General features: G+C 38.8%; 5 protein-coding genes across 14 annotated transcripts; 3 read left to right on the top strand and 2 right to left on the bottom strand.

Moving 5' to 3' along the window:
* Nucleotides 1-34,854: 34,854 nt before the first annotated feature.
* On the bottom strand, nt 34,855-63,178 carry ERMARD (ER membrane associated RNA degradation). Of its 4 annotated transcripts, none has more exons than XM_069010212.1 (18): nt 53,117-53,170; nt 52,020-52,188; nt 50,744-50,883; nt 50,145-50,246; nt 48,897-48,986; nt 47,684-47,781; nt 47,027-47,163; nt 45,623-45,737; nt 44,983-45,085; nt 44,507-44,536; nt 43,931-43,999; nt 43,019-43,189; nt 42,035-42,118; nt 41,153-41,232; nt 40,081-40,209; nt 38,409-38,618; nt 37,404-37,517; nt 34,855-36,855 (listed from the first exon to the last, which is right to left on the bottom strand). In XM_069010212.1, exons 2-18 carry the CDS (start codon nt 52,186-52,188, stop codon nt 36,696-36,698), a joined length of 2,001 nt encoding a protein of 666 aa, XP_068866313.1. In that variant the 5' UTR covers nt 53,117-53,170; the 3' UTR covers nt 34,855-36,695. The 4 variants fall into 4 exon arrangements, with proteins under 4 accessions (XP_068866313.1, XP_068866314.1, XP_068866312.1 ...); XM_069010211.1 differs by lacking the exon at nt 53,117-53,170 and adding an exon at nt 60,752-63,178 and having other exon boundaries at nt 34,856-36,855; XM_069010210.1 differs by having other exon boundaries at nt 34,856-36,855; nt 53,052-53,140.
* On the top strand, nt 53,452-59,599 carry DYNLT2 (dynein light chain Tctex-type 2). Of its 4 annotated transcripts, none has more exons than XM_069010220.1 (5): nt 53,452-53,531; nt 56,070-56,210; nt 57,037-57,195; nt 57,546-57,749; nt 58,561-58,645. In XM_069010220.1, the coding sequence occupies exons 1-4, from the start codon at nt 53,484-53,486 to the stop codon at nt 57,702-57,704; spliced, it is 507 nt and encodes a 168-aa protein (XP_068866321.1). In that variant the 5' UTR covers nt 53,452-53,483; the 3' UTR covers nt 57,705-57,749; nt 58,561-58,645. The 4 variants fall into 4 exon arrangements, with proteins under 4 accessions (XP_068866321.1, XP_068866322.1, XP_068866319.1 ...); XM_069010218.1 differs by lacking the exon at nt 53,452-53,531 and adding an exon at nt 54,418-54,679; XM_069010221.1 differs by lacking the exon at nt 57,546-57,749 and having other exon boundaries at nt 58,561-59,599.
* PHF10 (PHD finger protein 10) lies at nt 60,493-78,869 on the top strand. 3 transcript variants are annotated; one of them, XM_069010216.1, is made up of 12 exons: nt 60,493-60,623; nt 63,199-63,305; nt 63,869-63,999; nt 64,809-64,886; nt 66,339-66,472; nt 66,584-66,733; nt 67,863-67,972; nt 69,418-69,571; nt 72,014-72,169; nt 76,833-76,941; nt 77,218-77,406; nt 78,643-78,869. In XM_069010216.1, exons 1-12 carry the CDS (start codon nt 60,555-60,557, stop codon nt 78,726-78,728), a joined length of 1,473 nt encoding a protein of 490 aa, XP_068866317.1. In that variant the 5' UTR covers nt 60,493-60,554; the 3' UTR covers nt 78,729-78,869. The 3 variants fall into 3 exon arrangements, with proteins under 3 accessions (XP_068866317.1, XP_068866315.1, XP_068866318.1); XM_069010214.1 differs by having other exon boundaries at nt 64,803-64,886; XM_069010217.1 differs by lacking the exons at nt 76,833-76,941; nt 77,218-77,406; nt 78,643-78,869 and having other exon boundaries at nt 64,803-64,886; nt 72,014-75,495.
* Nucleotides 78,870-78,971: 102 nt separating this feature from the next.
* C3H6orf120 (chromosome 3 C6orf120 homolog) lies at nt 78,972-82,684 on the bottom strand. Of its 2 annotated transcripts, none has more exons than XM_069010222.1 (2): nt 82,342-82,684; nt 78,972-80,645 (listed from the first exon to the last, which is right to left on the bottom strand). In XM_069010222.1, exon 2 carries the CDS (start codon nt 80,599-80,601, stop codon nt 80,044-80,046), a length of 558 nt encoding a protein of 185 aa, XP_068866323.1. In that variant the 5' UTR covers nt 80,602-80,645; nt 82,342-82,684; the 3' UTR covers nt 78,972-80,043. The 2 variants fall into 2 exon arrangements, with proteins under 2 accessions (XP_068866323.1, XP_068866324.1); XM_069010223.1 differs by lacking the exon at nt 82,342-82,684 and adding an exon at nt 81,826-82,036 and having other exon boundaries at nt 78,972-80,646.
* Nucleotides 82,685-87,033: 4,349 nt separating this feature from the next.
* WDR27 (WD repeat domain 27) lies at nt 87,034-140,062 on the top strand. The gene is made up of 23 exons (XM_069008383.1): nt 87,034-87,216; nt 88,069-88,210; nt 90,430-90,554; nt 91,918-91,969; nt 92,460-92,530; nt 93,431-93,545; nt 94,869-95,001; nt 97,996-98,099; nt 98,535-98,602; nt 99,527-99,660; nt 101,049-101,125; nt 102,663-102,741; nt 103,267-103,338; nt 104,490-104,593; nt 105,715-105,804; nt 108,670-108,791; nt 109,368-109,501; nt 113,424-113,521; nt 113,821-113,942; nt 117,883-117,980; nt 127,108-127,210; nt 139,666-139,764; nt 139,928-140,062. The coding sequence occupies exons 1-23, from the start codon at nt 87,034-87,036 to the stop codon at nt 140,060-140,062; spliced, it is 2,460 nt and encodes an 819-aa protein (XP_068864484.1).
* Nucleotides 140,063-143,636: the final 3,574 nt, after the last annotated feature.

Genomic DNA, 143,636 nt, shown 5'->3' with positions numbered 1-143,636 from the left:
CTCACACATAATTATCACTCCCAGTACAGATATAAGAGTGTTCCCCCCTCCTTCTCTCCCCACGCACAGAGCCCTTCACACACAACAAAGAGGGAGGCAGAAGCCTGCATTTTATGTCCCTTTTGACCTACAACATGGATCTGTTCCAATCTAGCAGGTAATTAAGTGATGAGGCATCCTTTTAATCCACATTTTATGTTCACAATCAGGTCTTTGGGGTATTGATATAATTAAATCATGTGATCCCCTATAATGAAATCCTTAATTAGGGAAAATATAATTAAACTGGGTTTCTTAAAAACTGAATGTCACAGTGCCTAAGTGTGTTTTTCCTTTAAACATGCGGAGCATTTTCTTTTAAACATGCACAGCAATCAGGCTAAATCTCCTGCTGATGTTTTACTTAATTTTCTGTTTAAAACACCACTATCTATATTTAATAAGTTTAAATAGCACAAAAGGATTTGAAACAAATTTTAAAATGTATCTTTTGAAATTAGCACAATGCAAGATTACGAGATTCCAGACATTTTACTTTGTATAACAAAGCTGAGACCCATGTTTGGCAAATCTCATGCTCATAATGTTTAAGATTTCAATCATGAAATACAGAAAATTAGACATATTTTTGGCTTCTTTCTTTGCTTTTTAGCATTAAACCATTTCTTTATAAAAGTTGCCATGCAAAGAGGTGCGGAAGACCCTGAGGAGGTATTCCTGCCCTGGTCCCTAACCTCTCACTGGAACACTACTCAGCAAGATTTTGGTGGGGGTAGAGGAGGGGCAGACAGAGGAGGGGACATGGCCCACCTTTGGGCCCTCTGTGCCTGTCCCTTTATGCTGATCCTTGTCAGAGTTTTAGTTTTCTGGGGGCAGAGATGGCTTTTTCGTCCTCTGTTGGTTCAGCCCATGGCACAGGGCCACCCTGCTCTGTGCTCAGACTTCATGGTTTCTCAGGTGGTGGAATCAGTGACATCCAGAAAAGACAAGCGGCAACAGTCCCCATAACAGCAGGCCAGGATTTTTGGGGGATGCTCACCTGATACACAGAGGATGTGTATTTAGCAGGTGGGCACTGCAGAGACCTGAGGATGAGGTTTCCAGGGTAGTTTTGTGAGTATAGAGAGATCCGTTCATGCTACCTGGCACATTAATCTACTGTGCTTTCCTGAGAGAACAGCAGGAGCAGATCCCTTTTTATTATTTCCCCATTTATAGATGGCAGATTGGTTACAAAAATGCTTTGAGTGTCAAAGACCCTAAGCTGACAAGAATCAGCATCTCCTAGCTGCTCAGGGCTGCAGGCTTGGCTCAGGGTCACAGATGCCAGGATGGGGCTTGGGTACCACCTCAGCAATGGGCAAACAAAAAGCTGCTCTCTGCATCCTGCCCTGGATGCCATCAGACCTTTGCTGCCACCCCTGCTTGTTGGGGGCTCTGGGCTGGTAGTGATGCTGCGGCTCACTTTGAGTTGAGCAATATGTCTTGTGCTGGTTTAGGCAGGAATGAAAAGGGAATGGAGGAATGGAGAAGGCAGCATGTCTGAAACTGCTGGAAAACAGTCTTTGAAATAAGTAATAAAATTTCATGTATGCTTGTGCAGAAAGAAAAATAAGTTTTCTCTCTTTCTATTGCAGTAAGATCAGAAGTAGCACATGTGGTAATAAATGACATAAAAAAAAAAATCTAATCTGTTTTAGCTTGATAGCCAATGAAATGCTCTCTCTTTTAAAATGATTTGATTATAGCTACAAATGCTTTGCCACTTGAAAGCAGTGTTTGCTTAGCTGCCAGAGTTCAAGTCAAACTGTGAGAGGATAAACACCACATCTTAGACTTGCCACTGACATTTCTCTATGAACTGAGCTAGAAGCTTGTAATTACTGATAGGTTTTCAGGGTCCACATTAATGCTGACCCCCGAAGACAAGCATATAAAATGTTTGCATTATTCCTGGAAATAAATAACTCCTTGAGAGAGGACAAGCTGCTGACCAGTCTCCTGAAGGAAGTGGTGAATCCAAAACTGGTGCTTGGTTGAACCCAAACCTGGTGATTGATGTTGACACTCCAAGAAACATTATTTATTTTAGGATTCATTTTTTCAGGAAAACATTAGCTGTTCTGAAAAATCACAAACTTTGTAAGACATTTGATTTTACCTGTAGTTAGTTTCTCACTGAAAATGGCAGTGAGATTGGTATTTCTATGTCTCCCTTCTCCCTCAGATGGGATATTTGGTTTTCCACTGGCCTTCTCCAAAACCTCTGTACTCCACACCACTTGTTGTGTCTTTGGCCACTGTTAGTGCTTCTTAATGAGCATTTGCTAACAGGTAATGTTGAAGCACACTCCTAACACCTAATAACCTTTCCAAGGCACCTGTAATGAGTCAGGTTTCCCAGCTTCTGTCTGAGCCTCAGCTTCTCCTGGGAAAAGCAAATATATAAAAGAGCCAATCTAAGGTGTGCTCACATTTGTGTTTCCATTCTGTAGTGTACTTCTGAATTTTGTCATGGTCCTTGCTTACTGTGCTTCAATTCCAGAGATCCCAAACCGGATTTTTTTCTTTGCAAAACTAAGCCAAAACATGTGCTGCAAGAGCCCAATCTAATTTGCTCTGGGCACAAGCAGACATTCAGTCCTGGGGATTGGATGAGGACCAGAGTCAAGAGAAACTGTAGAATGCACCCAGAGAGCCAACCCTATCATGGGCTGCATCAAAAGAGATGTGACCAGCAGGTTGGGAGAGGTGATTCTCCCCCTCTACTCCATTCTTGTGAGTGTGGACACAGTATTTACCTCGAGTACTGTGTTCAGCTCTGGGTTCTCCAGTATAGGAAGGATGTGGAACTGCTGAAGCAAGTGTGGAGGAGGTCCGCAAAGATGATCAGAGGGCTGGAGCACATCTCTTATGAAGACAGGCTGAGAGAGTTGGGATTTTCCAACCTAAAGAAGTGAAGTCTCCTGGAAGACCTTACAGCAGCCTTCCAGTATTTGAAGGGAGTCTGCAAGAAAGAAGGAGAGGGAGTGTTTTTCAGGGGCATGAAGTGATGGGAAAAGAGGGAGTGGCTTTAATCTGAAAGAACACGTTTAGATTAGATATCAGGAAGAAATTCTTTACTGTGAGGGTGGTGAGGCACTGGAACAGGTTGCCCAGAGAAGTTGTGATTGGCCCATCCCTGAAAGCGTTGAAAACCAGGCTGGATGAACAACCTGGTCTCCTGGAAGGTGTCCCTGTCCATGGCAGGGGATTTGGAACTAAGGGGTTTTCAGGGTCCCTTCCAACCCAAGCCAGTGTATAACTCCATGCCTCTGTGTACAGGGTAGTGGTTGGTCCTCAGCACCAGCCAGCTGTGTCGGATGGTGCACTTGACGAGGTGCTTCTAGGGTTCCTGACCAGGCTGAAGCTGCAGCCAGAGCTTTCTCCCAGCCCTGAAACACTGGGCCATTGTTGCATCAGGACTGACTGGGTGGGACAGGGCTGGCACTGCAACTTCTGCAGTAATAACAGAGATGGCACAAGGGTGTCCAGGGCTGGGGAGGGAGCCACACTGAAGGAATCTTGGCAATATGTTCCTAGAAAGCTTGAGTGAGGAGGCTGGAGTGCAAGCCCAATATCATGGCATAATCTCCTGCCTGGCAATTGCTGTACTTGCAGCAAAACCACTGGCAGCTGCGGTTTAATCTCTGGACCACAGGAAAACATTTCTGTTGTGGTTATCTGCCTTTTACCACATTGTGTCCTGTCTGTGGTGCAGAATGAGAGAGAAATGTGGCTCCTTTGCGTGTGTCAATGCAGCTACCAGTGTGGAAACAGAGTGGTGATGTCCTTAGCACCAGTTCAGAATGGAGGCACACAGCACACAACAACACAATGAGGAGAAAGCCGAGCATTACAGGGCCAATACAGCTGAGCACCCACTGCACACACAGTGCACACACAGCCTGTAGGCTCCTGGACAGGATCTGGGGTCAGGGGGAAGCAGGGGGGCTAACACCCTACTCCAGTGCTACAGGGCAGCTGAGGCTTTCTACATCTTACGGCTCCTGCCGTACTGAGTGTCAGCAAGAGCTGGAAACCACTGCCACAGGCCAGGCAGCCCACACAGCCCTCCCCACGTGGCAGCCCTGATTTCCCAGTAACACCAGAGCTGCTGGTGTGTTGTAAACCAGGATACAAAATGCAGAGATTAAGAGGGGGTGAGAGCCAGCTTGTTTTGGCTCGCATGAGCCACGTGTCAGCTTCACCCAGGATAGTCTTGTCATGTTTGTTGGAAACAGGAAGGAAAATGATTCAAATGCACAGACTGGGTAAGCAGTAGCATTGCTGAAAACACCTGGTAATTACAGCACACCTCAAACTGAGCAAGCAGCACCATGTCACCTTTGAGAATTTTTTTCATAAAGTGAAAAACACAGCCTTGGCTGGACAACACTTTTGTCCTATGACAGCCATTGGAAATATTTATTTCAAAGGCTCCTGAGGCCTCAGCTGCGTCAGTGAGCCTGGATATGGGCTCTGATACTAAAAGGCAGGCCAAAATTACAAAGTTGAGGCACCACGAAAGGCTTCAAGGAGAGATTGACCGAAATAGGTTTGCCTTCCCAGGGAGGAGGGAGAGTAAAAAGGGCTATAAGGAGAACATCCCTGTATATAAAGGGATGTTGTTTTAATGAGTAAGATTAGCCATTCCTCATCACCTCTGTCACTGTGACAAGATTAACCACATTATGAGGCAACAAAGGAGATAAAAGCAACGCAGAGAGAAAAACACAATAACTAAAAAGGTATAATAGACTTGTTTGGTACATCATTGGATACATTGTTGGAGCAGGATAGTTTGTGAGACTGAAATCCCCCTCACTAATATTTAAACACAGGGTCAGGCAAACCCACAGCCTCAGGGGACCAGAAGTGGACCCCTGCCAGGGGTTCTGGAGGTCCTTCCAGCCAACATTTCAACAGTACTGATGAAAAATAGCAATGAACCAACAACATTTTCAGGTTTTTTGTTGTCATGGAAAATGGTGTTGAGACAGTCACCTTTGATAGATTGTGTATACCATCATGTATTAAATTAAACTACTTTCATGCATACACTGTTATTTGTCTATCTTACTGTAATTGTTTGTGTTTAGCAAGAGGCAATTTGAAGGCTGTTTATCTTCAGCTCTGATTTGCAGCCTAAAAAGAAGCAAAAAGGAAGGCTTCCCATGGCTTTATATCAGCTTAGACAATCGAGTATAAAAGATTGTAAGTTAAGTAAATGATTCAGCATGTTTCTCTGCTCCATAAATAGCATTTTTAGCTGATATGACCAAAGACAATTTGTTCCAATGCTTCTCTTTTCATTCTGCTTTCCTTGAAAAACAAGTTTGCCTCAGCATTAGAGACATGTATTTTCACACAGAGACATTGTTGACCATGGTTTTACTAAGGTGCTCCACCTGAAGGTGAACATAGTGGTTGTTATTTGGTCTGGTTTTTGGTTTTGGGTTTTTTTTTACAAATAACTTCTCTTAACAATTTGTTTTTATTGTTGACTCTTTTATGTTTTCTCTCATTTTTGAGGAGGATTTTAAACTTCTTTAATTTTGAGATGTTTTATATGATTCTTTCAAAGTAAGAAAATCAACTTTATAGTCCTCACTGTTGTGCACAGGCTGTGCTGATTTCAGGTTAATGAAACACCATGTCAGAGCTAGGCTCAGATCACGTGCAAGTTTCACAACAGCATCCTCTTCCATACAGAGATGGAAATGGAGCCTCTTTTTGTTTGCACATTTGAAGATGGTACAGAAATGAGAAACCCTTTTTTTCTCCAGTCTGCATTGTCTGCCTTTAGAACCACGGGATGAAAAGTGCATGAAACACCCAAGAAGCTTAAATGAGCGTGACTCCTAACGTTAGCTTTTATGATACAGAATTGCTGCTGATGTGCCTGGTTTTCCCAGAGAGTATATATCTCCCCAAACTTTAACAGCAGGCCCCAAACTGATGTTTCCATAGAATCAACACTTTAGACTTTTGAGTGCAGTTTCTACACTTAACAAATTTTGTCCAAAACATTAACTGCTAAAGTGCTTTCAGTGCCAAGTGTCCTGCTCTACCCTCCAGCTTCTTCAGCAACCAGAGAATAATGGAAACTTTGCAAAGTGTCAACTATTTGTTTGATAACTGTCATATGCTTCAGGAAGATGTATTGTCAATAGCTGTCATCTCAGGAGAAATGTTTAACAAGAATGCGTGTTTGTTTAGCAAAGCTAACGAAGACTTGGAAATTGAGCCTTCTCATAACACACATCACACATGGAGTCCCACAGGACCTCACACACCAGACTTGCTTCTCTGTATGTACATCTCAAGCACAGCACTCTCAAGTTTTATGAAGATTTTTCTCAGGGCTTAATTTGATGCAACGAGCGGCTATTTTTTTAACTATCCAGAAATTGCTTGCTTTACAATTTGCCCCACTGCTACAATGTTTGTGGCTTGAAATCATAATATCCACACTGTTTCTTTTCTTCAAACATTTTTTTCCAGCTCTGCACTCTGTGTGATGCTCTTTAGTGGCTTCTTCACATGTTCCATTCCCACAAAACAACTTTGCATTTAATTAAATGTACATCTTTTTTGCATCTAAACATCAGGCTTTTATTGACAAGTTTGTTTTGGCAGAGAGGGAGCATGGTGGAGGAAAGCTAATTACAAATTGCTTCTTAAGCTAGAAAAAACAGCCACCACAGTACACCAGTGAGACTTCTAGCAGGAAGAATGGATGGGAAAGGGATTGCTCCAATGGATAACACAAAAAAAGCTTTATACTGGATAGTGTTTATACAGGTCTCTCTCCTGGAGGACCCAGAGAAATAGACTGCATTACAGAACACTCAATTCATTTTACCTTGCACATAGCTCTCACCTCTAACCAGTGGGGAAACACAAAGAACTAAAGAGCTAAACAGAGGCTCACCTTCACTGGCTATGGAGAAAGGAGAACACATTATTTGAAAGTTTCAGGAAATATGTCCCTTTCTGTTCTCTCTTCTCCCATATTCAAAGCACGCCCTCTTTTCCATTGTTTTTCCTTTATCTTACGCACTTTTCCATTCCAGGGGCGAAACACCAGTTAATTTGGTGGGCTCAGAGCTGTCCCAGCCAAGACAGCTCATGCTGCAAACCCCGAAAACATCTTCCAAGACCCAAACAAACACCCTGCGTTTAAGACTTTTTTTTTTTTTTTTTTTTTTTTTTTTTTAGATCCCTGTAAATAACTCACTTCTGTTCCTTGGCAAGCTTGCAAACTCTGGTCCCATAGCCTCTGCCCTCTCTAAATGCGGTATAGTCCTCAAGCACACAGACTTCTTTCCTTATTACTTGAGCCAACAACCTTGTTCTGCTGATTGCATGAAGATAACATCACAGATAAAAACAGGCACATCTTTCTTTCAGCTGCAGCACCGTCCTCCCCAGCACAGAACCCTTTTTCCCTCCCCAGGACAGGGGAGCCCTCTCTTTATGTCCACCTATCCAATTATGGCCTCACTGGGAAACACACCTGCAGTGGCTTTACTTCCACCCACCTCGCTGTAAGCAGTACCTCTCTGTGTATGTTACAGGGATAGCATCACCTGCTTCAAAGCCACTGACGCTTTCTCTTGCTGGCTTTTAGCTGTTAATTGAGAATTAACTTAGCCTGAGACTCACACTGTAAAAAATACATTGTAACTTGAATTCACACCCGAGCCACACTGGAAATTTATGCTGGCACTATGGGCTGTTTTGTGAACTGTGTGTCTAGAACACAAGCCATTCTATAGCCATTTTGCTGGAAAAGAAGGAGTGATTCCATGTGGAGGACAAAGACACAGGCCTGTCTAGGTAGAGTAATGCGAAATTTCTTTTCCTTTGAAATATTTTCTAAGAGAAAGCACTATTTTAAATTCACAGGCAATTGGAAAGGACAACAGTCCTGTGTGATTAATCTCACAGCAAAAGATAATTAAGATATTCTCTCTGTACTGCTGAACATATAAGTAGAGATGTCTCTGATCTTTACTTTATGTTTTTTTTTTCCTGGTATAGCCTCTGAGAGGCAACAGCCAAGGGAAATCGTAGCAGTCAAACCTGTGCCAGATCACATCACAGCTGACATCGTACCTCCAGCAGCGGCCTCCTGCTAGATGCTCCGGGCAAAGACAACAACAGAAGGTGCCAAGCCAAACCTTGCTCCCTGTGGGCAGTCCCTCATCCTTTAGCTGCAAAAATACCAGGATCACAAAGAAATCAAGGGCACCACTATATAAAACTGTATGAGGACTCAGCTGATTGAAATTCTTAACAAAACTCTTGGAGTCTTTCAAAAAGCAGACTTAGGCTAAGCTCCCAGTGAACTAAAGTGGGCTTCTCCTGCCTCTCAAGGAATTAATAGAGCTTACATCACTCCTCCTAAGCTACCTACAGGAAAAATTTCTTTTAAACCTTCTATAAATTGATCTTTGCCCTAAGGCAAGTTCACCTTATTGCAAAGATGAACACAGGGTCTTCTGCTCTTCTTTTATTAGGATCTATTTCCAAAAGGTTAACCATCTATTTTTGTGTTTTGCCCACAATGTAGAGAATTTTGCAGGTTGACCATCAGTGTATTAATGAGCTTCTTCCTATTTTGGGCCTAAGTTTTCTGTTCATTTATTTAACACGATATTATAATTGCCGAAGAAATACCTCTAAAAGGAGTGAATTAGCCTTCCCTCCATATTTCTTACATATCCAATAATTATTTTATGATAAATCAAAATGAAATAAGTGCAAGATTTTCAGGAGTTTGTCTTCTCTCAAAATTGTTTTTTGATAAAACATATTCATAGATTATAAAGCCACCACCACTGTGATCATCCTGCCTGATCTTCCCTGTAACACAGCACCTAAAAGTCCTCTGAATCAAATAAAGGATTTTTTTTTTTTTTTGGAGGTGGGAGAATAGATGAGAAAACTCTGTGCTTTGAAAGTCTTGGGTGATAGGAAATCCATCACAACCTTCAGTAAGTAATTTCAGTGGTTCATTGTCCTAGGTTGCAAATCTATCCTTTAGCTTGCATCTGCCTAATTTCTTTTTCTTGCTCTAGGTTTTGTTGTCCTCTGGCAGACTGAGGGCTGATGCACTGCCAGATTTCCTTTCCCAGGGAAGGTGCTCGGGCAGGGCAGGAGCCTTGCTGCTACACTGGAGATAGATGTTTCCTTGTTTTTCACTCAAGACTGTAGCTCTGTCCAGCTCCCTGCCCTGAAGCCTGCTCTCCCTGGCAACCTTTGCTGTCTGACAATCTTTATATATAACATGGCTTTCATTTTTCTTCCAGATCACTGATAAAAGTGTTAATGAACTTGGTTCAAGAAGACATCAGTTGAGAGCCACTAGAATGATATTTTCTGCTTTCTCTTAACTTTGGAGATGTATCAGCTGGTTCCTGTCCAATCCATCTAGCATATTTTATATCTTTCTAGCCTCTTCATTAACAAATCTTGCAAGAGACCAAGGCTTCTATACCCAGTCCAAGTGTCTTAGTCACCCAAATATGTAAATTCACTTAAAAGAAAAGAGAAATCACATTGCTTGGATAAAATCTATTTCTTTACTTCCTATTTTGCTGGCAGAAACCATAAAACCGCCTTCTAATTCCCCATTAAGTAAATATCACATTAGCTATTGATTCAATATTATTTGTTTGTTGTCACAAGAAAGGAACTTGAAAAAATTTGAAGGTTTAATGTAGGTAGGAGGCTGTGTGGAAGAACATCTGTTCTCATTAAAAGCATCAGTTTATTGCATAGCATTAATTGCCAGTACCAGGACGATACAGAAGTGCTTCAGAGTGAAACCACCCAAGGCTCCAGCATTTTAACATCAGCATGGGCCTTCTAAACAGCTGTGATCAAAATAAAAGTGCTCTTTGCCTGTGTGAATAACATTTCCCAGCAATGCACCTAATGTGGAAAGCAAGGGTGGCTTCTCTAGGAAATTGAAGGAAAAATAGGCCTTATCCAAAAAAACACCCATCACAGCCCTTTTTCCCCCCAGTTTTTCTTTTTTCTTTGTTTTCTGTTAAGGGGAGGGGGAAGCTGCGAGAAGGCTCAGGCAGAGACAAAAGACAAGATTTGTCTTCAAATAGCAGCACTTAAATGCTAAGCCCCGGCCCCGGCAGGTGTTTCAAGCCCTGATGAGCAGGTGCAGCAAACTGGCTATTGGGTCTTGCAATGCCCTCCAGCCAGATTAGACCATTCATTCATGGAAAGAAAAGGAATGTGCAAAGCCACTGGGGATCTGGCCAAACGCTGGGTGACTCTCAAGACCGCCAAGCTCCAAAAGTGCCCAAGGCCAAAATAATGGGAGCCTCCACTTTCAGTGCCTGCCTTGCATCTGTTGCTCTGTCTCCCTGAGCGAGCCCGGCAGAGCGGCTGCCACCACCCTGAGCCTGCACCACGCGTGGTCTCATCCTGCACACCGTCCCTTGCCAGCACTGCCATCTCCTCCTGTCCCGCGGAGGGAAACCTGGGCACGAGGACAATGAAGGAGGCATTGCAGGGATGTCCTCTTTCCCCCTTTGGGGATGAGGGATGGAAGCTGAGAGACCCAGAGGGTATCCATCCCACATCCCCTTCCCCATGGGGGTGGGGGGGGGTGTGGGCAGGAAGAGAAGCTGCACTGCTGGCACAGGTGGCAAGGGTGTGTGCAGGGCTGTGCACACAGCACAGGCTCAGCCTCTGCAGCTTGTGCATCTGGGTTCACCTGAAGGTTTAAAGGCTGAGAATTTGCTCTTGATTTGCTCCAAGCCTACAGTTTGAACTGAAAAAGCATCATGCCAATGAGTGAGGCCCTCAAGGCACACCCGATACATGGGCAGTCCAGGCAGGGCGACATGGGGAGAGGAGCTCCTCAGCAGCAGCCTCTCACCAGGCGCTGGGTCCTGCAGCCCGTGTGGTTGTGCCTGTGTGGGACGGCAGCCGTGGGGGAGACACGTGTTTCTCCTAAAACGCTACAAAATGCAAAACAGCTGAGTGCCGCCTGTGTGGGGCGGCCATGCTGCCAGCAGCTGGCTGTACCCCACACAATTCCATGGCTGGCAGTGAAGGGGCAGTGTGCCACATGCATTGCTGTGGGACACGGTGCCCCTGCACAGTCTGGGGGAGCTGCTGGGCGAGCATCACTCCACGTGGGGCAAGCTGCTCTTGGCTATCTCTGTGGGTCACACCTTTCACCTCTTTACCTCCTCCTCAGCCACACACAGCCTCCTGTTTCCTCACTCCTGTTTACCCACACCCTACAAAAATGAGACCACAGCAGGTCTGCTTGAGGCAGACCCCACAATCCTGCATTTGCGGATGGGATATGTGGTAGCCCAAAAGCCAGCAAAGAAATCATAGGTATTGGCAAAGAGCAGGCTTCTTCCACCTCCTGCTTATTAGCTCCACAACTACCATTAAAACAGACACTTCATTAGCGGCTTGTAATGAGCACCAATAAAGCATGTGCTGGTAAATAATAAATATATGTGGTTATTTGAGATGGCAATTACAAGTGTAGCTGATGTTGTTGGATGACTCAGTTCTGGAATATTATGGTTGGGCAGGATTGCACCAGCTAGTCACAGCTTGGTAGCAAGGAGCTGGCAGATTGACCAGGCCTTCCTCCCCCATGGAGGGTGCTGCCTTCCATTCTCACAGGCAACTCGGTGGGTGTGATAAACAGCACATTCTCTGATGCATATTTGTGCAGAAAATATCTCACTGCCTGTAACTGTGCCAACATATATACCTGTAGAAATCATTTCTGCAAAGAGTCAAGCTATATGGCCAGGATCTGGGAAAGCTCTTAGAAGCATGATGAATTGTAAGCATCAGCTGCTTCATTGGAATAGGTATAGAAGTAGGTAGAGTGTAGGTGTTTGTGGAATAGTCTGAGAGTCCAGAAACACTTTGCAAAGCACGGATTAAGGTCCTGAACCCTTATATAGGTATGTAAAAATGGTGCTGCTTGTTCAGAGAAAGGACCCTAGGGTACTTGAGGAACCAAGGAACTAAAAAACCAAACACATAACCACAGGGTACTTCAGCAGGTATGAGTGTGGCAACTGGTGATAGGGAGGAGGCAGGCAGCAGGATGGCTGCTCCCTGTGCTTGGGAGCCAGCCTGCTGATGTTGTCTACTCTCTGTTCATTTCTTGCCCTTAAGGTGTCACGACTGGAGGTTTTTAAAAATTCAGCCTGAACTCCCACAGTGGAAAGTGCAAAGGGTTATTCTGACTGTGACTACATGGGAACAGAAACCCAAAAGACAAGTTTGTTATTCTAGTAAGGGCACTTTCATGAGCCCTTTGCAAAGCAGTCACCAGCTGGGTCTCTCCTGAGGTCACGTTTCAGGTCTGTTGGCTTCACTGGGGACCAGAGCATCCTGTCAAGCCTGCACAGCTGGAGAGGTGCAAAGCTCACCCAGGGCAGGGCAGGCTCAGAAGTGGCTTTGGACACATGCTTTTCCCCAGGTTTTGGGTAACAGCATGGGAAGACTATTGCAGACTCGCCTCTGGAGCCGTCAGGACAGGCATCAGGACAGGCGCTGCCATGAAGGAGTATCTTACTCAAACCCCGCTGCCTCCAAGCGTCCATGTGCTGCAAATGTTGCCCGTGCATGAGGATCTGATGGATGTGGAAGAGACGCCCCTACACAGCCTTCAATTTACCAAGATTGTGCCTCCACCTGATTAAATTACACCTGTTCTGTCACCCATGAGGTTACTGGTTTAGAAAGAAGGGATGAATTTGTCCCAGATCCAAAATACTATTAAAAATGCTATTTCAGTAATCTGCCCAACAAGTAAGTGCTAAAGGGCCCATAAAAGAGTCTAAACAACTGCAGTTTTGTGAGGCTGGCTCATAAAAGGAAAGTCTTCAAAAAATTAATCATGGGCAAAGTAACCTGATTTACGCCCTCACAAGCAGGGGCAGGAGACAAAGAATACTGGTTATTCTTGCAACTGCCCCCCAGACTGACCCCCAAAGTCAGATGACACCCTGTAAGAGTGGGAGGGCACAGAGCAGGGACATTTCAGGTTGGTATACATGGCACAGCAGTGATTTTACTCTGCAATCATAATAAGCGTTAGGGGAGAGAGGAAAGGGAAGATCAACAAGCTTTCAGAGTGCAAACATACATCCCAGTCTGGCAGCAATGCATCACAGCCATCCTCTCTCAGGCTCTTTGGGTGGGCATGTTTACAGCACAGAGCACAGAGCACTAGCAGGGGCATGAGGAAAGCATCGCAGCTGCAGCAAAGAAAAGTTTGGTTAGACCTCCTGAGTTCATCAGAGCATTCCTGATTTTGGGAGGCAGATGACACCTATCTACAGCAGGCGACTGCTCGCACACACAGGGTGTGGCAGCATGTGGCCCTCCCTGTGTCCTGTGTATACCAGCATCACCAAGCACGCAGCCCTGATCTGCTGGCTCTTCTTCTGCCTTGATACATGGTTTAATGCATGTCTCGAAAAGACTTTTCAAACAAGATGCCTTTTGTACTCCCAGCTTCTGATGCAGTAATGAATGAAGGGTGCAAAGTGGCATGCTTCCCCTTGATTTTTCAGGTTCTGTAGATATTTCATTGTTTACATTTTGGAGGCATCTTTAGCATGTTTCTCACCCCTTTCATCTACACAGTCTTTCACCTCTAACGAACTCCTGTAGCATCAAGTCACCCTGCCCCTGGTAGGACCCTCGGGCAGATGAACACTCTCTTGTATATCTACAACCTGGTGGCAGGCTGCAGGTTCAGGCACACAATGCTATATGTCATTTTGCACAACCAAAATGTAGCTGCTGAGAGAGACCATGCATTCTTACGGGGCTGGCTTGAATACTTCCAGGCTGCTTCCTTGCAAGCATTTATTTTACCTCCAAAGCACTATGTCTAGAAAGCAAGACCAAAGAAACCTGGGGCTTGAAAAATCCTGAGACACTATCATTTTCATTGCCACTGCTGCAAATGCCTCCTTTGATACGTTCCAGACGGATGCATTATTTGTGCTGTAATTTGGCATGGATTTTGCTCCCCTCTTTGTGTGCCAGGTGCCTTGCTGTTCATGAACCCAACCACACTGCTACTAAGGAGCCAGGAAAGCAAACAAGCAGTGGTGACATGCCAGTGGTACAAAACGCCCTCATCTCCGAAGGCCAGCAGTGAGGGCAGGGGCGTTAAGCATGAGCTAATACCCGAATGGCAGCCAAGAGGTTGAATGTGCCTTCTCATTTCCTCTGCTTCAGGAGGTTAAAGGTGGGCCTTTCATGTTCCTTAACTGTAGCTTTGGTTTTGATGACTCAAACTAATCACACATGGTTGGACACTTATATTTATAGTAGATTGTGCCTCCTGGTAGCTCTCCCACCACCGTGGAGCTCTCTACCCTTTTAAGGAGGAGCTGGGAGTTATCAGCTAGTTGAAATTAATTTTGAGTTTTATACTCAAAATTCATTCACCATTTTTTCTCTATGTCTTGCTTGCCACAAGCCCATGATTGCTTGTTTCCTTATCTGGCGTGCCCCCCTCAATCGCATGCTTGTTTGGCAGCAAGCTCTGCAGACACAGGACTTGTCCAAGTCCTCCTCCCAGCTCTCCCAGTAACCTTTGCAGGAAGAAGTTTCCCATTAAATGTGAGGTGTTAACTGTTCTCCTGCCTGCATATTCCAAGATGTTTCCTGCTCATATTTCAGGAGCGGTCTGCAATGTTGCAACCCCCACTGGGGCCGTTCTGTCAGTCCAAGCATTTAATTAGCTAATTACAACCTGCTGACATGAATACACAGAATATGGTGTTCGAAGAGCAATTTTTTTTTCAATTCATTTATTATTAACCCCCAGTAAACATCTGATATGCTCTTCCCCGAGGGGACAGAGTGGTAATTGGTCCCTTGAACACTGAGTTCCCTTTCTAATCTGCCTGAGCTGGAGCCGAGTGTCACCATCTGTCAGTGTTTGCATATACAGCCCACTGCGCGTTTCACGTGGTGAAAGGGGAGAAAGAGAAAAAGGAAGCAGGAAAATCTCAGGGAAGGATTTTGAATGTAGTCAGGTCCCAGCTCCTCTGCCTGTCAGTCACCGCTCGCACATCTGCACCCGTCCCGGCAGGCGGTGCGGAGGGCCCAGATGAAATGCCCTGCCCAGGGTGCTGCGCTAATTGGGCTGGCTGTCGTTAGCCCTGCTTTCTTCCCTGCTTCATCAGGCATCTGTATCATGTCTGAGGTAGTGGTGGAAATTACTCTCCCCTCCAGCATTCTGACCAAAGTGCCACAAAGCAGTGATAGGTGGGCGATGTTTTTGGCGGGGACAACGATGCCTTACAAATACGAAATGGTATGGGCACCTGATCCTGGGTGAAGCACCATACCTGCAGACTCTCTGGTAAGCACAAATGTACCAAATGAGTCTTGGCTGATCCTCTCAGTGCTACTGGAAGGAAAGAAACTGATGATTGAGTTAAAACAGCTCCTACAGGTCCCCTTGGTGCTGTTCCATTTGGAGCTGTGGCAGTGTGAGTGAGGATGGAGACAATCCCTGCTCCAAAGAGCCAGGAAGTGCAGGGGCAGCAGCAGGGGAGTGCGAAGTGGGAGCAAGGACCAGGGGGTTGCAGCAGGGCAGGGTGGCTGCTGCAGTGTGCCCGATGTGCATAGCTCAGCTTTCCCCTCCAGCTCAGATGCCTTATTCCCACCACACAAATCTTCCTCCCCAGCAGTATCAGAAAGGTTTAAACCACACTCCTAAGTATTGACATAAAAAACCCCCAGCAACACAGAAAACTTCCAGAAGGCTTCATGATGGTATTTTAAAGCATCTAGACATCAATGGTATCCATGCTGCTCCAGCACCTGCTTTCTATGAATGCAGCACCAATTGCCAAAAGGTAGTAAATGCTAGGAAATATCAAGAAAAAGCAAGATTTTAGACTTTGACTGTGCCCATAGAGATATTTCTGCTTAATATGATGAGGAGTCTCCCCAATGGTCTGCAGTATTTTCACAGTGGTACATGTGAGGGTCCACAGTTAGATAGAAAAAGCAAAGTAGAAACATCGAAAAAGGCAGGTGAATCTGGGAAGACAAAGAAGTAAGGGAACTTTGGTTATAAGTAACAAAGACCAGCTTATAGTCTCATCAAATATTTTCAAGATATCAACAACAAAAATACACATCTGTCTTTGAATTTATGAAAATGTAATTTGCCCACATCTGCCTTGGAGGAAAAAGCAGCAGAATCCAGTGGAGACAGAAAAATAGATAAAATAAATAAATGAGAAAAAGAAATAAAATTTGTATCAAGGGGGCATGGGGGAACACTTGAGCTAGCTGGTTTAAAGGCAGATGACTGTAGACAATTTGTCTCTGTGCCACTCTGCACAGACGGGGAAAGCTGGTGGTTATCCAGACCTTGCCCTGTAAGAGTGAATCAAGCATGGGCAGATAACATCACTGAGTCTAAGACCCACATGTTCAACCCCTAGAATAGAAAAGAACTTGTAGTGCAGCAGCTGGGTGGTTTAGACAGAGACTAACTTCTGGCTAGACTTCGGCTCCAGAAATTGATGTTATCAGTGCTCTGGCTCTGATGCCAGCATGGCTTTTTTGCATGTGCATGTAGCACTGAACCCATCACAAAGCTAGTTAACAGCATTCTCTACAGCAATTCAATTCCATTTCTAATTATTTCTGATGTAAACTGTATGAAAAATTCTCTGCTTTAAGAGACCTTGAGGAGCTGTTGTTCTTTAGAAAGCCTTGACTTGTAGTTCAGGTACAAACTAGCGATACTTTGTCATCCTGAAAGATCATTCAGAGGTGCTAAGGGAAAACCTCTGCTATACACAGATCTGAATCAGAAGGCCAGAAATGTTGGGTTTATGGAGTACACCTCAGCCTTTAAATCTGGGAACCAAGCATGAGCTTCATTTTACTTCAGAGACATTTAGTTGTTGGATCTGGTCCCTTTCCTCCTGAAAAGGAAAGGTTCCATTCTTATACAATTATTTTTGTGTGTGGTCCAATACACCAAAGGTGTGTGCCTGTCTCCTTCTGGGAAATGTTTTCTCTCCAGCTCCCTGTGGATGGGTGGAATGAGCCTCAGCAAGCAGGCTGACAGCAGCATCTCCTGAGGGGAACCCTGTAAAACAACATTTTCGGATGTCAGGGCATCCCCACGCACAATATCTGCAGGTGCCCATTTTGCTCTCCAGCAGGGCCTGATAGGACACCATTCCATGGGAAGGGAGAAAGCTGCGTGTTTCTGCCTTGAAGGGGGTGGCACGGCTGTGACAGTGGGCAAGGGCAGAAAGCTGCTGGTGGTGATGCTCCAGAAAACAGCTGCTTTTGGCAATTCACCTAAAGCTGCCCAGGGTGTGGAGGCATCCCCAACACAGCCCCAAGGCCCCGCTGCTGCTCTTCCCTATGTGCAGCTCCCCTGGTACCTCCGCCCTCAAAGCAAGGCTCAGGCAGGCACCAGGCACTCCCAGCTCACAGTTTTAAGCCTTCCTTCCATGGATAGGGGATTTCCATGCACAGCCCTGGTTGTTCTGGGTGAACAGAGGACAGGGCCCTTGTCATGGGCCTTGGCGTATTTGTGTTAAGCAGGTTTTGGGTAGATGCCATGTGCAGATGGATACAGAGCATTTCAGCTGTTCCCTTGTTGTTTGCTGCAACAAAAGGACACAATAATTTCACTGAACCCTGCTGATAGTGCAGAAAATGTTTCTCTTCTCTTTTAGCTGCTTTGGCTTTTTTCTGCCTTTTTTATTCTTTTTTTTTTTTCTTTAATGTGGTATTATTCAAACAGGTTGGCTATTGACAACTGAGATCATGATGGCAAAGACAGTTTAAAAAAATATCATGAATTAATTATTTTCTCCCATGCCCGGCTATATCACTTATCAGGCCTTCAATGGGAGCACTGGCCCAGCTCCCTTACCACGTGCACACTAATGGCTTGCTCCTCTATTATCCCTTTTGATCAGACACAGGTGGACAACAAGGCCTCCTCCTTGTCTGTTGAAAAAGGTGCACACTGTTGTCAGGGTGATTATATCTAATTACATCCCAGTTAATTATCAGACCTGAATAATTATGGCAGAGCTACTGTCCTCCAGAGATAGGTGCATCTTCCAGATGTCACAGTATGGTCTTCGCAGGGCAATTTCCCAAGACCTTTTGTTGGGATGTGCTGGCTGCAGGAAGGGACTGTTGAGACCCATCAGGGACCAAACAGTCCAGTGGTCTTCAGTACCCCTCCCTGGACTCACAGCTAACTGGGCTGAGTTGCTTTGTGTTATACTGGTAACAGAGCCCCCATTCCCCGTCCTGCTGCACCACTGGGGTGAAGGAGGTAGAGAAAAATCAGGAGTGAAGTTGAGACTGGGATGAAGGGAGGGGTGGGGAGGAAGAGGTTTTAAAATTTTGCTTTATTTCTCTTTATCCTACTCTGATTTGTTTGATAAGGAATCAGTTTCCCCAAGTGGAGTCTGTTTTGCCCATGACAGTAATCAGTGAGTGACCTCTCCCCATTCTTATCTTGACCCACGAGCCTTTTGTTATATTTTCTGTCCCCTGCCCAGCTTAGTAGGGAGGAGTGGCTTTGGTGGTCACCTGGCACCCTGCCAGGGTCAACCCACATTGCATGAGCAATCCTTATGTGTGTGTCCTGATGGACTAGATCAGGTGACGGCAGTCATCCCAAACCCCATGTGTTCATATTGCCTGCAGCTTCTTCTGTAATGTCTCCTCAGCCTGGATCTAGTTCTCTGAAAGTTGTGAATATCTCTGACAACCTGAAAACAGATTTTTTTTTTTAAATTAATCTATTTGATTCAGTATAATATATGACTGCTTTCACTTCAAAGGCTATTCCAGAGTCTGCACTGTGGGTGAGAGCAAGAAAGAAACAGCGGCACAAAAACCAGCTAGACTATCTAAAGAAATGCATGTTAAGCATGCACAAGTTTATAATAGTTTGTATTAAATCTGCTTGAGTATTTAATTTCATGCCATAATTGCCTTGTTATGAAGACACAACAGAGACTTCTGTCATAGGTGTTTTCCTAAGTCCTTAACCCAAAATGTTGCACCCTCATTGTCAATTAGTGAAAAGAAAAAGAAAAGCATAAAAATAAATAAAATAAAACAAAACAAACAAAATAAAGTAAAATAAATAGCTATCAGCTTCCAAGTTTCTTTAGTATAGTTCTGACCTTCTCTTGATAATATAAATGTCAAGCCTTACTTTCAGTCTCAGTATGGTTTTGGGCTTAGAAGATGCATCTGCTTTAACATTTAAATTTGAATCTGAGATGTGATTTTGAATTGTTTCTCGCTGTGGTCCTCATGTACCACACTTTGCTTCACAGGGTAGAGTGATCATTTCTACTTAGTGCCTTTCCAGTGGATGAATATAAGCCACAGTGCACACTCCAGGAGTGCAATGGATGGGCTGCTGCCACTGAATGTCTGGTCTGTGGGATCAGAGCAGATGTAGTCCTGTGTAAAATCCTAAGGGCTCATAGCAGGGGTGGTGGTCCCCAGCACCTGCCATTCACTCCACAAGCCCATTCCTACCATGACAAACCACTCTCTGTTACAGGTTTAGCAACTGATGTCTGGTGGCATTGAGGCTAATGATATGTGTGCTAAACAATTTCTGTTCTTAATTTCTGTTCTGAAATTACTATTTTTCCAATTTGCTCACTCCTCTCTTGTTTCTGAATTGTAACACAGGTCAAATCGGTTTTCTGTTTGCTAGTAGTATATCACAGCCTACTTTATGGTATTGATACAACATCACCGCATTTTCACCTTTTTAAAAATGTAAACCGTCCAGTCTTTTCAATCTTTTCTCAGATGGGAAATTTCACACGTCCTTTTCCATTCCTGTCACCTTTCTCTGAACTCTGTCTTGCTCTGGTGCAGACTTCTTGTGAAACTTGGGAGTATTGGGTGTCCAGTCCTGCATATGTTATTCCAAATGTGAATGCATCATTGACTTACATAATTAATTGCTTGCATTTTACACATTATTCTCTATCCTGTTCCTTTTGCAGTCTAACATCTTGCCTGACCAATAAATTAGAGCTGTGCTCTGCATCCAAATGATCACTGAGACGTCCACCGTGACATTCAGCTGCCTTTCCCAAGCCACTGCAGGTAATTGAGAGCTCTGCAAGGCATATGAGCACATCCAATTTTTTCCCCCAGTCAGTGTGCAGCACTTTGTCTGAACAGAGCTGAACCTTGTATGACACCATGTCACCCATTCATCTAGTCGGATGAGGTGCCTCTGAAGTTGCTCACAGGCCATTCAGAATTTTACCAATTCTGTATTCTTTTCAGATTTGGTGGATTCACAACCACCTTTTTTCCAGATCTTTCCTGAGAATCCTGAGCAAACCAGGAAGCCATGTGGATCCTTAAATATCCTGAAAGGCAAATTTTTGCTATGAAGAAACATATATTTAAACCTAATTTATTTTTTTTTTCCTTCCTCAGAGTTAAATAAAGCTCTCACATCAGCAAACATTATATGGGATTTTTTTTCTCTTCTTTTTTCCCTCTCCTCTCTCAGTATGCAGGGCTGTCCCACCCATATAGGTGCAAGCAGAAAAAACAAGGAGTCCATTAAGAATCAGCAAGAGGAGAAATCTTACTCCAAGACCACTCCAAAACACTGAGGACAGCTATGGTACACCCTGGTATCCACTAACAGCTTTGTGCCTATTAGGAGTAATTTTCCTCTATTATATTTTAATTAAAACACCACCACTTTCCTTTATTCCTGCGTCAGCCCATATTTGTCTGAGGTTTCAAGAGCACTGCGTGTCTGTCCCTATTTTTATTTCAGTTTTATTTTGAGGGAAGAGCAGTGCACGATATGGCGTTGCCCAAGATTGGCAGACTCCAACATGGCACGGAAGGGAGGGACAGGAAAGGTGCCAAGCAGGAATTAAGTCTGCATTCTGCCAGAACAATGCCACATCATACAGACGTGTCCTGGAGCACACAGCACCCTAGTGATAATTTCACAGAATTAATTTTCCCAAAATGAAAAAAAAAAAAAGGCAACAGCACAGAAAGGATGAGGCAAATTACCAACACTAATCAGTCTCTCTCTCTCTCTCTCTTCCCTTTCCCCTTGTATGATAATTATGATAATTAACAAGCTAACAAGCTTCTAGTAAAAACAGTTCCAGAATTTCAATGTATAATTAATATTTACATCCATAACAAGTTGTCATTTACGGAGCATGTTGATTTTCTTTTTTCAAAGGAAATTGTGCTTTATACTCAGAAAAGATAAAGCCATCAAGAGCATGCACTAAAAAGGCATCATAAATTCAGAAATCTTGTCCTTATTTGCCATTTATTTTTGCAGGGATATGCAAGTGTTTTAACATCTGGGTTTATACAAATTATGAGTGCACATATGTAAGTAGATGTAGTTTTATCTTTTTCTTCCCAGAAGGCCACAAATCCACCACCATACTCAAAATCACTTGTGTTTCAGGTCAGTCCTTGCATGAAAACCTTGTATCATCTTTTAGTGACCTGAAAAACCAAGTTCAGGTGACCAGTCATTTGCAGAAATTATGGGTCCTTATTATGCCAAACTGCTGCTTGTTCCTGCATGTTTTCTTCAAGAAAGCTGGATCTGTAGTTTTCCACCTGCTGGGAAATATAGAGCAGGAGGCAAATAATTTACTCAAATAGGCTCAAATTTCTCAGTGCTGATGCAGGGTGCCAACCATGCTCAGACAACACAGTGATAATGGACAAGAGCTGCCTAGAGAAATGACAGCCACTTCTCTTTGAGTACAAAACATCACCCATGGGCAGCTGGGTAAACTAGCTGCAAGAAACACCTTAAAATTGCAGCTTCTGCATTACAGCTGAAAGATGCTAAAACCTGAGAAGACTGGTACTATCTCAAGGGTAGGTTTTGACTGAGTTCCTCTTAAACTCCTCCATATGAGATGGCTCTTGTCCCACCTTATGGCAAAAGGCTGTCCTCAGACTCTCACAAGATGATGGCATTTCAAAGGAGTAACCAAAGGAGATGAGACGATGATTTACTTGGCATCAAAAAATAGGTTAAAGGATGAAGGAAATCTCTAGAGATATACAGAGAAGAGAAGCATTGAGAGATACAGCCAAGAAAAATTCTGGCAAGATTTACTGTTGTTATTCATTAATATGTGATCCAACAATGTATGTTCTTTGGCCAGTTGTTTTTCAGGTTTTGTCTTCCCCACAAGCTCAATAACCAAAGGAAGCATGGGTGGTAGGGTGAAGGGCTTGTTCCACCAGTCCAGCCCCAGGGGAAGGACGATGGTGCTGCAGGCTGGGAGCCAGCTCAACCTCCAGCTCCCTCCGCTGGAGACCACAGCCCATGCTCCCGGGGTGTCTGCTTGACAGGAGGGTTGGGAATAGGGAGCAAGAAAAAGGGAGGGAATACACACCGGGGAAACTAGGGTGGCTTTGGGTCTCTTTAACACACAAGTACTCCAGAAAAGGAAAGACACCATAAATATCCACAGCCTAGAGAGAAACTCATAGGAATAGCCAACTTCAGAAGGGAGTCAACACTTTAACTTGGAACCAAAGGTAGATTTATATGTAAGTGAAACTGGACCTGAATTATGGCATTACTTCTTTGCTAAATGAGATGAAATATGTGGTCTAGATATACAGTCAAGTCCACAGAATCTGAACTAATTAAAACACTTCATTAAATCAGTCACATCCCAGCTGTGGAGCATAATCATTCATCTACATCAAGTCATCATTCTGTACAATATTTCATGGCAAAAAATGAAAGGAAGAACCTTGTGGTTCTTCCAAACTACTACACAGACAGATCCCTGTAAAGTGAAGTCATCTTGTCACTGTTTCCTAAGTGACTGGCAAACTTTGAATGAATTCTCTACAAATATATTACACTCACCTTGCATTGTTGCACAAAATTGATTAAATATGCACAAAAAGTCAGAACAGAAATACGCCTAGTGTGCAAAGCTGGAAAATGCCTTCTAAGCTCTGACTCCTGTAGTTGTTTCATGCCTAGAGGTACTTTGCCATGATGAAATATAGAAGAAGTATTGCACACAGGGTGCTCAACAGCTGTTGGGCTGTACATTTGATTAATAAGGGCAAAATAATGACACAGGAGACTTAGATTTCTTCCACAAAGCATTTCACCTGGTACCATATGGCATTTAATTAAGAAACTAGGACACTACAAGATACAAGCTCTTAGATAAAATTTATTAAAAATTAACTGATATTTCTCAAAGTGCAATTTGAAGTGGGAAATCTTTATTGTGGGCTTTGGTCTCCACTAAGTGGGTGTGACTTTTATATATATAACATATATTTATATCTATTTTTATCAGTGGGGGAAAAAAGAGTTTTAGCATTGCAGGTGGCACAAGATAACACTTCTATTTATCTATGTGCAATTCAAGCATTATGATAGAAGTTAGGCAGTTCAGATGGTGCTCTTAAGCCATAAAATATTGTGATGGAATGAAATCTCTCTTTCACCATGGAAACTGAAGCATTTCTCTGCTGTTGTCAGTCACTTACTAGCTGTGCACTGATCCAAAAGTGAGATTGCTTAGGCAAGAAACAGTTCAACAGCTATACAGAGGCAAATTAACAGCAGTAATGCTACTGTCAGTAAGAAGGAGGATGCAAAACTGCTTCAAGAGTAACTAAATAATAAGCTTCAGATGAAAAAGAGGAAATAGGAGGGACACATTCTTGCAGGACTTTCAGTTGAATCAGGGAACCTTCTATGGACAGAAAGAACAAATCTGCCTACCCTTGATCCTGAACAGAGACTACTAAATGGAAAAGAAGTTGAATAACTTAGAGAGCTTCACCCCTTCCCAACTATTCTGAAGGATAAGAAATAAACTTAAGACATATATATGTATATGTGTGTGTGTACTTATTACTTCTTCAGATCTTTCTCTCATGTTCTTCTAAGTAGTTTGTAACACCATGTTAGAGTCTGGCAAAAAGCCTGTCTGTGCCTTTTATGCTTGTACTGGGTCTGCAGCCCCAGAGTACCCCTAAGGATGCAGCCTTGGAAAAGGCTGGATATGCAGCAGTGGGAGTCCACAGCTCACAGCGCAAAGGCAAGACCCTTTCCTGAGACCTCACACTGGGCTGATGAGAGATCCCATGATGAAAATTCTGGTTAAAGACAAATTTGGCTCACTTTGGACTGACAGTGAACAAAACCAGAAACATTTCTCACAGGTGGGAAACATTGCTTCTAACTTAGTGGGAGTAATTAAAAATTTGATATGGACTTTATTATATTCCTTAGAGGATGCCCCAACAAACCTTCACTTACTGAATATGCAAGCTTTATTATTAGCACAGGAAACTCGATTTTCTTGGGAAAAGAAGGTCACTGGCTGCTTTTTTCAGCCAGGCTCTTTTTGATAGCCTGGGTTCAGACCATGGGGACAATGATTCACATCTTAAAATTAAAAGCCACCACTATGCTGAGCATCCAGATCTTCAAAGGGCCCCTGTTTGATTACATGTGTTTTAAATTAGGCTAGAGAAGGAAACAAATCAGTTCACATAATAAATAAAAATCTCCACTTGGAGTGTGCAATGCAAGACTTGGAGTACCAAATTCTCATCTCAGAACATGGCTGCAATAGGGACATAATCCAGAATGCCTACTCTGTTAACTTCCAGTTTGGACATACTCATTTTCTACAGAGTGCTTCTGACATTTAGCTGGTTCTGGAGGAGAGCTAAGTGGAGCAACCAACAGACATCCTTCTGTGACAAACAAAGGCATCTCTTTAAGGAGATTATTCAGACCATCGTTTTAAACTCACCTCCTCACACACACTCACCTATTTTGTAATAGCCTCCCCATGAGGACAGGTGCTGAGGCTACAGAAGTGTAGGTGCTATTGGAGATATGTTCACTGGGGAAAAACATGTAGCTTTTCATCATGGTAGATGCACTGATGCCCTCTATTTTGCTCTTTTATTGAGGACATTTTATTGTGCCCTCAGAAATAGGAGTATTCTTTCTAACAGTCCTCAAGACTCCTCGCTATATGTTACTATACAAAACACCTGAGCAAGAGGCAGTGCAAGCTTACTGTGACAGTCGGGGCAGGATGGCTTTGCAGAATGGAAGGAGGTGAGTGACCTCCAGCATGCCATCCTTCAGCTCCCAGAGAGGCTACAGTGTGTAACTCAGAACTGTGAAATCCACTGCCTCACAGCCTTGCTGGCTGGAAGCTGAAGGTGGCTGGAGCAGACGAGAAGTTGCAGTAAGGTTGGTCCAGCCAGCCTGAAGGTGAGATGGGCAGATACTGTTAGCAGTGAGGATGAGTGAATGGGCTTGATCTGCAGGTGATCTCAAATACTTCTGAATCAACTGGACAGGCTTTTTTGCCTGGATGGCATATGGATGCCATATGGATAGCAATACCTGTGATGGGCATGGGATGTGAATGCATCATCATGCGGCTCTCCCTCCAGACAAGATAATACAATCTCCTTTGTGGACAATTCCCAGCATGTAGAGAGCTAGGAAAAGTTACTAGCTCTTGCCAATCTTGATCTGCATGGGATTTCAAAGCAGTAACTCCCTGGAACCAACCTTTCCTTCCCAGGAGAAGAAGCCATCCACCAGTCCCTTAGCTCAGCCCAGTACCATCCTTTATTCTCCACCAGTGCTACCCCAAACAGAGCTTTTAATTTAAAAGCACCTCATTGCTAACATATGTAAATCTAAAAAGATTCCTTAGGAATCAACATTAGTTTTTCATGTAAACATGGGATCTGTATACAGAAAAAGAGGGAGAGATGAGGAAAAGAAGAAAGAAAGGAAAGCAAGCAAGCAAGCAAGCCCATGCCCAAAACCAGGAGCCTTGACTATACGATCATAAAACATAGACAGGTAGAATTGTTCTCATTTCACTCATGAGAACGTGAAGCTCTCTCTCCCTCACATATTCATTTTTTTGTCTTCTAAATCTACTCTCTTTCAGCTGGAAGCCATTCCCCCTTGTCCTGTCACTACACGCTCTTGTAATGCTTATACATTCATTGTATTTTACTTCATGTTAAATACGACTCTGAATTTATGAATACCATGACTTGTCCATATGTTTCATTGGGAATTTGGACCTTAGGCTGCATGCTTGCTATCCTCAACCTTAGAGATTCCAAAAGTGTAGGCACCATTAGAACTAATTTCCCCAAATCTGTTCCATTTTTGCACTCTGTATGCATGGCTCTTAGTCACGCTTTTCATGCAGGAAAGCTCCACACAAAACAAGTGACCTCTCACCCGAAAGGGAGAACAGAGGGGTGCTGGGGACGTGGCCACAGCCCCCAGTCCCCTGGCCTTTTTCCTCTGAGTGGGAGCATGGGCCCACTGCCTGCCTTTTATTCTGGAGCAGGTTGTGCCTTCTGGGCCCGTTCTCTGCACTTGCAGGAAAGAAAATGCCCATTGCCTTGTCTTCTTACAGGCCATTCACATAAGGGAAAATAAGGAGCTTTACCTTAGTCAGAAAGTGTCAGCATTTGAGTCAATGGCAAACCTGATTTATTTTTTCTCCCAGTAGGTAAGCATGTGCTTCTGTGCAGAATAACAGAAGACATCCTCCACCACCCCCTCCTTGCTGCCTATTTGTTTTCTCCCAGTTAAGTCTGTGAGGAAATCCTCTTGGTAAAGCCAGTTAATAAGATTAGATAAATGTCTTTGAAACCAAAATGCTGATATAAAAATCAGAACAACAGAGCACCAGCTGGCTTTTCTTTTGCTCATTCAAATGCAGCTGGAACACCACAGCCAGTAACGTGCAAACTGGGAGTGATAATCAATAAGCAGTGAAACAAGAGCAAGATGCCTCTGGAGGAATTTTCCCTTGGTGAGAAAGATGGATTAACTCTAATTCTCAAGGCATATGAACAAAAAACATTTGCCTAAATTCAGACATAGCTTAAATACTGCTCCGGAGAACCATGACAGCCTGAAATAGCAGTGAAACAAGATCCTCGGGACACAGCCAATGATGATATTTAATGCAGGCACTGGCCTTTTTTAATGCAAGGTAGCTGTTGCATTGTATAATAAGGAACATATAATAGCAATGTATAATGATTAAAGGCTGTTTAGTTAAGAACACGGGGTGAGAGAATGATATTGCTGACTATTATAGCTCTGTGCATACAGAGGCATGCAGTTCTGGGCAGCTTATCCAGCAGGGTGCTGTGTACACAGCAGGCTAAAGACAGAAACATTAACTAAATCACAAGTTTGGATCATTTATCTTATTGTCGCATGGGGGAAGAGTTTATCTTTCAAGCAGGCACACCTGCTCTCCTTGTAAAACTTGACTCATTCCACTACCAACCGCGTTCTTTCTTCTTGTTCAAACATGCCGCTGCAGGAGTGGGATGGAGCCAAGGGTGGCTGTCCACCTCTCTTGGAGGCAGCTCTCCTCTCTGCATCTGCACATCCCGACTCAGGCGGGAACAGCCGCCCGTCTTGGGGCACCGGCCCGTGGCAGCAGCAGACAGGCTCCACTGCCCTTTCGCATCACCCACGGCAAGGGGGGAGATCAAAAACACTCTACAGGCATTTACAGAAACAATACAAACGCCTCATTTTGTGCTTCTGCCCTGTGGAATAAAGTGATAGGAATTAAATCGGGAATTTGACGAAATTTGAGAGTTTCATTGGGTTGTGATAGTCTAGTGAACTGGGTTTAAAATCTCATTGACTGGGATTTCAGATGAAACCTGTAATGTCTTCCAAGACAATATTTATGTGTAATGTCAAACCTCTGGCCAAAGAGAGAACTCTATAAGGGTGGCATCAAACTCATGTGGATGAATGATCACCTCAAAAATTGTATTGAGTTAAACAAAGATCATGTAAATACTGGAAATTTGGATTAGTATCCAAAGAAGTCATTTTAGAGTTGAGAAAGTGTGCCACCAAAGTAGGAATTATTTCAGTTAATCTGACTTCAGTCTTAGGCAAGACTGGTTGTATAGATGAGGAACTAAAACAAGAACAGGTGCAGGGAAATGTTACTGGGCACATCCATGAAATAACAAACCTATTTTATGAGTGGGCACTAAAAAAGCTGTGCTTGTTTAACATTAAAAAAATGAAGTCTGAGAAAGGATATGGTTCCTTATTATAAATACACTGAAGTGATATGCAAACATTAGACACAGAGAAGAGCCACCCAACTAGGGGACAATATTGGCACAAGAACAAATTAATTTGAATGGGCTGTGAAAAGAATCTTGGATACTAGAAGGGGGTTTCTAAGCAACATGAACAAGGTTCTGGTACAGCAGTACAGCAAACAGATGAGTAGGAGAGACAGATTATTTCTGGTATTTGACAGAGCTGAAAAAGATCGTGTGCAATCTGGTTGAACCAGCAGCAGACAGCACCTAGGAGGTCCCTTCTAGTCCCATCCGTGACATTTCTAAATGGTTTTCACTAACTGGAGGGGAAACTACATACACAAAGGTCAAACTCAGGATCTTTGGAAAATTTGTATAAAAACACCTGAATAAATAGAACTTATATTAGACCAGTTTGTAAAAGTCAAAAGGAAACGATAGCTTCCTCTTGATTGCTAACAGCTGCAATCCCTGCCATCCAGCAAGGCTGTTGGCAGGAGAATCTCCACTGTCACCAACCCACCGACGTACATGGCCAGTGCACTCAGGCTCACACCCTTTTTGCTCTGAGCCTGCAGAAGTCACAGCTATAGATCACCACCCTGCAGATGCTGGGCTGCAGGGCTCCCCCCATCACACATCCTGTCTTTCCCACAGACAGGACTGCACCTTGCTTGAATGTTAATGAAAACAAACTCTCAAAATATCCACAGCATAGGTTTGACACAGTTCATGTTAAATTAAACTCCATGAATCAAGTACATGTATTTGCATATGTGGCTGCTCTCTCCTGGGATCTGTAATGTCTCTCTTGCTTCAGTACGTTCACCTGCTTTATATTAGGGAGGCTAAGAAACTCTATTGGACACTATCTCATATTAGCTGGTATAGATAATAAAAAAAACAAAATCAGTCCCACAATAACCTCCCTTCTCCCCCTCTCCCCCACATTATACATATGCAAATCACATGGGAGACTAAAGCCAGGGGAAAAAAAAAAGAAAGGTTACAAATCAGGTTAAATTGTTCTGTATTTCTAGCATGAATAATAGACTGTAAATAAATAAACAACAATGGTGTGTGATAAAGCTTTAAAGCTTTATGTGATTCCTCATGTCAAGTAACTACTGATTAATTTGAATAGAAATTAACAGCAAACTGGAAGATAATTGTGTAGAAGCTCTGTATCCTGGATCCAGAGCGCAGGTGCTGGGCCACATCTGCCCCTGAGGATAGCACAGAGACCATTATTCTTAAACAGAAAATATCCTGTCCCACTTTTACAGCAGAAGACTCAGGAGGACAGAGAAATGCTATCAATTTGATGGCCATCAGTTCTGTAATCATCCCACAGCCATGTCCCCAGAGATGTACTTAGTATCCAATGCATTTTCAACCAAATAAATATTCCAGATTTTAGTGTTAATACACCATTAAAATGACACCATCATGCTACATGGAATACTATAAATTAGACCTTGAATATTAGAGGCCAGACAGAAATAGCCATTATGCTCTCCCCTGCTCCTTTCTCCATCACTGCCTACCCTCCCAGAGAAAAATATTTGTAAAGGAAGGAGAAAAATGGCTTGCATGTAACAGTGCCTGTGACTTTGAGACAGACACTCTTTCTCTGCTGATTCAGGTTCCTAAATATCAAGAAATGAGCGCTGGGAAGGTCAGCTGGAGAACATTTTCAGTTCAGAGCATGGTGTTGAAGATGTGAGCTGGGTTTGCTTTATCTTCCCTCCTGCTTCTTTTTCTCCTCCCTCTTCCCTCACATCATCTCTCCCTACCCCTTCCCTTTGGTGCTATATAAACCAGAGGGCAGGGCATCCAGCTGCTTCCACAGCAGAACAATGTTTGGGCAGAGTCCATGTTGACACAAGTGCATTATATCCTGAAGAGTCAACTGCAGCTTTTTTTTTTTTTTTAAACTTCTTTTTTATCAACTGTGTAGAATTAACCTTCTGCTTTTGCACAGATGCCATTAGTTCAAAATTTATGAGCACATCTAATTGTCATCTCCTATCATTGTACTATCCTGCCAGTTTAAGGGCGGTATTATTTTCTCATTAAAACTATTAGAAACCCTCCCTTTCCTTAACATTTAATAAAAGGTTAGACAACCAGGACTCCATTCTTCCATCTTGGACTTTTCTGAGCATGGATTTTTAGGAGTGACCTAATTGCTCTCTACAACTACCTGAAAAGAGGTTGTAGCCAGATGGGACTCAGTCTTCTCTCCCAAGTAACAAGCGAAGAAGAAGAAATTGGCCTTGAGGTGCACCAGGGATGGTTTAAGTTGGATATTAGGAAAAATTTGTTCACCAAAATGGTGGTCAGGCATTGTAACAGGCTGTCCAGAGAAGTGATAGAATCAGCATCCCCGGAATCGTTAAAAAAAATTTGTGGATGCGGCACTTGAGGATATGGTTTAGTGTTAAACAAGGTAGTGTTAGACTAGTGGCTGGACTCAATGATCACAGAGGTCTTTTCCAGCCTCAGTGATTCTGTGATTCTCTCACCTGAAGGTCAAACACAAACCCACAGTGTAGCAGCCCATGGTCCAAACACTGGCTAACTCAGTACCTCCACATCTGCCCCTCTGTGCCGGGAGAGCTGTCCAGGGGCTTGGCCTGCTGTACATAACCCCTCTCCTCAGCACACCTATGCTTCTCGGCCCTAGAATCCTTTAGGAACGGTAACCTTGACATGGGAGGGCCCATGTGTACAGCTCATGTCTACAGTGTACAGCCAGTTTGAGAAGGGCCTTGGTAAATGCACCATCCCGCAGTTCTGAAGGGGCAAACCAGCTTCAGCCACCTAGAGGTAACAGCCCAGCCAAAAAGCTCTGTTTGACTGCTGTTTCTGGGAATCAGAATCATTACTCACCTTTTCAGAAAACATCCCAATTCCCCAAAATGCTCTTAAAGTGAAGTTCAGACAGTGGAGTTGCTCTCAGAGAGGTGTATCTGAGACAATTCCATCTATTACACAAGGATGTAGCTTTACTAGTAAAGTTCCTCACAGATTTGAGGCTGACATTCTCAGAACAAGCAGCCTGTGATTCTTCTAGATATTCTAGGCATATTTTCTGGATGCTATAAGTTTTTTTTTCTGGTGGCAATATACTCCACAGTCTGCAAAAACTATCTGATGGTGCTTGACTTTTCTTTCTTTAATGGGATCTCTACTAAAATCAGCACAAAGAAACACACTCCTCCCCCCCTCCCACTTCTAAATACTGCACATTAATAGTTCAGCGTGGAGATACATTTTAGGTACAAAACAATCAAGCAAATCAAAGATTTTTTGTTTTTCTTAAGAAACTTCCACCAAGTCTTTGTGTGTTCACTCTTCCAAAACACAATGCTATGGTATCTCAGAGTTTCTGAAGTGGCAGTGTAGGCACTGTACTCTTAGGTTTCATTGAGTGCTCGTTCAAAACAGCTGTATGTTCTATATAAAACATGTTTACATAGTAAATGTACTTCCTGTAGACACAAAGAAATGTTAATGAATAACCATTCCTGCATTTCAAATTTTGCAGGGCTGTGGGAAGGATCAGTGCATGACAAAATAGTTAATGTTCACCCACTTTCTGGCACATGAAATCTGTTACTACAACTAATCCCTTACAGAGAAAAGAAAACATGGAAAACAAACTGGCACTGGCTGGTTCTACTACGCTTTCTTTTTTTTTTGTTTTTTTGAGAAGCTGTGAGATGCATATACATGGGAGAGGAACAGAGGAGGTATTCAGTGGAGAATGCCAGAAGGCATGGACTCCTTTTGGTAGGCAAGGCTGTTGGCTTTAATTGTATATATTGTCTTGGATTCTCACCTTCAGAAAAAACGCCAGTTTGATCTCACACAGTATTCACTACCCATATTTACATCCTATTGCCTGAGGCCCAGGGTAGACAAACAACAGGCATTTTCCTTTCAATTTCTGTCTGAAAATCTATATGGCTTAAAAGACTTCTTAAATAAGAGATCTCCATTGATCCTTGAAAAGTTTTAAAAAGCAAATATCAGGTGATCTAACTTACCGTGCTGCCCCAAAAAAGCCTCAAAAAGAAAACTAATTTCTACTCCTGTTGAAGTTTTTCCTGAAACACAAAGATAATAAAGAATTTAGAATTTGATTTGTAGCTTTGAAGTCCCACACATGATCCTCACTTCCCTGCAATGTAAGCTACTAAATTAATTAGGTTTTGCTATACAGCAATTTTATCTGAACTACGTGGCTCTTCCAGTCCCCTGAAAATACACAAGCCTGGAAAAGATGTACAGATAGAAACCAACCCCCTTCAAGGGAAACTGAAACAGCACAGGGAAGATCCTTACCAGAGTAAAGGATCTGCCCCAAAGAACATGGAACAGGAATAGTTTACACCAGCCAGGAATCTGTTCTGCATCTGCAGACCAATTTATGAAAAAAAGGTGATACACCACACATGGACCAGATGCACTCATGTAGTGTAAGGCAAAAACAAGCTCTGCTGGGGACGTTACAACATTTCTACACGAGACTTCACAGTGTACAAAAATCACTTCATGTGAATGAAAATCTTTTCTAACTGCAACCCCTCTGCATGGTTTGAAATTGCTACTGTGGACAAGGTTTTCAAAGGCCACCCAACAAGCAATGCTCAACTAGCTCTTCTTCACAGGGCAGCATATGAATAGCACATTTCAATTTCAACAGACTGAAAAATCATTACCACAGCAATAAGGCTGAGACCTTAGTGAAATTTTCTCAATAAATATATTTCTTGACAATTATTATTTTTGTTCCAAAGATACATATTGCTTTTGAGAAAAAAATGTTTGGTGCTGTCAAAATTGCTTATGGCAATTAATAAATGACAATCTGAATTTTTTTATTTTAGGAATATCAATACTCAATGTTTTGTAAAAACCAGTAATTTGTTAAAATACATTATTTATTAAATTCGAAGAACTCATTCTCTTAAACTAGGTAAGGAGAGGGGCAGCTGATGGACTTCTGACAAATTCCAAAAGTCCTGAGCAAGTAGTGTGGAAAATGTGATGAACCTCTACTTAATTATTAAATTGTTTGCAAAAAAATTTTTTTGGACACGTTCAATTTCTCCAAAAGTGATCTGAAACAAATGAGAAAACAAGTTTCAACAGAAGACACAATTAGAGACTCATATAAACAAAACTGATGAAATCAGAAGAAAACTTGATTTTTTTTTATACACATCCTAAGAAAAGAGATTAGAAAGTGAAGGTGAGCACGGAGTACTATTTTGAATTACCAAACACTGCCACCATGTGTTCACTTCAAAGGCCGTCAGGCTGCTTGAAAACCGCTAGATGGGACGGATTTTAAAAGATAAAGTAAATCAAATTTGTTGCTCTATCTCTTACATAAACGTTTCTGTATAATGCAAGAGCGATGACAATCCCGAAAAGGTTTTAATTACTTTTAGTCGCTGGCATCATGTTTGAATAAGAACATATGGTTTTGTTTCTAACCCCTCCTATTGCCACTGAGGAGAGCACAAAGTAGAGAATGACTGAAAGAACATAAAGGACAAGCTTTGTTTCTACACACAGATGCCTACCATAAAAGATATTTCATTGTATTTGTGCAGTACACAAGCCCACCTCAGTGACCTTTTAGTTGATCCTGATGCTCCCTAGAAGTTACCAAAAATCACAAACATTGGAATGGCTTGAAGTTATGTCAGGAGAGGTTTAGGCTGGATATTAGAAAAATGTACTCCATCCGGAGGAATGGGCTCCCCAGGGCAGTGGTCAGAGCACCAGCCTTACAGAGTTCAAGAAGCGTTTGGACAATGCTCTTGGGGTCATGGTGTGACTCTTGGGGATGGTTCTGTGCAAGGCCTGGAGCTGGACTTGATAAGCCTTGTGGGTCCCTTCCAACTTGGTGTATTCTGTGATAAATTGACTAATTGAACTTGGAATAAGTGACTTGAGAATCATCATTCCCTCATTAGCATTATCCAGGTAAACAAAATAATTCAACACTTATCCTCATGGGGTGCTGAAATTCCACATCTGTGTCTATATAGATTCGCTTAGTGAATACCTCAAGGAAAACACAGGCCTCAGGAAGCAAGGCCAACAATTTAATCAGATCCAAGTAATACTGGGATGAAATACCACACTTGGAAGAAAACATTCTTTGGTATAATTCTAGATATATCTAGATACATTGTTATTCCAAGCTTCTTTTGCTCTCAGGAATACCGAATGTTCAGAGTTTAGACTCTTTCTAATATCTTAAAAGTGATTCTAAAGAGATGGCAAAGATGAGTAATTTAAGTGGAAAAGCAAGTACCTGATAAAGGACAAACCCAATGACCTCTACCATATCTCTTGCCACTTGTTCTTCAATGTGCCCTGTAGGATATACACTTATTCTATAGCTCTATTCCACAAGTCTTTTAACAGCAGGAAAAATCTGTAAGCCCCACATGCAAATGACATGCAGGGCTGTCATAAGCCATAAGCCCTGCACGCATAAGCCCTTCTGGCAAATGACAGCATTAAGTCAGAAAAAATAACTGGATTGTCCCAGCCCGTTCCAGATTTGTTTAACAATAGATGGTAGCAGTGCTCCCATCAGAGAGCTGCAGAGGTAGGAAAACAAACTGAAAAAGCATCTTTGACAGAATTGCCAGAAATCTTTCATGCTTCTTAATGCAAACTTATACCAGCAAATCGCATCTGTGGCACTAATTAGGAAAGAAGAAACTGTCAATGTGCTCCATCTTAGGTAAAAGCAAATGAAGTGAACAGAATGCAAGATCATTTTACCAAGGTTTAAATATAGCAACAAAAGGAGAACTTATGCTGTTGAAAATACACTTCTGTGGTCTATAAGGTGCTTTTTAGTACATGAGTACACTTTCAAAAGGAGAAAATGTGTCAGCTGTTTATATACTTTCAAAACATTCATGTACTTTCAAAATGTGTTAATTTCTTGATCTCTTTCCTACAATGAATACATAAATGATTTTTGCCTTAGAATACTTATCACCATCAAAGCAAGTGTCACCATAAATGTCACTACCAAGACACACTTAACAAAGCTAATACATCTGAGCAAAGTCAATGAGTACAAAATAAGCCTTCAAAAATATAATTAGGATTTGCTGACTCAGGTTTTTTAAAAAGCTGAAATTTTACACTGTGGCTCATACACTACATTTGATTAATTATTCTCTATTTCTACATTTAATCTATTTTATCCAGTTCAAACTTCTTCACGTAATTTAGTTTCATAGCAACAAATAACCCTTGGAAAGTGACAAAGTTAAATTTCAAATACACCCAATATACTTCAAGAGGAGCATAAAGGAAGCAATATGATCTTAGTTTATATCCATCCCCCACAATGAATAAACCAAACTAGTAATTCTCTAGCTGTGATTTCCAGTCAAGAAACATTGCAAAGAAGCTTATTAAAATGTAACTTGAATCTTTAATCCTTTGTAGAGCCAAACATTCTCCAGACACTACCCTCTGGTTTTACTCTCCATAGGAGAAAGCAAATGGAGAGACACTGGTGGTTTTCTGTTAATCTGTTCAACCTATGCATTCCTTTGAAGTTCTTCTCTTTGGTGATGAAAAAGGGGGAGAATTTATTTTGAAGAAATAAAGTATTCAAATTAATATTGTGTGCAGTAAGAGAATAGCTTTCTAAACTGCAGTGAATATGTGTCTGTGAGCATGTGCATGTGCATGTTCAAATTCATTCTGTATGAAATTAACTAACTAAATAAATATGTATTGGAACGAGCAGATGAAATTAAACCAAACACATACCGTGCAGAGGTTATTCCATCCTGTCGCCTTTAAATCCTCATTTATAAACAACTGGTTACTGTGTTACCAGCTCTGCCTCAGAGTTCAGAGCAAGATCAGACTGTTTACAACTAAAAACAACTACAGATGCCAATAAGCACTATTTTACACTGAAAGTTCATCATTTCTTAATCTGTTGAACACAGTCTCCGACATAATATCTGTATTCCAAAGTAAAAAAATTACTTTTTGGAATTAAAAATTTCCAGAGCTTTTATTCACACTTTTTTCTTAGGTATTTTTCAGAACAGTAGGAAATTAAAAAAATATAAAAGAATCAATGTACATACCACAAAATGTATTACAGTAGAACTTGTATCATCCTGATTTAGTTCACAGTAAATCTTTTTCAGTGGATTTGACAAACAACTCATTCTCTGGAAGCTTGATCATTCATCTCCAGTATCAACAGCTACCTTCTAATAAAAAGACTAAATTTTGCATCCAAAATTTGACAATGACTGATGGAGTTTGTCTTTGAATTAGATCGATCAAATATGAGGTCTCCATAACTATTTAGAAATAACAATGTCCAGACAATCATAAGCCCATTTAGTTCATGTAGCTAGATGCATTAACATTAGCTTTCTGTCACTGATTTTCCTTATTTTTATCAAAATCTTGTTTGTAAGTTCCATGGTTTCATCCCACTTGTTTTTCTCAGGGCTTGTGTAGGTCACCAGGTTCTCAGTGTACTGCAAGACTGACTTCAAAAACCTACAAGAAATAACATTAGAGAAAAACTCTTAAGGATTTAAAAAGAAAAATTTAAAAAAAAGAGAAGAAGATTGCAATGCCTGATTCAAACATCTTCAAGTTTCCAAATCTCCCTCAGGATGATTGGATGATCAATACATTAAGATTTGCTCTGCTTTTGGAGAACAATCACTCCCTCCCTCTCACAGTAAGATGTGATGATTTTTAGAACTGCAATTAACACCACCAGAGAAAGAATACAGTGATCATATGTGAGACAGAATTTTCCCCAAATGGCTTCCTTTGCTTTCTTGGTCAAATGTTTCACAACATATGTGATATCCAACCAGCTCTTAATTAACACACAAAGAGTAAAGTGAGCAAAATATTAAATGCAGCTTTTATGTATTAATACTCCCTATCTACACTTCAACAAAGTTATTTTAGCTCTCGAGTGAACATTGTCCAAGGTAAAATTATGACTATAATGACAAAAAATCTCTGCAGTAGAGATCAAAAAGGAATTCTGAGACAACTCCTATTTTCATTAAGTAAATTTATATACTCACTTTAGATACTGCTGATAATCAAAAGGATTCTTCTTACAAACTGAATGAACACTGACTAGTTCCAGAGTAATCAATAGTAAGATGAGCCGCAATGCTGGAGATAAAAATTTAATGCTAGAAATAAAAAAAAACAGAAAAACAAACTTAAACAAACTAAAACCAAATTAAAAAGAAATCATTAATATTAAAAATAAAATTCTTCAGACTTCTGCACCCAATCCAAATTTCTGGATATTGCAAAGTCGGGGAAAAAAAAAGACTACAAAATGTCCTTCAGCTAAAAGCAGTGCAAATCCCAGAAAAACAAAGACTACAAACTGAAAAAGAGGGTGGAAAAGAAGGCAAAGATCTAAGATTCCAAAGAAAAACTTGCAAGCATCCATTAACCCATAGATAATAAACTACAGTTCAACTGAATCACAGATGTGTATCATCAGTTGTCAGTTTAAGCTGTGTTCCTTAAATAATATGGCTAACACTTTTAGGAACATAACCTGGCCAATAACACAATACATATAAAACCCTGGAAAGCCCTTAAGATCAGGAAAAAAATTAACAGATTATTAAACCATATCTCTTCTATCTATAAAGAGGCTGACTCAGGTGTAATGATAAAAAGCAGCAAACTAAAGTAGAATAAATCTTCAAATCAGTTAAACCTATTGCAGTCAGATAAAACTTTAATGTCATTTATATACCTAAATAGGAAAATTTAAAAAATACAATCTAACATTCAAATAATACTTAATTTGAAAGCTTGTAATTTACAGTGACATAATCCAAAAATGCCCATTATATTATTCTCCAATTTGAGATTTTCTTGTTATTTCAATATTGCTACTTAATAGAAATCTGGTTGACACATGGCTCTGAAATGGTTAACAAGAACACGTGAACACTGTTGACTTTAAACTTCCAAGTGAATGCACTGAAAGGCAGCAACAGCAGCGTGCAGCCATTCTCTCATAAACCCAACCACGCAGTGAAGCAAAACCAGCAGCCAACCTGTTCAGCATCCGTAGATAGTTGTGCCTCTGGCGAGAACGCAGAGTCTTGTTCACCCACTGCGTGTATCTCAGCCCAGCGCCGGCAATAACCTGTTGGGACACTTGATGGCACTGCGTGCTTATTTTGCGGAGTACCGCCACTACTTCCAGGACAGGTCGTGGGGAATAGAGCGTGCAAATACGCGTATCACAAAGTTCCATCAGCAGCCTCCAAAACAGGAAGGGATTTTCAATGTCAATCTTTTGTTAGCTGGATTTAACACAGGATACATTGCATATTAAGTGTGGTTTGACTCATAATGTTTTAATTCAGAAAACCTGGAAACAAGCTGCCCTTACCTCATGACTGAAAAAAAGCAAGAATCTGTGCAGTAGGGGTAGTGATTGTGTTTTCTATCACTTTATTGAATATAAATGCAAAACCGATTATGATGAATATGTTTCCCATTTCAGATCAAAGAAACACAACCACAATAAACAAAACTGACTGGCTGAAATGATACACTGAGCACATCAAATCACAGCAGGGCTGTGGTTGAAGCCTCCCACCATAGCTCAACTCACAATGAATTAACATCCACCATAATAAAACTCACTGAAACAAATGCTATTAATTAGTACTCCCATTAGTGTGTGGTCTTTCTTCTGGGCAGAACAAGAAGCAGACTTAACATTGCGTAAAATGCAGGTGGTGAGGCCATTTTCTCAATCAACACCACACCAGATCATGCTTTGTTAAAGCACACAAATATCTTCTTGCTGTCGTATCTGCTACACTAATATATCACACATCACTTTGAACACTCTATTCTTATAGAAGTGTTTCTTAATTTCCCGCATGCTCAGTTTATCTCTGAGATAGCAAAACTTTAATGACTTCAAGTGATAAAGGCAGAAGAAGGTTTAACACTTCAATAACTAGGCTTCTTTCTCACAAATGATAAATTTGCAGATTGGCAGGTAGGAAGCAGAAGACCCACATGTTAAGTAAGTAAAGCAACAGGTAAAATCCTCTTTGCTCTATGCTGCCCATGCCTAATGGTTGATTAGGAGTGTTTTGTTCCAACATTCAGTCATGGGACTCTTAAGACTGCTCTAAGAGTGGCAATTAAAAGTCAAACTATTTTGATCATTATTCCAAGTCAGACATAATTGGAACTAACACACCTCCAAGGCTGACACCAAGTATAATATAACAAGATATTTTCTCTATCTGAATCTTGATATTAAAGCATGAAAAATAGAATTACACAGTGGTGTATTGCCATTTTGAATGCCACACACAGCTGTGACATCAAGCACATTAAAATGAATTTCTGATGCAGTTTTAGCACAAACCAGACTAAAACCAACCTCATCAAGCAAGTACACAGATATTTAAAACACTTTGCTTTCGTGGTCTGAAAAAAAATAGTTATTTTTTCAGGTTAATTTCCAAGTAAAATCTCTACTACAATTCTAAAATCTACAATGTCTCATCCTCATTTTGAAGATGATATTCAGCTGTAATCCTAAAATTTTCAGATTAAATCAGCAGCAACACTAGAAAAGTGCTTACAACATTTCAAGCATTTCTCTGCAAACAGGGAAATGATAACTTAGCTTTGAGAGTTCTCACATGGGGCTCAGGTAGAAGCTGACAGCGGGAACCAGGAGGGCATCAAACTCACCTCTCTGTTAGGACACTATTGATTGGATCATCTGAACGGCAGCAATTCTGGGGCATGTAATGATGCAATTGAGATATAATTTCAGATACCATCAAAATTAAAGTATTAGCTTCAGCAGTTCCTTCCAACCTTAAAAAGAAAAGAAATAAGATTTGATATTATAAAACTGTGTAGTACGCATTTATTTCTTAAATGGCATAGATGCAGAATTTTTTGGATAGCAGTGTATTCAGTGTCCACGCTTACTCTCTATTATTTCTTTTCCCTCTACCTTGTAAGCATGATTTTCTTTCTCCAACTAAAACAACCTTTTCTCAGTGTCAGCAATCTTCAGAACCCCTTAATTCTCTCCTCGTTCATAAAAATCCTGCAATATACTGAATATATGATAGATGCATTGAAGTTTCTTCTCTCAGCTCTAAAGAAGTACAATTTCTTCCAGTGATATTATTATTGACTTCATCCTTTTCAAATAACAACAGAATGTTACATTTTTTTTCTAACTAATATCTCATATAAAGTTTCCCACTGGTTACCAAGTCCTTTTCAGAATAAGGAATTATTTGCTGTTTTATAGCTGGTGATCTTATACTGATGCTTTTTCTTGGTCTTAAAATTAAGAGTTAAACACAGTTAGAAGGGAAAAAGGGATTTTACCTTTGTATTTATTTTAAGGATCTTTAGGTGCACTATGTCAAGGTTGAATGCACCTCAATGCACACCGCAATGCCTACCTACAAAAGCTCGGGTATAACATTATAGGTCTTACTAATTAGCATATCTATCAAAAATTCCTCAGTGAGAGGCTTGAATGAGCCCCCCCTCCCCAAGGAACCTTCCCCTGGATGGTCCTATCTTAGTTTACAGAATGTGTTCTGGAGACGACCTTGGGGTCTGGGGCACACTAACCCCTACCTACGAAGCTTCTGAAATGTTTAGTCTTCTAGCTGAACAAACAAGTCCAAGAATGTAGGCAAAAAGCACTAAGAATACAGAAGTTGTAAAAAGGTGTAGCAGGGGTATAAAAGAAAAGGCAAAAAATCATCATGGCATCAATACAGCACATACATACCCTTTAATAATTTGTACTTGTTCCTCAGGCACTGTTGGCAATTCAGGCCATAAGTGGATGCTCTTCATACATTCCAGCACCTCAGAAATATATAATGAAAAATGTTTTGTAAGGTATAGATTTTGAGATGCTTTTCTTAGTGGCCCATTTAGAAAAAAACTGCAACAGGCAGCAAGTTATTTGTTCACTAGTCATAATTGTGTAAGCGAACTTCATTTGTTAAGGTTTAGGTTAGGGCAAAAAGTCTTGATGCACACTTCCATACTAAAACATTATCTGAATGAACTAATTTAGTATTCTATGTTTTTTTTAATATAAAAAATTAATTAACAAACATAACTTTTGTAACCCACTGTTTGAATGCTGTTGAAAAGTAAAAGAACTAAGTATGTCTTCTGCAATCTCAAATCAATGAAAGGAACATTCTCAAGCAGTTCATTAAACTGATTGGCAGAGAACTACCATGACAATGGAAAACAGATTTTGCTACCATGACAGAATCTTCATCAGCTAGCCTTCACACAGTAAAAAAATTAGTAATGGCCTAATCCAAGATTCCTGGAGACAGGACCTAGCAGTGCTCCTGACATAAAAAAGCATAAAGAGATTAAGAAAACTACAGAATAGCAAACACTCAGGTAAGAATAAAGTTATTTAGTGATCTAGATCACAAATACAGTATCAATTGCATTAGCAGGAGCGTGCATAATTATATCCCACTTTAGCCACTGTGATTTCCTTTAAGTTTTGAAAAATAAACAAAAAGAAAGTAAGGTTTTAAATTTTTTTTAGGACAATCAAATAATGAAGAAAAGAATTAGACTAATTTTGAGGAGTCACAATTTTAAGGACCACAATGCTTTCACAGATGGAAGTACCTACCTGTTTCTTGAGTCGGGAAATTGGATGAAATCGAGATCGGTAGCAACTTGCACAGTTCATCAGTGGTTTTATGACCATGTGTTCCTGATTTACAAAATCACAGACAATACACAACAGTTTCTCTAAGCTGTCCTAATCATATGCAGACCTAGACTTATACTTCATTTTATGCAAGCCACCTATAGCACTGACGTCAATAAACTCTTCCAAATGTCTAAGGGCTGAAAGAAATAATCAGCACAGTGAGTAGTTAAAGCTTAATTTCACATATATTAACTATGAAACCTGACAGCAGCTCACAGAAAAGCAACTAAGTATTCTAGCAGCACACAATACATCTTGAGAAACTAAAAGAGAGCTGCAACTAATAAATGGAAGATTTATCTCACAGGTTGCTGTGTTATATTGAAAGAAGTAATCCCAAATATAAACAGGAAACAGGGGCGAGTAAACACAATAATAGCTAATGTTGAGAAACATAGTGCTAGGCAAAAAGTGTTTACAAATTCATAGTGTAAGTATGGATACAAATAACACTTCCATTAGCAAGGCACTAAGATTTGCAGCAGCTCAGGAAAAGAAAATCTCAGTAACTACACACTACGTACCCCAGTGGGTGAGCTACAGATGTTCTATGTGCCTTTTAATAATTCTGCAGATAAACAGGCTAGTTCAGCAATACAGTTTGACAAAATTAAGTGGAATCATTATAATTTATGGATCAGCCTTGTGAATAAGAACTGGTTAAGACAGCAAATTAAGATACAGCAAGAAAGGGCAACATTTTGGAAAACTTTCTGTACTTACTTCACTACAAAACTAGGGAAAACATACTTTCACAATTTTTTACTTGGAGAAATATTTCATTTGCACAAAAAGCAGTTGTCAAGAAAGATTCAGTCATAAAACTCTCTAAAATTGTATTTGGTATCCAGAATAACTGAAAAAAAAAAACCCTCCTGAGAGCAAAATATTGGTCCCTACCTTAAGAGAAAACACATCCTCATCTGAGAATCTGTAGAGAATAGTAATTGCAAATCCAACTATCTGGTTAGCTACTTCTCTGGGAAATGTTCTTAGATTGACCTCTCCGTGGCTTAAACGATCTCTTATACGTGGGCCCACCTGGTGGTTCAAGATATCCCAAAGGAAGTCCTGTGGAAACATACACCAACTATACAGAATTCTATTCTGTGTGTATTCACATAGAATTGAATATATTCAGTGTACAGAATACCTCTGAAAGACAAGTATGTGATCATGTCTGTAGGACAGGGGCAGTCAGATATTCAGAGAAAAACCCCAATGCAAACTATACTCGTAACATACATTCTATACTGTGACAGCTAACAAGAGATTTCCTTCAACTTTGTGCCCCAGGCCCTTCACAGCCCCACTGCCTCTGGCAACAGGACAGTAACCTCAGATCTCCCCTACACTCTCAAAAGACCTCTAAACTCAACACCCCTAGTTTTCCCGTTCACGATCTGTTTGGGTATTGACATGCAGAATGTCATGGTTTGAGCCATTTTTGTGCTATCTGCCCAGATAGTGCAAAATGTGTCCCAGAAGCAATCAGAAATAATTTTGAAATCTCCTTGTATGAGGCATCAGTTCTTCTCCTGCTCCATTCAGCTGAACTTCAGAAGTCTAAAGACAAATCCCTGATATGCTTATATTTCAGAAAGAAAGATAGTCCTATATGCTAATACAATACAGCTTGCCAGCTATGACTTTGGATCCCTCATAATAAAAAAGGCTAACAAATTCAGGTTCTAAGCTACTGGACATAAGCTATATGAAATAAATGAATATTAGGTATATCATAAAGATTATTACTAAGTGAAACAAACAAAAAACAACAACAAAACCCCAGAAAATTTTCAAAACACTTGCCATGGCAGGCTCCTCAAGAACTACAGGTAGCTGGTTGGCTTCTTCATTATCCAAATGCTTTGCCAGCATCTAGAAAAAAGAGTAATTTGAATAGAAATTTATTAAATTATTGAAGACTGTATTATCAAAGAAGGAACACCAACTAAAGTAGTTTTCCTAATCTGATGTGATTACTTCTGCCACTCTAGAGTCAAGATGCCTAATTATTACTGACAAACAACTTGAGATAATCCAATCAACTCGTAAAACTGAGGGTTTATGCTTGCTATATTTGTATTTATTTGGAATAACTGAATCTAGGAAAAGTGGCAGAATGTTTGTTTCTGTGGAGTGAAGAATTTCAAGATAAAAACACTTTGAAGAAAATAGTCTGTTCATTACAATTTGTATTCATTTTGATATTTTCTGAAGCATTTGAAATTTAAAGTGTTTACTGTCCATCATTTTTTATTTGGAAAAAAGTTAGAAATAATGTCATATTCAACAAAAGAAAGTGCATTCTTAACTCTAGTAATGGGAAACATGCATGGCTTAAATTCTGACACTGATATATCTTAAAAAAAAAAATTACAGTACCTCATCGAAAGTGGTGTAGAGAGCAGAAGACTAAAACAAAACACAAATAATATTATTTGATTTTCAAACAAAATCAATTAACTAGATGTGTATATCAAACTTTAATGGATTCATTTGCATGAGATACCAGAGGTGCACAAATAGCAAAAAAGTCCCCTTATGAATGAAAAAAGGGTCTTTGGGATTTTGTGCTGAGTTTTTTAAAACAAATATATCATGACCTGCTTTTCACCCTAAGCTACTGTTTCTGAACACTCATCTTCCACTACTTTTTCAGTCCTTTTTAGTGCCATACATTTAAAAAAGAATTGAAGGCGTTCATGAATCTCAACTGGAGATTTGTAAATAATGTTGCACAATTGTTTGAAATGTTGTGGGGTAACTCTGTAATTGGTTATAGACACTGTGCTTCTAGAGTAACTATTCTGCAAATGTTGTAAGCACTAAATCATAATTGACTTTAGACAGAAGCTTACCTCTGCTGTTAGCAATCGATTTGGACATTTATTAGTTGTAGTGAAGAGCAATCTAAGTCCAACTTCCAGCTGAGGAAGTAAGAGAATCACACTGTCAGCATACCTGAAAAAGTAACAGAGATATCCAAAGGATTTTTCTCTTCCTTATAAATATAAACCATTTCAGCGTTACAGTCTCAGGCCAAACAACCCTGACAAAATTCCTTTGTAATGCACTTTGTAAACAAACAATAAATGACTACCTGTGCCAAACAGAAACTGACCACTGAATTCAAGCTCAGAGACTAGAATAACTCACAAAAAGATGGAGCATGGGAGAGGAAAACAACACACTTTTTAAAAATTCAAAAATATGTGGGATTAAACATATGAAGATTTATTTCCACTTGCTTTGCAAACCTTTCCTTTTTTCCTACATCTCCAACAGCTCTTTTTAGGCTTCAAAATATAGTTTATAACCTTAGTTGACACAAAACAAAGCCATTACTCAACAAACTTTCCAAGAGATCATCATAACAAAGCATAACTATATGCTCTTAAGTAATTTTGTAAGAAGCCTTGGAATCTGCAAATGCAGACATAAAAATGCAGAATATATTCTTTATAGATTCTATTAAAAAATAATTAAAAAAAAACTTACTTGCTTTGCTTGAAAGCTGTTAAAGCAGCGATCCAAAATGGTAACATTATTTTTAATACAAAACTGGACTGTTTTACAAGTTCTTCAGCTATGGACAGTATTTCATCATTAAGATCTGCAAGTTAAAATACCAACATTGAAAAATTACATATAATCTACACTTTACTAATGAATTTTAAATATTTCACTGAAAATATAATATTATTTTGACACTTGTAAAGGGAGTTTTTAGTTATCCAATTTATTTTAACTATGCAAGTACAAGAGTAGCCATATTTAAGATCAGAATTTAAATACGTAAGATTGCATTTGTGGTGGTAATATAAAATTACAGAGTAAAAGCAGTTTAAAAAGTCATGTCTGCTTTTTATTGAAAGACTACATAGCAACTGGACCCAGCTTCTGTTGAGTTGTTCTCTATCTACTCCAAATACTTTTAAAAAGTATAATATAAATTAATAATTTCTATTCAGCCAGAATCAGTTCAGTAGTATGAATATTTGAACATGAGCACATTGTTCCTATTTTTTCAATTTTCTGTGTTGAAAATATAGCATAGTAAATTAACACTTCATAATTCAATGCTACCATGTAATGAAAGCCATACCTATAAATTCACATTATAAATGTCTTATCCAAGAGAAACCTCAAAATGGTAAGTGTAACTTGATTGCAGTAGGTGTTTTTTCAAAGCCAATCAACAGCTATAGGATTTATACTACATAATTATTGGAATGTTGTCAGCTTGATTTGGTTCCCAATAGTCCTGCCTCAATTTCTTAGACAGATGTTCCACTGAAAATGTAGCACAAATTGATCATGATTGCCACTGACACCAAGATTCCCTATACACTGTTACTGCCTTAAAATAGTAGGAATAAGCCAAGTAAGGTCTGCGGACAGGGAGAAGGTTTTAATCTGACACATCAAATCCTTCCGTGAGAAAAGCATTAGTGTACTGAAGATGGGTCAGCATCTTCTACTGTGTTTCAACACTACCTTCCCTGTAAGACTCAGGGCACCCTTGCAGCTGGAACCCATTGATTCTGAAAGAAGCTTTCATAAAGGCAAACTAGACAACTGTTACATGAAATTAACTCTCAAAATCAAAAGAATGTAACATACAGTTGAAGTCTTTCAGAAGTAGCTATATTTCATGTTTCAGTGTGTTACAATCATTTTAGAATGCAGTAGTTTTTTACTCAATAGCGAGTGAGCTGCCTATATATTAAGAAGTTGCCCTACAAGCATGATTGGTCCATCTAATGACAGTGTATACAGTTATCTTAGTTAAGATTTAATCTTGGAACACTGGAAAGTGCATTATTTTCAACAGCACTTTTGGACAAGGAAACAATAGCAAATACAGGATAATTAAAAATTTGCTAATGGTTACATACTTGCCTGGAAATGCATCAAGCTCCTCTAAGCTAACGAAGATCACATAAGGTCGATGTACTAAACCACATTTAGTTTGCAGAAGATAAGTCTGTAACAACTGACCCAATCCTGCAGTTAAAAAAAGCAGCATAGCACAGTATCTAGGGAGAATACCATAACATATTAGAATAGCTAATACAAAGAAATCTTTTGCAAAGAATCAGCATTTGTGAGTTGGGGACACAAAGGGGTTTTGCTGCTCTTTTAAAAAACACCCAGAACCTACACTCCCCATATAAGTAGGGGCATTTAATAATAAATTGCATTCGTAAGCATGAAAAAAATAAAAGTAGAATTAGAAAAAAAGCATAATGGTATTCTATATTGGCTGCTATTGCTCCTCCTTCTACCCCAGTCCTCTGTCTTTTGTTTCAAGTTTTTCCTCATTGCCCTGACCTTAAAAAAATAGTTAAGCTTTCTTGTTTTCCCTAATAGTACAAAAACCACTGGACCTAATACTGGCCATCTTTATAATGGCTGAAGTATTCTATGGAAATCCATTTCCAAAAGAAGCAGAAGAGGCAGGGGAAATTTTTTTTTCCCCATTAGAGAAGTAAGTTTTACTAGTCACTTTTCAAGTCTGACTGGTAAGAAAAGGAGGGTTTTTTCCTGGTAACTTACTTGGCAGGAATTTCTTGTGGTGATGCAAACCCATGCCACAAAACATTACGAAGGTTCAGACCATATGGAGATCCAATGAATACCTTCAGTACATTCATCTGATTAATAAAAAAGTGATTACTGCACGAAAAAATCTAATATTTTTTGCCTTTCTTACCCTTCTTACTTTTATTACCTTTCCCTGGCAGAAAACTGCAGAAGTTATTGAGAAACTACAATGTCTACTGCCAAGATGACTGGCCACCGCTCATCACAGTAACAGAAACTCTTTATTTGCAATTCCCAGTATCCTCTGAAAGAGAATCTTTCAGCTTATTTGTATAGGATATGGAATATAATATGGGAAGAACAAAACTAGTTATCAGACATCTCAAACAAATGAGATTAAGTGACAGACAAACAAATGAGATTAAGTTTAGCTCTTACTTCCTGTAGTATTAATCCAGCATAGTTTAATGCAAATTAACAAAAAATACAGAATTTGCATTAAAAGCTGTATTCACAGATCACTATCAAACAAAACAGGAAACTTTGGTTTATTTTTCAATTGTAAGAGTTTAAATATTCCACATGCCATCAAAATTCAAGAAATAATCCTTATGACACTACTAGAATGGCTAACAACTCAACCTTCCACAGGTTCACACCCAATATTTTGTCCTAACAAAGAACGTGCATTTTTAAGACTGCATGTGAAAGATCCACCTACCATGTTTACACAAGGGTGCACATGTCATCCAAATTTTGGGGTGGTTTTTTTTTTTTTTTTGCACATTACTTTCCTCCATTTTGAAAAATTCTAATGTGGTAAAAGTTATAAAGCATCTTACTGCAGTGCTTTTGAAGGGGAAAACTGCTTATCAGAAACAGCCAGTGCAGGAAGTGTAATTTCAAGCAGTGTAATTTAAGATGAAGCAGATGAATCCTGCAGCTTGCTCGTCACCTTGTCAGACGTGAAATTCTACATATGTAGGTTTTTCACATGGAAAGGAAAATAAGAACTTACGAGCTTGCCTTTACAATAGTCACTATTTTTTTTACCATATATCCCCCACACTGTAACATGTATAAAATGAAAATATATTTTTCCTATATACTACAGAATTTGCAAATTCTCCTTCAGTACAAGTAAAGGCTGTGCTTGGAAACCTGACATTTGTTAGGAACAAAACCAACTCAGCAGTTATTTCTTATTTCAAAACTATGCACTTACTACAGCTTGTCCAAAGACATCTGCAAGCTGGTCAGATGCAAGCAAGTCTCTAAGGAGGAAAGGACAGTCGTTATCCTTAAGTAAATACACCTATTAAAAAAAAAGAGCAGAAGAGATAATAAATAATTTAGTATACTTTTTTGCATTTCAAATATTTGACTATTTCATCCAGTAACCATTATTATTATTGTAAAAACACTAATCAAACTAAACCCACCAAATCCTTAAAAAGCCTTTAAACTCCATAATTTCATGACAAATTAAAATTTAGGTAATATATCAGAAAAGAGTGGATATTCTGTTTAACGTTCCCATATCAGGCTTTTCACAAGGTATGTATGAATACTGCTCTTCTCTTCCAAAAAATCCCACAAAAACCAATAAAGGACAACAAGAACAGGTAACTAATAGAATAAGCTCTACCAAGGACACCATATTTCCTTCTTACCATAGAAATTTATAAGGTCTGTCATTGTGAAAGGGAGGACACTTGTGGTTTGTCTTCTGATTCAGACTGTTCTTTAAACTAGATTTTATCCTTGTTGGGCAATCTCAGCATCTCAAGTTTCAACTGCTATCACACCTTCCAGTCTTTGTATTCTCCCTGAATTTTTTTCCCAATCTTTCATAACTTTTTGTTACTTCAAAATTCACCGTGCCCCATACTTGGGCGAATTGATTTGTGAGTTAACCCACTGCTCTTTCTCTGTCATTTCCTTTTCCAGAGCTCCCCATAGATATTGAACAACCATCTATTTTAACTTATCTGGCTGCAAAATTGCCCAGCAGCAGAAACTGTTTAAGTAGCTGTTTCTCCTTTCTTGTTAGGAAAGAAGTTACCCAGCAGCCTGTTTTTCCAGCTGCAGGCCACCCCTCACAGAAGTTAATACACCATCAAATCATCTGTGGAAGCTATGCTGCCTCACATCAGTCAGATAAATCAAACTAACAAAGACCTACTGTATGTACACTGATTCATCAAACTCTTCTCTTTTTTAATTAAATTTTTCAGTAACAGCACTCACACAAGCAACTTTACAAGCACTGGTAAAGGAGCCCCACATATGCTTCCATTAGCACAACTGGCTCCAGAAAAGAACCTCTGTCCAACTCAAGATGCACGTGAGCTATTAGCGTACTACTACAGTACAGGGTAATATAACTTTTTTCACTGTGCAATTAAATCCAAGAGGTCATTTCCATCTTATAAAGCCAAATCTGCAATAGACTCCTCATCCTGGCACTTACATCACCCAAGGCTCGCTCCAAGCATGATGTTAGTTTCATTAAGCCAAGTGCAACTTCTGTAGCTTGCGCATATTGTAAAACATCAAACACTTCAAGAAATACCTGCATGATGGGGGAGAGGAACAATGTTGTGTTCAGTATTCAAAAGGAAAGATTACATTGTCAAAAGCACAGAGAAACCTAAATATTCCTCTGTGATAGTTGCTATACAAATGTAGAAAGAAAACCACGCCAAGGAGATAAAAGTGTAGATGCCTGGACAGAAACTTCCCTAGAGCACCTCTTGATATCTAGTGTCTTACCTCTTTAAAATTATCCATAATAACTTTACAAGGTAAAACTTGATATTAGGCACAGATTATTAGAAAAACAAAATACTACAAACTAATGTTAGAACAGGCCTAAAGTTCCTGATGCTGTCTAATACAAAATCTAATTACGAAGTCAGAAAAATTACAAGCAACCATCTATCAGAGAAGGACAATTAGTTGCAAATTCTAAGCATTTTGGTTCATGGATATCTCTTCTGTGTTCTCACACTAAACTTCCACAAAAGGTTCCCATGCCAAAATACAAAATGTTAGCAGAAATTTCCATACCTCTGTGCAGTTTGTCCAGTGGAACCATGATGCATACTGAATCACAAATTGCTCCTTGGTCAGAGATTTCAAGTACAAATTAACAGATTCACATACAGGTCCTAATGAGTGTATGCTTTTGATATAATCCACACTTTGATCTTAAATTGAAAAACAGAAGGTGATTAGGGTACCAACCTTGCCAAAGGTCCAATATTTTAAAACTCCCTAGTGATAAAACCTGCTACAGTTTGTGTACATATTTAGCACAGACAATTTTATCCAGACTATTTTAGCACACCAATACAATAAAATTTACAGTCCAAAACACCGCACAGAAAATGTACTGAAAAGTAAAACTGCAATGCAAAACCAGGTAAGATCAAGCACCTTCTCTGAATAAAATAAAAAAACAAACAAAAAATTCCATCCCAACAAAATCTTAACACAAGAAAATATGGAAGTAAATAGGATCATTATGTTCTGCTTTTGTGGAAATGCAAAGAACCTACTAGAATTTCTACATAAATGCCACATAATCAAGCTGGAAGCTAGTGCTGGCTCAGCAGGAGTCAAATTACACCACTTACGGCCCTTAGAGAACACAGATGGAAGTGGTACCTTACAGAATGGTATCACTGCTTCTTTTTCGTGGGACGCTTTTTATTAGGAAAATAAATTCTTCTGGTTTACTGAAAGATATTTTTACCACCTCTGGGATTTAATAACAGAGGTGGTATAATATACATATAACATGTATGCAATTTGGCAAATTAAAATTCAATGAGTTCATCAGGAAATAAATACTTTGTTTTGGTTAAAAAACAACTACAAGCTATTCTTCACAGAAGAGAAACAAAACAGTGCTTCTGTGCAAGCTAAAGTTGGGAAACACAAATAGAAGCAACAGTAGGAATATTGATGGCCCCAGGCTTTTAAATTTACTGCAGAAGGAATATAAAGAACACAGAACAAGGCAATTATGGGGTGGGAGAGAAGGAGAACTGAATCCCTTATGTTACAGACACATTAAGCTGGGAACCAAGATGAAGGCAAAGTAGTGGCTACTTAGGTGGCACAGATTACATGAACCCTAGGAGGCAGCAAAAGCCAAATACCAAATGTGGATGAAAAATTTAAAGCTCTTTGTAGATATAAACTGCACATACTCTAATCTGCAGCAGAGCTAATGCTGCACTGTAACAAAATGTTACAACTCCGCTAGGATTGCTGTGAACTGTACTGAAATTCTGTATCAGTCTTAAATGTATCACTACTACCACAGGCAAACACCAACCTGATTCAAGGTAACACACATGCTCTGCAACAGATTGCCAACATACTTCACCGTTTCCAGATAAAATATTATTAATATCATAGGTGTCCTTCTTCTCAAATCCAAGTTTGCAAATCGCATAATGCACAGGCTGAGAAAGACAAGTAGTGACCGAGTCTAACAACGCCATCTAGAACAAACACACACAGACAAAAAGAATCCTTGTATTAAGAAAACTCATGAGAACAAAGAAAATTATTAAAACATAGCCATAAGCACAGCTACACAGACAGTAACACTGCGTCTGTAAACAAGCTGTTAGGGTTTGCAATGCAAGTTTCATCCACGCATGTGATGAAAGGAACTCTCAACCAGAACCACCTTTGGAAAACTGAGGGAAAGAATTGCTCCATTTTCACAAGGCCAGAAGTGTGTATTTCAGATGGTCATATCTACTGAAATCATTACAAGATAGACTGAAGCAAAATATCCCAGTCATATATAAATGTTCTGCCTAATCTCTGAGCTTACAGAGAAACTGATGCTACTTCAAGTAAACCAAGAGCATCAGTCCTTACAACCAGCAAGATTCTCAGAGGGAGGCAGAAGAAGAATATGTGAATTCTGTAGCAATATTAGTGCAATTTAAGCATTCATGCTATTTCCACATTAGTCTAAACAGAAAAATGGACAGATTCAGAAGCACACATTTAAATTAAAAAACTTGTACAGATAAAACTGCCTATGTTAACAAGGGTGAAAATAGTTCTGATTTAGTAAAAAAAAAACCCCTCTCACTTCTTCATTACGCAAACAGACAAAAAAATGTTTGAAAATGAAGTACCACAATTAACAATAATGAAAAATATTCCATTTAAGTTAAATGAAAAACATTTTTTCCTCTTTAATTTGGTGGCAGAATTGACCCCCACATATGTAATTTCTGAATTCAGGGCTTCAAGGAGAGAGGAAATATTTACATAGGTATCAGCACTGAGCAAGGGTAACAGTTCCCACCAGAAACCGCTATTAGCTGCCATCTGGAGTACCTACCTGCTATTTAAAGGAAAATAAATTTTAAAATCTACAATATTCATAAGACGTATAATTCAGTCGACCTTAATTTGTGTCTTCCCCTTCCCGTTCGCCGTTTCACCGTCAGGGACAGAAGGCCAGAGCAAAACCTGCAATACCGCTGCCACCCTTTATTACTCTTACTTATGTAAAACGGGGCAGGGCGGTGACCTTTCCAGGGAGAGCAGGTCACCAAGCCCCGGGCTGGCACTGGCAGCAGCAGGGCAGGGCTGTCCCCTCCCCGCCGCGCCGCCCGCAGCACCAGCGCTTCCCCGGGGCCCGGCCCGGCGCGCCCGGTCCCGCCATGGCCGCCGCTGCCTCCGTTACGGCCGCCCGCGCGCCGCGTCACGGCCGGCTCGCGGGCAGGGCCCGGGCCGCCGCCGGCCGCCGAGCGGGACCGCGGCCACAGCCATGGAGAAGGGGGCCAAAGCCGCCGCACACCCGGAGGGAGGGAAGAAGGTACCATAAGGACACCGTGAGCGGCCGCCAGGGCGAGAGGCGGCTCCGGGGGGCTGAGCTGGCGGCGGTTGGGGCACCACCGGGAGCGGGGGCAGCGGGCAGCGGCCCCGGGGCGGGGGGATGTGATGCCCGACTGAGGCGGGGGTGCCGGTCCGAGCCTGCAGCGCTTCAGCTGGGAGGGAAGGATGGGGCTTGTGTGCTTAAGGAGGACAGTACAGTGCGTGGAGAACCTGGGTTAAAAGGTGCGTGTGGTCTTGTGAAAATTGGTCTCAGGAATGCTGTTCCCTCTTGGTTAGCGTCCGATTTGCGGCAGCTCGTGCTCTTTCTGCTTGGGTCAGGTGTTATGTTCGCACCTGCCCTGCAGCTGGCATGCTGGCTCAGGCATTGGGAGGCCGAGCTGTTGTGATGGTAAAGAGAAGGGTGGTCCTCCCTTTGGTGGGGCAGTCTTTCCAAGTCGGGGTGCTGCTTTAAGCTAGGAGGGGTGCCCTCTTCTGAAGGAATAGACAAGAAAGGTTTCTTGTTTGTTTTACCAACTAACAACTATTGGTTGTTAAAATGGACTTACTAACAAACAACATTTCATTTAAATAGCAAAAGCTATTTTTTCTCTTAGCATACTTCCTTCCATATGTCCAAAGTTAAGCCAATGTACTCGAGCTGAGTAGCATAAGAACAGGCATTTTTTTGGTCAAGTCTTCAAATGCAGTCAGTTCTTGAACTTTTGAGAGATTTTTTTCACAGAGGGTGCAAATATTTTACAGAAATGTAATTGTAACATTGTGCTAAAACTTGGGTTTTTACTGTGTGTTTTATACAGTGATATACAGGAGTAGGTTTATTTACTAGCCATGTCTATAGAGAAATCAATAAGGCTTTTGGTTGCCTCATTAGGAAATGCAAGGACTTCTTGCAAGTGATTATGAAAGCTCATGTCACTAATAATATCAGGTAAACTTTTAAGTATCACCACTGTGTGCTATAGACATGAATTTTCTTCCATCAGTAATGAAAGAGGGCGAAGGTGGTGTGGCTCAAGCTGAACCATGTCAGCAAAGAATCACTGTTTGGATTGTGCCCTTTTTCACAAGTTCATTTCCACTCACATGGATGGGGATAGTCATTTGAAGAGCTCAGCTGCAAGACTTGAGGTGATTTTTCTTCTGTTAGGTGACCTGTGATGAGCATGTCAGGGCTGTAATCTTTTGAGATCTGAGTTTGGAGTTAGTAAGTAATGAGTGTCCACAGGCTAAGTGCAAATGTGTTTGGTCTTTGCATTTTTAGAGTAAGTGCTATTCAGAGTTCAACAAACACCATCAGCTAATTTGCACTAAGGCTGCCAACATCACTGCTTTTAAGGAACTAGAGGACACTTTTAGGTAATGTCGACAGTTGTTGACAGAGCCAATGTGTGATTTCATAGAGAAGAAACTGCATTTCTTCCCTGATTCTTAAAACTCCTCAGATGGAAAGACTTGTGAGCCCCTGAGTAGCGCATCTTTTTAAATAATTCTCATTGGACTTTTCTATTATCCATAAGTGACTTTTTTCTGTACTTCTTAGTATAAGCCTTGCATCGTGATGTTATTTCACCTTTGAGCTCTTTTCTGCTCTCCTGGAAAGGAACTGATGATTTTCTTTCATGTTAAGACTAGCAGTAGTCAGGAAGTGGAGCAGAAACTGAAGAGTCAGTAAAAATTGGAAGTGGTTTGTTAGGAAGTAGCTGGTATAGAAATCCATTGCCTCTAGTATTTGTTATGATCTCACTGGTTCCTTGTGCTTTTCTGTCTCTGTCTTTGTTACTATTTTACAGTTCTATTTTAAGCCACTGTGGTGGACCGCAGGTGATTTTTCGCAACAACAGACTTGCCTCTTGCATTCATAGAGAGACGAGTTTTGTTATGTGTGTTGAAGAGATAGAGTACACAGCTGGATGGGGAGAAAATGCGATCTTCAGAGATCTGTTTTTAAGTTCCAAGCAAAATTACAAATCTTTGCAGACTGGAGCTTACTTTTCCTTTTTTTTTTTTTTTTAATGAGCAAATTAAATCATCTATACATGAGCTACTTGTTTAGTAACAAGGAATAAGGATAAGTAAAATGAAGAAGTAAACAAACCAAGTCTGTATTTTGGGTGTTGTGTAGGCTGTTTGAATTAAAAGCTTGAACTTGTGGCTAACAGTCTTGGATGGGTACGTTAACATCTGTGTATTTTTACTTGGAAAAGTGGGTGGATTCAAGGTACTAATATGGTGTGTCTGATTAACTGAGTTGAAGGGCAAAGTTCAGTTGGATTTTGCTGGAAAAGAGGTTAAAATTGAGTGAAAGTTGACCACTTCTCTGTTTTCAGGCAAAACAGTAGTGTTAAAACAGCCAGATGATAACCAGTTTCTAGCTTTCTGTGTTTTATTGTTAACATATTCCTAGACTAATTGTTGGGGGTTTTTTGTCTTAACTGTGCACCATAAAGTGTTATTTAGAGTCTGTTAAATTCTAAAATATTGACATGTGATGTGGACTTTTTTTTATTATTTTGTACAGTCAAAAGGAAAAAAGACACAAGCACATCACGAAGCTCCAACAGAACAGGCAAAGCCAAGATGCCCTAACACATACAGACTAGAGCCACGTACTAAAGTTCAGGATTGTTTAGTAAGAGACAAAGCTCAAGCGATACTAACGGTATAGTATTTTTTAAATTAATTGTCTCATTGCAAAAGTAGCTTGTCTTGCAAAGTATTTATGGAACAGTGTAATTTGCATAAACTTAAACATTTGCATAAATCTCTGCAGTCTTTGAGTTTTGGCACACGAGAGTAATGTGAGTGTACTCTGTTTTGCAAAGTGCAGAAGAGCCTCTGCAAGGTCATTGCTGAGCATGCGCTGTTTAGTTGGAGCCGAAGCTTCCTAAACTCTTGCATTTTTTTAAATCAAATTGAGCTACAGCACAGTTCAAAGTACCATAATCTGCAAAATACCCAGTTAGGGAAAGATCATGACATCAGATTTGTGGACTTCTATTAATTCTCCTAATATCACATGACCTGCATACAATTACCTTGGTATCCTTGACAGTCAGACTGCTACATACATAAATTAAGCAAAAATGAAAGAGAACAATCTGTTGAGATAATCCAAAGCTGTTAGTGGTATTTTGAACAGTTATAACCAGATCTTTTTAATTCTGCTGTCTGGAAGACTTGTTAGATATTTGGTACAGATATTTGTAGCACTATTTTCCAGTGAACTGAGCCCAAATGATGGAGAAGAATACACTCCTGATTGTTAAATGGAGGTTGGCTGGGCATGTGTGTCACCTTTTAAAAAACAGATAAAACATTTTAGAGTAAAAGTAGTGCATCCTTTGCTGTTTGAGATGATCATCTGTACTGACTATTCAACTCATTAGTTCTTCTCAGGTTCTTGTAAGGAAAATAATTGTAAAGGGTGTTTTTTGCAAAAGACGACTAGGATGAAAACTAAGATCTTCCAACATTGTTTTTGATAGAATAAACTACAAGAAGCCACATACGATGGAGCTTCTAGTCCCTTCTTGTGTGCTTCAATCTCAGAAGAAATATTAAAGGCTGTGAAGGAATTGGACTATGACCGTTATAAGTATGTGGTATCAGTGCTAATTGTGGAAAAGGCAAATCAGGCAATGATTGTAAGCAAACATATTATTCGTTACACCTTTTGAAAATTGGAAACAACTTTTAGAACTGTGTGTTATCTCCTAGGTGTTCTTTCACATTCAGCAGCTTAACTTGTTTGAGGTGGTACTGGAGCTTTTTTCTTTAAAGAAAGCTCCATACTTTCTTCATGGGTAGTAGCTTGTCAGGTGACAATTCAAGGCGCTGCTGCAACTCTGCCTAACTCTTTGAAGGCTGTTTTCTTCATGTATTCAATAAGTGGTAAACAGTGCCTACTGTACTTCCCTGTTAAACAGTTGTTTCCGCTGTGTGCTGTGCCAGTACAATCGCTTGAGTTCAGTGAATTTTGTTTTTCTTTGTCCAGTGTACTTGGATCTCCATTTGGGTTGTCACATGCAGCGCAAAATTCTGTGCAGTTGTAATGCGGGGTGACATGGAACACAAGGGTGGCAAGGAAAGGGATGGTAACTGCAGCTGCCACCAGACATGCTCCTGGGACTTCAAATTAACACCAGTCACCTGAACTTGGAACACCTAAAATAAAAGGATTCTGGATTTTGCTGTCTTGGTATATAAATTTAGTATTCCAAGCTCCCATTGACATTCAGAACGCTTTTATCTAACAGAGTGTCAAAGGACACTTCTACCTTGGAGTGTTTATCATCAGTTCTCAAAACCTGATTGAAACCAACCTGTGTTTAGTAAGTTACATGAAACAACTTTTGAAGGGTTCAGCTTCAGTACCAAAGCCAGTTTGTGAGGTGCCTGCATCTACCTGCTTTTCTGGTGCCGTCTCACAGTACGCTGCCTCTTAAGCAGTGCTTTAACTGAGGAGCTGTAGGTGCAAACAGATTAGAGAAGTGGTCCAAGCTGACTGTTTTCTCACAATGAATATGTTTATTCCAGCAATCAATGTACACAGTTTAGCTTTGAAAGCAATTTTAACAAAAAGGCTGAGAGCCCAATAAATGGTCACGGGTAGACTGGAGTAAGCTGGAGGTGGAGGAGTGGGGGATGTGACTTCTTAGTTGTATATGTTCCCAAAACTAGTGTCCATTCACACAGACATTCTATTGCTTTTGAAGGGGTGCTCTTACAGTAGGTTAAAGTGTAGTAAGTGAACACAAAATGGAATTGAGTGTTTGGTGTTGAGATTTTTGGAGCTGTCGAGGTGGGAGCTTTACTGTGAAGCAAGAAGATGTATTTAAAATCGAAGAGGAATTGTTAATTTTATTCAACTTTTGCATTTTGTTAATCGTTGTAACTCTCCTAATATGATTAGATTAGCATTTAGATAATGCTGTGTGCTCTTTAAAAAATAAATAGTAAAACTGCTGTATATAGGTTCACTAATACCTTTTTCTCTTTTATCCCTTTAGGTTGCCAGCAGATGCCTCTGGGATGATCAAAGAGACACTTGGGTTTCAGCTAAATGTGAAACTGATACATTTATTGCACTGGCTTTGGTAATGGCTTGTTATACTGACTAGAACTCTGAAAGTCACAGCTGGATTCATGCATCACAGTACATGGTATACTTGAAAATTTTCAAAACATCATTATTTTAGTATTAATTTTCTGTCCTATTGCTGTTGGCACATTCAAACTGACATACAGTTGTGATAATTTTGCTCGGTTTTGCTCTATTTAAAAAAAAAAAACCAAACCCAAAAAAACGCTTTGGAAGTGTTTATGTTTGAGTACATATGGGCTTCATCTGTTGTAATGCTTTGCTGTGGAAATGGAAGCAGCTGGTGTAAGGCCAAACATTGCAAAATTTTGAATGTTGCTTGTCTGTTGGGTGCCTAGGACTGTTAACCAATGCTTACGTGCAGTTGCAGGTACCAGTTTTCTTAAAAGCATGCTTTTTGTAAGAAAAAGCAGTGTTCATTTTTCATTTTCATAGCTGTATCTATGATAAAGTGCTAGTTTGCCTAGAAACTTGGCTGGGAAGGAAGCTGTGTTTTGCAGTCCTAGGAACTTGTGCAAATTTCCAGTCGTTTGCCTTGAATGAAGTGAAAGTTCAGTTATTAGGTTCCCCAGGTCTTAAGCTTTGGTTAAGTATTCCTTAGGGTCTGGTTGGTGGAGAAGAACTGAATTGAGCGAGTTAGGTCACTTTGGTCTAGGGGCTTCTGGTGGCAGTGGCAGGAGAACGATGGGGTCAACCACGAGGCTACTGAGAGTTGGTCCGTAATTGGCAAGGGCAGCAGTGATTGTATTTTTTAAAGTGAGACTCCAGCAGATCTGTGAAGTGTATAGACATCAGCTTTTGGATCTGCTGTGTGTGGAAATCGAGCGCTGGTGCCTTTGCCATGTCCATTTTATTGTTGGGAGCTGAAAATAAACGCGGAGGGGGCGGCGGTGTTTCCCAACGCCTTGTGGCCAGCTTGGGTCTGAGCGCCTTTGGAACCACGGCCGGGCAAGCCTCGAAGGGCGGTGAGCAGCCGGGGCCGTGGGTGGGCGCACACGCGTGGCGGGGGGAGCCCCCGGCCGGGGGCGGTGCCGGAGCTGGGGCGCGGCCGTGCGCTTTGTTCGCCGGCGCGGGGGCCGTGCGCGCCCACGGGGCCCGGCTGCGTGCGGGCGGGCGCGCGCGCCTCCCCGGGCCCGCGGGACGAGGGTCGCTCCCGTGGCGGGTAGGGAGGGCTGCGCCTCAGCTCCGCCCGCCCGTACCGGCGGGACCGGGACTGGGAGGCGGCGCGGCCCGGCGCGCAGCCGGCTCGGCGCGACCGCGCAGCGGCGGGGAGCGGCCGCACGCGCCCTCCCTCCGTCGCAGGGGCGAGCGCGCTCGTGGCGGCTCCTCCGAGTGCGCCCCCCGCCCCCCGAACCCCCCTCCTGCGGGGGCTGATGGTTCACAAACGTAGCTCGTCCCCGGCTGACGTTCCCGGAGACGGGAGCCTGCCGGCGGAGCGGAGCAGCCCGGCCCTGCTGGGTGCCAGCTCCCGCGCTCGGCGCTGACCACCCCGCCGGGGGGATGCTGCCCCTCCGTCCCGCGCTGCTGCCCAAGCGCTACCGCGGCGGCTCGGCTCCGCGCTCGCGGCCGGGCCGCGCGGCCGCCCGAGCGGCAGCGGCGGGAGGAGGAGAAGGGCGCGGCAGCGGCGGCGGCGGCAGCACCGGCGGCGACGGGTCCCCCGCGCTGGTCCCGCGGGGCGGCGCCGGGTCGGTGCGGGTGCCGGTCCGGCGGCGCGGGCCGGGGTCGCCGCGGGCTGCCCGGAGGGGGGCGGAGCAGGAGCCACCGCGCCCGTGCGCGCGCTGGCCGGTAGGGGCCGCTGCCGCTCCCCGCAGGGCGCGGGGGGGCGGGGCCGGCGGGCGCGGCGCGAGGCCCGGTCGCGCGGCGGCGGCGGCGTCGCTCCTGTTGGCCCAGCCGGCGGCGGCTATGGCGGCCGTGCTGTCCCCGCGCCTCTGCGACAGCGACCCGGCCACGCCCGGCGCGCAGTCCCTCAAGGTGAGAGCGGGTGGCGGCGGCCGCGGAGCTGCGGCGCAACAGCCGCCTCGGCGGGAGGCCTCGCGCGGCCCCCGCGCCTGGGCGCCGTGACCCGCGCCTCCCACCCGACCCGCCCGCCCCGGGCTCACCTCACTCCCGCCGGGGGCGCCGGGCGACGGCGGGCGGCCTCCAGCGCCCTGGGCCGAACTTTCAGCGCGCGTCTGGGGCTGAGCGCCCGGGGCGGTCTTCTTCCCAAAAGTCCGTCGGCGTCTTCCCGGGGGCGGCGCGGCAGCTGAGTCCTCACCGCGGCAGCGCCGCAGCCGGGAAAGTTTGGGTCTGGCCGCGGGCAGTTCCGCGTTGGCCCTGCCGGCTGCTCCCGGGCACCGCGGGCACTTGTGGCGCCAAGGACTCCCGGCACAGATCGGCAGTCGCTCTTTAAACACGTCTTGCTAGTTCAGGCTTCTCGATCGCTTAATAAACGAGCGTTACGTGGATCTTACAATAATAGACGCCCCAGAAGTTTCTAACGTCACCATGTTTCGTAAGGACTAACAGGCTTTTTACAGAAACATGCGTTTTCAGCGAGAAAGGGGCTTTTTTTGGCAGTGTTTGACTTTTCACATAAAGAAAGCCACCGAGCTTTTTTTTTTTTTTTTTTTTTTGAACAGTAAGGGTGGTTGAGCAGCAATGTGCCTTTAAGATTGCAGATGTTTTTGCTTCTTACACGAAGTTGTCTGCAAAAAACTGAACTTATGTGATTGAATTTCGTGAAATTTTAAGCAAATAAGGAAGCAAAGATGGAAATGGAGGACACTGATCTCTCTATGTTATGGATACTCATACTTTGTAACAGTATCAGATTTAATAAATGAAAAATTACAAAGGAAAAAAAGGAAAAAGAGAATCTGATACCAGGCACTTCACCAAACTGTCAGATTGAGATCTGTCTTTTAAAGACGTTTTGAAGTCTTGGAAGTTTTGGTATACCAGAGGGTTACTTTGGCCCTGTTCTGGTTTTTATCTAGCAGTTGAAAAGATTTGGAGTGGATTATTATTCTTGAGGAAAGTAGAGATGAACTACTGATGAGACAGCTGTGCCACGAAATACTCCTGCAATATTGTTTTGATTGGGAGCTGCTGCCTTGTTTTTCTGAATTAATACAGGGCATTCTCAGCAATACTAGGAAGTGACATTACTGGTAATGTGAGTGGAGATGGTGCATACCACTTTTTTTTAAGAATGACTGTACTAAGAAAACACAGTTTCATTAAGTTTTGCTTTTTAATTTTTATTACTGCATGAAAGATGTTCTTTTTGCCCCTTAAAGAGGAAGAAAAATATTTGTAAAAAATTGCGCAAACAAGAAATAAGCCAAAATTCCAGGAGACAAGTGCTTTTTGCCTATGGCCTGTCTTGATTATAACATTTCACAAATGTTGCATAATAAAAGTAATGTATTCTTATTTGCTGGAACATTTTAAAGTTGCTATTTCAAGTCAGATGTGAAGTAAAACATACTAGAATGAAAGACATTAGCAAAGGTAGATCTAATAAACATTGTCATTATTAAATAAGTAAGTATCGTTGAGTTTGATCCATTTATTCCTGACAAGTTAATTCCTCTTGCTTAAACTTTTCACAGACTTTAGGAAATTGATTCTTTCACTCTGCTCCACTTTAGAGATTCAATTGCTTAAAGAACTGTTTCATTCCTGACTCTACTACTGGTTACAGTAGGCAATTCACTCAAAGATTTCTGCTTTCTGTATCTCAGTTATGATCAGAGTTGGTCACTAAATGCTTTGAGATTGTTGATGGTGTGAGTAGGAGTTGTATAGCATTACTGGACAACAAAGCAGTGAAAAACACAACATCAGCAGAGTCACTGTCTTCTAGATTTTACAGACAGAACTCTTTGTTTTGCTTAGGTCTTTTTTTCCTCTTCACCCTTTATATATTTCTTTATATTGACCACTTGAAATCTGAATAGTGATACTGTAAGTTAACTTCTGAATGTTCCTTGGAATAGCTTTGTTCTCTTCTGTATCTGTTGTAATACAAACGTGGGTTTTTTTCTTCCAAATATTTTTTCATCTCAAGAGACAAGTCTTTGCTACTTGCTGTTATGATACTTCTTGTAAACTGTATACTGTTCCTTTTGTTCTAACTGTATGCCCATAAACTCCTGTGTTGCTTTTGTAATATTTTCCCTGATTTTATAAGCATCAGCTCTCAGCAAGGATTTGGTGCTTTTCTTCTGCACTTGCTTTTGGTTTGGAGTGTTAGTCTAATCAAGTGCCAGAGGTAGCTTACATCAGGAATTATGAATTTGGTGGCCAGAGCTACAGCTCTGTCTATTCAGAACTCTACCTATGCCACAGGTGAGAAGCCACCCAATTCTCCTTCTGGGCTACTATGTGTCAGGCAGGTAGTTTATAACAAAGAATAGTTTGTTATGTGGACTGCCCTGTGAGTTATTTGTTACAACAGTCATAGAATGGCTTAGCAGTTTGAATATATTTAAATTGTGTATTGCCTTGTGCTTTACATACCTTCAGAGTAGTCTGATTTTTAAAATATTTATTTTCATTTTAGGATGACACAGAAGAAAATTCCAATGATGGCAGCCAGCCATCCAAAAGACGGCGTATGGGCTCAGGGGACAGTTCTCGGAGCTGTGAAACTTCCAGTCAAGACCTTGGGTAATACCATTTTTTACAATTCCTGCTTTTTATTGCAAGTCTGAATTTATTGTTCAGTATGCTTAAGTATTATCTGTTTTTTCTTTACTTGCTTATTCTTCATACATCTTTCTGAATTGAGGTGATGTCCTATAAATAGCTAGATGTCTATTGCTCCCAGCATATTTTAAGGTATTTTATTTTAAAAGGCCACAAACAGTGCTGCATCTGATTTACAATCAGAAGCACAGTTTACCTGTTTTTAAAACATTACATACCTAAATGAATTTTGACACTGTAGTAGTTGCTTTTCCTAGTGTCCGCTCCATTATGATGAATATCACTTTCTTCAGGTTCTGTCTCTTAGCATGTTGATAAATGGTGATTTAGAAAAATATAAGTGAAGTTGGGTATAACAATGTGACTTTTGAAACAGGTTCACAGGATGCTGTGTCCTAAACTGCTTGTCCAAATTTGTAGTTACTGTTCATTGATATATAAATAGGAATTACTGAATTTCTAGAGATGTAAGCATTCTTCTTAAGGATTGTTGTGATTTGTTCTAACATTGTTCTGATGCTTAGGTATAGTTATTTTCCTGCTGAAAATTTGATAGAATACAAATGGCCACCCGATGAAACAGGAGAATACTATATGCTTCAGGAGCAAGTTAGTGAATATTTGGGTGTGACTTCTTTTAAAAGAAAATATCCAGGTATTTATTTTTAAACAAAGTTTTTCTTCTAAAAGCTTGTGTCTGTAAACAGTTTGGATGCAGTGTGTGCTTCTTTGCTTATAGGATGAGCTAACTGCTTAAAAAAAGACCCAGCAAAAGCAGATCTGGATTATACTTGTTGTACTTTGTATTTTCATTACTGGCATATTAAAAATGTATCCAGTGGTTTTTGAAGTAATGCAAGACTTCATGGTATTGCCACTGAAAAATTGCAAACAAGTCTGATTGGGGGTTAGATCAGCAAGAACCTTTTAAAAATTGATGTCAATTCTATTTTTAAGTGATTTGTTGGTCATTTCTTACTATATAACTGTACCTCTCTATTTTATTTCCTGAATTATGGCAACACTCCTACCCTGTGGAAAAATTTTAAAAAACATGTTTGTGGAGGTTCTAGTATTTGAGCCTTCATTATTCAGAATTGTCAAATCTGATTCTTTTGTTGGGGAATTTATTTTTAAAAGTCATGGTAAAAGAAAAAAGACTGTGCTTTCAGTACTTGGTAAAAATTTCTGCATTTGAACTTGTACATCAGATTTCTTTAGTTTTTCTGTAAATTGTAACTATAGGCAGGGTCTTGACCTACTACAGGTCAAGAAAATATACCATGTTCCTACATTGCTTATTAAAATTAGTTTATAAAGTTGTCATGTTCCTTGGAATAACAGTATGATACAGACTCTAGCTTCCTGGAAACAAACTGTGAAGTATTCTTACACTGTTCATGGGGGAGTTTCAGTTACTGCACACATTTTTATTTCTCTTTTTTGTTTTCTTTGGAGATTTAGAAAGGCGAGATTTATCTCACAAGGAGAAACTCTACCTCAGAGAACTAAATGTTATCACAGAGACTCAGTGCACACTAGGTAAGAAAACAAATTGTTAGACTCCTTATTACAGTAGAAGAAGTATGGCATGCTGACAAAGTGGGTTCAGTTTGCTAGAGAAGAATTGCATCCCTCTTAACTGACAGCATAAATTCTGAAATTAGCACTGGTTTATTATTAACTTGGTAAATTGGCCATGATGTATCAATATTCCATATTTATTATTAACAAATATATTTTGGATCTATTCTAATTACTTAGAGGGGATTTTGCTATATTGTAAATTAACTTCCAGAACCTTTTCCTCTTAGAAAAGAGACCACCATAATTGTGTGGTGTCATATAAATACGTTATGTGTGTGTGTATATATAAATATATATATATATATGTATGTATATGGTGGTATATATTACACAGATACATGGTGTCTGTATATACATTAGTCTTACTTTGCTGCATTGCACTGGAGCTCAGGAAACATCAGTGTATCTTAAATGGTTCAGCTTCTATGTTAGAAATTAGAGGAGTGTATATTAAGACACTTGAATGTAGTTGAAATGGACTGATGTAATTGCTGAGGCTTATATTGAGAGAGCTTTTTTCTTACTCTGCTGATATACGTGACTTGGACATGTTAGAGTTTAAATGATGCTGCCACGATTTTTTTTCTGTGTATCATGAGTCTGTGAAAATGTAATGTCATCTTATATGCTACCAATCTTTAGTATACCACCTTTATTTCTTGCCTGCCAGCTCTCTATTTTTTTTAACTTAGCTATCGGTAAGAGAACCATACCTTAATTTTTATTAATAGAAGTAAAATGTTACATTTTGCCCCTTATATCCAATAGAGATACGTGCTGAGTTAACTACCCCTGTTTTTAAAATTATAGTTATAATTAGTTGTAGTGATGTAAGTCGTTCCATGCTATTGTCCATGTTTGGAGTTCAGTTGTGTTGGAACCTTCACAGGAGGAGTTCTGCATTGTAGCTGCAACCTGAGTCATTCTGACTTCTGAACTTGAAATGCTTTAATTGGGAGTCAGGAGTCTGAGCAGTTTGCTGCTCTGAATCGCTCTCATAATGATTCTTCCTTGATTTGTATAGAGATGTTATGTAAACCTCGTAATTTCAGTAATGGTTCTGCAGGGTCATGAAACTTCACCAGCACTGGAAACTGAAACTAACAGTACAGGAGGTCCCATCTAGAACAAAGGTTCTGCTTCACCAGTGAGTTTAAGTAGGTGGTTGGGTCAATGTGAAAGGGTCTGTAGCTGTAGATAGTGACACAAGCCTTGGGTACAAGCAAACTCCTAATCAACCTTGAAAGTTGAATGGCAAAAGTTCATTGCTGCTTGAGAAAGGGAAGCATTGTGCACAGCTGGTTGTTGTCTTTAGCTGCTCAAAAACTTTGAGTTGGTCATTGTGGGATATAAATAACCTACAGTTACTTTTGCCAGATAGCATCATTATGCTTTTATTTATTTTAGGTCTGACAGCTTTGCGTAGTGATGAAGTAATTGATCTTATGATTAAAGAATACCCTGCCAAACATGCTGAGTATTCTGTTATACTGCAAGAGAAAGAACGACAGCGAATAACTGATCATTATAAAGAGTATTCTGTAAGTAGTTATCATTCAAGTGAACCAAATCTGTAACATGAGTGTGAGAAAAAGCTCTTCTCAAACTGATAGTGAAATGTATGCGAATTAATATATTTGTTTTTATTCCAGCAAATGCAGCAGCAGAACACGCAGAAAGTAGAAGCCAGTAAAGTTCCAGAATATATTAAAAAAGCTGCCAAGAAAGCTGCAGAATTCAACAGCAATTTAAATCGAGAGCGGATGGAAGAAAGAAGAGCCTATTTTGATTTACAAACACACGTAGGCACATTTAAATTGCTTACCAATTGTGAGGAGGGAGCTCCTTGCTTCTTGTAGTGAAGTTGGGTTTGGTACCATTTTAGCTATTTTCCAGAAGGGTTGATCATTGTTTCATTCATATAGGGACTTACAGCTTTGATGTTAAATGGGTAATTCTGCTAAAATAACAATCTCAAATATATTTAATCTGCAAACTTTTTGAACTTGAAAATACCTGTCTTCAGAAGCTCTAAAAATTTCAGTGTTATTTTGTTATCATGTCTGTATTCTGATAGTAGTAGAATAAGACCAAGGGGGTTGTTGATTCACATGAGTGGCTATTTCTTCTTTTGAATACCTCAAAAATTTTGCCTGACAGTATCTGAAGTAGAAAAGAAAACTATTTATTACTTAAAAGTGTGCTGCCTGTCAATATTATGCCCTTGTTTTTTGTTAGGTGTTACATTATTTTTGTATTGCATATGTTACATGCCTCTCTGCTTGATTAAAAAAATTATCTTGCATTTTGAAGCAATATTGTTCTGCTTCTATAAAGGCAGTAAAGCAAAAATTTTCTCTGCAAATTGTTACATGGCAGACAATTATGGAAAGTTTTCATTTTCCTGGTATTGTCCCATGTTAGAGACAAGATAGTGGATAATTACTTCTCTTTCCTTCTGAGAGAAGGAAGGCTTATGTGTAAGCTTCTTCTTTTCATATATTTGTATTATTAATGGAGTTTTTTTGTAGTACAGTCTGCTTTCAGAATTAGATGGATGTGTTCTTCCTACTCTAAAGCAATATCGACCAATAATGATAATACATGCTAAAGATGCCAGTCACAATGGTTAATGTTTGCTATTTCAATTGCTAGGTTTTAATTTCAAAATTATTTTTCATAGTATACTGTTTAAAGTGGTCTTACCTAATCTTTGTTCAGTTCACTGGATGCTTAGTGGTTGGTTTAATCCATGATACTGTTTTGTGAGTGGGATTTCTTACCGTTTTAATGAATTGAGTTTTTCATGGTAGCTGTTCCAATTAAGTAAAACTGGCAAGTTAAAAAATGTTGGGGGGAATAATTGGTGAGGAAGGCTCAACAATTTGTATGTGAAACAAAAATGTCATTGTTTTATATTAAACAATGCAGATCATCCAGGTGCCTCAAGGGAAATACAAAATCTTGCCTACAGAGAGAACAAAGGTTAGTCCTTATCCAGTGGCTCTCATACCCGGCCAGTTCCAGGAGTACTACAAAAGGTATTTTGAAAGCGTTTCAACTGCCAATTCTGTTGCACTGATCTCTTTTGTCCACATGTAGCAGGTGGAAAACATTGCAGTGTCTTTGCTGTAAGGTTTCAGATTAATTCTATGTTTGAGACACTTGCCAGTCTTCAAAGATGCATAGTGTGACAGCTTGTGTCAACAACACAGTACTGACTGCAAGAGCACTGCCTCTGCTGATGTATTGCAGTGCCTGAGATTTGTCCTGCTCAGGTGTTTACCATGGTAAAAAGAGACATTGATTTCACTCCTGCCACCCTCCTTTTCTACTTATCATCTGCCTCTGCATGTGTGCTAAAATTAATGTTTTTATATCAAAGTGTTGTAACGCTGGCTTGTGAATCATGTGTTTTCTGTGTGACAGTCTGCTGTTCTATTTTGAATTTTTAGAAACTCTTTGATTGGTCTTGTGGGTTAAGTTTGATGTTGGATTTATAAAGAGAAAGACATTGCAGACTGGATCTTTGCATTTAATGAAAAACATGTTGCTTGACTGTTGACATAAATTTAAGATTTTACCAGTGGCATGCTACCGTTGAACAAATCTGTACAGATTTGAAGATTTTGCTGAAGTCTTTCTGTTGTACAGTAGAGACAGTATTCATGCTGTATGTGCTTGGTTTTCTTTAGAGAAGCTCTTCGTCTGCATGTGCCTTGCTCCTTCCAGTGTGTGTTCATCCAGCCCACCCCAAATTTAAATGTTATAGGATGTTCCTGAAGGACTTTAATTTTATTAAATTAATTGAATTAAAATTACTACGTGTTATGTTTATTTTGCACTTGTAAACTGCAAGTGAAGCTGCTTTTCCATCTCAGTGAAGGACATAATGTTTCAAAATATGCAGCAAGATAGTATCCTGTTCCTTACAATGCTTGTCCTCAGCAGTAAGAGGACTTTTGTTTCTTAGTCCTTAAAGTAAAAAAGAAAAAGGGTAGATTATGCATGGTAAGCTGTATCTGGCTATAAGCAGTAGGATTAGATCTTTACATTCTTCTGAAGTTATATTTTTATATGCATTATTTTGTTCTCAATAATCAGCTATCCAGCTGTATTCTTTACTTTGCTTTGGACATGTTTGTGTGCCCTGGGTTAGAATTGTACACACATTATGGAGCACTGTACATTCATAAACAAAGTGTATGGTCTGTTGGGCACAGTAACATGGATTGGTTAAAACTTTGCAAATACACTCTCCTGTGTTCTATGAATATCTGCTCTACAAAGAAGACAAGTACTATACATGGTATCACATTTGGGAGGAGAAATTAGTATGTTTCCTTTGTTTTCAGAACTGCATGTTTTTATGTGCCTTCCTGAAAAAAAGGAGACTCTTTCTCAGTGAAGTTCCTGTATGCTTTGTGACTTAGTGCTTATGCATAAAGTACACATGAATGAATGAATTTTATTTATTTAACTTCAGATACTCTCCAGATGAACTTCGTTACTTGCCATTAAACACAGCTCTTTATGAACCTCCTTTGGATCCAGAGCTGCCAGCATTGGACAGTGATGGAGATTCAGATGATGCAGAGGAAGGGCGAGGTGATGAAAAACGGAAAACCAAAGGCAATTCGGTGAGATAAATTGAAAGTATTCTTGAACAAAAAAAATCCTTTCCTTCACTTTTGTTAGTTTAACTAGTTTCTTCTAACATTTGCAAAATGAAGGGAAGACCATTTTAAGTACTTCTGTTTATTTCATAACATTGCTCTCCAGCTTTCTGGTTTGGTCCATTTTCAAAGTAAATGGAACAAATATTTGAAATTTCAGGCCTTTTTTCTTTTTTTTTTCTTTTTTTTTGTTTGTTCTGTTTTGCTTAAAGAAATTTTCAAGAAACTTCCCAGTGCAGCTTTTCATTATGCCCTTTTTCCAAAGGGAAGTTGCTGGCATTTCTGAGGAGAATGAACATTGTTGTTCAGGTCACAGTATATTTTGCTGTTTGAAGTCCCACAGAATCTGTCCCCAAAGCAAAGGTGTTGATAACCTAATAACTTTTTGTGATGTGGAAGCAGCAAGTACTCAGTATAGAAACAGTTATTTCATTCTAATTCAAAAAGAAGGTAAAAAGCACTGGTGTTTTTGCTTTGCAGTACATATTTTAAAAGATACTTACGTTCTCTCCACTTATGCAAATACAAAATTAACTGTTAGCTGAAACTTAAGGGAAGCTTTCACATATGTACCTTGATAGTGTTTTAAATCCTCGAGAGCTAGCTGAGTTTCAAATTAGCTGAGTACAACTGGACCATTGGTGTATTGTTGCAGTTTGTATGTTGGTGACAATCTCTTTCCAGAAGTTTAACCCTAACTTTAACAGCAGTGAAATGTCACAGTGCATTTAGCAATTTCTAGTGTGATTGATGAACCTGTTTGACAGTGGGTATGTACAATTCTAAATTTTGGCATGTAAATATTCATCTTATTTTAATTTCGTAAGATACTTCTAAGTGAAGAAGAATGGAAGAGGTCAGCTTGTAGGTTAACAAAAGGAAAGACAGGTGTTTAATACACTGTTTCTGCTTGCAAATTTTTGAGAAGAGGAAATCATATAAACACAACATGCTAAATGTCAACTCAAATTTTTGATTTAATCACACTCCAGCTTTTTTACAGTTGATCAGTTGATCTTTAACCATTTTTTCCCAGTTTCCTTTTCCGCTGACTTCCATTCTCATTAATGGTAAAGAAAAGTAACTGGACCAAGCAGACTATCCTTTGATTTTCTACAGAGGCTCAGAAATCTTTTTTTTGTGGCAGAATGCAGAAGGAAAAATGTCCCTGAGTTTGAAAAGTGTAGAGCAGTGTGGAAATTTGATAATCAGATTCCTGTGAAGTGGTTTTGGCTATGGGAGCAGGAGTTCTTAGCTAGTTAGTCATGGAGGGGGGCATATAGTTCGGAAAAAAACTTAGAGGTGAGACATTGTCAGATTTGGGCTACCTACCATTTGTCAGATCTCCCTGGTGAGTCCCATGATATGCTTTATACCTTTTCCTTTTTCACCCCCCCAACCCTCCCCACACGGTTGGAGTTGGTAGCAGTTTTCTTCTCTATACTGTTTTAGTGGGGCTATCCTAAATAATCCTTCCCCTAAAATAATGGTGAAACATACCATTTCTTGTTGCCACATAGTTTAATCTGCTTTTGTGTTACACTCCTCCATTTGCCCTGTGTCTGTTTTATCTCTTTTGATTTTAGGATCTGGGGCAAAGGCTGATTACTATTGTGTTTTTACAGAGTGTGTTTTACTGTAGGGCACCATTGTTATTTGGCCTCTTGGTTTTTATTGTAATAAATGTTAGTAATCACACTGCTTCCTTCTGGAGCTTTTTGGAAGCCTTTATTAACACTTTTCTGAGAAAAGTCTTGTGCTGCTGCTCTTAATTATGCTTACATTGATCTCTCCCCCTCTTTGAACCTCTTCCCATCTTTCTTGCCTCCTCATTTGTCAAAAAAAATCCCAACTTGTAACTGCAAAATAAATTCTGTTGTTTGGTTCTATATTAAATATGGATGCCTGTTTTGCCATTGATAGCATTCTTCTGCTGCAGTCCAAATTAAATATTTAGATTGCTCCTGGTGAAAATAGTAGATGAAGGTGGCAGAAAAAAACCTTCACATGTTTAATTCAAGGCAGTGCTTGTACGCTTTAAATACACGAGAAGGGCACTTTTAATTTTTTGTTGGCCCTATACATTGTAAACAGCATCTTGCATTTAGTGGATTTCTTTCTGGCTTCTAATGGAAAATGGTTCAAAGAATTACACTTGTGCTCCCCACACTGGTACTAAGACCAACTGGAAAACATGACTGCTGTTGCTGACACCAGTCTCTCAAACCAGAAAAAAACAGATTAAGAATGTTGTGAACAAACGTGTTCTAGATGTGATAAACCCCATGCTTTTGCAGAAGGAATGACGTATCCTTCTCTTACCTTAGCTGGCTCTAAGGGGCATAGGAAAGACTTGTCTGTCTATCCAAAAAATAAAAAAATATAGCTATGGTATTTTTATTATAGGACAATTCGTCTGGCAATGTATCTGAAGGTGATTGCGCCACAGACAACCAGGAGGATTCTTTTCAGGGAAGACAAAAAACAAGAGACAAAAGTGCTACTCCAAGAAAAGATGGTTCCAAACGTTCTGTATTACCCAAATCAGTTCCTGGGTACAAGGTAGAAGAAAAAAGCCCCTGACTGAATTTTACTCACCAGCTTCTCCCTGAAGTATTTGGTTTTTTCAATAATGTGAAACTTCTGCTTGCTGTACTTCACTAGCTGTTCTCCTGTTGTGTGCTCCATCTGTTTGCTTCCTTATTTCCTTTTTGCTTATATTTCATGTGGGGCTTTTCTTTACCCTAGCTGTACAGTGGCCTCCTATTGTGTTAACTTCTTAGATTCATAGGCAGTAACGCTAGAAAAATCCACTGTGGATTTATCATTGGAACTCAACATCTTTCTGTCTGCTTTAACATAGCAATCAGAAGGATGTGCCAGTTTGAAGCTAGCATTCTCTATTTGTTACTTTTTTTCTATTTCGTATGGCAGCATACCAAGAGACCAGTGCTGTAAAGTGCAGCTGTATGGCTAAACATATTGTTATGACATTGATTTTAAATACAGCCTTTTATCCTGTGATGTTACAATGTATAGGAAGGAAGGCAAAAAGCTTACTACAGCTGTATAGGCAATAGTATGTATCCCCTGTAACAGTATATGGAAAATAGCCTTTTATGTAGTTCATACTATGTAGTAACATTTGTGGGCAACATGCTTTTATCTAAACTAGAAAGTTGGTGAGGATGTTAAGACATTTCAGCTATCAAGCAGTGATTGCCAAACTTAAGACCCAAATCTTCAGTATTCCTGTATAATAATTTCAAAAATTATGAGAAAAATACTTTTCAGAAGAAGTGGGTTTTGACATCATTGTTCATATGTAACTATTCTGCATACTGAGAGAGGATCTGACTAAACTGTAACACATTAAAAGCATGTAATTGTCTAGACCTGTTCCACTGAGAGGAATGAGAATTTTCCATTGACTTACATGGGAGCAGGAATAGACCCATAAAGAGGGAAAACACTAAGTTAAGGTAGGGTTGAGTGTTTACCAGTCAGGAATGCTTATTTACAGTTACAGGACAAGAAACAGTTTTGTCAGTGACAAGTTTGTGCATACTGAGAATCTGTCTCAGCAAAAGTGAGCTGTTGATTACTTGCATTTTATATTCATAAATATTTGCTATCTGTATTTACCAAGTTAATAGTAAATAAACTATAACTTACAATAAGAAGCTAATTTCCAGCAAGAATTGGACAGTTTTGATAAATTTCCTCTACATACAGTATCTGTACAAGTTCATAACAGACAGCAAGCTCCAGTTGCATTTTCTCTTTTCAGGAACTTACTAAGAAATGGGTGAGCTGTGGATTGTGGTTTACCACGTATATATATTTTTTTATATGTAACTTTGCAAAAAGTTGTGGACATAGAATGCATTTCAGTATTCCCATGAACATGAAATCCAAAGATGAAGGCTGAAATTTTGCTTTAGCTTTGTTTAACTTGACATTAGGATTGTGTGCCACTGGTTTACAGAAGTTTCACTTAGCTGTGAGATGCCCTAGTGTTTGATTAGTCCAATCTGTTTAATGGCCTCATGAATGCATAGAGAGAGAACTGATGGAGCAGAACTTTCAGCAAAGTTTTAGACTTAAAATTGTAGAAGAGTAGTATACAGCACTGCATTTTGAAAATGGATTCCCATAGCAATTACTTATTGGTTCAAAATCACTGATCCTGTCAGTAACAAGGTCTTATTATAAACTTACAGTGCCACATCTTTGCAATGTCAGCATACCCTGCCTGCATCAACCATCAGGCTCTTGTTAAGTCAGGGGTGGTGATGATGTGTTGGGAGGGTGAGAGGAGTGGCTTTCTTGTTTGTGGGAACATTTGAAAGCTTGCAATAAGCCAAATTACGTGAGCTGTTTTAACTGGCGAGACAGAATGATTCTTGTTTGTGAGTCTATAAAAACACCAGATAACAATATACCTACCATATGTGCCTACATGTTAAGGCACTTTGAGCCGAAGGCTTAACTGATTCAAAATGTTTTCCCTGTGAAATCTTTATAAAACTTTTGTTCTATATTGTTCTTTAATATTGGACTATTTTTGTAGGACACTAATTTTTGGTTACATGTAGTTAAAATTGAAGGATAATTGCTATGGCATCAGCATATATATGTATAGTTTTAGACACGTTATGAGTATTACAGGATTCCATACATTTCCACTGAGTTATTTTCGAGTAAAAGAAATACTGTATTTTATATGGAGTCTTTTTTTATTGTCAGTTCTTTAACAAAGAACAATGAGCATGTGTTTTACATTTTTTCATGTTACAAGTAGCGAGTCTGTTGCTGCAGGACTGACTACTACAATTGCACACACAGGGTACTGTTAAAAGTACAGGAGATTTTTTTGCACATAAAAATGAAATGTATTGAGTATCTTTATTTTGCAACACTTCTGTTTTGGGTCAATGTATATGAAAATGTAACGCTTTGCATTCAGAATAGGATGTTATAAAAATGGTGGTTGGAAAGCTTACTTTGAGAGCTGCAGCACAGCAGCATGGAAGTGAAAACCTACACAGCACGAAGTCATCATTTTGACCCCCCATTCATTTTCTCTCCTATCTTAATCCCAGTAAGATGAGGATGTAGAAAGCAAAATTTACTCCTAATGAGATGGTATATTGTGACTTCCCATTTGGAATTAACAGACATTTTTATAGCATTTCTAAAAGCCATTTATGTTGGTAGAACTGAACTGGATTGAAATGTGAATCATCTTGATTTTCTTTTTTTTTTTTTTCTAAAAATACTTCCATACTGTTGGAACTTCATTCTTAATAGGCTGTGATTCTCACCCCCCTTAATATGCACGGTTTCTAATGAATACAGTTTAGTGAACTAAGACTAGATGGAAGCATTGTTAATAAATGCATCTATATCAATGAAAATTATGTGTATCAGAGTGTGACCCGCACATACCTGTAACACTGGTGTGTGTCCAAAAGGCAGCTCACTTTGGCTGGAGTACTGGGGAGTGTGCTGTTGTATATTAAAGGCAGTAAAATACAAATATAAGCCAGAAGTCTGATTAGAAAAGTGCACTTGCTATTCTAGAAAAGCTCAGTTTCTTAGATTAAAACACAATTAAAATAGCCTAAACAATGGAAGGGTAAATGCTGACACACTGACAAAGTTTAAGCATGTGCCACTTTTGTTGGGAGGAGCAGGGTATAAAGGTGTACATGTAGGACACGTAGTATAGTTAACAGTAATTGAGTTTATGTGTGGTTTTGCTTCCATAATATTTATTATTTTGTAGCAATGTTTGTGTGTTAGACTTCTTTTACTGTTTTATTATATTTATGTATAAAACAGGTTGACTTTGCTTTTTTAAAATAAATAAGCAAAAAAATGTGTCTATGAATGCCTCTGTCATCTTTTGAAGGAAGTTACCTATAAACGTCTAGTGTGGTGTTTTGCTTTCTTGAATAAAATTCCTTAGACCAAACAATTTGAAGCAGGCTGTAGACATGTTTTGACATAAAAAGGAGATTGAAAACTTCAGAAAACTTGATGCAATGCAGCCTGATACTTTAAAAATGAATCAAGATATTAATTACCTTGCTAGGTGCTATCAAAAAGTGGCTGGGAAAATAAACGCACTTAAAGATAAGTTGTATTGCAAAAGATCTTAGTAATTATTTTTAAATATATATATATGTACACACATACACATATATATATATTTGTGCTTTCACTTTTTAAATTTATTTTAGAGGTAAACCCCATTCTTCTCCCCGTGTGTGGTCGGTAGTTGACTGGGATTCTTGCTTACTGACAAGCTGTTTAGGGGAGAATATGCCTTCAGCGCCCTCTCCTAGCTGGGTCTTTGCAGCGTTGTTTTTTAAAACTGGCACTAGTCAGTTTGACATCACTGGGCACTACGTTAATTGTAGACTACATTTCTCACTAACTTCATTATGCAGCAGTCAAAGCTCAACAATGTAACTACTGCCATGTTTCTGAAATTTGGAATGCCTTACCTCTTCCTCAGACCTCATCAGGATGAAACTGGTTTATCTAATGAGTTGGGACACAGAATACATAGATGTTTCACATTTTAACAGCCTGCTATTTCTCTTATCCTTTAAATGGATCTCTTGGACCCAGACACACTCCAGATGATCACTTAGAAAAATTACAAATGTAAATCTGTAGTTAAATGCAAGGCTCTGCTTATAGTGGTTATGACTGGATACAAAAAGGAATGGTAATAGAAATACAGCCTTGTACAGCATAGCTAACCAGGTAAGTAGAAACTGAAGATAGATAGAAAAAGCAATGTATGCAAATAAAAAATTATCTGTAATTTCCTTCATTAACAGGAAATCCACATAGTTCATAAAGTAGTATTCTATATTGGAAGAATCTTCCTGACATTTTTCATTGTATGTCACATTTAGTTTACCGTAAGGAGGATGTTAGCTGATGAATTAATAGGAAGAGGCAAGTACATGCTTTTGATCCAATTGGATTTACATATAACTATGTATGACAAATGCAAAATTTTAGGTAGTTAAATCTATGATTTTTTTTCAGTGCTGCTGCTTGTCAGTGATGGTCACATGTTTCAGGGTTCACACATCCTGACAGATAGTTTATTAATTTTAATAGTTAAGGAGATAGATGACATTTCCTGTTGAATCTGTAAATTCTTCTGGAATGAATTTATAGCCCTCTTCTACCCTTCCAGCCAAAGGTCATTCCAAATGCTATATGTGGAATTTGTCTGAAGGGTAAGGAGTCCAACAAGAAAGGAAAAGCTGAAGCTCTTATACATTGCTCCCAGTGTGACAACAGTGGTAAGTATCTGCATACACTAAGTGGATTCCTAAGGGAATTTGACAGATATTTTTGTGGACATATTTAGTGGATACTATGTGTAGCAACAGTTCAGTTGCCTTTTCTGTCCTTTGTTAAGACCCCATCTCTCTCTCATGTTCTCTGTACTCGCACACTCTGCACTGTGGGATCTCACCAGGAGGTGAGCTAAACTTCACGTTTGGTAAAAGCAAACAGTCTAACTAATTCTAAATTTCATTTCAGGCATAAAAGTAATAACACTGGTTTTAATCTAGGCCACCCTTCCTGCCTTGATATGACCCCGGAGCTTGTTGCTATGATTAAGACTTACCCTTGGCAATGTATGGAGTGTAAAACGTGCATTATATGTGGGCAGCCTCACCATGAAGAAGAAATGATGTTCTGTGATGTATGTGACCGTGGTTATCACACTTTTTGTGTGGGGCTTGATGCTATCCCTTCAGGTAATAAAGTAAGAGTTACTTGTTCCCTTCCCACCTCCACTGAGTCCTGGGCTCTCTCAGAATTAATACATGCATTGCTTTTGAAAGAATAGTTTAAAACAAATGTGAAGGTAAGAGTGAGAAATACTGTAGGAAAGTATTCACACTGTAGGACCTGATTTTTTTACTAAGCTTTATTTCTGTATATTTGGTTGTGCACAGTTAAACCTGGCAATTCCTGTGTAGGAAATATAATTGGCTTTTACAGCATAATCCAAACAGGCTCACTTAGAACTATTTCTTTTCCATATCCACAGAATACTGAGAATAATTAGCTCTTTTCCTTGAAGAAACCTGTAAAAGAAACTGTATTGCTGCATATTGCTAGAGTATAGCTTTCACATTAATTGTGCTTTCTAAATGAAATAGTTGTCTCAATTTAATATTTGTAAATACCTCTTTAAAATACCCCTTTCATTCCCTTTTTTATTCTTGTCAAACTGGAACAGAAGTATCTCCCATGGCAGACAGGCAGCCTGTAGCTTTGAATTGCCCAGTCACTCATATCATCTGCCGAACTCAGGGCAGTAGAAAGAAACTAACAGCTGGTACTGTTGCTTTACATGTAATCCTAAGTCCATTGTAAGTTCATGAATACATATTCAGTGGCAGTGACAGTATTCCCTGGACAGTACTTAAAACACTGCCCCATTTTGGGAAGCACTGGAGCTAGCTGTCACTTTAGCACAGGTTCTGTGGCTGATTTCACTTTGAGGCTGACCTAAGAATGTAAACAAAATAGATTATATGTCTACAAAACTACAGAATTACCAAAGCAATTGATCCCAGCTGTTGTAATATGAACAGTTAAATGCTTCCCCAACTGCCATGCATTTCTGCTCTGGGTAACTTCACGACCTCGCACTGTAGTCATTCACCTTAAATATGACCGGCAAACTCGAGCATCCTTTGTCAAGCTCTTACCTAATAACCACCGCCTTGGCAGTGCTGCCACTTCCTGAGGTCCATGAAGATTGGTGTAGCCAGTGGTTACACACAATGAGTCTGCAAGGGAGCGTGAATTGTATATGCTGCTTTATAGAAGAGACGCTCAATTTAAAGAAAAGCATTGGTTGTTCGCATTAAAAGGAACCACTGCAAATAGATAAGCACCTAACAGAATGGTGAAGGGCTGCCTAAATAGATGAGAGCGTAACAAACTTAGTTTCCCAATAATTGATAACTTTCTTTTCTTAGGTCGCTGGATTTGTGATTGTTGTGAGAAAGACCCTCCTGTACCCAGAAGAGGAGGAAGAAGGGGTAAAAACAGCAAGGAGGGCTAAAAAAGCCTTAAAAACTTGCTGTGCAAAACTTAACTTCACAAATTAAAGTGATACTTTGGTGCTATTTAATCAACCACTCTAAGAGGAGAAATACCACTTTTTTTTTTCCTTTTTACTAAATAAACTTTGTCTATATAATTATTTTTTTGTGATACAAGTCACTAATGTCCTGTCAGATGTTGAGATAGACAAACCAAATTCCCACCCAAAAAGAGAAGTCTTTCAGTAATGAAATTTAAATTATACATGCATTTGTATAAAATTATAGTAACATACTTGTTTATTTCAGTGCACTCATCAGTAAGCTCTGTGAAAAGAAAATTACAGAGCAATTTAAATATAGTTTATTTGCATAGCAACTGGTTATTTTGAAAGACTCGACCAAAGCAAAAAAGTATTCCTGGAAAAAGTAACTTCTAAGAAAAAGTGGGCATGAGATGACCTTCCAACAGGATACTACAAATCCCTTTCAGCAGAAATTTTCCTTGCAGGCTAATGACTTATTCATAAATATGTGCTTGAAAAAAAAAATCAATCACAAAAAGCTATCAAGGGAAGTGTAAGAAAGCCCCTCTCAAGTTCAAGATACCTGTATGCTGTGTTGTTTTTAATCAGAGATGACAATGTCATACTGACAAGTACCAACAGCTGAAGGCTCCCTCTCCCTGCAGTAACAGCAAAGAAGCAACATGCACTTGATTCAGGTCATGGATTTGTAGTGGTTATGAGTGACTGGACGAACCTGTTTGACAGATGGCTGATGTGATCTAGAGCACATGCAGTCAAAATACAGACCATCTATTCCCTTAGGTGATTGATTGTTTTCTCCTTCCTTCACCCTAAGCTCCTCAACTTCATGAATACACTCAAACACGTTGCTAATCAGTTTTACTGGAGATACTTGCTCAGAAAAGAAGCAGGTTTTATTATTAAATATGATCTAAATTGAGAGGGGGACTGAAGTGCAGTAGTTTATTCATTTTTCTTTATAAAATACAATAGAAAATACTGAATTGGAATTGATTTTCCTAAGCACCTATTTTATATGAATTTAACAAGATCCCAACTATACATTCATTTTTAAGCCCTGATCTCTGAAGAGCACTGCAAATACTGTGCTGGCTGCTCATTTTACTTATTGGGGAGGATTTACAATATAAAATTAAATATGGCTTTTTCTCCCCACTTCCTTTCTGGTTTAGGAAATGTAACCTGAATATCTCTTCAGGAAACATAACGAGTATTAAATATTACAGCAAGTCATTCATACCAATTCCACAGGATGAAGTGTGACTTAAGTCCAGTGTGTATCAATTTAAAAAAGAATTTCAAGTATTAATTTCAAGATTCCAATAAGTATAGTCCAGAAAACAGACTCCTCATCCTGAGATTCATCTTCTGTAGACTGTGAGTATTTCTGGTTTGCCTCCATCTCCTCAGGGTTATAAGAAGCCTCGCCAAATGGGTACTGTACAACTGTTCGATCGTAGTACACCTTCATTTCAAACTCGCTCTCCAGGTGAGAGGGATGGCCATAAATCCCTATTCCCACAGGGCGGCGGAAGTGTGCAGGCACATGGACGATGTCTTGGCCACAAGTTACAGACTGTAACTCGTACTCGTCAAAGCTGGGGTGAAGTGTCACATCAGATACATACAAGTCTGCGTCACCTTTTAAACTCCGCATCTGCAGAACTATCTTTCCCTCATGATTTAGTCTCAAATAGCTGTAGTTTCCTGCTCCAATCTGACCTTGGACAACATGGAGAAGAATCCATTCCTCCGGTATGTCCTCTTCCTCAAAGGCATTTACCACCAATAGTACTTGAGCCGTCACAAATACTGTCAGGATTCTTCTCCAGTGTGTTGCCATGGTCTTAAGTTGTATTTGGATTCTTCCTGTGTCCCGTGTGCTACCTTGTGAATACAAAACACAATTCAGATTTTAGTATATTCCCTTCTTGGAAGTAATATATTACTTTTTTTAAAATTTGGTAATTTTTATAAATCCTCTCTAATCCATACAGAGTTAACTTCAATTAAGTGTGTTACATTAACTTGTATTTTTTAATAGTCACAGAAACCAGTGCTAAGATTCAGAACTTTGTCAGAATAAAATGGCTTAAATTTCCAAAGGTTAAACAGAAATTAATCCAGCCAGTGTTCTTGCAACAGAACTGACATAGAGACTCTAGTCGTTCTACCCGCATGCATGCCAGACTTGACCGATACCCAGAAGGGATGAAACCTAATAATGATTTTAGCTTCAGTTTAACAAACAAACAAACAAACAAACCAACAAGTAAGGAAAGGAAGGCTTTTGCATGCTTGAAGATGCTTAACTTTCTATGAGGTACTCTAGGGGATCCTATTTGTTCTCCCATCCTCTCAACTTCAAAAGACCGTAAAGGTGCAGATCTGGATGTGGATTTGAAGCAGTAGGCATTCCAACTTGCATGGAGATGGAGTTATAAATAAAAATAAATTATCTAATGAGGTAATACATTAATTTATGACCCTGATGTGTGGCTTGTTTCTAGGACCAAATTTGGCATATTTTCCCTGAAAAAAATGCGTACTTTCAAGAAGATTTTGTTACAAATGGTCAGCTCTTTACAGCATTTGCATACAAAAGATAAGGCTGAAGGTATCAGGACAAGGGGAAGATGGAAAGGACTGCTGCAAGATCAAGGTTCTTGCAGCCTATTCCCTACTTGTTGCACACTCCCAGACAGACAGCCTGAGTGTGTCTGCCACACTCCAGCACTCTGAACAGCTGCACTAAGTCTCTGTGTGCAAAGCAGCAGCTTCTAAACCTTGATGAAGGCTTCCAAAGTATACAGCTGACTGAATTTGACATGCAAATCACAGAAGCCACAAGCCTGAACACCTTCATGTTTAAGAGGAAGATTCTCATCCCCTCATTCCTTCCAGAAGGACACTACAATTATCTGAAACCAGAAAGCTGCCTGTAAGTCGTTTTGTACCCTGCTAGCATCAAAACAAACTGCATTACTTCCACTGAGATGTCACTTAAACATCAGAAGTTCTACAATTGAATGGATCCAGGGGAGAAAAAAACCAGAAAAAAATGCCCGTTTCTGTAGTTCGACGTTTTCTGCTCCAGATGCCTCTCTACTGCAGGGCCACAATTCTGCAAAGACAGCATAAAAGAACGAGGTGCAGCATTCGCTGAACCTGCCAGACTGACAAAACTCCCTCAACGGCTACAGGAAAAAACAGTCTTTTGTTTTCCCCGCATCAGGGAGGTGACTCTCTGTCACTTGTACATCGAAGTAGTGACGAAAAAGCCGAGCGGGGGCACATGAGGAGCTCCAGATCTGACCAGAAAATAATTAAAGTTATCTAGCAAAGAACGAAAGCATCCTGGCGCTGGCGCAGCGCTCGGGAGGAGAAGCGATTCCAAGAGACCTTGGACAGAGCCACGAACGAGCAGCTCTGCCCGCCCCGGCTCGCCCCCGTCTCCCCGCGGGAGGCGCCGGCGGCTCCGGGGGACGCGGGCGGCTCCGCGCCGCTCCCGCCGGGCGGCCCCGACAGGCCCGGCGTCGGGCCCGGCGTTACCCCGCCGGCCGGGGGCGGGGGCACGGCTCACCTCCGACCTGCCGCGGGGCTCCGGCTCCGGCGAGGCCGCAGCCACGGCGAGGCAGAGCAGCGGGGACTCCGCGGACGTGCGGTAGCGCAGCGCGGCCGGGGCCCCGCGGGAAAGCCCCTCCCCGGGGCGGGCCCCGGGACAGCGCGGCGGCCGAGGGCAGGCCGGCGCTGAGGAGCCGACGGGGAGGGCGGGACTCCGCTCTCCCTGCGTGCCCCGGGAGCCGCTCCGGTGCCTGGCCGAGCCCGGCCCGCAGCGGCTCGGGGGCGGTCGCTGGGGGCGGGTGGAGCCGCCGCACCCTCCCCAAACGCCGCCGGAACCGCCGGGCGCTCCCGCCCCGCCCCGGGCATGGCCGCGCCCACGGTATCGCGAGAGCGCGCGGCGGGGGCGGGGCGCGGGCTACGGGTGAGGGAAGGGCCTGGGGAGGCAGCGGGGCGGCACCGGGGCACGGACGCGCGAAGCGTTTTTCACCGCGGAAGCCTGAAGTTAGAGAAGCCTTCCTTCAGCTGCACTGAAATTGGATGTAAGATGTTTGCTGGAGATAGGTGTCCCTCCCTTAGTTAGCGGCAGTTTATCTGAATGTCGGCATAAGCCTGATCTGAGGTCACAGAACAGAAAAATAGTGTGACAGCAACAAATCCCCCAACACTGCTTTTGAATAGCCATTGATTTCAACAATTACCTGGGTTTGGCTGAGCTGCTTAAAATCATAAATAAGAGTGAAAGATTGAAATGGAAAAAAGAAATCTTTATGAAGTGCATTGTGTTCTAAGAGATTTAAGAGAGGCTGTGTATGTACCCCAAGGGCCCTGTATTAACTGAGCTAATGTTCTATCTTCCAAGCCTTCTGATTTCATAATGCTCATGTAACTTGTTCTCTTCATTCCTAGCTCAAACTAAATGGCTACATAAAACTGCCAAATGCAGATTCTGATAAATTTTAGCTTTTTTAAAATCAGTTTTGTTCCTGTAAAGACTGTTAAAAAGTTCCTATAAAGACTGTTATTCTGCTTAAACCATAAAAAAATTAAAATTGCTAGACCTAATTTTTAAAGTTCTTCTTATGATTGAGTATTGAGACCAGTAGAAATATACTGTTGGACACAAAAGCATGATACGATAAGGAACTGTTATTTCCAGCAGTCTTTCATGTTCCACGTGGATGTCAATTTCAGTGGAGGTGCTGCAGTGGGTCCAGAGAAGGGCAATGAAGCTGGTGAAGGGTCTGGAGCACATGTCCCGTGGGAGGCAGCTGAGGGAGTTGGAGGTGTCTACCCTGGAGAAGAGGAGGCTTGGGGGAGACCTTATCACTCTCTACAACCACCTGAAAGGAGGCTGTAGCCAGGTGGGGGTTGGTCCCAGGCAACAGATGGCTAGACAAGAGGAAATGGCCTTAAGGTGTGCCATGGGAGGTTTAGGTTGGACACTAGGAAAAATTCTTCACAGAAAGGGTGATTAGACACTGGAATGGGCTGCCCAGGAAGGTGGTGGAGTCACTGTCCCTTGAGGTGTGTAAGGAAAGGCTGGATGTGGCACTTAATGCCATGGTCTCTTTGACATGGTGGTGCTCAGTCATAGGCTGGACTTAATAATTTCACAAGCCTGTCCAACATAATTGGTTCTCTGATTCTGTGATTTGTCATAGGTGGGTACCCAAGGTGAGGGAGTGTGTGAAGCCAAGGTCTTTTAGCATTGTGTTGCACAGAAACAGAGGTGTTTCATAGGGGTGTGGTGAGGTAAAAAATTCCCCCTGCACATGTACACGTCACTAATAATCAGTCAAGAAATCAGTTCAAGATCTGTGATACTTCCTTGGATTTCTGCTAGTTCCCTTGTTATTATGGACAGTAGGTTGTTGAAAGTATTGAAGGTACAAACATTGAAAGATGAAAATAAAGTAAGGTGAAAATTTTAAAGAGGAGTATTGCTTAACTGCCTAGAAGCTGATACAGAGACACAACATGTTTCAGAACAAGTTCTTTAAGACTCCCAGGAGTTGTTTCCCTGTCAGAACAACACCTTTTTTGCTGTGTCAGCGTTTATTTTTCTTTACCGATGACTAAACTGTCGTAACATATTCATGACTGTATCGCTCATGAAAATTGTCACCAGCATATTAACAATAACATTTTCCCAGCCATGAGTCACAGTTCAGAAAAACAGTGTCATGTGCAGAGCACTGAGTTGCCTCTGTGCAGCTGGTGCTCAATACAGTGGCTTTATCCACATTCACATGCACACACAAAAGAGAATTTTGACTGGTGCTTTCTCCAGGCAAAACTAACATAGACAGGGAGACTATGTTGTCAGTGATAACATATATCAGATGCTTATGTAAGGAAAAAATGCTTGTAGTGTTAATTACAGATGAACACAATAAAGACATTCCAATAGAAAATATCTGTTTGAAGTGCAGTTGAGGTTGGTATTGACTGATCTGCATCAAAATGGTTTAAGTCGATACAGACAAAAACTTGATTATAAAATCACAACCTGGGTTGAAAGGGACTTTCAGACTCCCCCAATCCACCTTCCTATTCAAAACAGTTCTAATTAAATTAGGTTGCTCAGGGCCATGTCCATTTGGCTCCTGGACAACACCAGATATAGAGATACACAACCTCTCTTCAGAAACTTGTTCTGATATTCAACTACTGTCATGATATTTTAAAAAAAATTAAATACTAATTGGATGTAACTGTAATTGGGTTTTCCCAGGTTCCAGCTTAGCACTGAGTGCCTCTGAGAAAAGTATGTCTCTGTCTTTCTTGTATCCTCTAATTATGTTGTTGTAGGCAACAATAAAGTCTCAGCTGTCTCTTCTCCAGGCTGAAGAGACACAGTTCTCTCAGCCTCTCTGTGTACATCATTTTCTCCAGCTCCCTGACCATTTTTCTTGCTCTCTACTAGAATTGCTCCAGTACTTCAGGATCTTTCTTGTACCAAAAACCCCAAAACTAGACATAGCACTGCAGGTGTGGCCTTACAGGTGCCAAATAGAGAGGAAGGATAATTCCCACAATTTGCTGGCTACTCTCTATTACTGACACAGCCCAAGATGCAGTTGGCTGCCTCTGCTGCAAGGGCACTGTGGTGGCTCATATTCAGCTTGTCCAGCAGGATGTTTGGATCCTTTTCTGGGGAGCCCCTTCCCAGAGAGCCACCCTTCAGCATTTCATCTTGCATGGAGTTACTCTGTGCCAGATGTGGGATTCCACTTATTCTTATTGGACTCCACGAAATTCTCATCAGCTTGTTTCTGACTGCTCCCCCCCAGTTTGGCATCATCCACCAACTTGGGGCAAGTAGATTATTTTTTCTTGTTGGTGATGCTGCTTCATGTGCTGTCTGTGCTGTGTTCTCTGCATCACAAAACCACAGATGGTTTGGGTTGGGAAGTGCATTTAACAATCACTTAGTCCAACCCCCCCTGCTGTGGGCAGGGGCACCTTCGAGTAGACTTGGTTGCTCAAAGCTTCCTCCATCCTGGCCTTTAACATTTCCAGTGGTAGGGCATCTACAGCTTCTCTGGGCACCCTGTTCCAGTGCCTCACTACCCGCATTGTGAAAAATATGCTCCCTCTGTTCAATCCAAATCAACTCCCTCTTAGTTTAATGTCTTTGCCCCTTGTCCTGACACTAAAGACCTCTGTAAAAAGTTTCTCTCTGTCTTTCTTATGTGCTTGCTTTATATATTCACAGGGTACTATAAGGTGTCCCTGGAGCCTTCTCTTTTCCAGGCTGAAAAAGTTCCATCTGAATATGAGGAAGAACCATGCAGGTGACCATCCACTGGAACAGATTGCCCAGAGAGGTTGTAGAGTCTCTCTTAAGATAAGGGTATGGGGATATTCAAGAACTGTCTAGGTGCAATCCTGTGCCATGTGCTTTAGGATGACCCTGCTTGAGCAGGGAGGTTGACATAGATGACCCACCATGGTCTGTTCCAACATGACCCATTCTGGCTGTGATTCTGTGAAGAACCCCAAATCTCTCTGCCTGTCTTTACAGGCGATCTGTTCACGTCTGTCCTTAAGGTCCCATTCCAATAGGTCCCTGCTTGTGTCGTGCTGGGGTCCCCAGCGCTGGGTGCAGTGCTCCAACTGGCATCCCACGAGTGGGACACGAGTGGGGCAGACCTCTCCCTGGACCGTCTGGCCGTGCTGCTTTCTGTGCAGCCCAGGACGTCGCTATGCAGAGCCAGGAAGCAGCCCCGGGCGGCTGTCGCCGGTCGCGGGGCCCGTTGCCCAGGTGAGGGGACCAGCGGCTGCTGCCGCGGGCCCGCCGCGCTCCGCGGGCGAGCGAGGGCTGTGCCGCCCGGCCTCCCGTCAGCGGCGGCGCTGCCCTGGTTACGGCCCGGGCCGGGCGCGCCGGGGCCGGGGGGGCTCTCCGCGGGCCGGGGCCGGAGCTCTCCGCGGGCCGGGGCCGGAGCTCTCCGCGGGCCGGGGCCGGAGCTCTCCGCGGGCCGGGGCGGCTCTCCGCGGGCCGGGGCCGGAGCTCTCCGCGGGCCGGGGCCGGAGCTCTCCGCGGGCCGGGGCCGGAGCTCTCCGCGGGCCGGGGCTCTCCGCCTCCCAGCGGGAGGGAGCTCCGAGCGGGGCTGTGACAGCCCTCGAGCCCCCGCGGTCAGGACGCAGCCGGCGGGGGAAGGCGGCCCCAGTGGTCCAGCTCTGCCGCGGGGCCGTTCGCAGGCGCAGGATGGAGAGCGCCGGGGCCCGCTGTGCCTCTGGAGGAAGCCGCAATCCTGACGTTGTCTGCGAAAAACACTCGTTTAAAGGCAAACTGCCAGAGCCCCTCTTTCAGCTGGCATGCAGTCACCACCTCTGTGCTTTCCCTGTGAATCTCAATGAGTTATGCGTCTGGAACACAGCCACTGCTCAGGTAAAGCTAGAATAGAGCCTTTCGTAGGCTGCTGCTTTAAACTAAGACATAAATAAAATATTTGAGGGTAATGTAGAAATGTTAGGTTTCACTTTAATGCTGGAAAGATACTAGCATTTGTTATGGACTTTGTTATTGTGATAAGAATAAAATAAGCTGTTGTGGTGGGTTGGCCCTGGCTGGCATCTAAACCCTCACCCAGTCTCCTGCTCACTCCTTCCCAGCAGGGTAGGGGAGAACATAGGATGCACAAAAATGAGAAGTCACAGGTAGAGACAAAGGTAGTTTAATGAGTGAAGGGAAGAGAAAGAAAAAGGCTATATGAAGGCAGTCACCACCCCCTACTAGCAGACCAATCCCAGTACAGGCTTTGAGCAACAGCTGCCTTAGAATCAATCTCCCAGGCCCTCAACACCTTCTTGCATGCAATACCCCAGTTTTATTGCTGGGCACAATATCCCATGGTAGGGGATATCCCTTTACCAGTTCAGCAAACTGAAAAATTAGTTCCAGCTGTGTCCCCTCCCAACATCTTATGGATCTTCAGCCTATTATTGGGATGAGGAAACTGAGAAAAAGTAGGAAAAAAGAGAAGGGCCTCGATGCTGTGGAAAGAGTAGTTGGCAACAGCCAAAACATTGCTGTGTTATCATCACTATTTTTGTCACAAAATCCAAAACACTGTGCCATGCAGCCAAACCCATCCCAGCCAAACCCAGTATAGCTACACTGTAAATAAAAATTAGTTATTGTTGTGTTGATTTCATGTACATTATCCATTTTTAATTTTGTATTAGTCATAATCTTTGTTTGAAGTGATTCATTTAACTCTTCTTTATCTACATTTGTCAGCCATTATATTTGTCCGGGCATCATTACTCAATTTCTGCATTGTCATTTGGAAGTAAAATCAATCCACTTCTTGTCTGCTCTGCCTCACGTGAACGTGTGATAGTGTGGAATCTTGATGAATGTACACAGAAAGTGCAAGAAGGTAGAGTATTGTTTATATAATTTATATATCATATATATAAACAAAGAAGTGATTCAAAAGCAATCATTCACCACCACTGACTCAGGCCAATGTCCAGCCAGTTTCTGAGCAACAGCCACCTTGGAAGGCCACCCCCAACACCTCCTTTTCTCCCATTGCTCCTTCTATAACAAGATCATTATTTCTGAGAAGCACACCTCAGCCACTCAGATTCAGCAGCACGAACAGCCACATTAATGCTTTATTTCTCTGTCGCTCTTCTTCGGCAATGCCAAGTGGAACCAGGCCGGTAGCGCAGCCTGTCCTGTCATTGTACTTTCCTTGGAGATGCTGCGTTCACAACCACCGGCCCCATGCGGCGGCGGCCCCGCGGCGATGCTGAGCTGGGTCGGGAGCTGGCCGAGGTGCTGTGCGGGAGCCAGATCCTGCTGGCAACCTCGGGGCAAACAGAGAAACAGTGCAGAGGCAGTGACGTTCTGCCATTGTGGAGTAAAATGGACAGAAGAAAAGTCAATCATAGAAGTACTGCATAATTAAATATGCAACGCCAAAATACTACCTTTTCTGGAATACTTGTGGAACCAGTATTTTGCATCCTGATTTGCCTCTCCTTCTGTCTCTGGAGCACTGTTTTCATGTGTGTGTGAGAGAGAGACCAATGCAAGTATCTGATTTGGGAGAAGAGTGCATGAGTGAAAGAGCATTGTGGTGACATAACACACAGAGAACAGGAGTTTTAGTATCCTGACCACTGTCTTGGTTTGGAGCTTCAACCAATGGAATTAGATTCTAGGGAACAGTGCTAACCACTCTGCAAACTTAAATTAATCGATTCATTGGAAACTAGAAGAATGGTGAAAGTAAAAAAAAAAAAAAAAGGTGTTGCCCCACACTATTAAAAGTTTCCTCCTTGTTACCTATAGTTAAAGATTTGCTGACGACTTAATGTGAGGGAGTTCGCTTGTACTCTGCTCCACTTTGAATTTACAGAGATATATATATACATATATATAAATATATCTGCTATGAAAACTCATGTTGTAAAGAAAAGTTTAACAAAATCAGTGATTTTTATAAAAAAAAGGTCAGTATTAAATTTTAATCCATGTAAGAGTAACATAGCGAATCAAAGGATGCTTCAGGAACTGGGAATAAAACGGAACTATGAATTTGGAGGAAATAAAACCAGAAAATAGGAATAGAAAGTAGCAGACAGATAAAGAGTATGTGTAGTTTTGATACAAAGACATCTGACATCCAGATTGTCTGCTGCTGGATTTTTTCATTTTCTCTCCACATACAGGCTCTTCAGCAGATGCTGTAAAGTCTTTGTCTCCCCAGACTGTCCTCTGCACGTTCTTGTCATGTTTTCTCATACTATTTCTTATAAACTGTGTCAAAGTAGTTAAGGAATTCTTTGTGTGATCTTGACCTCTTAATCAACTGTAAAAAAATACTCCACAGCATCTAAGATGAAAGCCTGAAAGGACACCTGTTATTGTGTTTGTATTCTAGCTAATCTGTTCCCTATGAAACCCTAGAATTTAATGACATATCCAAACTGTCCTCACATTAAAGGCAGCATTATAAAATAGGGATCTGCAGAAACCAGTCTGCTTGAACCAGTGAGATGACCAGAATGAAATAATGAAGACAGGAGTGAAACATGACCTATTCTCGGAGCTTGTCTTATCTGACTCTGTAATGATATTTAGTCTTGTACTTCCTCTTTCAGCCTTTTCCCACAGAAAAATTAAAACCAGAGGAGGAAAATTCTCCTTACTTGTTGGCTGAGTGGCTGGCATATTCTCCCAGAAGAGGTATTTTTCAAAGCCCTGTTATGCTGTGCTTCAGTTAGGATTTCTTTCCTCCAAAGTCAATGTGGCACTAGTGGGCACATCACCCTACGCCAAAAACCCTTTCCCTGGCAATCTTCAATGGAAGCATGAAAGCATGATTTAATGGCAATTATTAATATCTCAAAGAGCACCAGATCATATCTAGGTGACAGGGCAGGTGGAGGAATTCTGGTGGTGCTTAGTTCTATACTTTTCTTTCTAATACCCTGGTGTAATTAAACAGTGTGTTTGTCTGTACATCTTCCTAACAGAAACTGGGACAGCTCTGTGGTTAGTAACTGCTATGCAAAGTTTCTAAGGATCTCACTGCACCCGATTTTTGTATCTCATTGAGTCTCCTTAACAATACAATTGCTGCAGGGTTTACACCTCGAGGAATTGTTATAGGAACTCTTTTGGGAATGGTGCTTCATATAAGATTTAGCCCAGATGATCAACAAGTGGCAGTATGTGCTGGAAATCAGATCTACATGTTAAGTGCAAAGGTGAGATACCATACTTTGTGGACATGGTACTGATATTTCTTTTACTTATTCGCTTTCAAATAAAATCATGATACAGAAATGTTAGTCAAATTAAGCAAAAACATTCATTTTGTGTCATAAAATAAGTAGAACTGATGCTTGATAATTCATCATATATCAGATAGAAGACTAGGTTTAAGGAATTGAAATGAAATAGTACCTCAATAACTTAGAAGTAGAAAATATTCTTAGGTCATCTGAAAATTATTCCTATATCATTCAGTCTGAAGAAGCAAATGTAATGTGTAGTGGCTTTGCCAGCAGGATGGTATACAGGGCTTCAGTTTCAATCAGAAAAATCTTACTGAATTTTACTTTGAAAACAAATTTGTCAATGATTAGCAACAGTTGTTGATTATTAAAACACTTATTAGCCAATTTTATGTTGAAGTCTATTCTGTATTTTTTTTTGACTTGATTAATCACAGAATGAAGCTATACTAGCTGAATTGGATGCCCACTTGGCTCCGGTAACTGCTGCTGAATTTTGCACATGGGAGAAAAATATGCTCATATCAGTGTCAGAAGACAGAACCTTTAAGGCAAGGAAACTGTAGAGATGAACTTAAAAAAGAATAGTGAATATGTGAAATAGTCTTATTTATTCCCCATTAAATATGTTTTGAAGATTAAATAAAGAACATCTTTGACTTTACGGAGATAAGGACATTATTAGAATTTCTTGGGAAATCGTAGTAAAAATTAATTACTCTTCTTTAAAAGAACAATGCAGGTTTTGTATATTCAAAACTTTCCATGGTTAAGTATTATTTCAGTGATTATTATCATCTGGAAAATATAAACAAAATATTTTGATCAGTGTGGCTTCAACTGAAGTGTTTCAGATATGCTGAACTGAAGGAAAACATTTCCCTTTGAGTCTGCTGACATTGATCTGAATTTTACCTTTTGGGAATATTGGATTGGGTTATTGTATGCAATGCACCCCTCCCCTCTTTTCTTTTCCATGTATACCTTTTCATAAATTTAGCTAAAATCACTGAGAGGTCAACCTAAGAAAAGGTGATACTTTGTGTATCCAGATCATCTGACTTTCACCCTTTTCACCAGGGATGCTTATCAATTAAACAAAACCCATCATAGTTGGAAGCAGGTGCTGAAAAAAATTCTTTCCTAAGAACATCACTTTCAGTGGCTGCATTTCTCTGTTTTCACCACGCGATGGCTGTTAAAAGTTGTATTTTCTGTAGGCATCTAAGTAGGTACCTATCTTTATATTTTCTTTATATCTGTTTGTTTCTTTTTTTTTTTTTTTTATTTTGTTTTTGTCTTTGTTTTTGTTTTGTTTTTTTTTAATCTAAAGGTGTGGGACTATTCTACCAGCCAGTTAATATATCAGTCAGGAATAATAACAGGTAAGTTTTCTATTTTTAAATGTATTTTTTCACAGCAAAAACCTCCTATCTCTAAATAATAATCTATGATTATTATAGAAGTTTTAGGTTGATTTAGTGAAAATAATTCTAGTAGACTAGGTAGCAGTAAACATACTATCCTTTAAAGCCAACAGTAAGTATTTTTTCCTTAAAGTCTGCTTCTCAGTGGATAGTTTTAGTGTACTTTCATAAACAAGTCTGAAAACCATGCCACAGCAGCTTGGGTGACAGGTGCAGGAAAACCCTGCCATGGCAACTTGGGTGACAGGAAGTTCAGAGACCTGCAAACGGAAAGCCCTCAGCAGCACAAAGGCTAAGGCACACAAAGCACTGTGCAGCCAATAGAACTGCAGTAAGGGCTTTACCCCCCTGTCTTTATGAATAGGAAGATGCAATTTTTAATCATATATTTTAATTATCTGATTTGTGTCTACTCTAGAAATACTTTTTATCTTTCTTTTTTGAGCAGCATTTCCTTTGCTAAGTCTGCTAATTGATGAAGAAAGCAAACAGATTATCACTGGATGTGCTGAGGGACAGGTAAGGATTGTCCATTAAACTCAGTCTCTGTGTCAAGAGTCAACTATTATTAATGTTTCTGTCTATAAAGAAGGTTCTCAAACTGCCTGTTTTGAACTGCTAAAAGAATTATTTAAGTAAGCATAATTCAGTGTTTTGAGTGTAAACCATAAATGGTACATAAGACCTCGATTACAAAACAGAAACTTTTTCCTGAAAACCAGGAAAATTTTTAAGAGCACAATCAGTGATTATGTAAGAAGAGTACACTGAGAGGTGATAAATATATCTGTTAAAAAAACCCAAAATAGGTGAAAAATAGGATTCCCCTATTTTGGCCAAAAAAAAAGAGAAATGCATGACAATAAATGGAAGAGGCTATGATTTTAGCATGTTGGAATTCTAATAAAAATGTGGTAAATATGAATATCCATTTCACCTCTTCTTTAATGGCAAGAATATATTTACGTGATATTTTCCAGCTGTTTTTCTTCAGTGTTACTATTCAGTAATTCTGAAGAAAATTAAAGCTTTAACTATAGTGGTATCTAAAATGAGAAAGGTATAAATGAAATCCATGTACATGATCCAGTGAGCAATTACATGCATGTTACCTGTGATTTTTAGTTGTGGCAAATAGTCTATAAGGAGCTTTTTTCAAACACATAACATGTGGGAATTAGTTGTACAGTTCAAACTGATCATTGCTGCTTTTGCTGATTTAGAATACATTCCCTTTGATTATCTTTAATAATCTTAGAAATACATATAATTGAAGTTCTTGTCCAAGGTGAGATGCCATACACAAAAGTTCACTAATTACCTCCACGGTTTTAAATATTTGATCTTTAGTTTGTATTCATGTAAGCTTTATATTTAGTGTCAAAATGTTGTTGCAATTACTTTTTCTTTTTCTTGCAGCTTTGGATCTTCAGTTTAATCAGTGATCATAATTACCGTTGCACAGCACATATCGACTTAAAGAAAGAACAAGAGAAATTCTGTAATAAAATGTGGAAATCTGGCAAAGAAATAGGTAGCACAGTGTTCCTAGAATGCTGTTTATGGTATAGTGTAGTTGTTACTGGCTACTGAGTGTGTGCTTTTTATACCATGATAATTTATTGTAAGTGATAGACTTATGAGTCTTAGACTATGGCATGGAATTCTTACTGAAGCTGATATGTAGTTAGGTATTGGTGTATCTGGAAGGAATTACTCACCTATGTATATAATAAATTCTTGGCCAATGCATTTGTTCATAAGACATTGCATCATGTGCACTATTATGTTTTTTTATTGAATTAACTGTCCAAGGCTTCAGTGAGAACGGAACCACTGCCTAAAAATTAGTCTAAATGGAGTACCATTTCTCAGTTACCTTTGAAGTTTCTAGGAATCTCTTTATTTTTTTTGTTTTTTCTTAAATATTTTTTAATCCATACCAGTGACTTCATGAAATGATATTTTTATGGCTGTGATATTTCTAGTGGTATAATATGGAGTACATATGAGTTTTTAAAGACTGCCCTGGTAACCCCAGCACGGTGATTCTCTGATACCACACTGGTTTGACAGCTCTCTTGTTCTGCCTCGGGATCACCATGAGCAGGTGACAGCCTTGGTACAACGGGAGGTCACCCTCTCTCTGCTGTGGTGCCAGTGTGAACACCCATCCCCTCAGCACTGCTGTGGCTTTCTTAGGGAAAGGGAAATCTCGTTTGCCTCGCTTCCTCTTTTTCTGGATCAATGACTGTTGTGTTCTTGCCTGCCTAGTGGTACTGCTTCTATAATCCTAAAGTCCTAACCTAAGGAGAAAGGCTGCTACATTTCTTGTTATTATTTAAAATCTATGGATCTCACTTTCATATTTGAAAGAGAGTGATGTAATGTCTGTGCCTAATGCTGAATTTAATGCTAATAGTTCTCAAGTGTGAATTACACATGCAGAATGGATTGGAGACTCCTTGGGAACAGGGAATTGAGGTGGATTTTCATCTTGCTTTTGGATTATGTTGTAACTTTAGTGTCTAGGGAATTTTCCGGCTAGTGGAAAGATACCCAGCATGTTTAAGGATTGTTGGAATATGGCTTTCAGTGTCACTTCTTGAGGTGAAAACGCCTAAAATCTGCAAACTCCTTTTCAGTCCATAAGTAGGCTTTTTGGATTTTGTCTCTAGGTATTTGAAAAAAACCCACATAATAACAAGGAAAGCTGGCCCTTAGGATTTATCCATCTTTTGAAATAGAAGTTTCTTGAGTGTGGTCTTAGTTTTTCATCACTGCTACAAATTCTCTCTTGAATCCTGTTTCCCGTGTTTCTTAGTTTTTTGATAGCTGGTATTGTTGACTTTCTTAGGTGATGGGCAAAATAATTCCAAGCTTTGCAAAACAGACAAAATGAGACAAGAAGGATCAGTGGAAACATCATTGCCTATCCTCTTAATTGAACATTGTGACTTTTTTGTATGTTTCCATAATGAAGAAAACACGTAAGTCCTTTAAAATACCACCTAGTATTTAGCTTGAATTTATTTCTAGGAGTTCCTATTGGTTCTTGAATTATTTTCACTGCAACTTAGTATTTTTTGAAAAATGCAATAGAAAAATCAAATAATGTTTTTAATGATCTGCAAGTTTTGGTGGCCCACTCTTGGGAGGATAGTGTACACAAGCTGATACAAAGTTAAAACTGGTTTTTATTCTGAAAAATAATTTTATAAAAATGTCATTGAGAATATACACTTTAGCATCTACTGAAACCAGATGATGAGGGAAGATGAGTTAAAATGTAATTAATAAATCAAACTTATTTTGAGTTTTCTTTTCTAAAAATGTTTGCTGCAGCCACTGTGTGACTGTGTCAGTACGCCTTCCAAATTTAAATAATTTCTGAACTACATAACCTGCTCCAGTCAAATTTCTGTCACTACTCTTTCAGAACATGATGCTTTTACTCATTCCTATGGAATTGGTTAGCCAGGTAGAATTAACCTTTATATTGCATTTCTTTCCTGAAGAGAAGTTGAACCATATTATCAGGTAACTGGAGATCTGTTTAGCACACTCCCACAGGAAGTCTCCAAGAACAACCTGTTTGTGTTGTAATTTATGACTGTCACTTGGATAAATTTCTCAGCCGCACCATGTTTTAGAAAACTCTTGTCCTAACCTTTGCTCTGTGGTGGGTTATTCAGACAGAACTGATTAATCTCTGGTTAGATATACAAACAACTTTTGATAAACAAAGAAGAAAAATATCCAGCAGTGTTGGATGATTTTGGTTGTCTCTATGTCAAATTTAAGTAATCATTAACACTTATTTTCATGGTGCCTGCATATTTAGAAGTACCACCATTGAGAGGAAGGAAGTGGTGATTTTTAAGATGCACATCTCATACTTTATTCCAGTGACAGCACTTGAAGGCCAGATGATGAATTATTACAGTCTGTCTTATTGCTTGTGTAATATCACTCTCAAATTTTCAAAACTTTGTCTTCATCACAACTATAGGTTTGATTTGAACTTCTAAGATGACACGAACCCGTCCTGTCCCGAGTGAGGTTGCTCCAGGAACTGACTCCTTCAATTTTACTTCTAGTCTGAATTACTCTCTTTTCATATACAGGCTTTTAGTATGTTTTTTACTCTGATAGTCCAGTGCTAGCCACTATCAAGTTCTCTCCTTGGACAGCAAATTACAGCTCATGAACAAGTTACCTCTGCACTTCTGGATAAAATAGTTTGCATCTTGTATAAGGCATGTTTTGTGTAACATTTTTAGCATTTGCTCTTGAAATTTTCTGAGACTCAATCTCATTTATTTTTCAGTCCCCTTTTGGGACATGGTTGCCTGAAATGGATACACAGTAACACATTATTTGAAATAATTTTCTGAATTGAGATAACATCACTTTCCCATACCCACATGTTACTGCTTCACATTGTACATCTAAGGTCTATTTGTTCTTTCAGCTATCACATCGCAGTTGAAGGTTTTGTTCTGCTTATAAACAACCATGGCCATTAAATTCTTACTATTAATTTGGTTCTGTTATCTTTTGGGTTGACAGTTTTGTATTTATAAATATTTTTTTGTATTTATTTTTTAAATAGAGTGTGTTGGTTTCAGCAGCTGGTTCAGATTTGCCTGAACACTTGAGAAATCCCTGATATACTGCTTTTCCTGCCTGCAATGAAAAGCAACAGTGAAACATTTTTGGAACACTGATGTCCAAAATTAGGCATCTCACACTTTCCTAAGCTTTTTGATACTGAGCAATCTCATCACAACGTGTTTTATTATTGTAAAGTGGGAGTGAAGTAAACTTCCTGGATATATCACTTTATGTTGTTCATAATAATTTGATAGTGACATTTCTTTATGAATAATTCAAAGAATTTGCAAATTGAATCAGTCTGTTACTGCCGTAATGAAAGTAGTGCAAGCCACAAATAAAACTATTCATATCAAAAGTATCAAAAACCAGAACTGAAACTGTCTATTTCAGTCTGCTTCTTAACATATTTGACTGTATATATTTGGGGAGGTTTTTTTGTCTGTTTTTTTTGTTTGTGTTGTTTTTAATAAAAATAGTACTAAACCACTATGGTGAGTTTTTTCATACCAAGTTACAGCTTCCTATTTTTCCATATCCTTACTTCAACTCCTGTGGTCTGGTTTTACAAATAAAACTGATAAGTCTACTGTTTCCTATTTGGAAAATTTATTAAAATGTTGATGTCAATTTTTATTTATTGGGGAATCAAAACAGTTTTAGTTTTTTGAGAATGACAACTGTTATTTTGTTGCAATTATCTTATGCTTGATAATATATTTCTTCTGTTAGGGTGTTGACTGAAATTGTAACCAGTTGGTTTACTCTGTGGTGCTTGCAGAAGCTGGATTTCATTACCTGACTGCAATAGTGCTGCCAGTAAGCACAGGCTGAGACAGACATTCCAGACTTGCCTGGGGGTTTTCCCCCTTAGTTTGTGCTGGCTTTTCTCTTGTACTTTAATTATGTAAAAACATACATTGAATTTCACTGCTTTTTGGGTGTTCATATAAGAGTGGCAAAAGTAAACTATGAGTGGGTTTGCCTCTTGGTTTGAATTTTCTCTTTGTGTATGCAGTGCTTTTACAGCATCTCCCATCTCTTACAAACCACAGTGATTTTAGAAGAAAAGTATTTCCTGTGCAGTTTTAGATGTGCCACGAAGCACTTACATGAAATCAAGGATTGTGTTCTGCTCTTAGTTTTAAAAATTTCACCAGTTTTGCTTGAAACTTTGAGCTACAGATTTGAAAAAAAAAAGCTTTAAATTTCATGTATTTTTGTGTGTGTGTGTGTGTGTCTGCTTTATTATTGTTGTACTGGGACTGGGTAACAAGTATTAAAAAACCTAATTGCTGTTTGTTGTATGGTAACAAGAAAAGCTTCTTTATCCTACTAAGAGATATTTTTTCTCCTTGTTTTAATAGATATTCTTTCCTGAATACGAGCTATTTTTGGATAGGAACCTCTACTGGCTTATTAATAATTAATTTGGCAAACTTTGAATTAGAAGCTTCATTATCTTACAGAGGTATGTTTATAAGCTAGCTGATTACACCATAATGTGATTGCTTTTGTTATCTGACATAAATAGTGTAAGGATTAGGTTGTGAAATAGCATAATACAATAGAAACCAAATTTTTTCCTAATAGTGTTTTTCCTAATAGTTTTTGTATGTTTTCCTGGCCCTAGTGACTTTTCTCAGAAGACGTTGGCACTAGATCTGTGTAGTGGCTAGCAATGAATTTTTATTCAATTTTGCACTTCATGAATATTAAACACAAGGAATGTTCCTGTACTCCATTATAATTTGAGGGTAAGCTAGAAGTATGTACTTTGAAGAGATTGGATTAGGGTAATGTCAAATTAGTATGAGTAATTTTTTTGTGTGTGTCTTAGAGATGATAGGTTTTTTCTTTGGAAATGCAGATGTTATTTTATAGCACGATGTTCTTGTTGGTAAAGATTACAGTGACCTCAGCATTCGGATTGCCAGATCATGTGCGATAACAAGGAAGGCAGCTGATCAAAAGGTGAGTATGCAATAAAAATTGCTTTAATAATTTTACCAGCTCCAGTTATTTTCAATAAATATTAATTAGACATTTTGCTGACAGATTAATGTACAGATTTGTTTTATTTAATGTGAATTACACAGAAATGTCTTTGAAGAGGGCTGATTCTTCATTATGGAATCTGCTAGTTTGAAGCTCTCATAGCTTATATACAGTCTAAAATGATTAATAAGAAAAAGGTGAATTTTTACAGTGTTCAGGGTCTACCTTGAATGTTGAGAATGACCATTGGAGAAGCAGAGGAAATCTTTTAGGGAAAAAAAAAGATATTAATATTGTTATACCTTGTTTTTCAAACAAATGTTAGGGTGCATTAGTTCTGAATCCTTCTAAAGGATCTGTCAAAACTATTTGGGTTGTGAGAAAATTTCTGTTGAAAGTCACTAAAAATTATATTAATAAAAGGGACGGTATTCTTATCTGTATACTCCACTTTTGATGTTGCAGTTTTCCTACAGATATAAGCTCAATCTAGGCTAGATATTTAACATAGAAGTCTTTTGCTTTAGAGAACGATTTTGTTTAAATTCAGTTCTTAGCATGTTCTCATCATGTTGCTGAAGCCAATCTTTCTTCCATGTGTATTTCTTGTCTCTCAACTCTTACTGCAAAACTGTCTCTAGTGTTGGAGGTGTTGGAATTTCTGTCACTGTTATGTACGTAAGTTTTTTAAAACACATTTAAGCAACATAGATGTATTTTTGAAGGATAGCTTTAATCACTCTTACAACTTAATGCTCCTCAGGACTAAATCCATGGATATTTTTGACTAATTTTTACAAATTTCAGAAATTGATTTCCTTATTCATTATAAATGTGTTATTGTTTTGTACTTAAATTATAAAGTAAATGGAATGTTAATTTATGGTATAATTGCTGCAGGTTTTATGTTTGTTCACCTCAATGTTTGAAGATATGATTGCTGTGTTGGAAGTTAACCTTGCTGCATTGGTGAGAACTCAGCACAGTGATTTTATCCCATGTGGAAATGAGAAAAGTCTATCAGTTCTTGCCAGGTACAGAATAGTTAAATTTCTTTTCTTCATGTTGGATTATGGATTTGTTTATCTGTCACTAAAGTGTGTCATATGGTTTTCTGCAGTACTATTTGTTGACGTGGTTTGATTTTACTTCTTTTCCTATCACGCTTTAGTTGTATAGAGAGGGAGCAATCACAGAATCATAGAATGGTTGAGTTTGGAAGGACCTCTTCAGGTCATCCATCTTGTCCCACCACCCTGCTCAAGCAGAGCCACTTGGAGTCATTTGTCCAAACAACTTTTGAATATCTCCATGAAGGGAGACGCCACAACCTCTCTGGGCAGCTTGTGCCAATGCTCAGTAGAACATGTTTGCTAGTGTTCAGAGAGAACCTCCTGTGTTTCAGGTTTTGTGCATGGCCTCTTGTCCTGGCACTGACCACTGGGCACAGAGCTTGGCTCTAGAGTCTGCCTTACAGCCTATGCTGCTGCATAGGCTTGTTCCTCCTCTGCTGCAGGACTTTGCTTTCACCCTGTTGAACTTCACAAGGTTGCTGTCTGCCCATTTATCCAGACAGTAAATGTCTGGACGACAACACAACCTTCTGCTCTTTAAGACACTCGTCTCAGTTTTGTCGTCAGCAAACATGGTGAGGGTACACTCTGCTCCCTCATCCAGTTTATTAATGCAGATGTTTAATGAAATTATAGTCATGAAATTGTGTGGAATGGAGTTATAACCTCTGGGTTACTCCACTAGTTCCTACTTTCAAACTAGACTTTGAGCCACTGATCATCACAGTCTGGGCCTGGTTTTTCATCTGGTTTCCAATCCACCTCACTGTGTGCTCATCCAGACCATAGTTCATCAGCTTCTCTGTGAGGTTCTCATGGGAGACAGTGTGGAAAGTCATACTGAGGTCAAAGTAGACAATATCTACTGCTCTTCTCTCATCTACCAAGCCACTCATTTTATCACAGAAGTTTATCAAATTGATCAAGCATGACTTCCCCATGGTGAATCCCTGCTGGTTATTACTTTCTTGTCCTTTATGTCCCTATCAATGATTTATTAGAAAATGATGACGTCTTGAAGATGACAAAACCCCTTCAATATACACTGAAGTGCAGATTTCAGTGCTTGTAATAAAATCATCAGTTAATGTGCACAAAACTGGGATCTAACATATAAAAGCTATGGTCTGTGAATCGAGTCAGGGCCAAGGCTTGTCTGTGCTGATGAGTATCTGAGCTGATAACTAATCCACTATGCCTAACTTGTTTTCATTAAAATCTCATTGCTACTGCACATGTACACACATATATGCAGACAAATAACTAAAAAGGAGTTCTGGCACCTTTTCTAATCTGACATTTTTGTCCGTTGCATTGGTCAATTTTTTGTGCTTGGTTTTATAACTTAGGTGTACTTTATTGGCAAATTCTCCATTGTGTAAAGGTTTAAAGAAAACCATGAAAGAACCTTCTAGTAAAACACCTGGTAAGTATAAACCAATCCTGAAATAAATTAATAAATTTATATTTTTAATAACAGTAACTGACTTCCAGCTGTCTTGTGCCTAATACAATCTGTGCGTTAATTTTTTTTAAAATATATATTGCATTATATTTTTACTTCAGTAGGAAGAATTTTACATTTCTATTAGTATTTCATATCATACATGTACATCATTCATGTAATTGTAGTTAAAAATTATGGTTATAAGTATTTTTCTTCTTTCAAAACCCACTGTCTGAGAACTTTCTGTGGATTTTAAAAGTGTTAGAGTGTAGAATATTCACATTTTCATAAGTCATTCTTTTTCCATAGCATGTAGTAAATTTTTGTGTATAATTTGTCATTTCTTTCTTAACTTTGGTTATTAAATATACCAAAGAGAGGTTCTGATAGATTTTATTGTTCTGAATAATCTTTTGCCAATTCTGGATGTTTAGGAAGTTAATTTTTGCCTCAATATTCTACTTCCTAAAAAAAGAGAAGATCTGACTTCCAATTGCCATTGAAGCGCTTGTAGCTTTTTTTGGTTAAAAAAAAAAAAGTCCAAAAAATATAAAAAAAAATGTTTTCATCATCACCAATTGCACTTATTGTGCCCGCTAGAATGTCAAAAGTTATATCTCCAGGGGTTTATGGTATCTTCAGAACACATCTACAGCATTTTAGCTAGAATTCCAGGCTGCCTTGGACACCTATCACTCACAACTGTGCTGCCTTTGTTGACATCTCATGATCAGATCGAAAAGTGCTGTAATGAAATCCTTTGGTCCCTTAAGGCATGTGGTACTGGGAGCTTCTCAGGAAGGACCTTTTTGTGCCTCATTGCTGCATAGAGAAAAGAGAGTTAGTGGCATTTGAAGGGACTTCTACTCTCAGCATAGGTAAATGTGTCCCAATGCATCTGAGTTTTTTCCCTGGGAATATCAACAAGATACAACATTTATTTGTAGATGCTTCCAATGTCCATTTGTTTAGTTTGTTTCTGCTGATATGAAATACTTGTATTCAGTTTGGGGCTGAGAGGTGCCCCCCGGGTTTCCTAGTACAGCACTGGGCATGCAGACATTACCTATGACCTGAGCTGTGTAGGAACACAGATACTTATAGGTTCCCACCAGTCAGCTTGTTAGTGATCTTTAGATGCATTCCTTATTCCCTTATTCCAAATATAGGGTGTGAATACATTATAGCTAGTGCATACAAAGTCTAAGCAGAGGCAGTTAGAAAACGCATTTGTGAATGAATGGTGAAAAAGTGATTCAGAACAATATTCTTGCTACTTCAAAGTTTAAAGAGGTTCCTCCTCATTCATATTATTGGAGGAAGGTTGTAATACAATGTAACAGTTCATATTTCTTTCCTTTTCTCACTAATCATAATTTTAGAGTGATTGGTCGTAAATGTGTTTTATAATATAAGGTAGCATCAAGTATTTATATTGTGCAAGCCTGTCTACCTTAACTGTAAAAATATAATATTAAAAAAACATTTTAATGTAAATTAAATTATTTTGCTACAGGAGTGAAGGGCACAATGAAAGATAAACCATTGGTTTTCCATAATAAAATTAAGTCATCAGGATATACAGCAGCACCACGGTGAGTAGAAATATTACTATTTTCCCTGCTTTAGTGGTGTGTGATATTTTTTCACATAACATAACTATGTGGTCTCATGACTTTGAAATTAATCACCTGTGAAAAACAGTTATGATGTTATCAAAGAAAAGAATTAAAACAAAATATTGTAAACCAAAATTTTCACAGCTTCTGGTTATTGGTCAACTTCTTTTTGAAATCCATATTAGGTGTCTTGATTCTTTCATATGAGTAGACTCTTGTTTCTTCAGCTTGCAGAAAGAATTGTCTGGGAACTTTATTTTTATGGATTCTGACCTTCAGAATGCACTTTTCAACAAATGACTCATAGAAATGAAGGTGCAAACTCAGGCATAAGAATATTAGACATTTATATTGTCATCAAAGTCTACATTCTCTTATCTACTGACATTACCCATAGACGTAAATAGTAAGAAAGAAGTAGGATTGCTTTTGTTTGAAACAATCTGTTTCTCCCATGCAATGTGTATTGTTTCATATAAGAGTCTGTTTTCTCTCTCGTAGAATGACCATGTTTTCTCCAAATACTAACCTGAAAAAAAAAGAGGTATCAAAGTGGAAGACCAGTTGTAAATGGTAGGTAATCTAACAACTCTGTTAGGGGAGGATCAAATTAAAACAAGTTCTATTGAAAATATGGTTTGTCTCTGCTTCTCTCATTGGAACTTTTTAGTAAGGGTTGTCAACAGAACTAAAAGGCTTTGTAAATTTGATATAAAATTTATCACTGCAGCAAGTGATTTGGTTTATCAGACTTTGAATTAAATTGGAGTGCTTCATATAAAAGAAAATATGCATATCTATTTTCCTAGATTTTTGTTGGTAGGAAGAAAAGGTGCTAAATATGGTTGGAAGCTGAGTTCCAACATGTTCTTAAGCTGCAGTTCTAGTCAGAAAAATAACTGGATGTGGCACAGGGAGAAGTGATTTCAGATCGTGTCCCTCATTCACCCCTAAAATATTGTTACTTTAAGTTGATGCAAACTTACTCCAATGGATTTAAACAGAGTATGTGTAATAGTGCAAGTTGACCAGTGCAATCTTTATCACTGGTCACAAAGAAAAATGGTTTTCTAAAGCTGGCATTTTCATGTTAATTTGTGTGGAATGTTAAATGGGGATATTGCACACATTTTTTCTCTTTACTATTATTAAAGTATCTGCTTTATGTAATACAAACATGAAAGTAAAGAATGATTGATGCCATCATTTCTCTCTTTTAAAAGAGTTGTTAAAGTGTTAAGAAACCCACTTAATAGCTCAAGACTAAGTTTTTGTAAACCTTGCACCCATAGGAACCCTTACATGAGTACTTCAGACAATTTTAGCTTTGGTTTAGCACTGTTTTATATCAGTTAAGCTACTTAGTATTTTTTGTGTGGGTTTTTTAGTTAAATTGCTTTTTCTAGTTAATATTGAATTTTTTCACAAGGTCTTTGTAAACAAGGTAGAGTTTACATTCTTTAAATACTTTTGTTAGCTATGTGACTTAAGAAATTTAATTTTTTGGCAAGACTGTTAATTTTTGATCTCATGAATTTACAACTCTCAGTGATAGGAATAGTTTAAATATGACAATTTAAAATTAATTTGGCTTTTACCTTGGATTTGATCTATTTTTTCCAGCAAATATTTATATAAAGATGTTTAGAATAGTTCCTAAAGCACATTTATTTCATAACTGAAATGAACATGTACTGGTTTCTTTCCTTTCTCCTTCTTTGAAGTAAAAATAAAGAATATCCATTGGAAAGTTATCCTCCAATCAAATATGAGAAAGAGATATCTCTTACTTGTAAACCAACCCCAATTTTTTGTATCCAATATTCTGGTAAGTACAGGCTTTATAAAAAATGCAGTTGTGTCAGTGTGCAGAAACAAATCCAAATTTGTGTGGCATAGTTTCTAAAAATTGAGGATTTACTGTGGATAAATTAACAGAAAACTTTCTGGTAATATCACATACTGTTTTGTCATAATTTTTTTTCTTGCAAAACCATGCAAGCTGTTACTACATATGCAAAAGGATTCTATTTCTATTCTATTTTTATGTCTTGTTTCCTTTTGAGTTTATTCTTTAACTTTCCCACTACTACTGGAACATTAAGAGTTCTTTCACGAAGGAATTTATTTTCTGGCATATTTACTTAGCGTCATTAGGATGTATTAAAAACTGAAGTTTTGTTTCAAAATACTCAGAATACTCCTATTTCTTACATGAATATAATTCAATTTTTATAAATTAAAAAGGAAATTTTTCTGTGTGATCCAAAGAGAGGCATTTTTCTTAACTGCTTTGGATAAATGACTCTTGCAATTGGTTTAGTCAGTTCCTATGTAAATATGATTAAGCAGAAAGCACTTCCTAGATTAGCAGTCAAGCATTCTACCTGGTATATAATTATGTCAATGTACACCCTGCAAGCCAAAATATTTTCAAAATATTTTAAAAATTAAATCTTTGTATTTTGAGGACAAGAACAACTTTCACCCTCAGGAAATAAAAGCAATTAGATGCAATCAGTAACTTTGCTAAAATATATTCCAGCCATCTCTCTGTTTTGCTAGTACATTTTAAGTAGAAATCGTCTTTCAGTTCGAGGAAGAAACATCTTTCTCTCTTTATCTCTTTGTCTCTTTCACACCCATGCATGCACACACAGGCTTAAATAATCACAATTTAGCAATAATTTCAGAGGGTTCTTTGTTTGAGTTAAAAAATTTTGTTATTTAGAGAATATGTCAGGACAAGAAATGAATTGCCTGCAAAATCATACCAAATTCTGCAACACTAAATTTGTGATGTTCATACAAAATCTGTGTTAAATATATGATATGAATATCTGGTTTTTGTTTTGTTTTAGTGACATACGTGTTTTTTGTGATTAAAGAAGCAGCATATTGGCTTCTTTTTGCTTTCAAATGTAAATCATTAGATGCTCTTCTTTATAGGGGATGGAGAGCTGCTGGCTTGTGGCCTGGCTGACAAAACTGTGCTGATATTCAATTCCAATCTCACTGATGTGCATAATGCTTTTCCAGGTAAATTTATGAGTTATATTATTGAAGATATAGCATATGATTGAATTTGATCTAAATTGGCACAGATTCCACTCACATCACCCTGAGAACAAGAGAGAGGGAGTACTGATGGTTCAAGATGTAAAATTTATTTTTCCGATTGCTTAATTTTGTCCTAGAATTAAACTGACTACCAGGTGTTCCCGTTTCTCAATTTTTGTGAGGTAAGAAGCAATCTATAATGATATATATTGAAATCTTCATCATGATGTATATTACAATATTAGAGAAAAACAATAAAGGCAATATATTGCAATAATAAGGCATGTGTATATTGTAGTAGTATATTCTTATAGTTTATTAACCAAAAATTGGTTGTGATGACTTGGCAAAAGATTTGTTTGCTTTGCAACTCCAGACTTTTAAAGAATAACCATCTAAAAAAAGAGAGACTGTTCCTGTGAAGAAATCCACAACTACAAAAGTGTATGTATGTGTAAACATGTAGACTTTTAAATGAGTCTTAAGCACCAGATTATGTCTAAATTTCTATAGGAACAATCTGTTAAATTTTTAATAACATTAAATGTTATGACTTTAAATCAGTCCTGCTAAGTGAATTTTCTGTGAGAGCTCATAATGGAAAGTGAATGGTTTTTACTAGCTGACCCTAACAAGTATTAAAACCGGACTACTTAGAGATATTTTAGGGAATTATTTCTAAGTAAATAACTCTGACAACTGATTTGTGAAAACAGTTTTTCTTTTTGAGTAATTTTCATTATATTTAGTGGAAGAAGCTCTGACATTAAGGAGGCAACAGTACTGATATTCTCCTTCTTGTGCGAGGAAATTGATGAAAATATGCCGTGTGGACAGAGTAGTGGGGTCTTTTTCTTCTACAATAGCAAGTTCTTAAGTTTTTCACTGATTTATTTGATTGATACCTTTAATCCTTTGTGTCTTTTTTTAAATGATGCACAAGTCTGAAAAACAATGTAAACCACATTCTACTGTGCATGTAGTTCTTTTCAAAAGCAACATAAATGTTGAACTGCCAGATAAAGTAATGCAAGGGAGTAGGAACTACAAACCATTAGTTGCCTGCTTGTTTCATTCACATTGTTTTTCTGTGCAGTTCAGATTAGCACGTAGTCACCTGCTTACCTTCTACTTTTGACACTCGTGTTTTAGACGTGTCATAGTATATGTGTTTTCATGAAAAACCATGATGCATTATTATTACTCAGAGCTGCAATCAATGGCAATGTAAAATTTTCTTTTTTTCAAGAAATGGAAATTGTATCTATTCTGCTAAAAAATTTCAATTTCAAGGCAGTATTAGCATCTGAATATTGCTGCTTATCAAAAGTCATGGTCTTATAAGGCAGCATCAGAGGAGTGGTATAACAACAGTTTTTCTGTAAGCCTAATTTATTCAGTCTTGTTCCCTGAAGGGTTCAGTTACAGTTTTAAGTAGTTCTGCATTCTTCTTCAGTGGTGGCTCTTCAGGTGTCTGCGTCCTGTAGTGAAGTGCAGGTAATGTTGAACAGCTGTAAAGAGTTACAGCCAGCATGGCCTTTTTGAAGAAGTCTTTTCACAAAACCAGCTGCTATTCTCAATTTGCTCCAGGACTGGGGAACCCTGAGTATTGCCTGTTTTGAATCTTACTGGGGTCTTTCAAGCCAGCTGGCATCTCCTTCAGTGTGCTTTGGGACTGAGGGGCCTGGAGTGCAGAGATTCTTAAGCTTTTTGTGTGGCTCTCCCAATTTTCCAAACCTCAGATTTTCCTAAAGTTTCTCAGGTTCCTTACTACTTTGGAAAACTGTTTTGTATATTCTGTTGTGGTTTTCTTTTTTTTGGTTTGTTTGTTTGATTGGTTTTGTGTTTTGGTTTTTAGAAAATCGAAGCCTTTAAATAAAGCTTTGTGTTGTGAACAAAACAAGAATAATACTCACATGTGTATTTGTGCAGTACCTGTGCAGTTTTCTCGTGAAAATTTTGCAGCTGTTTGATAACTGGGAATTAAAATATCTCATTTATAAGAGTTTTTGTAGACATATGCCTACCACATGAAATATCTCAATTGCTGAGATAAATTTAATAGCCCTCCTGTAATTTAAAGCAAACTATTTTTTTTATATAAAACTTCAGTTGACTAAAGATAAAATGTGCACAAGAGGGCAGCATAAGAACTCTGAATGTTTTAAGGCTACATGAAATTTATCAGGCTTTATCTGACAAATTGCAATAACATGCATCAAAGTTTGTGAAATTTGATTGACATGTTATCTTTTGATCTTTTTGATCAGTTTCAATATAATGTTAGATCACATTAATATTTTAGATTTTGAATATTGTTTCTGGCTTTTAAAGTTCTTTCTTTGTAAGTTTACAATCTTGTTTTTAACAAGCCATTGAAGTGGCATACTCATTCTATTTTGACAAAAATATCTCGCTCAGTAATAAAAGGGTAATAAATAAAATAAAGTATTTCAACTATTTGCAATGTCTTAAGGGGTTTCCAGATCATGTTTAATATAAAATTTCATTATAATATAATACTCAAATTCTTTTTTCAATATGGAATCTTTGCTTAATTTCAAGCATATTTCTTGAAAGTGCTCTTCCAATAACTTTGAAAAGTTAAAGTTGGAATTATCTTTGTCTGTTTATTAATGAGAGACATTTTTCTGTGTTTTTTGGTGGAAGAACATTTCAATAGCTAGTTTACTGTTACCAGTTTTAATCCAACCATTTGAAACCTGTACTTAGAATGTATTTTAATATTGCACATATTTGTATTAAAACAATACAATTAACTCCAGAGAAATTCATGAATGCAAGAAATGAGCTTTATGATATTTCCATTAATATTTTTATTAGGTCATGATGGTGCAGTTAACTCTGTTGGCTGGAGTCATGACAAGAAGTGGTTAGTTTCTGCATCAGAAGACCGAACTTTAAGGGTCTGGTCAGTCTGCAATAAGGAGCCTGCCCTAATTCTGGTAATTGGAAGCTTCCATTGTTCGGACACAGAGAACACTGTTTCGCACTTTCATCTACTTCCATTTTAAAAGCTCTGTAGAAACAACCAATTTCTAGAACTACTGAATGGTGACTCCAGCTGATATAATGATCTGGGTGATCTCCATCCAATTCAAATTAGGTTTTCCTCATGATAATTTAGGAAAAGAAAAAAATCAAGCTTGATAAAAAAACTAGTGGGCATGTCTGGAAATTTTGTTTTTATTGTCTATTTTATTATACATTCTATTTTCATTGGCTCAGCTCTGCTTGGCTTTAGTTTACTCCCCAATTCAAAAAGAAGTTCTAAGTATGAAGATAGATTGTACCAGATTCAATTGACTACAGATACAATTAAATTTACTGCCAGCTAATTTAAGCAGAATGAAATCTTTATTTTGAGAGTAATAGATGTCAAAAATAGGAAGGGCCACTACATAGTACCTGGCCTATGATCAGCATTACATGAGGGAGGCTCTGCTTTAACACCAGGAATCTCAGACCAAATATATTTGTTATGTTTGAATCCATTCTTAATAGATTCCTTTATTTTTCAGGGTAAAGAGAACTTCCATAAGAATGTACGCTTTGCACAGTTTTACTTTCTAGATACATTTATATTGCTGTGTTGTGGAGCTGAATTTCATCTATTAAGTTTCCATCTAGACACAACCAAGGATGACCTAAAACGGTGAGTTCATTTCTCATTAACAGACCGGTGAAAGTACTTGTACAGTTTGATCTGGGATATTGTCAGTAGTGAGGTGAGCTGAGGGGGAAAAAATATTACAGAAGATAAGAAACTGAACAAATGGTAAAAGCTACTTGCAAAATATCTTTGAGTGGAAGGACAAAAAGAATTAGGGCTACAACACTGAAGTCTTAGTTGATATTGTGAATGGCATGTCCTGTCTGCTGATAATATTAAAACAGTATTGAGCTGCATCCTTAGATGGGAAAAACTGGTCTATGTCCTTGGTAGTTTTGCTGCTGCACAGAAAAACATACTAAGTACAAGCTTAAATATGTTTAGGAATAGGAGTGCTTTCCTGGATTGAGGCATGGCCCTGGTATGTGGAACTTCACTGAAATGCTAAATAGTCAGACAGAATTATGTAATAGCTTTCTTCCATAATCTGATTACATACCTTCTGTTTTACTCATTAATTCTTAGTTTATGGAGATATTCATAAAATAAAAAGGGAACCCAAATTGCTACATAAACTTCAATTTCTAAGAGATAAGAACGAATGTACAGTGTCCAGCTCAGTGTGTCCACAATGGCTGCCTGAATTTTAAATAACTTGCACTTTGAATTGAACATGTATAGGACATGTGGCAAATGCACTGTGTCAAAAAAAAAAAAAATTCTTAAATATACTAAAATTCCTCTTTTTTAAAAATAATGGGTACTCTTCTATTTTCCCTCTTCTGTTGTTTTCCTTCCTCCTCAGTTTTCTCATAACTTAATTTGATGAATCCCAGTTTACTCCTGGTTGATTTGCTTTCTATGTGAAATTCTACCTGGGCCATGACCTGTGAGGTATTTATCTGTGTAGCAGTCTGCAGTGTAGAAACAAGGTACTTCAGCTAACTCAAACAATTGTTATTGCATTTGGGAGCAACTTAGCTATTTCAATCAGCCTCTCTTAGCAGGGTAAATTGGACCAAAAGAAGCTTCATACTGCCTTCATTAGACTGTACCTATTATCTCAGTCAGCTTATTTAAAGTTAGCTTGGGTAGGTTTACCCAAAAATAGAGATAAATCATTTGCTCTTTGTTGTGGGTTTGATGCTGGCTAAAAGCACCAAGCACCCACAAGAATTGTAACAAAGGGTTCATGGGTTGAGGTAAGGATTAGGGGAAAAAAACACTCTAAGGCAAAGCAGGTTCAAAACTTAAACAGTTTTGAAAAAGAAGAGAATTTATTATTAACAGAATTAAAAGTAAAAAGGGTAATGAGAATGAAAATAAACCTTTAGAACACTTATTTTCTTCCCAGCCCCTCCCTCTTTCCCACCAACCATGCAAGGAGACAAAGCCTGGGATTTTGTTCAGTCTCACTTTCTAAAAATATTTCTTCAGTATGCTTAGGGAAAGGAGTTTCTTTCTTCTTCTGTGCCGTGGGATCCTTCCCACAGGAGATAGTTTTCTGTGAATTTCTTAGCATGGTCTTAATTTTCATGAAGAGTTGTCCCGCTCGACCTGCTGTAATGGGAGTCCCTCCCACGGGCGTAGCAGTCTTCCCAAAACTGCATAGCATGGGTCAGTTTAGTTCATGGGGTTTAGTCTTTTAAGGAGAAGCTGTTCTAGTTCGGAAGCAAGGGCTCTCTGTCTCTGGAGGCAAGGGTCTTCTCTCTCTGTTCAAGTTTCACTAGATTACAGCTTTTCAGCATCCACGTACTCTAGTATGAGCACTTTTCCTCATGGGCTGCGAGTGGATCTCGGAATCTCCCCATGCACTTAATGAATTACAGGGAAAGAGTTTGTTGTATTATAGTCTTCACCACGGCTTGTAGAAAAAATTTCAGCTCCAATGCCCCGGGCACCTCCTCCCTCTCCTTCTTTTCACTGACCTCAGTGCTGCCATGTTGGTTCTCCTCACGTGTCTTCACTTTTTCTTTTTCTCTGACTTGGAAGAAAATTGTTGCCCATAGGTATTATTGTTCTCAAGGTCTATCAACTGAAAAGTTCTTATAGAGCTTTGCAGCGCTGAAAAGGTTGATCTCATCTGTGCTCCGTGTCGGGGAATTGTTTGCCATGTTTTCGTCACTGGTCACGTGGTCCCTGCTGGCATCACACAGGCGGTCCTGGCATGCCAGGCCTGGGGCTTCTTGGAGTCGGGTTGCTTGGGAATGCAGCCCAAAGCAGGTGGTAAACTAAGGCTAAATACTGGCACGAGACCGATAGCCAACAAGTACTGTAAGGGAAAGTTGGAAAGAACTTTGAAGAGAGAGTTCAAGCCTTGTGATCGAGGCGGCAGCCCTTGGACGGTGTGAGGCCAGTAGTGGCCCCCACCCTGCCAGGATGGGCCCAGGTGTCCACCTCATCACCCCTTGGAAGAAAAAAAACCTGCATTTTTTTCCCTTCTTCAATATGTCATCACAGAGGCGTTACGAACTTCTCTAATTGGGCCAGCAACCCTGCCTATCGTCAGAGCCTTCAGTGATTGGCTCTGTGCCAGACTTAGTATAAGCTTTGAGTAGTTTCATCTTTCAGAAGCTGCCCCTGTCGCTTCCTCTGCCCATTAAGAAAACTAGACTGTTTTAAACTAACACACTCTTGAAGTCTAGTGCAGTTTATTTTTTCATTTATTTGAATAAAGTACTTGTGGAAACTACAAAAGGTTCTTGGATTAAATTGCAAAATACTGTATATGTCTGCTGCGCCATCACTGCTAAAGTAGCTCTGATGTCTATCTGAAAAATCAGCAGACCATTGTTTGAGAATGACAACTAAAGGAAAAAGCAAGTCATTAAACATTTTTCTTTTGAACCGATCTGGCTGATAATCATATTGCTCTTGTCAAATGATCTCAGTTTTGCAAACTTTTAGCATTGTTGGAAAGAAACAGTAATGATTCCTACAAGCATGTCATGCATGGACTTTTGTACTTTCATTAGACAGACGTGCTAAAAAGCAAGTATAATATTGGCTGTTACACAGGAATTATTTTAACACTGTGCAGACAGTGTCCAGCAATGGCTAAAATCCTGGTGTGTTATCAATACGGTTTTGATCACAAGTCTGAAACACAGCATCGTACAAGCACTATGAAGAAAATTAGCTCCACCCCAACCAAAGCCAGTACAGTTGTTATTAACTCTCTATTCCTTAGGTGACTTCTCTGAAAATCACCCTCTTCTTGCCTCACATATCCATATCCATATCCATGCCCATATCCATATCCATATCCATATCCATATCCATATCCATATCCATATCCATGGAGTCATGTTTTCTGTTTAAGAACAGATCCATGTTGCCTATGTGGATATATTTCAGTAAAGAGAGAGTTCTAATCAGATTGAATAGCAACACAGTCTTGTGTAATATAAAAAAGTCTGAAGCCATTTTAGAGGTTTTGGCATGTTTTCCATATCTGCGTGGAGCTGACAGGTAACCCACAGGACCTTAAAAGGTTTTGTGTATGTTGGGAAACAAAATTTCTTTGGTAGTGTGTGATCAGCCCGTTATTCCCCTAAGTGGAAATTACTCTTTCCTCACTGTTTTCTCTTCATTTTCTTCCTGATTGCGCTATCATCAGCACATTAAATGCTACACTGAAACCAGTGGCATATCTGCTTTTTCGAATATAGGTACGTTACAGACTTCTTTTCAATATTTTCAATATACACACAGGATTATTTTAGTGTTTCATGTTGATGGAAGATCATTCTTCTTTATATGAATATCATGTTTGCTTTCATCCAAATGAGTTTTGTTACCAAGTTCTTTAATAGAGTTCAGCAATAAGCCAAAAGATCTGTGGCTTTAATTTTTCATAATGAAAGCATTTTGATTTGCTTTGTGATTCCAATGGGAGTTTACTGGTGACTACAAATCATAACTTATTTCATTAACACTAGCATTCATTTGATATTGTTTGCAGATACAAACAGAGGAGTGTTTGCAAATTGGTACAGAAATTTCCCATGACATCAACTAAAGAGATTACCAGCCTTTCAGCAGTAAATGAGTTCTATTCTTGTATCCTTTGTATTTATTTTCTTTGCAGTTCTTTGGGCTTAATGACATGGACATCAGTTAAAGTAAGTAGCATTTGATTATTTACTACTCCTTTTCTATTAGAGTAAAACACTTGTAATTTTTTTTGATGCTGAACTTCATCCTTAGATATAAATTTTTAGTGCTGTAAGATTTTTGGTGTTGCTCATAGAGGATTAACTACAACAGAGTTAATATATATTTATTTATCTGTATTTTTATCTGTCTATATATTTTTGTTCCTTTAGATAAGTTTAACTTTAACCCAGAGAACTGTACAGATATTGTACTTACAGCTGGCAGCAACCGAGCACTGGAAGTTTTTGACCTCAATGCAGGCTGCAGCGCAGCAGTGATACCGGAAGCTCATGTTAGATCAGTCCATCAGATCTGCCAAAATAAGGTATATACTTTAGTGAATTTTATTTGTAGTACCACTACAACACCATCAACAAAGAAATCAGAGGCTAAAAATAGAATTGATAGTAATCAATAAGTTTTTATGTATTGGGGAGGATGGGCAAGAACATGAGTCTCTGTGATAGAGTCATACAGATTTCATTTGTTCTCTAGTGTAAAGGAGGGAGTAGTGAGACTGACCGAATGATCTTGCTATTCGAGAAGTGTTTATTACCCTTTGCCTTACTTGCACTAGACTTTAATACTGTAGTTCAGCAGGAATTTTTCCTTATGTAATTGTTCTCTTCTGAAGCTCAATCTGACACTGTGTGATTTTTTTCTGAAACTTTGGAAATAGCAACCAAAAAGAAATTTCTCAGTGCTGCAATAGAATAGATGACCCCTCATCCTTGCTCTTTTTTTTCCCTTGAAGACTGATTTGAGTGTTTGTAGTTTTTATGGTACCATATGTTCTGGAATGCCTGCTGTGCTAGGTCTGGTTGAATGTGTTGCTTCATTCCCAGTTGGAAAGTCCTTACTTCTGTGGGTTTAAAACAGTTCCTTATTATTACTGTTGTAGATCTCTTTGTGGGTTTTCCTTATAGATGTGATCTGGTAAAACACTTAAAATTGTGCTAACTGTTTCAGTACTGTTTGTAACACATATAGGCTTAAAGTTCTGGCTTTTCTTTTTGCTGGGTCAGCTTAGTGCCTTCAGGTTATTTAATCAAGAAAAACTTTAAAGATGTGGGCAAGTATTCACTTGGGAAAAAAACCTGGAGGTATGTGGTATAGCAAGGAAAACTGACCATTTTGGGGGAAAATTATACATCAAGGTTCTCTACTTTTTTCAGTTATATAAAATTAATACTTTAGATAAGTCAATAGGAAAATTACACATCGACTATTTTTATTACATTGGATAGTTTAAAGTTATTAGAGAAAATATAACTGCTTTTTCTTTCAGATGATATGCTAAAATATTTTATAGACTTATAAAAATTTGCAGAATGCTGTGTGCAAAGTATGTCCTGTTGAAAGTATAGAACACCTTGGAATCTGAGGTTACCTAGTGATGAGACATGATTCAATGGAAGCAAATCTGTGGAGTAAAACAGTTGATGCTCAAGATCCAGTGCCTACGCCCCAAAATTTAGGAAGGCTTTCCTTTGGACTATTCCTAGTCGCATTGTGTGCACTGAATACTCATTCGTGATTGCAGTATGTATACATTCTTGAAGTGCATTTTCTAGTTTAGATTCATGCAAATCAGTTCTCATGTTCCAAGACTGTTTTGTGATTCTACCTGGACAGTAGTAAGTGGGCATAATCATAAAATATACCCTTTAAATGAATAAAAAAGAAAATATTTTTTTAAGGTCTTGCGGGACAATAGGGAGGGTATGTTCCAATTAAGTGTGGGAGAAACCTGTTAGCAAATTATTAAATACATAGGATATCCTACAAACCTAGATTATCAGCATGACATTCTCTTATTTTTGGTTTTAGACAGAAGCAGCTGTAAGCAAATATATATAATTTGCCATGTAATGACTTTGATTTTAAATTGTTCTTTTGATCTGTTCTAGAGATTGTTTGCAATTGCCAGTGCATGAAATTCATCTCAGCCTGCAGTGTGTTGATTAAGCTTATTACAACAGTCCATTGCTTTTTATATGCACTTTTAAGAGACACAGTAAAATGAATTGATTGAAATATCAAAATCATGTTCCTGTTGTAGAGTTTAGGAACATCTGAGATACTGAAATAGGTGGCAATTTGAGATCAGACCACAAAGATTCAGAGATTTAGTGTTAATAATATGTTTTTTTCTGCTGCAAAACATATTCTTTGAACAGGAATCTGTCATTATGAGCCACAAATATTTGGATGGTATATGTTCTGCTGGCACAGTTAGGGAGTACACTCATTTTCATAGAAACAGCAAAGTTTTCAGTTTTCTGCTCAGACGCTTTTGTTCCAAAATTCATTGGTTCATTAGTTAGGAAGTCTACTTGCTGTGAAGACTGAAAAATGTAATAGGTAACTCCAAACTTTCAGTCAGTTAACTTTTTCCTAAGCATAGTTTCAATGTTGGTGAAAGTATAAGATCACCTGAAGATATGGAGTTCTTTCTGATATGTCTGTTGATCAAAGCTTTTAGCATAAACCAGCTGCACTGTTTGGATGACATAAATGGTGCTCGTATGGAATTAGTGAAAGAAAGAGGGATTCTATACAACCATGACCTCCCTGAGGCCAAATTTTATGTGAAGGCTGCAATGTAGTTAGTCTAGAGAGAGGCTGAGAAGGGATTACAGTGGTGGATGAAGAGGTGCATGGGGCAGAGGGAAGGGATTTGTCTATCAGAATGCAGGGATATTTTCAAGAGTGTGTGGGACTATGCTACTTTTTGCATTAGATTCTCATAAATAATAGATTATCATAAATTGATGGACTATAAAAAGCACAAAGTGATAAATAAAATTCAGCTTGCATATTATCCCAACTAGTATGTATTTTCTTGTCTTCTGTATCAATATTCAGTGGCAAATGTAGTTTGAAATACAAGTATATGTATTAATAAAGTATATTGCTGACAAAATTTCAGGGCAGAGAAGGAACAAATAGATTGCACTTCTTCCTTAGTTTATTAGTTAGTGTATGCTGTGTATTCTATAGTAAAGGAGTAATGCACAAAGTAAATGTGTATGCGTCTGTATAACCTTTTATTCTGGACTCTATGACCAGTGCTGACTGAAGCAAGGGATGGTGAGCAAACATTTCAAAAGCACAAAAAAGGGTGCTCTGTAACTTTTAATGAATACTACCCTTTGGACTGCAACTGTCTTTGTCTTTTGCATTACTCTTTTTTTTTTTTTTTTTATAGTTATACATAGCTAATGTGAGAATGTGTAGACTTTGCTGGGAAATCTGTTGCACAGTGCATTTTAATTCATCTCTTAGAGCAAGCTATGCACCAGCTTTCATAATGAATAGAAGATTCCTGGCAGTCAAATACTGATTGCAGGAAATTACCTTGAGGTTTCTGTGATGTATTCAGCCAAATCAAGAAAGTGAATGGTAAGGAAAGAAAATGTTTTAACTGTTTCAGTTTGGTTTCCTGGAGAAAGAAATTTGTAGCCAGCAAAAAGGCCAATGTGGATGTTAAAAAATCAGAGGTTTTAAACTGGATTTAATTATTTAAAGCTATGAAGCCAAAATTAGTCTTGTTATGAATGAATGCAATTGCTACTGGAGTCAATGGAAATTGTACACTTAGCCCGGGGCTAAACATGTGTTATAATTCATCATTGAACTAATCTTTGCTCCCTCCCTTTCACTGCCCTTATTTTCTTCCCTGAACATCTTGTAATGTCTTGTGCAATCACAAAAAGATCTTCCTCTGCTTCACATGATGGATCCATGCCCTGGTATTTAGTATTCCTCATCTGTCTGTGAGATAACCCAGATAGCCTGTCTCACTGACCATCCAGGTGTGTCACCCCTGGACCAAAGGGCTCATGGCTGTCCTGGGACAGCACTGAGACGAGTTGAGGCCATGCTCAGTTTCCCTGACTGGGTTATGGGACTTCTTCTGCATACCAGCTTTCCTCTTCGCTCCTTTGTGTGTGGCAGACGAGCTTTTTTTCACATAACCTAGCAAATATTTACTGTTTATTTCTTAGATGGACTAAAGTCTCCCCTGACAAGGTGGTTGGTCACTGGACCAGATTCCCCAGGGAAGTAGTCCCAGCACCAAGCTTGTCAGAGCTCAAGGAGTATCTGAATGATGCTCTTAATCATATGGCATAATTCTGCAAGGAGCAGGGAGCTGGACTCGATGATCCCTATGGATATCTTACATCTCGAGATATTCTATGATTCTATAAATAATTAATGCCATGAGAATTGTTACTTGAAACTGATTTACTGTTTTACAGGGATCGTCCTTCAGCACTCAGCAACCTGAAGCTTACAACCTTTTCATGACCACAGCTGCAGGTGATGGCATCAAACTGTGGGATTTAAGGACACTGAGGTAAGAATGAATAAAAAGCCATGCTTTATTCAGAATTCTCATGCTTGCTCTCATATATCAGTAGAAATTTAGATGTGGAATCTGAACTACAGACTAATTGAAGTTTACTAGTTTTTAGAGACCAAAATATGCTCATTCCTCAATTATAGTTAGTTATGTGGAAGCCATTAAATATTTAAGATTTATCACCCATGTTCACCCACCTTTGTAGATCTAATTGTACATATGTAATAGTGTACTGAACTGAATGCTAATGGTATTTCCTAAACAGCATGCCATTACTGCTAAAATAAGTAAAATCTATGATTTATCTTTTAAAATATAAACCAATTGCAACAACATTTTTATAAACCATGTATGTAGTGCTATAAATTTGCCTAATACATTACCCTAAACTCAGAATTAAATGCTACACTGTTTCTAAACACCTTTCAGTGTTATTCTTGGGAAAACCTTGGGACAAAGGAATAATATCAAGGAGGAAACATTGATCAGGAGAATTAATACCCGGGGCAAGCTCTGTTGTGCAGGCCAAAATAATTATGTTTGAAATAAAAACAGTTTGGGCAGGATGATGTTTAAGCTTTAAAGAATAATTTTCTATTCGCTTTCTGTGTATGTAAACATATCTATGGAAAGATGTAATATAATTTTTCTAGTACTGAATTTTCTATTTGGGCAATGCTTAATGAGCCTTTCACTTATTTCCATCTTTCTGTGGTAAGAATACATTAAATCTATAGGGGGCATGTATGTTCTTCCCAAAATCATTGCTGTATAACCTTCCCTCAATGCCAGAAAGTAATGAAATTGGAGACTGCTGGGGTTGGAATATGTTACCTTCTTATGTTTTTCTAATAAGCTGCTCAAACTGTGTTGCTGAAGAGTAATGAAAAAGTAGAAAGCTTTTCACAGATCACTTATCTGTCTCTTTGTTTCTAAATACTAACATAGGTAAAGTTGGTGAATGTTAAAATAGTTAAAGAGTAAAATCTGGGCAATCAATTAAATAAATACGTCTTGAGAAGAAGGGACTAATTTATGTATGTTCTTGCTGTATATTTAATTTGGCTAGGTCAGTGTATACTAGTGTCCACTGTGTTCTATTAGCCAAGCTTCAAAAAAGTAATTCAGGTCCTTAATGACAGATATTTTAAGGGCGCTTGTGAGGTACTATGCATATGTGTGTGTTTGTTGCACATTACACAGTTATCAATGGTATTAACTCTTGTGGAGAAGAAATAGAAAAAAATAAATCATTGTTGTTCACTTGTTAGCAATTTTCAAGGAAAAAAGAAGAACAAACCAAATTTTTTAAAATGAAATTTTCTGCCATTGCTCAGTCCAGAGACCAAGTCTTCTATATTTTAAAATCTGTTCTTGAGTTCTCAAGAGGAGTAAAACTGTTCAATTTTTCCTATGTGTTCACCAGGTGTTTTTCACATAAATAAATTTAAAATGTCTAGGTTTGGAAAGCTCTGCTTGAACTTGGAACAAGTCTCTGCTGAAGTGTTAAGTCTACTATAGTTACACAGACTGTACACATTTGCTTATTTTTTTTGTTCATAGGTCTTGTCCAATCAAATCCAGTCCATCCCTTGCACTGTTGAGTACTTACAGGAGAGATTAGTTCCTAAACAATCTTATGGTGGGCCAGTACTTTTAATCCCTTAAAGCTGTTAATTTGCAAAGTTGGTGCATGAGCAACTGTTTCCAATCCCTCTGGATTGATCTCTCCTTGTTTCTGCTTTGGGTTTGCCAGAATAGGGTTTGTTTAGTGAAATCTTTGTCCAGTGTTCTTGAAATATAGCAAAGGTAAGTCTGCCTTCTCATTTATACTCTTTGCAGTGTTGTGGATAGTAACACTAACTGCAAGATCTCCACTTTACCGTTTGTTGATTCTGTTCTAAATATATTCCCTAGACATCCACAGTGAAAATTGTTTTGCTTTTCTTTAATCTATTTGTTGCCCTTGAGAATCTATCCATTGTTACTTTATTTAAAAATACTTAAAGTACAAAATTTTGATTAAATAAGGGGAAAAAAATCCCTCCAGCACTGTGCTCTTCAAATCTGCTGTTGAAAGCATGGGAAATAATTTACAGAATAACTCTGCACAATTTCCTTAGGACCCTTAGGGGGTTTTTTATTCAGTTTCTTTGATGATGGTTCCTTTTCTTATGACATGCATTTCTTTTCTCACAATTGACTGAAGAATCATAGCAGGATTCTTTTCTCAGGTTCTTTTTTGATCTGCTTAGATTAAATCTTCAAACAGGTTAACCTGGCCTACAGGTTTATAAGTTTTGAATATATTGATATTTTTGCTCTGAGTTCTATAAGAATTTTGCTATCCAACCTGTGTTATCAAACTACATTTTTTTTCCCCAGTGAAAATTCATTTAACTTTTCTTATGTTCTTGAATTCAGTTAAAGTATTTTGCAACTTCAATTTTCATCATCTTTTCTGGATAAAGCTGTGAGTTTCTCTGTCTCTTTCACTATTGATGATCGGGAGGCATTCCAGGATTTCTTCAGAGAGTGCCAGAAAGTCTCATGGATTCCTCTGAAGGTGGTACAAGAAAAGACACTTTAACTTTCTGATGTTGTCAGCCAACCTCACACAGCCAGGTCATCTTGCCAATAAATGAGGGAATCTTGGACACTGCTAGTGGCTTTTGGATTTACTCAGATTCCTGCTTCATTTGCTTTGAAATGCATGGATTTGTAAAGTTTCATCTGAAGATTTTGAATATTTTTATACTTCTCCTGCATTCTCCTCATTTATAACTAAAACTAAGAAAAGCTCTAGACTATCTACAAAACAGACTTAGGAATAAAGAAGCAAGGAAAATAGTTTTTCTTGGAAGAAGAAAACTATGCTTACTCTTCTTCCAGATTAGGATAATGAACTATGAGACCTTATGAATACATGCTTTAGAGTAAGATAATGACTTTTGACCAGCTTCCAAGACATTTTGAAGAACAATTTAAGTCTACATTGTCTAAAAGAATGACTACTTGGAGAACAAGTAAAATTGCTTTCTCTTGTGTCCAAGGTGAAAGCAGTGAACACAGGGGTTAGGCTGTGGAAATCTGAATGAGAAGAACATTCTTGTTACCAGCTTCAGGATTCCCAAAAAAGACTCAGAAAAACATTTAATGATCAGGAGGTAGAAAAAGTTAATGCATTCTTACATTTTGAAGGAGTTTAAGTGTTCTTTGTGATGAAACCTAGTAGACTCTCATTCGTCTGTAAGACCTAAGAAACTTTACCATTCTTTCTCATACTGCTGTGTGTATTGAATGCATTTTGGAGACATTGCTACTCTTTCTGAAGTCAGGAATCTAGCATTGATTCATACTCACCTGTACCTGTTCTCTCCACCATTTAAATTTAGTATCTCAGAAAAGTCTGAATTGGAATAACACAAGTTGCTTTAGACTACAAAAGCCAGATATATCAGAAAATTCCAATACACTAAGCCTCCTTGTCTGCCAGTCCTGCCTGTGTTTAGTGGCTATGCTCATGAACATGTAGGGCAGTGAGATGTACTTTGGCATCCCAGTGCTGTAAAACCGATGCATAGAAAGAATGTAGAAACTTAGGAATTAATGAACATTCCATTCCCTTACACAGTAAACTCATAACAATGCAATCAGACTAGACTAAATACCAGCTGCTTTAATACGTTCATATATCACTTAAACTTCATATGACAGTTTTAAACTCTGCTTTACCAGTCTAGATCCTTTCAATTTCTCACTTCCTCCCACTTGTAGATTAGATAATTCTGTGCTTTAAATGTCCAGAGTAAAGATTTCATCCATTCTGTTAGGAGGACACTATGAATTCATAATGTTGCCCTCTTCTCTTTGTTTAATGCATTTAGAATATTGAATAAACAGTAGCATCAGCTCACATTCACTAGCAAAGTTACATTAATACAGCTATCTTCATGACTGGCTGCTAATGAGAAATATCGTGTGTCCTGCTTTCTGCAGCTTCCCTAGGATGGTTAGTTCCAAGGAGTCCATTTCCTAAAGAGAGGTTTTAGCATGTGAAGTAGTGTAACTTTTCTTCTCCAAGGCGGATTTCAGACCTCCTGTAGCACTTTTAGGCACTGATGTGGACCTTCCTTTCTCATCAGTAAATTATGGCTAAACCCATAATACAATAAAGTTTCATCCTTCTTTGTGTCAGTAATTGTGGCCTGGCTTGACCTCAGATTTTCAGACGTACCTTTACTCAATTTATGAGCTGCGCTGTGAGGATGCTCTCTGTGCCACTGGGCCTTAATTGCCCTGACCCTGCTCTGCTCCTTGCTCCAGGCTGTAGAAGTCTGTAGAAACGAGCCAACAGAAGCCTTCAGCAAGGAGGAGTGCAAGTCCACTTGGCACCAAATGCAACCCCCAGGCACCAATATATGCTGAGGGAGGCAACTAGATGGAAAATAGCTTTGCAGAAAAGGACACCAAGAAGAACATGAGCCAGAAATGTGCCCTTGAGGCAAAGAAGGCTTATGATGTCCTGGGCTGTATCAGGAAGAGAGTTGCCAGCAGGTTGTGGGAGGTGATACCTCCCCTCTGTTTAGCACTGGTGAAGCCACACTGGCTCCATGTAAGCAGAGAGTTTGGATAAGATGGCCTCCAGAGCTGCCTAACAATCTCAACTACCATGTCACTTTGTGATTCTATGAAAATAGCATTTGTTCTTAACTTGCCACAGAAATGGGAGGGTATGGGAAGCTGGGGGAGCTGATGTAATATTGACTAAGAGAGCAAGATGTACAGTAACAGCTGAAATTGAAAATTAATTTAGAAGGCAGGAAAGGGAGAGTTGTGCTATGCTGTCAGATGTGCTGTGCTTATTATCTACCCAGAGATGAGGAGAGTGGGGAAGAGTTAGTACAGCCCAATTTGGAAATCTGGGATGCTACTGTGGTAGTGTGAAGAGGTAGATGTGGTAGGTGCTAGATTACTGTTGCAGGCAATAAGAATAGCAGGGACAAGGTGTTAGGAGGAGCTCCCAACACCAAGCACACTAACATCTATGGTGGCAATAGCTGCCTGCCTCTGACTCACACTCTGATCAGCTGAGAAATGGAAGTTCAGCTGTTGAACTACACTGTTTGCTGCTGAAATAGCCATTTTTCATCTCCTTCTGAAAAAACAAAAAATGCCCTGGGCGCTTGTCAGACCACAGTGAAGACTTGAGGAATACTGAGCTACTTGCACATAATGAATTGCTTCAGCAAAATACTCAGCTGCATGATAATGCTTTGATGTATGATCCCAGAGAAAATCAGTTTCACCTTCTTTCAGTCTCTGAAAGAATTTTCCAATTGTATGAAGATAGTATTAGACATTGAGGCAAAGTCTCCAACTAGTGTTATGATGCTGTGCAGCTAGATCATAAGCTCCTCTGGCAACATATTTTAGCAGAATTCCTGCAGCCACAGGAACTCATCTCATTCATTTTCCAACAATTGCACTTTGAGACCTTAGGGTCAGACATGCAGTTTGAATTTTGAGATACTTTTCAGTTTGCATCTCCACTGTGAGCTAGCTGCTTGACATCATCCTAAGCAAAATACAAATATACACATACTCAGAATTTGATTGTTTCTTGGTTTCTTCAGAACATGAGGATCCCATGATTTGCCATATTTTTTTTTTCCCTTGGAGCTTTTGAGTCTAGTTATTCAGATTCTGAGGGATAAAACACTGGCTGGAGTTCCTCCAAATTTGGGACTGGAGATGCATGAAAGTATAGAGGATGAGGAACACAGGGGTGTGGTCCCTGCTGAATGCTATGGTGAAAACATGCTGAGCTCCTGTGTGAAGGGTTTGGTGTTTCAATGAAATGAGACCCATGTGTACAGTACATCTAAGGTAGCTACTACTACTGTCAAGTTATACTCGCATTTTGCAGAGCCTCAATAGATCTGCTGGTACTGAAGAGTCTCTGAACAAATATCAGAGCACTGGCACAAAGTAAAAGAATACAAATGAAAGTGGTTAAAAAAAAAAAAAAGAAAATTTTTGTTTGCAGTTAATTTTTTTTAATGCATCAAGTAGAATGAAATAGACTCCTTTGTGAGAATATTGTCTTATTTATAAAGACACACATTCCAGTATCTTTCTCTTCCAAAGGCAGAAAACATGGAACACTTTTTTCTAATATTCTTCAAGTTTTTTTCCAACATAAAAAGATACATATTTTGGAATGTAGACTAAAAGATGTACAATAGAGAACATAGGCTGTTTTCTGTCCCATGCAATTACCAGATGTTTGTCATGGTAACCCCCAAAAAGCATTCTTAGGAGGCTGGAGAGCATGCCAGCTGGCCATGTAAAGCCTGCAATATCCAAAATAATTTGGATCACCACCTGTTGCTACTTAAAAAAAAAAATATAATAAAAAAAACAAAGCCTGAAAGAAGACAAAATAATAAGCTACAATCACACACATAGTATCTACTATTAATTATAGCATTTTTTGCCCACTTTTTTTTCCATTGCTGTGATACCTGTGGGTATCTGGAGTTAATAGACTGCATAACAAAATTTCTACTTAATTCTGTGGAAAGTTTAATTGGAATCAGTTTGGTTTTTTTAAACATGTTTTTAGAGCAGGATTTTGAGGGGTTGGGGAAGTAGTTAAACTTGTAATGGAACATATATCCTGATATAATGGAAAAGTTGAACAAGAAAACAATTAAGAAAATAGTATCCAGGATGCTGGGTATTACTGTGGCTGTACTAGCACAAGGAAAAGGGCACTGTCCTATGACTGGGACATTGCTTTATATTGCTGTGGTGTAGCAGAGAAAAGATCAGTCGAAGCCTTGGGACCCTTTTAGTTCTTATGTATCTATTTATATGTGAAGTATTTGAGTTATTGGTCACAAATAGAGAGGAGTCAAATTCTTTGGAAAGGAAGTTTTTTGCATTATTTTATTAAGAGACTCATCTGTGAAGAAGACCCCATTGAGGAAATTATCTTTTACAGGCTCTGACAATGAGATCATAAACACTTAGAAGTAGTCCTGATGACCAGTGCTCTCCTTAAGGAAGAATGGTGAACCTGAAGATACCTTCAGGAGGGACAGTGGATATGAATTTTATTTATTTTTCTCATGAGGAAATTTCTTTCATGTGATGCTGATGTATCTTAGAAGTATAAGATTAAAAAGAATTTTTTTTCCTCAAATTCTCTATCAAAAGGCACTCAGAAGGGAAAAAAAAATCTCCCTGAAATTTGCAAACAGTGCAACTGGGACTCGAGGCTAAATTGCAGGACAATTTTACTCTACACAATGAGTAATGTTTGGTGGAAGCCTAACTGAGGAGGAAAATACTGTGGAGACTGAGGTATTCTCCTTTGCTGTCAATAGGAAGCTCTAACAGAGGCAGGTTATTCAATAGGCCAAATGTGGCTATTGGTTACTAAAAGTCTCTGAAGATTCATGCAAAAAAACTGAAGTTTAAAAATATTTTTACATCTCAGTCAAAATAATTGGCTCTCTTCATACGTTGCTTCTCTTGAACTGTATTGTTCTCTTAAATGGGATTATTTTAGCAGTTTTAGGATAGAACTCATCTGAGGTGAAGTGTCTGGTTACTGTATCGCCAAAATGTCTGTTAATATCAGTAGTTTTGTTATACAGAATACAGTAAAGTTCAGAGTTAGGCTCTATAAAATATTGTCTTTTCATGCATTCAAAAGTGTCTCTTTTATGCATTAATAAGTGATAGCAATTAGATCAGTCATGTTTTTGTTTAAGTATGTCTGTTTCACCTGGGTGAATGAAACCAGCTTGGCATTTAGTGCATTCTTACACATACATGCGTGTCTGCAACAGAACAACATGGTATAAAAATTTAAAGCTTTCTGCACATGGGTTCAGTTGACTGAATTTACACAGCTCCTGTGATTTCACTGGCCAGGAAAAAGTGTATATCACAGGAGCTGGCAGGAGATTTTACTATTTCAAATTTGTTCCTGGACCTAGCATACATTAAAAAAAAAGAAAAAAGAGTATATGACAGCTGCGTTATGGGGAAGTATGTGAATTTGTTTTGTAAGAAGGGTAGGTAGACAGCATTCATAATAAAGGCAAAATAAGAATATAGGTTATTATAAGTCTGTTTTACAATAATACCTCAAAGGTATAGATGTAAACTTCTGAAATGAGGCATACATATGTAAATGACAGCTCTGAATGGTGTTGAAACTTGTATTAAAATGTCTTTCAATACTGAGGAAACTCTAAATTATATTTTTTTAACATTAGTTTTGTGGTGACTGCAAACATGTCATGGTTCTTTACAACCATGTGGTGCTTTTTAGGTGGATATTAATCTCCATCTCATTAAAAACATTATTATTTTTAAATGGCTCAAGTGTGCTCAGCTATTTAAAACTTACTCTACAATGCTTCTTGCAATATTAACATGAAAAGTAGGAAATTAATTCCTTGCATTAATTTTAAATCCATTCCTTCCTTTAGACTGTATTAACACAGGTAAGAAATTATCAACAGTTATAGGACAGAGAGAGCAATTTCTCACTTTGGAATGTTGTTTGGATATTGTCTTGGTTTACCATATACAATAAATTAGTGTATGGAGTAGAAATGTAAATAGGCAACAGGATTTAAGTATTCAGATTTGGGTGTGAGAAAAGCAAGCAATAATTATTTATGTTATGATTCCACATACTGCATCTTGACTTGATAGAAATAACTTGAGGAAGATTTATAAATCTTCATGGAGCAGACTTTCACAACACCTTCCCCTTAGATGCCAAGTATCACAGCTCCTCATTCCTAATTATTAATGATGTTTCTATCCCTGTAAACTAAACAAGGCCAAAGCATGGGTTTGGTCACTGTCCTGGGGCAGTTTTTTCTGTTCATTTTATTTTTAGTCATTAATTTTCAAAATTTTCAGTTTTGACAAAATGCTACTGCAGAGATATTTAAAACTTAATTTGTGGATTTGCCTTAGTGAATTTTCAGATTAAGAGAAACAGATGAGACTTCAGCAGGATTTCATGAAAATGGCAGTAAAAGAGGTAATTTTTAGTTGGTGTTAATAGCATTGAAATTTCTCTGTGTAGGTGTGAGCGTCGTTTTGAAGGGCACAGTAGCCGCTGCTATCCATGTGGAATTGCAGTGTCTCCCTGTGGACGCTTCATAGCCAGTGGATCAGATGACAAATATGTAAGTAATGTTTTTGCTTATTTTCTTCCTAAACTATAGGAACTACTCATATTGTACAAAAAAGAGTCTTTGCAAGCATGTTTCTAGGATTCATCTAAATGTGCATTATTTGGGTCTATAATACTTTCATATAGTGCATTCACATGTAGCAGTTACATATGATTCATGATTATTTTGGCTGAAAAATCCCAGAGCAGCTAAATTTTAGTGCTCAAAGTAATTGTTAAAAGCTTGTTTCTATGGACTTCCATAATATTTGACTCTGAATTGTCATGTGCCATCAAAGATGAGGAGAATGGTGTTCCCTGTAGCACAGCTTTATGTGTTGTGTACGTATCCGACCATGAGGAACTCTGTAGCAAATACACATTAATTTACTTAGGCTCCCAAATACGGGGTGATGAACCTTTCATTATGGCTCTCTTATGAACCAATCAGCTGAATAAAATAATTCCAGTCGTTCAACTGGAATTAGAACTTTCCACACCCTTTGTGTGTGTGTTTTCTCCCCACACAGGTTCTCTTCTGTATCAATGGCAACCATATTTAAATTATTTAGAAATTAATCCTGACTACACGTGTATTCCTACCTTTTTGAGTTTCCACCTAAATTAATTCAGTAATGCCTGCATTGTTAGCAAATGTTTTCTTGCTGTTTGTGAAGAGATGGATGATTGCTAACTTGTAATAGGCCTTTGAAACTGGACTGGGGTTGGGTTTATTGCAAATGCATCCTTTCAAAACAGCTGGGTAGGAAAGCTGTTTAAATTTATTTTAGGTATTACTAGGTTAGTCATCAGAACATGACACAGAGTTTCTGGTCAACTTCAAATTCAGAACAAAGGGAATTTACTCTTGTGGCTAGTTTTGAAATACTGGCTCAAAACATGTGAAGGTTAGAGATTTTATTGGCAGATTGCTGGAGGTTTGGCAATAGGTATTGTGTTCTTGACATTTACATGTTAAACATATTTTTCAAGTTTCTGGTAAATAGCATTTCAAAATGTAGATTGCAATACACAAGAAGGGCTTTTTACTTTGTCTGTGAAAAAGTGCATCTAATATTCATCTCAGGTCATGATTTATATGATATACTAATATATATTTGAGGTTATTAATTAAAGTTGCTTTTGAGTTGTATAAAAAGAGGTGCAATCACAAGACCGTTTGTCTTCTCTTTTGCATTAAAGTATTTGTTTGTAATTAGTGCTGATACAAGAAAAGAAAGACAGCATGATTTTGTCCTTACTCCAAATTCTTGGCACATGGTGGGTCATCAGAGGAAGCTGAATAGCTGGCATGCATCCTGCTCCAGTTGGCATGTGGTCCCTGGCGGGCACAGTGCCAGTCAATACTTTTTAGTGTGGCTCTTAGGTTGGAATTTTGCATAATTTATGTCCTATGTCTGTAGAGAACTTTCATTGTTCTTCTTGTCCCCTCAGGAAAACTGAGTCAAATTTTAGACTCTTGCTTATACTGTACTGTTAGGACAAAGTGCAGTTTTGGGGCATTTTTTAGGAGCCTTCCCTTTGAAATGTTGAGACTGGATATACTTTTGTGCTTCCTTTTTAAACAGAAAATTGAATGTGGTACTGAGTAGTCCATTCATATTTTTCAACTAATAACATCCTGACAGATGGCTTAATGTGCATCTGGGAGAGTTTTAATAGTACCAAGAAGTCACATATTTCTGAAGATTGTATGAATGAATGTCTACTGGAATAAGCTGCATAAAATCAGTAGTGTAGATACAAAGCATTATCTTCAAAAAGAGCATTCTGGGAATAAGTTATGAAACTTCAACTGAGAAGCAACTGCATCTTCAGTCATCTTGGAGTTTACTTTATCAAGTGCGATTCTTGCACTCTGTGGTTAACAAATGTGATTGATTTAAAAGCCAAAAGAGGCATAATTGGAATATACTTGAGAGGTGTTGACCTTAAACTGCCTTTTGTATTTCACAATATCTGAAGTATTTGACAGAGAGGAATATGTTGTCTACATTGATTAGTAGCAAAATCACATTCCTACAGGGTATAGAAACAGCAAACCAAAATACATTATTGTAAAAAATAGAGGTGAAAATTCTGTTTGTTTTTTCTCTATTTAGAGGGTGTATGACCTGTTTTGTATAAACCTGTTTTTATAAAAAAAAGAACTAATTTTCTTTCTGTGCCATGTAGTTTTATTTAGCAGTTTTAATTTATGTCTAATTAGGCACTTAATTTTTGTCTTTGGAGGCCTCAGGGCTCTCTCAATAAATTCCAAGTTTCCAGAAATGAAGTAGGGAATGCAGGAATAAATAATTGTCTTTTTAATTGTTTTCAGACTCATTCTTGCTGGCTCTCTTTGAACTGTAGACTCTAAGAGGCACATTTTGACGCTAGTGCTGAAATTGGATTTTCTAACATAAAACTCTCTGTCCATGCCAAATCTCAAAGCCTGTGTTCATAGTTCACATGGATTGACCCATATCACAAACCCACAAGTTTTTCAGCATAGCAGGTTGCTACATGAGTAACAAAAATACATGGGTAGTGTATGACGTTCTCTTCCATTTTATTTACACTTTTCAACAAAATCTGGGATTTTTCTCACAACAGTGTCTTTGAAACACATTCAAAATCCAAGATTAAATTTATGCTTTCCAACTGTGAAGACACCAAATCTTGAGCGAGTAGTCCAGAGGGGAGCATCATTGAAAGGAGTAGAAGGACACAAGGTAAAGCAATTTGATGCTTATAGGTGACATCAGTCTGATAACCAGTTGTGAATCCCTGAATATTAACCTTCATGCAAAATTGGTTTCAGAGTAAATTCTCATTTTGCAAGTGATGCTGGAAAGTGATGCTGGTCAGGGGACATGTCCAAAGAGTTCTGCGAATCTGTGAGAGGTGGCTGGATGCAAACCCAGATCTGATATTGTTTGCACACTCAGTTACTTTCAAATGCAAGATTCTGCATCAGGCATAATACAAACTGTAGAATTTGTTTATAGTTGGCACCTTAGTTTTAAGTAGCTAAAGAGATATTCCAAATAAATATCAGTGCTGCTGAGCAATATACTCTAATGTTTTACTACCAGAAAAATACATTTTGAGGTTGAGCTGCCAGCACTCTTTTGTTCTGTACATCTGCTCCTCTTGCACTGCACTGCTTCCTAATGTAATCATTGCCATAGAAGATTATGATATATTTCTTGACCCCCATAAATATATTATTAGTCACATTAGTCTTGCTATGGCTCAGTTCTGATTTATAAAGTGGTGATTAGCAATGGTATCTTTCTTCTCTCCTCTTGTCTTTAAAAGAAGAGTTTAGATGAGGCCTATCTCATTTTGTTATTGTTGTGATCAGATGCTCTGATCTTATTTATATGAAATACTTCCATCCTTGTGTGCTGTGGTGTGATAAACTTTAAAATTGCATCTGATTAGGTTTAAAACTTGCATAAAATGATCTAGAGATCAAAGAAGAAACACCCCAGGAAGCCCCAAATGTGAATGATAAATATGTGGTTGATTGTTCTCCCTTTAAGAGCCCAGTTCACTAGAACTTTTTAGGTACTAATAATGGTAGGTAAAAGACTACATATGAGTGAGTTAGCAAAGATATTATGATATAGGTGTGTGTAAAGGGAAGAGATAGGACTAGTTAATAGTTTAGAATGCTTTGTTTCATATCTCTTGGGAGTGTATCTTGGAGGCATCACTGAGGTTTAAATTAGGTATCTTTGATATACGATAAAGTATGCTTTAATACTTTATTTGGAGAAAATAGATGGCTATTTTCTTTACTGGAAAATTACTTTTAGAAATGTATGATATATATATACTGTTGCATAATATTTGTTGTCTTGGTCTACACTTCATTCCAGAGGGCTTGCAGAACAGAATGTATTATATGAAGTAGTGGTAGCAACTATCTGAAGTATTTTAGTTTTCAGTGTGATTGGTATTCCAATTATATATTGCTCAGGTTTTATCTTATGTGTCCATACTGTTTAACTAAGATAGGCTTTAACAGGAAACATCTGGAGAAAACAGCATTAGTAATGTTTACTGTGGAAAAGGCAGAACTGACATTGCTTGGCAGAACAAAATCCATAGCAGAGAATGAATGACAGACTCTGACAGCCTCTCTGCCAGCTATTGATGGAGAAAATCTACCCCTTTCCAAAGAAAAACACAGTTTGTTTTTACTCTTGAACCTGAGTTTCTTGGATTCTTTAGCAGCATGGTTGGCTGTTAGGCCACTTATCCTAGGAGTGAACAGATGAGTGTTGCCTTCTTAATCATACAGTCATGACTTTGGGTATGCTGTTGCTTCACTGTCTCTTTGGGTATATCTTTGAAGATGACTGAAAATCTTGGCCTTGGTAGATTATTTTATGAACCACGGAGTTATAGGAATATGAGCACATTAATTGTTCTCATGTGCTTTTTGATTAGTTCAGGCTATTGCTTATCTAGGCCACTACATTTCAGACCTGACCACCACAAAACCAGTTTGGCAGGTGAGAGCGGTAGAGGATTTTCAGCTGGGTATAGATGTATTGTTATTTAATTACTGTGGGAGACAGAGGAGTAGAAACTCCTGCAATTAAAGGAGGCTTTGATTTACAACCCTGGAAGAGACTAGGTCTGGCTTAATTGACAGAGATTTGTGGACTTTAAGCAAAAGGATTACAATCTTGTGTTCCTATCATTATAAGTAAAATTGTACACTGGGTGTTTTGGTGAAGGGTTTTAAAATATAATATAGTTATAGTTATATAAAATATAATATAGTGATTTTATATAGTTTAAGTTAAGAATGTAGATGGTATAAGAGAGACAACTGTGTGTACGTGACATGAGAAGTTATTGGTCAAGACATAGCTGCATTGCAGTGAGAAGTGCCACAGGTGATAGGTCATTAATCTAAAACAAAGTGTCGTTTTAAGTATCTATTGGATTAGAAAGTTATAAATTACGATGTAACCCTAAATCTTGGGACTAGTCGCCATTACTCGGATGTGTTGTGAAATCTCACGCCTCGACTGATGCGTTTGTTATTTTAAACAATAAATTCGTGTAGTTGCATAGTCCCATCCCTTAAAGTTATTTTCCTCCGACACATGAAAGCGCGAGAAACGGACAAATTACTACAGAACACCTTTTTTTAAATCAAACTGAATTTTGTGAGTCTGTAATTTGTTCCTGTGTTAACACTGAATTTTGGTAATGTTTTTGAGAGGTAGGGGGAAGCATGAGAAATTAGCCTTTTTGCTAAAGAAAGCTAACATAAAAAATACCCTGTGTTCAACTGTAGGCAAAAAAGGAAGTCGAAATAGATATGAATACCCAATGTTCATTTTAGAATGCATACAGTGGAATCACACTTTTAGCAGTGAGGTGATAAAAGTGGATATATATAGTTTTATATCCACAGGGCTTGTGTTTTCAATATGTGTACCTCTTGGTTTCAATTCTTGACAGTAGCTGAATTTTAGGTATCATTGGTACATCTGGTACAAAAATCTGATTAAAGGTCCTTTGCAGCATCTGCATGTTTCAGTACTTCAGTCAAACAGTCAACACCACCACACAAAAAGGAAATGTAATTATTGGTATAGTTGATAGCAGCAGTCAGCAAAGAGCCAAAGTGGGTGTGATAAAACCATTCTGCTTCATAGTGAGAGATGAGGTAAATTTTCTTAGAATAAAATCTTCAACTAATAATTCTGTACCCTGACAACACTATGTGTGTTATAAAAGTAAAGGCAACCTAAATTCAGTTGTGTGTGCTGCTACATAAATTTCATATGAAGACAACTGAAAACAATCACATACATGAGGCCTTGAAATTAGGCAATGAAATAGAAACTGAATTGGCAAAAACTACAATTTGGAAGCTTCATAGAAATGTGGTTTAGAGAGGGAAATCTGAGATATGGTTTATGTAATCTTTTTTAGTGAGGAAAATTCAAATGTGTTAGCTGTAACTGCCAGAAGACTGATACATTTGAAAAATACCCCCTGCATCTTGAAAGATGACTGATTTGTATAATATTAACTATTTTAATAATAAAGAACATTATAAACATTTACTGTCACTCATTTTTTAGTTATGTCAAAGGAAATCATATGGAAACTGGGATCTTATAGTAGTGGGAAGTTTCCCGTGGCTACCAGAAAGACAGCCTCTATAAGTGTCATTAAAAGGGAAAGGGACTCTCAGAGGGTGTACTGTACTCAACATTTTGGTGCCAGGCTTGATTAGACTTTCCATGCTACCATGTGGTAAGTGTTTAAGATATCTTGGGACTGAAGAACATTAATCAGTGCTTAGGATACTTGTGAAATCTGTTTTATTATGTGTGGATTTGGCACTGATACCTATAGTTAAGGTAGTCTAACACTTTCCACTATAATTCTGTTTTCAGTTGCTTGTAAGTGAGAACATTTTGGGCTGGAACTTTCCATGCTCGGTGTCTGCTTCAGGTTAATTGTTATTTTTCTTTAGCATAAGTAGTTCAGGAGCTTTTTCAGCTTGAGGTTGAGGAAGGAATACATGGTTCTATGGGATATGTGTCCCAGTATAAATAGGGAATGATGGAGTGCAGGTCAAACACTTACATCATGTACTGAGGGATTATGCATCAAGTTTGATGGCACTGATGCGTTATTAATAACTGGAGATATAGTTTATAAAAACATGTTAGATTTTTTATTTATTTTTCTATCAGGGGGCTTTAACATTTCTATCTTCTGTAGCTCATTTGACTTATTAGGAAAAATAGTCACAGAAAAGTGATGACATTGGCCTATCCATGCAAAACATGTGAAGAAAACATCTCTATTTGTGTAAGACCAAATTAGGTATCTTAGATATCAATGTCTTTTTGTTTGTTTGTTAGTTGTGTTCTTTTCCTGTGATCTGTTTGTAAAATGCACGCTTCAGCTTAAAGCCACAGCAGCAACAAAATCAGTTTCCTTGAAACTGGTGTTGCTTTTCTGATCTCTGTGCAAAAGCTGAAAACAAGGAGAATCCTTCTGTTATTCTTCAAGTGTTTATGATTTGCTTCCCCCTCTTTCCTATCTCAAGACGAGTGTAAGGAGTTTGACACAAATCTATATGGCCATGGGTTAGACTAGGGGGCAATGGGAACAGATGAGAACAAGTTTCCTTTGGAGTGTGAGAAAACAGAGGAAAGAATTTACAGTGAAACTCTGCAGATAAAGTGTCAAATTATCTAGCACACTCTGTCTACCAATTCAGTAGAATTAAATAATTTTCCATTTGGATACAAATTCCTCCACTCAAGGAAGGGCCTTCACCCTTATTCCCTGTCTCTTGGTACAAATCTAGAGAAGAAAGCAGAAGCTTATGTGTACTTGTAAGGTGTTACACTGTCACACTCTGGTTTACTGAAACCTGACTACTCCAAATTTTCTTCAAATATCAAGTGAAAGGAAATACTAGTAAGTATGTGGTTATGGGTCCAGGAAACTTCTTTGGAAGCTATTGGTACAGGTAAATTATTTTTACTTTTGGCTGACCCTCAGCAACAAATGGAAAGGAAATACCAATATCTACTGGATCAGTATTTTTATTAGACAAAATTGGTCTTAATATAAAAAAAGGGGATTGACTTTGGCTAAAGTCTAAGACATTATATGCACATATGCATTTTGGGCATTGCTGAGTGCTTCCTAGACTGTTTTGTTTTCTTTTTCATTACATTTGGTTTACTGAAAATCTGTTCTTCCTCTGTCATTGATTTCAAAGTTTCAAGCTTTTTTTAAAATTCTTCTGTGGCTAGTGTTATGGTATCATTTACAATTCAGTTACTGTTCTTTTATTTTTTTTCTAAAATGATCTAGTAAGTATAGAATAGAAAAACCATTTGGATGCCATCAGAAAATACAGCAAAACTAAAATGATGGCTGACTATAGTGGAAGAATGTTTATACTGGAGTTATTCCTCTTCTTATGAGTGTTAGTTCTCTTAAAATACAATTCTCTTTGGGGTTTATGTTTTGTTTTGAAACTTTTGAAGTTAAAAATAAATGTACTTTCAATATTTAACTTTTATTCTCAGAATTTAGACTTTCACTGGCTAGTTTAAATATTTGTGGCTAGAGCTACTGAAACAGAAGCTGGTTTTATACACTTTTATATGATGATGTTTTTCTTTTAATCAGATTTTATTGTGTTAAATGTCATAATTACTCAAAAAATTACTATTAGTTTTCCTTAAATCAGTTATTGGAAGCGGAGCTGCCACAATGTAATAAACTATGTAGCTGGAGTCTCTGCCCGTTTTTCTGTTGAAGTTGAACCATAACACCTAAATATTTAAGATTTATGGGACTAGAAATACAGATTCAGAAAGATGTTTAGCAGTGGTTCCACTAGGATAGATTTTTAAGAGTGAAGTGCAATGGGCAGGTTGTGTTCCCAGCAACGTTCTGTGTGTTTTGTCTAGCAGCTGTTCAATATGAACATACTCTTTGTAGTAAAGGTCAGAGGAAAGGGCTTTCTCATGTCTGGTCTTTCCCATGTCTTCCAGTGCTTCAGTGGTTAGCTACAGGTGGGCTTCTACCAGTAGCTGCTTGTCATTACTTCCTCTGATCCACTGAATCTTGTTATATAGTGTGACAATTTGGTAAAGTGCTGTATCCCAGCCCAATCTCTAACTCAGGTCTAAGAATCAATTTTTGAAAGGTGGGAGGTAAGGGTTTGAATACTTTTTAGGCTGAGAAGTGTGACTACAGCACCAAATACACATTTGCTAGATTATAATGAAGCTGCATGGCTGCTTCACAGCATTTTTTTGAAAGAAAGGTATGAGATAAATGATTGATTTAGAAACTGTGTGGAAGAGCATAAATTACTAGAATACCTGGGTTTAACAAACTTTGGATTCTTGTTCAAAAAAAATAATGAACTATTATCACGTCTATTTTACAGAGTGGAACGGGGACATAAAGATTAAGCCAAAAATGAACATAGTCCTTCCCAAATTAAACTGAGAACCTGGAATGGAAAATTAATTTTTATTGGATAATTTTGGCAAAGTTCTGTAAGCCACTAGATTCCGATGGAAAAATTTCAGCTTCCCTAACCATGTCTCTCTGTGATATATTCTCTTGGTTAAAAAATGGAGCATGTTTCTTTGTGAATCAGAACATTTTGTGCTTTTGATTCTTGCTGTCATTGACTTTGCCTCTTCTTTGTTCCTCCTTCCATTAAAGGGAAGGAGAGTAGGTTTGGAGAAGTGAGAGGAAAGCAACCTGTTTTATTAGATCCTCATGTGCCAGTTAAGCAGAGTCCAGATGACTTATTGTGTGTATCAAACACATGCATTTTGATTTCATTATCTACAGTAGAGTTCTATTCTGTTTAAGTTCTTATTTCTAACAAAGTTCTGTAATATATTAAAAACCACAACATATTTGTCCTGTTTTGGTCATTCCCACAGTTCCAAAGGGGATAGATATTTTCAATAGCTATGAGTAATAGGATTTGATTTTATGATGCAAATACTTTAAACTGTCATGACATTACTGAATATTTTGATACTGTTGAACCATTTTGACAAGATGTCCTTGGGATTTCAGAGGGCCCTTTGGTAAGAATGACTTCTCCCTGTTTTCACATATACTCTTTCTTTAGTTAGATGTGTAGGAGCACCCCTGGAAAGCACAGTGCAGCTTGTAATACTTTGTGCTCACCTCTCACTCAGTGTACTCCTTTCCTTTCTGGAGTTTCCCTGGAATATGGACTTCTGCAGCATTTTATCTCTCATTTTCTTGACACTTGCATGTTCCAATTAATTGTGTGAGCACGACCGCTGTAGTTTGTTCTGGAACTGTGGTTGTGGTGCTGAAGTACAACCTGACTGCAGTCTCTACACCTGATCCTTGCTGAAGTACAAAGGTAATTTCCAGCACACTGTTCATGGAAGGAAGACCTGTTGAAAGTCTGGACAATAGGATTGTGCAATATAGAGTGTGACAAAGCTTGGTAGGAAGGAGAGAGCACAATATTACAGGTACTGAGATATCACACAAATGTCACCATCTGATAATTTTGGTACTAGTTGAGTCGGGGTATGATAGCATCAGAATGAAGAATGGAAAGCCACTGCAGAGGGAGGAGAATGGATGAATGTGGATGTGGTTACACTTTGTAAAATAAGGGAAGGATACTATTGTGTTAGAACTCTGAAACCTTCTCTGTTTAAGCCTAATAGCTTGGCAATATTGTAATCTGTTTAGGATGTGAAGTAAATAACCAATAGTGCCTCTTAATTCTTTTATGTCGATAAAACAACTAGAGGTATTTACAAGAAGCTCTTTTCCCTTTTCTGTATGGTAACAGCAAAAAACTTGTGCTGTCCTGTGTATAGACTGATTTTACTAATACATGGTCTTGTACTTTTCTTTAGAGGAAATAATTTCATATCTACAGATACATCAGAATGCTTTCCTTTGTGTCATATCACTTTTATCTTGTTTGGGCTCCACTTACTGTTCTTTTCTGCTGTGAGATGATCGTGTCCCAAGTGGTGAAAGTCACAGTAGCGATGTTATGGCCATATATTTTAAAACAAGCAAATGAAAATTGCTGCTTTTAAAGCATTAGCAATGACTACTCATTATTATTACAGGTTTCCTAAATTATTTTAGAAGAGGGTTTCCTGAGATATTTTAGAATAGGGAGAAAGGTCTTACTTTTTAAAGAAGGATTTTTAATTAACAAGCATTTGCTTTTAGGAAGGAGACAATGATTTTAGCACATTGCCAAAGACTCTGCTACTTTCTCAGTATGGCAGTATCTGTGTGTAATGCTACAAAAATCCAGAGTTTAAAAATGGATACCTACATTTCTGTCTGTTTTCAGGTATTCCATTTATGCCAGTAGATGGTTTCAATTCCATATCTAGGACTGCGTCTGGGATATGAGAGGTTTATAAACTTGCTGCAATTAAGTAGATTTACATTTAGCTTCTTTTTTTTGACTCCCAGTGAATAAGGCCATGAATGGAATATTTGACACTGAGAATAATCCAATGATTTTTCAGTGCTGGTTAGGACTAGACAATCTTTGGTGTTGCATGCTAAGATTTGTTTTCCGAGTGGAGCATTAAACTTATTTCAGGACTGGAATTGGTCCATGAATATTTTCATAAATTGGGAAGACTGTCAGTTGAGTCCACACGTTTTTGGGACACATACCTTGTAGCTATTTGCTGTCTGATAGGGGAAGTTCAGCTGCCTTGAGTCTGAATGACTAAACTTATTTTAGGCCACTATCAGCAAAAAACTTAAGTCACAGTGTAATACACTTCTGTAACAGAGTCTCTACACAGTTTGGTTTGGTTTAGTTTATGTCAGATTGTGTTCTAAATTCCATGTTCATTAATGTCAGAGATTTAGTAAAGATGGCAGAACTTTAATTTTTTTAATTGAAACTTTAGAGTTTGGATTATCATCTTTGACTATTTTTTGCAGGCTTTACAATCTGTTCTATCTTTTGAGATACAAATTTTATTTATAATATACCAAATAAGACTACATACTATGTGTCTGTTTTAATATGCCTTGCCTATGCATAGTCTATCCTACAAATAGTTATTATTTTACTATATAAGGAATAGTCTAAAACAATCCCGTGTGTCTGCACGTGACTCTCACAAGTGTTTATGGTGTGGAAAATCTATACTACAGGATTTATTTCAAAACCTTTTTTTTTAAAATGTAAAATAATGCTGATTTAATATCACAGTAATTCCATTTTCATAGTATCAGTATGGCTATGACTTTCACTGAATTTTGGGATGGTTTCCTGATGCAGTTTTTTTGTTATTTGAGGCTGTACCAGTAAAATTTTAATTTTCTCTTAGGAAAACACTTTTCCCTTTTTCTTTTGAGAAAAAAAGGCAGGCAATATACTTTTTCTTATTGATGATACCTGCAGCACTTGTAATATTATTGAATTGTTGTTGAATTCTATGCTGTTCAATTAAAAATTTCAAAGACCTGTGTAGAAACTGAAAAAATTTACCTTAACATTGGAGTGATCAAATTTAGAAATGTATTAGATTCCACTTAAAAGAAAGGATTTAAATTCCAAAGAAAACAATTTAAAATATATTTTTAAAGGGTAATTTTTTTACCTGCTTCTTGAAGTACACCTAATATGTAGTTATTTATGGGGAAAAGAGTGCATTATTCTTTCTAAATACTTTAAAAAAAATTTGAGTTAATTTAAGCATTGTCTAAATTATCCCAAATGATAGAAATCAAATCTAAGACATTGATGACTTTTATATTTGTTTAGCTATGATTAAAATTTTCTAACTTCTCTGTAGGCTGAAAATTTAATGTTCTATGCTATATCTTAATGCTTCTAGAATGTGATTATTTTTCTTATAGTGAAAATATCAACTCACTGTTTTTTAGGCTTACATATATGAAATGCGTTCAAGCACTTTTTTACATAAACTGGGGAGACACACAGAATCTGTCATCAATGTCAGTTTTAGTCCCTCATCTCCACAGGTAAGCCATTGCTTTTTTCCTCTTTATAATTAAAACATGTAAAATAACTATAATTTTATAATTTTAAAGCTACAAAATTACAAAAAAACACCCTCTCTGTGGTCTTCTCTTTATTCTGTAGTCTGCTCTTTTATTTACATGCCAATATGCTGTGCATCTGTAGGGCTATTCATCTACTTCCCACTGTAGTGAGGTTATTGTGCCAATTATAAACTCATGCAAAATTCCACATGCTGCAGAGACAAATGCCCTGATTAAGGGCCTGAAAAGAAGAATTCTGGCCTGGGAACTCATATGAACCTGTACCTGTTGAATGTTGGGAAAAGGAACATACATGTCGAATTACCAGAATAGACTGTTAATTCAGGGAATGTAAGGGAGAAATAAGTAGGGGCAGGGAAATGACAAGGGCCTCAGGCTTGCTGTCATTATTCAAAGGCCTGAAAGGTTTAAAAAGCAACATTATTTTAAGTTTGCTGTCTCAGAATAAATACTGAAATATCTTTATCACAATATTTTGAAAAACTGTTACTGTTGTGCTTTGAGCCTTTTTGATATCTATAGGTAAAAAGTACTCCGAAGGAGTTAGGCATTATGCAGTTACAGTTTCTATTATTTTAGTGAACATTATACTATGCTAACAGCATTCTATTTCAATGTAATGGTTTAATTACAGTGAAGCAATATATACGAAGAAGTTTGTTTTCTAAGTTTTATTTTGACACCCAAGCTTCCCTGCAGCTATTTTATCATGTGAGTTCTTTGTATACTGGTTTTAATCCTAAAGATGTACCTTTGTTTTCATGTTGAATTTGCATTGAAGCCTTATACTTTCCACTTTTTTCCTTACTCTAAAGACACAACAATGGTCACAATATCTATTTAAGTAAGAGTGCACAGTAGCTTCTACCTCTTCACCACTGGCTATACTTGTTACTATTAATATTTATGGAGTAAATAGAATCTTTTACTTGTAGGAATATTGGTGCATTTACAGATCTCCTTCCATTTGTAAATAAAGATGCTAGCACTTCTGTGATTTTAGAATTTCTGGAAGTTTTATTCCTTATGTATATATTTCTTGAACTGAGAAATAATTGATTGCTGTCTTATGGTGAATATTATGTGTTTCTGGTCTTTGGATTCAGCAATGTTATATTCAACCAAATGGTATGGTTTCTTAAATGTTGCAGCCAAATTAAGAGCAATGCAAGGTTTAGCACTGAACACACTTGTGCAAAAAAGATATTATATACTATAAGAATGGAGCTGACTTTAATCTTGCAGCATCCTGATCTATGGTCCAGCTGTTGGAATGCATTTTGGTGGAAAATGTCTGATTAGAGTTTAACTGTTAAAGGTCTAGAAGTTCAATTGTAGTAATACTATGAATCAAGACTTGGAAATAACCAAGTTCAGGAAAATCAGTTATTGATCAAGGGGGCAGAATCTATAAATGGTGTAAAATAAATTTTGGCTGTGGCTCCGAGCCAGACAGGTACGAGACAGTGCCTTGGGGCACAAACCCTTCAATAGTGAATTTTATGAAACATGACACAGTCAATTAAGTATTACGGTTAAGAGCCTAATCTGAAGCTCAAGAGCCAGAAACCCTTTTCTTGAAGAGCTCTTTCCTGAGAAACAAAGTCTGTGGACTTGAACCAGCTGATGAATCTCCCCACAGATATGGTTCTGGGGAAAGATTTTGATGTTATCAGGAGCACATTAAAAAGCAAGGAACGTGTAAAACTGCTGCTTTGAAGGATTACAAATGAAATGTAAATTTAATTAACCAAGTAATTCTGCATAATAAGCACTTCAAAATGCTTTCTAAGTAAGCATTTTTGGGGGAGTTAGAGAACCAAAAAAACCAACTCGAACCAAAAAAACCTACCTGGGCTTTCCAACACAGAGTTTAGCAAGATGTTACATTCCAAGGCACTAGGAGAAGCTGCTAAACAATGCAATGATAAGCTTGTAGAGTAGAAAAGAAGAAAACCACAAATAAATCAGAAAAAGAATAATCTCATACCTTGAAAGAAAGACTGTATATTAGGCAGTCAGAGTTTCCAGTACTGGAAGATTTTTGTACCTATTGTTACCACTGGTTAGGGATTTAAAATTGGCTCTATTCTTGTTTCGTCCAATGTTTGAATGAATATAATTGAGATTTATTTTGGGTTCTGAACAGCCACTGAACAGCATAAAGCCCCATTGCATTCAATGGAAAACACTGTCAGGGGAAAGAGAAATGGGTGAAAAAAGAAAGTGGCTGATGAGTGAAGTTCAGACATTATAGCTAAGCTTTCTGCTGTGGAAACATCCAGCCAAAAGTGAGGTGTTCTGTCAGCGCTCCAGTTCAGTTGTTGCTTGCCCAGCACCTGTCCATGAGGTAGCTTATTCCAACCATTCTTATAACTCTCCCTTGCATAAGTGTTCTTCCAGAAAAGAGGGGAAAACCCTGGGTGGATATAATATTATTATAGGGGGCATTGTTTTTATCATATGGTAATCTGCAATGATTTATAAAATGATTGCTATGAAAGCTGGAGAAGGAGAATAAGTTAGAGCCTTTGCAGTTATCTTAATTTTCAAGATGATTTCTCCGTTTTAGCTCCTTATTGTCACTTCCTGGTTTTCACTCATTGTTCATAACTTATATAGGGATAAATATTTATCTTACCAAAATCGTTAATAACATTTCAATCTATTTTAGGGAATATAAATTAAGGGTTATTATACTGTTTAACTATAATAACTGCAGTTACTAACTATAACACATTTGAGTCAGTCTAAAAGTTAAAAAAGGTGAGAGTCTTATCTTCCAAATACGGGAACAATAGATAATTTCTGAAATGTTTTTGAAGCAGGATAAGAGCAAATGGGGACACTATTGTCATCTGCTGTTTTTTGTGAAGTTGAGTATTGGTATATGCTGTGATGGAAGTTTTTTTTTCCTGGCAGAATCATGACTTGGAAATCGGTGTGCATTGCTACCACCCTATTGATACACTGAGAGGTAGTTTCATGCTTTTGGTGAGCTCAGGCTGCACTTGCAGTTGGTCAGCTTGCCTGGCTGAGAACCTTCTGATGCAGACTATGATTAAAATTGAGTGACAAATCAGAGATGATCAAGAAAGAGAGAGACTATTTTTCTCCTATTTAATGAGAAGCCAGCATGTTCTCATGTGTCTTGATATCAGTTCTTAAACTCTTTGCTCATTTCACAAACCTGTTCTCTCCTTAAATATTCCTTGTACAGTTTAAGAGCAATGCAGTCTTTGTTTGAAGATTGTCTTTGCCAAAGCTTGTACTGCAGTTTATGTCTGGTAAGAAGATATTTCCTTTACCAACATCCAGCCAAAAGAGGCAGTTGCATTAAAAAAAAAAAAAAAAAAGCCTCCTACTGACCTCATCTACAAGGTTTCTGAGGTTGAATGTATTTCTGTCCTTGTCTTCTTGAACTTTTAGCTAAATCTGTGTACTCACATTTGGTTAATCTCAGTGAAGTGAATGAGAATATAGAGTGGAAATTTCCTAAATTTAATGAACATGCCAGTTTAATTTTTCTATCCAAATTACTGAAGTATCAGTCTGATTAAATTTTATTAATATTTTATTTTTATTCACCATCATGTTCAATATCCTTCTCTTTTTCATTCTCAAATGTACAGATTTATTATGATGGTATTAATGAAAAAAAAAGGGACGGCAGTTAATGCAATTTGTCCTAATCTTTCATGGGTTGTTCCAGATCAACTTGTATATGTTACCAAAACATTCATGCAAAGCAGTCCAAGGCAGCTGCATCTGCCCTTTCTTATTCTGTGAGACTCATATGAGAGGGAGAAATCGGGGTAAAAAGATCTCTT

The sequence above is a fragment of the Aphelocoma coerulescens genome, chromosome 3 (assembly GCF_041296385.1).
Source record: "Aphelocoma coerulescens isolate FSJ_1873_10779 chromosome 3, UR_Acoe_1.0, whole genome shotgun sequence".
In the NCBI taxonomy this organism is placed as follows: Eukaryota; Metazoa; Chordata; class Aves; order Passeriformes; family Corvidae; genus Aphelocoma; species Aphelocoma coerulescens.
The sequence above is the reverse complement of the archived record's forward strand: the minus strand, read 5'-3'. Positions and strand labels throughout refer to the sequence as shown.

Excerpts from the sequence above, each read along its gene's own strand:
- ERMARD (XM_069010211.1), bottom strand. The coding sequence starts at position 52,188 with ATGGCGTTGTTAGACTCGGTCACTACTTGTCTTTCTCAGCCTGTGCAT. Across the intron at positions 50,247-50,743 it reads ACTGGACAAACTGCACAGAG|GTATTTCTTGAAGTGTTTGA; the intron begins GTATGGAAATTT and ends CCCATCATGCAG. Across the intron at positions 48,987-50,144 it reads TGGAGCGAGCCTTGGGTGAT|GTGTATTTACTTAAGGATAA; the intron begins GTAAGTGCCAGG and ends TTTTTTTAATAG.
- DYNLT2 (XM_069010218.1), top strand. The coding sequence starts at position 54,575 with ATGTCAGCAAAGAATCACTGTTTGGATTGTGCCCTTTTTCACAAGTTC. Across the intron at positions 54,680-56,069 it reads GCTCAGCTGCAAGACTTGAG|TCAAAAGGAAAAAAGACACA; the intron begins GTGATTTTTCTT and ends TATTTTGTACAG. Across the intron at positions 57,196-57,545 it reads AGGCAAATCAGGCAATGATT|TGTACTTGGATCTCCATTTG; the intron begins GTAAGCAAACAT and ends TTCTTTGTCCAG.
- PHF10 (XM_069010214.1), top strand. The coding sequence starts at position 60,555 with ATGGCGGCCGTGCTGTCCCCGCGCCTCTGCGACAGCGACCCGGCCACG. Across the intron at positions 66,473-66,583 it reads ATCATTATAAAGAGTATTCT|CAAATGCAGCAGCAGAACAC; the intron begins GTAAGTAGTTAT and ends TTTTTATTCCAG. Across the intron at positions 77,407-78,642 it reads GCTTGATGCTATCCCTTCAG|GTCGCTGGATTTGTGATTGT; the intron begins GTAATAAAGTAA and ends TTCTTTTCTTAG.
- C3H6orf120 (XM_069010223.1), bottom strand. The coding sequence starts at position 81,897 with ATGCTGTCTTTGCAGAATTGTGGCCCTGCAGTAGAGAGGCATCTGGAG. Across the intron at positions 80,647-81,825 it reads AAACGTCGAACTACAGAAAC|GGTAGCACACGGGACACAGG; the intron begins GGGCATTTTTTT and ends TTGTATTCACAA.
- WDR27 (XM_069008383.1), top strand. The coding sequence starts at position 87,034 with ATGGAGAGCGCCGGGGCCCGCTGTGCCTCTGGAGGAAGCCGCAATCCT. Across the intron at positions 88,211-90,429 it reads TACACAGAAAGTGCAAGAAG|GGTTTACACCTCGAGGAATT; the intron begins GTAGAGTATTGT and ends CAATTGCTGCAG. Across the intron at positions 93,546-94,868 it reads GAAATCTGGCAAAGAAATAG|GTGATGGGCAAAATAATTCC; the intron begins GTAGCACAGTGT and ends TGACTTTCTTAG.